Here is a 144,179-nt window from a genome sequence, read left to right as displayed (position 1 = left end):
GAACAAGACAAGAACAAGATAGACAAAATAAGTTGCAGCAGACACTACGAAACAAGGTAGAAGCAAACGAGAGTGGGATCACGTTTGGTCAACAACCTATCAATTTTCAAGTGGAGAGCAACAAGCCACATGGGCCACGTTTTCTCACTAGTTTTTGATGACCCCAATATATCTCAGTCACCCTGTGCACCAGCTGGACTTTAAAGAGTGGGGAAAAAAACACCAAGAAGGTGGGTGGAGAAGGTGTTATAACAATAGTCTGATTTTATACAGAGAGTGAAAATGGTGTAATGAACAAACCTCTGTCATTTAGATTAATTTGCCCTAATTATTCTCAAACATGAGAACCTTGAAGTGGAGGGATAATGGAGCTAAATAAATCCACACAGACATAACCGACAGTCAAAGTATGCTGTGACCTTTCCACCAAAATAAACAATGTAGGATCCAAAATCTTCTGAAATGCAAAGGCTGTTCAAGGGGCTTGTTCAGTTAAAATTGTATGTTAAATTGTATTTAAGTGTGTGTGTTTTCTCACAGATATTGTCATAGGTATGGTATGAAAATAGCACCTTTTTGAACTGACATTGCTACTCTCTGTTTTCATGTTTTCTGACTCATGCACAGGTAAATAGAAGCCTAATTGCAGGTCACCTTTTGCGTTCTGTGTGGGGAAACAGTAAAAACTGTGCTAGCGCAGCGGTAGTCATAATAATGTCATAGAGCATGAGCAAACATTTAGAAAAGGAATCTCTATTTTGCTGTAGGTACACAGCAGAGACTAATCAGAGAAGCACAGCAAGCATATAGCCACATTGGGGGTGCGAACAACAACATGTGAACAACTGGTCCTCAGGTAATAAGAAGCCCTTGGAGATGTCATGTTTGTGTCCATTGAATGATGGAGTCGAGGCACATGTGATCAATACCAAGACTTAAATGAAACAGGCACGAGAGCCAAACACACAACCAAGAAATATCGTACTCACAGACAGCCTTCTACAGAGAAGACAAGACCAGACAACCAGTGAAACAAAGGGAGCAGGTGTAATACACAAAGAACAGATGCAGAGAGCTCAGAGTGGAAGCAAAGACACAGATGAGTAGTCAGGGGACCAGGAAAGCTGGTAGGAAACCTAAGAACTGACAGGAGAAATAACAATGATCTGGCCACCTTATACTGTATGATCATCAATGATTGAAAGAAATCTGAGCATATCAACTATAATAAAAGTTGTTTACTGTACTCACATGCAATTTGAACATGTCTATTCCAACAATGCAAAGCAGGCAGTTTCTGCAGTGGATCATCCTCATTTAGCTCTGAGTTACCAAATCACATCAGGCTTGAAATTACCCAATGCATTATATATGATTTTCAGTTTTTGGCCCATCATTGAAGTTTTTAATCTTTAGTCATGTGATCCCAAAATGTCTCAGTATGGCCATTTTAGATAAATTAGAAATAAGTAGCAATTCCACAGGCCTGATACCATGTAATCCTCATCAAATTAGATTAGACATTTGTTTCTTGGTTATTACAGGACAATATGCTGTTTCTTATCACTCTATCCTACATTTACAACTATTAGTAATTTTTGGATGATTAGGAATTGATTTCCCTAACTTATACCATGAATATTATTGATCTGTAAATTCAAGTGCAACCCAAAAATGTTTTTGGATGGCACAAAAGCCCATCCAAAGGGGGATTTTTAGTAAAAACCGAACTGAATGGGTTTTACTACTGTACTTTAGAGTATAAAGAAATGTCTTTCCCATTATCATTTGATAGTGAGTTTTACCAGTAGGCAGACCATTTTGGGCCGGAAATTGTCCACCATAATGTGTGGGCGAACTTTGTGAGAGGTAAGGGTAAGCTTTCAGAAACTCCTTCTTGAGCTATTCTCCCACCCCACCCACCCACCATTCTCTCTCTCTTTCTCTCCATCTTCTGTCTGTCTGATTGCTGCAAATGTTTCACTTTAGAGCTGCACAAGGTAAATGGGACAGAGATGGAGGTCTGTGTGCAACACGGCCAACCAGCTGGGCATGAAACTCCTTTGTATCTATTTAGAAAAAACTGGTAACAGAGTGGACGGCATAATTCTGACAAAATTGTTATTGATAACACGTGGTTATGAAGGCAAAGTGATGTTATAAACGGCATGGTAAAAAGAGAAATAGAGAGGAGGTTTGAGAAACCTTGGTTTTTATAAGTTAGCATCCATCATTTTAATGCACCAAAATATGGTTGAAAGCACCAAATAATAGGCTGGAGGATTTACAGAGCCGTGTAAAAGGGCCCTTCTCCCCTTTAGAGATTGGGTGCACTTGAACATTGCTACAATCATAATGGCGAAGAAAGTTTCTGTTTTTTTGTATATGAATGATTTGTATGCATTTGTCCAGGCCCCATTTCAATAAATAATGTGCTTCCTCCTTTTTCCTTTCCACCTTTTTCAAACCATTATCTATGTTTACTTCAACCAGCCTGCATGCACTTAACCTTCTGTCGTGGTCCAGATGGTTGCTCAAGCTTGCAAATATCTGTGAGTCTGACCTCGCTGAAAGGCCACCTTACCCCCTCCCATCTGACGATACAGCAGCAAAAGCGTTTGTCTAGTGTGCACCATAATGTAAATACATTAATGTGAGGGGTTTGTTCACACTGTTTTATGTTTTATAGCTTTATAAATACACATAATAGTGTGTTTTATGAACACCAATTCATCTCCCTCTTCTTTTCGAATTTTTCCCGCTTTAAGTCGATTGGCTTTGAGAGATTGAGATGATAATGTGGTGCGATATAAATGGTTGCTGTGAAAAATCTCATTTTAAAAAGGCAAGGGTGGAAGCGTTGCCTTGTAAACAAAATTCTATTTCACATTGTTAAAAGGTAATTTGTCTCGATCGGGCCTGGCGGAGTCTCCATAAATAAAACAGTGAGCATTTCAGGTGAGCGCCTTGCATTCTCTCTGTCTCCTTAACTTTTGGTTTGTTTCTTCCTCTTCCTGCATGCAAATCAGGGGGGGGGGGGGGGGGGGAGGAAACGCAAGCCTGCTAAAGGGGATTACGCTCTGCCAGGACTGACTCACGCATAATTTATCACACAGAGGGAATAACAATAATATTATGATTCCACCTGCACGAAGACAAGAGAACTGGGCACTGTTCTATTTGCATTACCCAGACCTAAATATATCACGTTAAAATGTGAATACACCGGGATGATGGTGTGTTTACGTAGCATCTGGTCATATATTTCAACCATCAGTTTCTCATGTGTTATTCTTTGTAGTTAAGATGATTCTACTCAATACCATTTCCATTTTAAAGGGGGACCAGATTCAACAACCCCATATTATATGGAGTGAGTTTGTTTTCCCAGTCCTGGAAAACAGCAGCATCTGGAATACTGGCAAACTCTCAAACACTTTTCTTCACATTGGCACAGTGGAGAGAGATGGTGTATCACACCGAATGTGTCAAATCACCCAATTAACAATAAAGCTGACCTTGTGTATCTAAACACAGTCTACTTGATGATGCTTCACATCGATCACACATTTTATCTGAGCATAAAGCTTTCCTGACATTTAGCTGGGCAGGTGAGCAGTTTTGAAGACAATTTTGTCACAGCTAAGGGTGCTTAAGAGATGGAAGCAAACACCAAGACATTATTCATTAATGCTGAGTTACAATGACAGATCGCAAAAACCCGCCCATCGAACACAGATGAGCCAATGGCAGTCCAGTAGCTCCGCGCAGACAGGCATACTCCATCAACTTCACCTTACAGCTCCATAGAAATGTATTGGGAGCCTTGATTTTTGTCCGATTTTATGGGATTTTATAGTGATGTGAGTTGAAAAGGACGGCCAAACGACATATTTGTGATTAACGCAACATCGATACACAGAATAATGCCTTTCGATCTTGATTAAGTTTTCTGTATTTAGGTTAAATTACATTGAATTCTCTCCTCCCAGCTCTCCCCTATTTTAAGCAAAGTGTTAACTAAACCATAACGAAACAGTGCTCCACCACATCTGTGGATTAAGCCACACAGTAAGATAAACAAGGATGTTAATTGTTCTCAGCACTGCCAGCATTGTGTATAATATGATTGTCACTTGGAGGAGACTTGAAGATAACTAACGTTAGCATATGTGGCATGGAGGAGAAATAGCAATTGTTTATAACCGACAACGCCACCTGAGGACTTACACCACAGCAATATTCTACCAATTTTAGGTCTAGTAGTGAAGGAGTTTTAACTAGATGTACCGCAGAGCGGTACAAAATATGACCGCCGCCCAGTCCAGCACATTTTTTCCACAAAAATAAATCACGCTGAAACTGTCGCACTAAATTGCATTATCCACACTCAATTCTCACTGGTATCTTCTAGACAACAAGTATCAAAACATGATTAGTTCATAGATTTCACATGTAAAATTCATTTTATACAACCCCACCCCCATCTTGCCTGTTCATAATTCTGAGAAATTCTTGAATTGTGTGCATGTGTGCGTGTAGATGTTTATGTTTATGTGTGTGTGTGTGTGTGTGTGTGTGTGTGTGTGTGTGCCTGCGTACAGTATGTGCCTGTGTTTGTGCATATGCATGCATGCGTACATATGTCTATTGTGTGAGTATGTGTCATACGTATGATTACTGTGAATGTATGTGTGCGTGTCTATCTGTTTATGCACATGTGTGCATATGGAATGGGTTACATGACCCCTGAAGGCAAACATTCGGAAAAAATTGGTCATCCTAGGCCCTACAGTTCTCAAGATATTCACAGAAAACTGTGTCTGCCCTACCCTCCTTTCGGGGGGTCCAGTCCAGCGGGGGGGCTACAGATCAAAACGAAAAACGATGGTTTCATGCTATCCATGTGGGGTTACATGCCCACCAAGTTTCGTGTACCCCGGTCTTTCAGTGTCCCGGGAATCCTTGTTGGTGTAGGTCACTAAATGTACACATAAATTATTTTATTGTAAGGCCCCCCATGAATGAAAGTTCACAAAACTTGGCATGCATTCGGAGGCCCTACGGTTCTCGAGATATTCACAGAAAACTGTCTCCGGCCACCTACAGGCCAGTTGGTGTATAGTAACATAAATTAATTTATTGTGTGGCTCCCCATGAACGGAATTCCACGAAACTTGGCGTGCATTCAGAGGGTGTCATAATGATCCTACACTTCCAATTTCGTGCAGTTTTGACTATGTTAGGTCACAGATACCTGCGATGACAACACCTCATTTTTACTTTTTTGTGTTTAACTAGGTGGCGCTATACATGAAATGAGTGGTTATGGAATGGGTTGACATGGCCCCTTGAGATCAACATACAAAAAAAAAATGGTCCTCCTAAACCCTACGGTTCTCGAGATATTCACAGAAAACTTTGTCTGCCCTACCCTCCTTTCAGGGGGTCCAGTCCAGTGGGGGGGCTACAGATCAAAACGAAAAACAATGGTTCCATGCTATCCATATGCTATCCGGTCTTTCAGTGTCCCGGGAATCCTTAATGGAAATTTGGACATGCGAAAAAAAAAAAAAAAAAAGAAAACCTGACTAAACCTATATGACCGCCGCTTCGCTGCGCGGCGGTCATAATAACCACCTAAAGCTCTACCAGGCAACACAGGTTCGTGACCACGAAGCAAACCAGAGACGTGAGTCCAAAAATACCAACATTTATTACATACAAGAATTGATCCACAGCAAAATGTATGCACACAATCCCAAAACAAAGGGCAACCAAAAACCACTGCAAATCATAAACCATGCAGACATGAGCAAGCACACATAACAAAGACCATGTTCATTAGCCACACAGTGACCTTTGGGCTGCGCACCACGCCGTATGGCTCAAGTGGCCCACTAAACCAGATAAAGGTGCTAGGAGCAGGGCTGGAGCTTACCGGGGTGCGAGGGGCTATCAGAGGAGAGAAGGCCCTGAAAATACACACCACACGTGATTACTTCAATCCAAAAGACAAACACCCAGTGTACTACAGCAGGAAAAGTGAGGGGACTCCACCACCTTGGGACCACCACGCAACCACTTGGGCTCACAGCCCCTGTCCAGAGAGAGAGAGAGAGAGAGAGAGAGAGAGAGAGAGACAGGACAGGTACACTGTTTAGTGGTTTTGGTGTATCAGAACATGACTTAGCTTAAATAGGGTGGCCGACAATATCTCCCCGCTTCGCAGCGCGATATACAGGGCTAGGTGGACAACCCGGGTCACTGGGAAGAGAAGTACATTTGCATGCACGCACACACACACACACAATCACAGACAAGCACATTCACCACACACCAGTGTACATACAGGTAGGCTAACCCCACATACACCAGCATGCACCAGTACACACACACACATGCACAAACTCACACGCAGGCACACACACACACACACACCAACATAAACGCACACAGGACTCGCACTAACCAGGGCCCAGTTAACACTCCACATGCATACATGCATAGACATGCACAGATCATGCACCACGATAATCACAACGTTACAAACACAAGCCCGGTCATGCACTGCGAGGAGATACAGATGAAGAGGCGGCGAATGGTCGTCAGACTGACAGGCCTCCTCGGAAGTTAAATGAACATAAATTAAATGAACAAACAGTGGAGACAAAGCAGCAGACTCATCGGTTGCGGAAACAGGCCAAAGGCCAGCACGAACACCGCCGATGCTTCTGCCAATCTTTAGATGTAGTAAAAGCTACAGTTACAATATTGTTTGTTCTAAAAATAGACACAATACAAACTTTCCGTTTACATACCGATTGGCTGATGGTTCCGTCTCCCACTACCGGTGGCGAGCAGAGCCGGACAGTAACGGAATACATTTACTTGAGTAAAGTACTTGAGTACAATTTTGAGGGATCTGTACTTTACTCGAGTATCATTTTTGGGGAGTACTCATGACTTTACTCAAGTACATTTGAGAGGCAAATATTGTACTCTTTACTCCACTACATTTCTATCCATAACTGTGAGTACCCGTTACTTCTTCTAAAAAAAAAAAGGAAAAGAAAAATCTCGGAAACCCTCAATTTGTTGTTTACCTCTCAAATGTGATTGGATTGTGCAGACGCCACTGATTGGGACAGCCTATCAGCAATCCCCTTCAGCTTTCCGCCAAAGTCAACTCCATGGTCGGATTTAGATAAGACACGAAACCATGGACGAAACCATGGATGAAGACGCAGCAGGTCCATCCCGGGAATGTGCCAACCCATGGCCCCACCTTGCCAGACTATTTCAATTTTCTGAACAAGTTAATGATAGTGTTAGCTTCAAGTGTTTCAATTACAAAATAGTATTTTGTATTTGAAATATGTATTTTAAATACATGTATTAGAAATACTGCCCATCCCTGGCAACATGGTAAAAAGATGAAAATTACTTGATTTTACCTTCAATTCCTTTTGCATTCTCCAAGGTATTAACATTAACATTTTTCATAACTCCATGTAGGATGTTTCTGTACAGCACTGTGCCAGTAGTAATGCAATATTTAGAAAATGTACTCTTGTACTCAAATAATTTTAAAAACAAGTACTTCAGTATTTTTACTTAAGTAGACATCTGACTGTTGTACTTTTACTTGTACTTGAGTAAAATTTAGCAAAGGGTATCTGTACTTTTACTCAAGTAATGAAGCTGTGCCTTCTTGAATTTCCCCTGGGGATCAATAAAGTATCTATCTATCTATCTATCTATCTATCTATACACACAAACAAACAGTCACGGCTCAGTGTAGACAGGTATACCACGCGAGGGAACAACAATCGCTTACCTGCTGGCAGTAATGGTACACACATGCGACCCACGTCCAACAATACTGACCAGGAAGTCCCTCCTCCAGGGAAAGGTGGAAGACATACAATCAGGGGGGCTGACTTCCACTGGGCCTATAATTACCCACCTGTCCATCCAACGGATAATATTAGGAAAACACCACCAGAGGGGGGTGTATCCTGCTACACATAGTTAGCTAACCGCTGCGAACGTGCTAACATCGTCACGTCAGAAAAGCATGGGCCTGTGCACAGTAGGCCCTAGTGTAACATTTATTCACCATATATTAATAAAGTTGAAGTGGCTCTGCAATGTAGGCTATTTTTCCGTTTTTTGCAGTACCGTGTTCCTTACATGACATCGCTCAGTAGTGATGGCGAACTGAAGCTTTCTGAACCAGTGAAGCTTTCAATCCAATTGTATCGAAAAAAGGTTCAGTACTCGAAGCTTCAGAACTCTATGAGGACCTCTGCTGGTGAAAGTTAAGGATAGCATTGTGTCACGAAGTGTTTCAGACATTAGCCATAAATGTCTTTGAGTCGAAGATGAATAAATGTTGAGCATGAATTAATGGATAAATAAATAATGTCATAAATAGGCCTAACTAAGCCTATTTTGTACCCTGCATAAATACAAATGTAATTGCCTTCTCTACAAAAACAATCAGGTAGTATTTTGGCTGTGAACATTTATTGTATTCGTAAACAAATACATCAATTTAGAAGGGAGATGAATAAAGAATGGGCATGATAGATAGATAGATAGATACTTTATTGATCCCCAGGGGAAATTCAAGCATGCACATTGAACACACATTTCAGTGATTATATTGAGTACGTAGCCTAGACCAATTGTAATCTGGGTTGTGTTCTAACTGTGCGATTCAGTCCTGCACACGCCTGGACTCGAACCCGCAAAACAGACGCACCTTAGAACGGGAGTCGAGCGTGCTGATAATTGAGCTAAAAACCCGGGCTATAAGCTTTCGTGTCAGCAGCACTATTGAGTCTGTTGGCTCTCCTTCTTCAACAACCCACAACGGCGCCCTCCGTGTCGCGCAACTTTAATGCTTTGAATTAAATTTCGAAGCAGTCATGTGGGTGTGTGTGAAACGAAGCTATTCAGGTGCTTTTTTGGAAACCCCCGGCAAAAAATGGCTTCCATCTGTTCACTCTACCATAAAGGCCTGGGCCCAGTTTCCCGATAACGACGGAGACAAGCTCTCGTGGGTTTTCTACGAATCATCTTACGATCGTTCGTTTGGTTTTTCCGACTGTTTCCCGAACATGCTTGTAGCGTGAACGCGCGTGCACTGCTCTTAAGGGGAGCTGTTCACGTTAATAGTTCTGAAATATCCTAATTTTATGGTGATGTCAGGTGACTGCACATTACAGCTATTGGCCTACCGTTTAAACTTCGGATCTACACATTAATTCACATCAATACGAAAATAGAAACACTTTGACATCTGCATGTAGCCTAAGCATCCCAAGTAATATACCACACACAGACATAAATAATTGTAATTATTTAAGATTAGATTGTTGCACCATGCAATATTTTTTTCGCGGTGTCACTTAAGAACACGTTTGAAGATAAGAAAGAAGTCGAGTAAAAAAGTAAGGAAATGTGTAGGCTTAGATTTTGATGCAGTAGGCTACAGACTAAACCTTTCTCTGCTTTTACCTCATAGGCCTAATAAAATATAGCCTTCACTTAGCAAAGATAATGGCAAACTATTCTGGCAACGTCTCGTTTCATACCTTGATTGCATTTTTGTCCGCTTTTCATCACATTATGACCATTAAATGTAGGCTATGCTATTTTTGCACGCTAAAATCTGATTCATCACAGGTAAACACAATAAAGAATGGGAACGTAAATTGGATTATGTATTCTATGTAATTCCTCTGTATGTCCTGTTGGTGACCTCAGTGAGAAGTACTGTTAAGATGCAATCTCAAACGAACTCTGGATGTCATAGTGACCATTGGGTCCTTGGTTACCTGTCTGACCAAGGCCACCTGTCTCGGATTACTTAGTTTGGCTAAGCGGCCAGATCTAGGAAGACTGTTGGTTGTTCCAAACTTTTCCATTTGAGAATGATGGAGGTTACCGTGCTTTTGGGCACTTTTAATGCTGCAGAAATGTTCTTGTATCCTTCACCAGATCTGTGACTTCACACAACCCTGTCTCGCAGGTCTACGGACAATTCTCTCAACCCTTGTAGCTTGGTTTTAACTCTTACATACACCATCAACTATAAGACCATATATAAAGGGATGTGTGCCTCTCCTAATAAATTCCAGTGAATTAATTTAGCCACAGGTGGACTCCAATCAAGTTGTAGAAGCATCTCAAGGACCATTGATAGAAGTAGGAGGCACCAGAGCTCAATTGCAAGAGTGGAGTGCAAAGGGTCTGAATACTTATGTAAATGGAATGTTTCAGTCTTTTATTTTTTAAAAATTTATGAAACACTCCAAACACCTGCTTTTTGGTGGAGTGTTGGAGTATTTTATGTAGATTGATGAGAAAAAAATGAATGGAGTCCATTTTAAGATGAGTCTTAAACATAACAAAATGTAAAAAACTTGAAAGGGTCTGAAAACTTTCCGGTTGCACTGTATATGTAGAAATGTTTTTATGTTTTGCATTAGTTCTGGTATAGAGCAAGTTACACTGGAGAAATTATCGAGATATTCACAGAAAACTGTATCCGGCCTACCTCCTTTTGGGGGGCCCAGTACGGTGGGTGGGCAATGGATCAAAGTGTACCGGAAATCGCTGACAGAAATTCATTGAAGGAAAAAAAATGAATCCGAAAGAAAACAAAATCTGACTAAACCTATATGACCGCCAATTTGTTTGCGCAGCGGTCATAATAATACAAGTCAAAGACCACTGCAGCAACTTCTTTTCAACGCCTGCCATTCAAAGCCCTTTTGCTGACTCCCACATTCTCCAGCCATCTCACTAACAATCACAACGTAGCATTAGGGCAAAATTGGTTCTTTTTTATGTTCCTGTAACTTGGCAAGAAATCCGGAGGCTTTGGCCCCCACTAAAGGTGTTGAACTATATGTAAGGCAAAAACACAATGGATGACAAATCAACTTTGCATGAAGAGTCCCTATAAATATACTGCATATTAAAAATATTTACTATATGGTTCTAGGGCTGCCACAGACTGCAATTATGACATTTATTTAAGTGAAATAATAACAAAAGATCACAAGCGGTGTCCATGTAGCTTTGCTTGGCTCCTAGTAAAGGTGAAGTTGAGGTATATGTATAAGTATTCAGTAAGTTGAAGTATATGTATAAGTAAAGTAAACTATACCCTTACAACTGATAAAACAGATATAATTTCACTAAATCTGTGATTCATTGCATTGGTAGGAAGTAAATGTAATAATTGTTTAACCTTCCTACCAACGTAATAACTTCCTGTTGGTGGGAAATTGGGTTATTATGTTGGCAGTTGGCAACAGTTATTACGTTGCTGGGAAATTATTACGTTGGCAGGATTATTACGTTTAAAACGTGCTGATTTTGTGCCGACAAGACAAGCCTTTAGTGAACGTTTACGGCAAAGATTGTAGAGCGCTACTCTAAGATCTTTGGTTTACGCTTACTTGTGCCACAGTGGAATCATTACTCTGGGTGGAGAGGCCTATGTTGTGCTGAAGCTATTTTCCACCCCTTGTCAGAAGACAATCACGATCCGAGACGGTTCCCCATCCCATTCATGGCTAAATGTTTTCATCTGAAATATGATGCCTGCATCCACTGGATCATTCTCTGGGAATAAATGGCTCCATTTCTCCTGACAGTGATGAGTACTCTGCTCTACTGCATGCATAAATAAATAAGGGACAGACTGCCACCTGGCTCCTTATAGGCTCAAAGCAATAAGGACAATGGCATGGTGAACCATAGTGAACTCAAGATTAAAGTTGTGGAAGCCTTGACGTCCTATGAAATAGGACACTACTTGTAATGAATGCCTTCACTCGTGACATGAAAAGGTCAAGTGATTCCTTTATTTACTATAACTCATTGTAATCGACCATGTCATCAAAACCAAAATGGCATGGTGATGCACTCCAATGGCCTCTCCCTTGTAAAACCCACAGAAGTAAGATACAGGGAAGGAACTGACCTGTTAGCATCAATTATTAAGGCCATCACCACAGTAGATAAAGCTTGAGAACCTCCCTAAATCAATAAGGCAGCATTCATTTTTAGCATGCAGAATGGCAACAGATTATGTTAAGAGCTTTGTCTCATCAATAACAAAGTAGTTGGCAATGTAAACCTTGGACAATGTCAGTGAAGCGAGAGGTATTTTTCTACCATCCGTGCTGCGCTATGCTCATCTACGTCTGTGTCTTGGACAACTGCAGGCCGTGGAGCATCATCCTGGGATGGGGTGAACACATTATCAGCGCTTTATCGACTGCTGGGGAAAGCAACCTGCTTTCAGTCTGCCCATTTCCTTTTCTCCTTCACACATCAGCATGTGGATTTCGATGAGTTAGAAGAGGTGAAGAGGGAATGGGCTAAAATGAAGAGAAGGAAACAGATTTCAAAAAATGAAACTTCTTGAAGAAATAGGAAGAGAACTAAATGATTTGCAAACCGATTTCAAGAAACCGTGATAATGAGATCTATTCTCTAAACATTCTTGGCTGACAGCCTTCATAATCTCCTCATGTAACATCCCCAATGCTGAGTTGGCCTCATTAGCTGAAGAGCACAACTGAGAGGTGCCAATCACACTAACGTGGCACATTCATTTCCATCTCCCCTAGACGTCAATCAGCCACACAGATGAGAGGAACCATTCATATACCGGATTAAGACTCTCAAATGGGCTTCTCTGAGCAAAATAAGCTCTAAAGTGAGCAGAGAAACGTGAAGGAGGTGGTGAGAGACCTGCTGGCAATGTGGCAATTCTTTGCAGGTGAAAATTCCATGGAAACATATGGAGTTCAACTGGGGGGTGGTATTCATACATGTAGAAGTGCAATTAAATGTGCTGTGAAACTTTGAATCTGCTAAATTGGTTTTTATAATTATGTGGTCCTCCTGTGTGCGTGCCTGTCTTTCATTTGGGCCCCACAGGCTTTGAAGAGGCATCTCTGCAACTTAAGGGCAAATGATGAATCTGTGGAGAAACAGGTCCTTACTTCCAACAGGGAACATCATTTTGATCAAAGGTTGTGTAATGAATGGGGAATAAAAATTGTTTACACATACTTTTGTAAAGGTCACAGTCTACCTTCTTTTCAGGCAATAATGCTACTCCATCCATTGTAATGATAACTCTTCTAGGGAAAGGTTCCGGGGTAAAATGTTGTTTACATTGAAAACTAAACAGTAGACTTACAGTAAGTCATCTAACCTTTAACGAACCTAACCTGGTGTAGCCAGACTCAAATTATTATCAGAATGAGTCTGATAACACACCATCTGGATTTGATCATGGGTCGTGTTTCAACCAACTAGTTTACCAGCAGCATCCATGTGTTCATCATTGGTCAGTCATATTTACTATAGTGGGAGCTCTGCTCCTGTACCTCTGAGTTTGAACCTCTTGAGTTCCTCCACCTGTTGTTGAATGTTGTTGAGGTGTGTTGAATAATATTTAATATTCTCATAAGTTGGCAGCCCTGAGATTCGTACACATCTAAATCTACTGATGAGATCTACTGTGCACCAACCTGATCAAGTTGTATGCTTTGTATATGTGCAATGTCTGTTAGTCTGAAAGAGAAGGCCTGATGAAGGTATATGGAGCTTGAGTGTGCGGCATTTTCTTACCATTTGTGACCCTGCAAGGCGAAACCAGTCGCTTTGGTAAATTTTACAAAATTAAGTTATTGTGCTCACATGAACGGCCATAAACTAAGCTTCCCAACGATATGTATATCGAGGGTATTGCAAAAAGTATCGCTAAGATAACAGCATCCAAAGTTGGCATGGTTCTTCTGTCATGATACACCAGAAGAGGAGAAAATCACTTTTTTAAGTAAATTGTCACGTGCGATAGTGTGAGGGCACAGCTATTATTAGCCTTATGGTAGCGTGACTTTGAAGCAGATGACTCAGGGTCTCAGTGAGCAGGGAAGTCTCCCTTTTATGAATGAAGGCCAGGTTACTTTAAGTGCAATATAAATTATTAGTGACAGGGGAGTGCGGGTAACCTTTACTGAACACTGGAATTGTGTGCTGGTGATACCTGAATAGAGACGTTTTCCACTTTGTGGTGATTATGAATTGCTGTGTCTACCGAGTGGACTGCTGTTTTGCATGGATTGAGAATTGGGGATCCTAAACTCTGTCATTGGGGGCCAAGCAGCGAAGCTGCGAAGGCACCCATTGAGTTACTAGCTTTTCCTATTATTATTACACTTCCGCCATTGGAGTCTATGGCAGCCCATAGAACGCCTAGCTAAAAAGTGCAGATTTTTGGCAGGAAGTTTCGGGACACTCCACTGACCACTCACTCATTTACGGACCTCTAAACCCAGCCATCTAGCGCCACCAACTGGTCAAAATCTGGCCGAAAATTGAACCGCTGGGTCTAAAGTTATGAAATTTGGCACACTGATTCAGCACTGTCCCATGATCACTCTCACCAATTTCCAGAACTCTATGCCCAACACTCTAGCGCCACCAATGGGTCGAACCTGGATTGCATTCACGCATGTGACCATTGAACGGTGCGTCCGATTTTCACATATCAGGCACCGTTGGAATCCCTGGACCGACCTAAGTTCAATGACCCCTATTACGTCACTTTCCGCCATATTGGACCTCCGCCATATTGGATTTAGTCCAAACTCTACGAAAAGTTTCAGCGGTCAGAAATTTCATCCGATTTTCACGGAACTTGACGGAGATGATCTTCTGCCCGAGCCGCAAAAACGATACTTGCCAGATTTTTCAATTTCAAATTTGTTTGCCCGTGACAACCAATCAAATACGGCGACGAAGCCGCCAAACAGGAAGTGGACTAACATCTCCGTGACGCTTTGAGTTAACATAACAAAACTTGATACCATTAGTCAGGACAATGTCCCAATCACTCACAGCAATTTTTATGCATATACATTGAACGCTCTAGCGCCACCACCAGTTCAATGCTGGACATGCGTTCATGCGCGTGATCCTTGACTCTTTTGTCTGATTTTCACAATTGAGGTAGCGTCTGAATCCTTGGACCATCCCGAGTTCATCTACCCCTATCCCGTCACTTTCCGCCATATTGGACCTCCGCCATATTGAATTTAGTCCAAACTCTACGAAAAGTTTCAGCGGTTACAAATTTCATCCGATTTTCACAGAACTTGGCGGAGATGATCTTCAGACCGAGCCGCACAAACGATACTTGTCAGATTTTTTATTTTCAAGTTTGTTTGCCCGTGACAGCCAATCACACATGGCGACGATGCCGCCTAAAAGGAAGTGGGCTAACATCTCGGCTACGCTTTAATGTATGAAGTCCAAACTTGGTACAGGGACTTGGTATCTGATTGTGAGGACACACTAGGAAATTGGCATTATTTAGCCTCTATAGGGGGCGCTGCAATAAAGGAAGTGAGCTTGTATCTCAGCAACGCTTTGATGTATGAAGTCCAAACTTGGTATAGGGACTTGGTACCTGATTGTGGGGATGCACTAGGAAATTGGCATCATTTGGCCTCTACAGGGGGCGCTGCAATACAGGAAGTGAGCTTGTAGCTCAGCAACGCTTTGATGTATGAAGTTCAAACTTGGTACAGGGACTTGGTATCTGATTGTGAGGACACAGTAGGAAATTGGCATCATTTGGCCTATATAGGGGGCGCTGTAATACAGGAAGTGGGCTCATATCTCAGCAACGCTTCGTTGTATGAAGTCCAAACTTGATACATGGACATATTAGCTGATTTTGAGGACATGCAAGGAAAGTGGTCTCATTTGGCCTCTAGGGGCCAAATTGTTGCAATAAAGAAAGTGAGCTCACATCTCAGCAAAACTTTGGTGTATGAAATCCAAACTTGGTAGACGGACATGGGAGCTGATTGTAAGAACGCACAAGGACATTGGTGTAATTTGGCCTCTAGGGGCGCTGTAACAAAGTAAATGAGCTTATTTCTCAGCCGTTCTTTATCCAATTGCCATCAAACTTGCTCATGCCATGGCAACGCCATTCCTGCTATAGCGCACTGCTTGGCCCCCGCATTGCTGCTTGCAGCTATATTTTTATTGGTTATACTGTCCAGAGCCACCTGGCTATATTAAATAAAGCTACTATTTGAACCGTCTGCCGTTTCTCTGAGTTGTTTACCTGTGGGAAGGGACAAAGGGGGACCTTTTCCTACCCAGGAGGTTTGTTACAGTATTGTGAGAGGGTATCATGATAGATATGGAAGAATATTAGACTCGAAAGTTTTGTACGTGTGTATCACGTTTTGAAACTGTAGAAATTATTTGTAACTGTAAAAATGATCTGTACAAGTAATTGTCAAAATTACAAATATCAGGGTCCCCGCGGATCCTTAAAAAGTCTTAAAGTCTTAAATACAACTTTCGGTTTTTAAGGCCTATAAAGTCTTAAATTGTCTGGAATGTCTTGAATTTTCAAAAGGGAGGTATTAAATTTTCGTATGGGACCGCCGAGCGAGTGAAATGTCTCCATCTGGTTTCGTGTATACATTTTGGGGGAAGCATTTGTTCTGTGCGGGTGTCATCTGCATTCTGTAGATCAAGAAGAAGAAGTAGAAGCAGAGAGGGTTAAAGCGGAGCTAGTAATCAAGGATCTTTGGTAGAAGGCTACTGGAGGAAGTGTAGTGGTTGCAAAGTGAAGGTGTTTTTAACGTGTGTATCACTAAAGGTGTGAAAACGGCAAGAAAAAATATGCCTGTCTTTTATCCAAATTTCAGAGGTGGACAAACTGAGTTTATTTGCATTTAGCCTCCACTATATCCCTAAACCTAAGGGATTGACATTTTCATTAAAGCCGTTATTTTAGAGTGCATTACACCTGGTGAATATGGGAGGAGGACCTGTCTCTTAATTAATAGGGGATTTCACTTTTCCCATACATTTTTTCAAAAAATGTTTCAGTCAAGCTTTGGTTGGTTTAGATACAACAGAATGTATGCAAAATGTAAAGTAGCCTAATGGATTAACTTTGATCTGCTGTGCTGCATACGGCACAATAGATGCACATAGTAAAGTATATAAAATAGGCCTATTAAAATATTTACAGTAAATAGCTTTAGTCTACATTTGAAAAGAAATATTGAAGAGAATCCAGGCCAGTATACACATGTCTTTGGCAAGTAGCCTAGGCTACTACAGACACAGGTGAAGAACAGTCAGCCTCAGCCAGTAGCACAACCAGACATGTACAGTCAGCTTCAATAGCAACGAGTCCAGACCCTAAAATTGGCCATTTATAGCTGTGAAGGTGATTCACACACAATTCATTTTCTTTCCCCAAAAAACTATATTTGGTAACTTCTGTAGACATCCAAAATGGGATGGGTGTTAAAGTTAGTAAAAAAACATTGCATAAAACAGTGTTGTCATGTTTATGTTTTTTGGCGTGGTATAGTCCATTTAGATGTCTTGAAAAGGTCTTAAAAGTCTTTAAATTTGCACTTGAAAAATGTGCAGATAGTCTGAATATGCCCTATACTTACAAATCTATTCTACTGGTACGGATCAGTTTTACAGCTACAGATCATCCTACAGTTAAAAATATTTTTTCCATTACAAACAATATTTAAGTAGTGGGGTGTGCTACTTCCTGACTCTGTGATTGGTTAGTAAACTTAGATTCCTGATTGGCTAGCCAAACCTGAGCATCGCCATTGGCTATTTAACAGGAAGTGCCAGAACAGTCTCAAAAGTATTCGTATACTTGCAGAAAATACGGCATAGGAGTGGCAGAGATTTGTAATGGCAGAACAGTTTTGTAATTAAAAGACAACAACTGTGGAAGGTTTAGTACCTGTGGAATATATTTGTAAGTGAAGGACATATGAGTAATACTTAAAATGGTTTTTGTTATTTTTTGTTAAATCACAAATCATTTTTTTCAGTTACAAATCCTGATACACACACACACAATACATATGAGACGCTTCTTATCCCTAAGGTGGCTTATCCCTAAAGTCTGTGCACCTGCAGAAAATATTTGTAACTGTAGGACAACTTTTTGTACGTAGAATATTGATTGACTTATATATTTGTAATGGTAAAATATTTTTAACTGTAATATGATTTGTAGCTGTAAAACCGATCCGTACCCGTAGAATAGATTTGTCAGTGTAGGGCATATTTGTGATATTGACAATTACTCGTACAGATCATTTTTACCATTACAAATAATTTCCACAGTTTCAAAACGTGATACACACGTACAAAACTTTTGAGTCTAATATTCTTCCATAGATAGATAGCTAATGTGTGTGTGCACACGTAGTGTCTATATGTCATTTGTTTGTCCAAGTCTGTCCTTGCTAAACATATTTCCACTTCAGACAGAAGTCCTAAAATTGACTGGGTTAGATTCTGCATGATTTGTGATGGCAACAAATTCTAGTTTGCACTCTTGTTTTGACTTGCAAATGAACTGTGGAGAGGTCCTCCAAGAACAGAGTTCATAACCTCTGGCTTTTAGCAAATTATAAAGCCTGGAACTTTAAACCCATACATATAGGAATGAATGATGAATTAATTATAGAAGTCCAGCCCACTCCTGTAAACCAGGGGACATCCAAAAAGATAACTTCTGCATAATTGTAGTGTTCTTCAGCTTCAGGTCATTTGACCTCTGGACTGTAAAGCAGATACTAAATTAATTTCAGAACTGTTAAATATGGAATACATGCATATTTCCTTTACTAATGAAGAGGCTCTCTTGCTCAGCACTGTTAAAAAGTTTTAGGTCAGAGCTATGACCAGCATACTTCCACTGAGTCAACACCCAAGGTGGTGGATGATGATTCAATATGGGGCCTTCCAGGCAAAACAAATATACCAAAGCTCTCTGTGCATGTATTGTTGAAAATAGTTTGAGGCACATATCTGAAGAAAATTACGCACTGTATGTAAAAAAAGTGAACTAATTACAAAGGACAGCTTTTGCTTTGCTTTGCTTTAAATCCAATTATTAATGTGACAGAAGTGCACGTTCATTGTTCTCATTAAGTGGGTCAGGGCATGGGCGCCTGCAGGAATGAATGCTATGGTACGCACACCCACCTACAGAACACCCGTTGTTTAAAAAAACATGTTATATCCATGATGAGTCTTGAATAAGTGAATTAGCTTATAACATTGTGTGCTGATAATCTATAGATAGTAAAACTATAGACAGTAAAAGACAACAACAAGTAGCCTAGCCTACAACTTCTGATGCATGCGTTTGTTTTGTCTTTGACTGACACCACAGTGAAGTTAGTTTCACTTTGCCAATGAATTCAAACAGAGACTTTCTAATGAGGAGACACAGCACTCAAAAAATCCTCCATAGAAATGCATGGGCTTAGTTTGTAACGCCAATATGGCAGTTGTCTACGCATATCACACCCCTTCCGCGGCAAAACGTTGACATGTGAATACATTGAGCCAATCATGTACTATGTTGTGAATATATTGAGCCAATAATGTGGTGTGTTGTGAAGACATCGTGCCAATCATGTGTTGTGATCTCGCCAATGGAGCAAGATTGCAGTAGATTGGTGTCGTGAAGCCTTGCGCACGCGCATTTCTGCCGAGATGGATGCCCGATGAGTGCCCAAAAAGCGTTGCCATATGGCCGCCGAGTGGAGGGACTTGCCTAAAAGGACTTTGGTTCAAATAATAGACGAGTGCAAATGTGTGAAGGCTATACTATGCTAGGTATACTAAGGGCCCTATTATGACAGTCTAAAGTGCATGGTCACTAGTCAAAAGCTTATTCAAATTTAGTAGCATGTCCAGTGGGAGTGTTTTCGTTATCAAACGTCGGGCGGATGGTGCAACAAGGCGTTTCTTGGTTTCTTAATCAGTCATGGGTGTGTTTGGGGCGTAACATCATTTAAACCAATGAGAATGACATCTGTCATTCCCTTTAACAGTGCAAAGTGCGATGTCAGAGAATGCATTGGTATTTTGACAGTCAGCGGCGCATGAGTCTGCTTGCGAGACCGAACAGTCATTCCACTAAACCATGCTTTACTAAAACCTAGCTTAGTATAGCCTTCACGCATTTGCACTTGTCTATGGTCCATATGTGTCTCTCGCCTCTCCTCTAATCACTTTTAACTGTCATTACCAATTTGCAAATGATGGTGAATAACTACTCATCATGAGATGTTCAGTATTTTGTAATATCTTTATTCTAAATATGTTTCCCATTGTAATCGTGTAATTTGTAATATTTTGCATGGACGTGCACTGGTACGCGTTCATGGATGATAGAAGGATGGTACGTTGTGCACCCGCCAATATGACTGTTGACTCTTAAAATAACATATAAACAACTCGCCATAGACTTCTGACCAGGTTTCTCTTGGTCAATGGTGTAATGTGTTTTAGGTAGTGTACAATAGCGATTTTTAGACAATGCGCTAGGCCACTCCCTAGGTTGTTAATTGCCACACCACTGGGCGCATTGTTTAAAAAAAGACATGGCAAAATAGGGGACATAGGGCCCTATCATGACAGTCTAAAGCGCATCGTCACTCGTCAAAAGCTTATTCAAATTTAGTAGGATGTCCAGTCCACATTGGGAGTGTTTTCGTTACCAAACGTTGAGTGCATGACGCAACAAGGTGTTCCTAGGTAATCCTCTTAATCAGTCATGGGTGTGTTTGGGGAGTAATATCATTTAAACCATCATGACATCTGTCATTCCCTTTAAAGGACAAGTTTGGTATTTTACACTTAAAGCCCTGTTTTCAGATTTTTTCTGATGAAATAGAACGGTTAAGATTGAAGCGCCCCCCCCCCCCCCCCCCACCTCCACAATGACTGCATAGGTGCACTGGAACAATCCTTCCTAAAACGCATTAAACTTTCGTTTACAAAGACGTAAAACTCACCAAGTGGTCAGGGGTGTTCACTGATATGCTCACACAAAAATTGCTGCAAAAGATGCTTTCCAACAGGTGTTTTACCATTCGTTGTAAAACTGTGGAGCTATTTTTCCAAACGCCTCACACGTACATTCTTCCATTGAGAGCTTGAATAATAGACACTCCAGCCCAGTTAGTGGTGATAATGCACCTTTGCGTACACTTGCCAATTACAAGCAAACCACTGGCAGAAGATCGCTGCCTTAAAGGTGCGATTTGTAGGATTGTTACCGAACGTTCTGTAGGCCAAAATCAAAACACTGGTGAAGGTTCTCAAGACTACCAGACGCAAGCCTCTTCTGGGTTGCCAGATGTAATGAAGACTTAGCTAACGTTAGTTGACCTGCAGCTGCTTTAACATTTCTCCAACCATGACCCAGCTACACATTACGGAAACAGTGAAAACAAAAAATACCTCTCTAACCAACGTAACATATTTAGCTGAAGTTTTTTAGCCTAGGCTACCTGTTGTGGAGAAATATGGCCAGCTCTGCGTCAGACTTGATATCCTCCGATGTCCACTTAATTTGTTTCTTGTTTTAATTTTGGAGATTTGCCTGCCTCTTGTAGGCGTTCATGACTACAATTGACAGCAAGTTGACAGTTGGCCTTTGCTAATTTGGCAACACAAATAGGAGGACACGCCAGCCCATTATTAATACACTTTTCTAGAATTAATCGTTCAAAACATAAACGAAAATTCCAAGAGATTCCGCCCCGTAACTCATTTTTTTCATGGGTTTGTACGGGGTTTTACGGGTTAGAGTAATCTTGTCAAATAAGCCATTACTTCAATTTATCGTGTTTCCTTACTCTCTGACAACATATGGTGATCATTTTTGGAATGGTTACAGTTTATTTTCCATTATTTCCTACATACTGGTCCTTTAATTGAAAGCATTTGAAGTATTTTTCAACAGACAGCTAATAATGGCGTGATTTTGTGCAGTTCTGAATTGCGGGAAAATTTGTGGCAAAAAAAGTTGTCACAGACTTCCTTTCAAAAATCCAAAAAAGGCTAAAGTTGTGGCTGGAATTTCTGGGGTTGGATGTGAGCACATCTGTTGAGGATCTGCAGAAAGCTGATCACCGTTTCTGTGGTCTGCTTTTTACTAATGAGGACTTCGCTGGAGGTCGAAAGAAATCACCCAAAAAGCTCTTTCGCCTGAGAAATACAGCGGTTCCCACATTACGTCCTGGGACGACAGAGTTTGAAGAACTTGGAGTAAGCTTGACATTTTGTAACGCAACGTTTGTAACAAGCGGGCAATGAACTTATTTGTTATGTCCATAACGTGTCATGTTCATAACATCATAAGCCTAACACTAACCCTAGCCTATATGAATAATTTGGCTACATGATTTGCGTTTACTATTTTTTTGGCTGTGGAACTTTCATGATGAAAACGTAATGATTCACGTAGGCTATCATTCACATTGTGCAATTTCCAAGCATTTGTCATGGACGTGACTAAGGAATTGCCATACTCTATTATGTCATATGAAGTCAGATCCGATGTGTTGGCCCAGAATAGCATATACTTTGTACATAACTCATATACATTGTGGCCCTAACTTTGATCTTTTACACATGTTTGGATAGCGTAGCCTACGATACCGCGACTGCATAAGACTACAGAAAGAATACAAACAAGCCCATTTCCGTTTCCGCAGAGTAATACCGTACCTCACAGCACATCCAATACAAGTCAATGGAGTTGCACAAAAACTACGATAAAACCTGTTGGAAAGCATCTTTTGCAGCGATTATTCTGTGAGCATATCAGTGAACACCCCTGACCACTCGGTGAGTTTCACGTCTTTGTAAAACAAAAGCGCTACCACAAACCGAAAAACTCAGACCAGCAGCATATGTCCAAATTTCAATCGTAACCGTTCTATTTCATCAGAAAAAATCTGAAAACAGGGCTTTAAGTGTAAAATACCGAACTTGTCCTTTAACGGCGCAAAGCGCGATGTCAAAGAATGCATCAGTATTTTGACAGTCAACGGCGCATTTGAAGGAGGCTGCTTGAGAGACCATATGGAATAGTCATTCCACTAAAACATACTTTACTAAAACCTAGCATAGCCTTCACGCATTTGCACTCGTCTATTATTTGAACTCATTGGCAAAGTGAAACTAACTTCACCATGGTGTGTCGGTCAACGACAAGACAGTTATATGCAATAAGTTACTTTCACTATTGACTGACAATGGGTTACCATTGAAAACATAGGCTGGAAAAAGCAACACTAATATTGCTCAAATGCCTGAATAAAACAACATTTATCCTGCAGAGGAGTTATGAATGGAGAATTAAAGTGAGGCTGCAGCAGAAAATGCACTTCATGTCAACAAATCAAACACTGCATGTTTCAACAGTATATATTTGTCTATTTGGTCTTTGGTTCATATCTTGATCTTCATCATGAATTACTGAGAAACAAATACATTAATTGTCATGGAAGGATTATGAACTTTCGGGCCCCTGGGCCCAGATGTATTAAGGGCCCCCCACTAATTGTCACATATGTGGAAGGGGGGTTTGGGGGTCCTCCCTCAGAAATGTTTTCATTTGTTTGATGTGATTTCCTGTATTCTGGTGCATTTTGAGGATGGCCAATACTAAATTCAATCAGATTCATAGCCTACATCCTGATATGTTGATATTGAGGCAATGATTTCATGCAAAGGCTTGGGCTTAAGGGCCCCCTGACCCCTTGGGCCTAGGCCCGGTAGGCCCGTGCAGTAATCCATCCCTGGATCTGTGTTTTCCTGGATTTGCTCTGTGTGTGCACCCCCAGTTTCATTCCCCCCATTTCACAGCACCCAGTGATGGGTCTGAGCGAGTGTGCTCACTTGCATTGTCTTTGATATAACTTTGTTATTCCTCCCTTCCTCAGTTCATAATTATTTTAAAGGAATGTGCAGCATCAAAGGTCTTCACGTCGGAAGAAGTTGTCTCTTCAAAAGTGCCACGGCTCCAGTCCCTTGCTCCAGTGCTCACTCTAAACAAATACAATCAAATGAATAGCTACAGAGATGGGGCCATGCAGGAAATAGCTATCATTAATATTCATTTTTCTCTTTCTTTTATTCACAGTGGCAGGGTTTTCTAATAGACATAAATTTGTCAGGTTATTTAATGTAATTTGCCTTTGGAAATGTAATTTCCCTAGAGCGAAGGGCAGTAACTGACTTTTTTCATGGGTGAATACATGGAGGCGTATAACGCTGCCTCTGCACATGTTTGTATACAAGCTTGTGTTTGTGTGTGTGTGTGTGTGTGTGTGTGTGTGTCTGTTTGTTTGTTTGTTTCCATATAATGTGTGAACGGGTATACAATTATTTCTTTTTGTTTGATTCAGTAAAAGCTATATGTCAGTTTGAAGGTAAGCGTGAGAACAATAGCAAGTGTTCCATTAAAACTACTCAAGTATAGAATAGTGTACGACCTGTGAGTTCATCACACTGTGTGCAATGACCTATGCATTCTGCCATCTCTTGCTGCAAGGATATCAACATGCTCTCCTTGTACTTATGCATGATAGAGCAGGTGCATTCATGCACATCACATATAAAATAACAAGCAGAAGTGGAATATTGACAACAATGTATAACCATGGCCATTTTTGAACTTTATAATCAGCTGAGCTAAAGCACAATGACAAAACACACCCAATCGTCGGCATGGCACACCTAAAATATTTCGCACCTAATATACTTTCACGCTTACTTATCATTAAAACCTGCCAAACCAACCATAATAGCTTATCCTTGCAAGCTGTTATACAATTGTTTCCATTTCAATCCAAGCCCCTCCGTCTTGCAATGTGACTGTTTTCACAGCAAATTAAGAGGAGAGTAAGTGCTGCTAACTCCTGTTCCTCACTGATTGAGGTACTTGATATCTGTCCAAAGGATATTTTCCCAAGCATGAATAGCTTACTTTGGCCAATCAGTTACAGTCTTTGCTAATCAATAAACAAAGTTCACATGTTGATTTGTTGACCTAGCCTACAACAAAACACATCTCTAAACAGGCACTGCATTCGGGCCCCTGGGCCAAGATGCATTACGGGCCCCCCACTAATTGTCGCATATGTGTGTGTGTGTGTGGGGGGGGGTCCTCCCCCAGAATTTTTTTTATTTGTTTGATGTGATTTCCTGTATTCTGGTGCATTTTGGGGATGTCCAATACTTTAATTCAATCAGATTCATAGCCTACATCCTGATTTGTTGATATTGAGGCACTGATTCCATGCAAAGGCTTGGGCTTCAGGGCCCCCTGATCCCTTGGGCCCCTTGGCCCGGTAGGCCCGTGCAGTAATCCATCCCTGACTGCATTCTGAGTTTTTAATTCTGCCTTAAAATAGCTTATAGCTCATGTCTTCCTACTTAGATCTTCATTTAAGTTATTCATGGTGCAGCCTCTGAAAGTGAATTATTCTTGCGAGCATATTTTAAAGTGCGTTTTTTGATCGTCATTATGCGATCACGTTAATTTTTCGAGAGTACTAATAGGCTGTACAGTAGAGCATAAAAGGCTAGCCTTTTATCAATGGAATTATAAATGATTAATCATTAGTTTATATCTTATACACTGCCCATCATTTTAAAACCTTATGATTTATGTGTTGTTTTCCAACAGCTTTCAACAGCAACCAGCATGTTTTCCCACTACAGAAGCTGTAGGCCTACTGTATGTGGACCTACAGACCTATATGTTATGCTTTAAGTAACACAATGGACTCTAAGTTATCAACTTAGTTATCAAGTCTATCAACAAACAAAGTTCTCATGCATGAACTATAGCTATCGTGTGGCATGTGGGAAGACTGAACTGACTCATCAATGTTTGCAGTAAAGGTCTTGCCCATGGTGTTATATTAGCTAATTGATTTTGCTTATAGTTAATCAATTAGCTCTAGTTAGTCTTATGACTTTACATTTTGCCCATCATTAAAATTAGGGTCTCATGTAGGAATTCCCTCTTTTTTAGCAATTTTCAATGTAGGCTACTGGGTACCAATTTAGTAGGGGTTTCCCAATTATTTCTGAACTAAAATCAACAAAAACAATATTACGATATAATACTAGGCTACCAGGTACACATGGGCAATGTCAAAGACTCAATACTCAATATTGTAAGTCATCGTAGAATCAAAATGAATTTGTAGCTGTTATTTTAAGGAACAAGAACTACATAATTGTAATAAACATGTAATATGGCATGCATACAATGTGTTTTGAGTAACTTAAACTACTTGTAAGTATTTCATTAATGTTATCTAATGATAGTAAAGGCCTAACCATTTAGTAATATATTGTAAATGGTTAATTCAGCATTTACAACATGTTTGTAGTGACTTATAAACTACTTGTAAGTAATTTGTTAATGTTTTGCTAATGTTATTTAATAATAATAAGAGTTACTCATAGATTTGCATTCAGTGTTTCAGTCTAAGTATGCTTATTTACTTATTGTTTATGTGTTTTATCATACATTATAATTATATAATTATAATTATATGCTTCTCTACAAGAATAATAGCTCACATACACATATCCATTGAGTCATAAACATTGCTTATAAGCCACCTCAACAGCACAAGTTATTAGTAAACATGTATGTCTTGGTAGCCTGACGAGCCAGACCCACATTAAAATGTAGGGTCTGGGCACTCACCGTTCGCAGTGCTCAGTCCGAGGGGCGGGATAATCGGTTGTCTTTCAAATTCCCTCTGCACGCAATAGGACAGCGCAATGAGTCCCATGCATTTCCCACCAGCGGAGCTAGTTGGCTAGTTCAAACTTTTGCCAACTTAATAAAAGCTTAACTCGTGTCACACTGTTCGCCAACAGCAACATTATCTTATTTGTTTTCAAGTAGCAGGGAATGTAAGCCAAACTGTTGCAACTCTGCCATCAATCATTATGTTAAGCCTGCCTAACGACTCTATACACGATTTGATTAGCCTGATAGAAGTTTAATTTTTCGAGCTCACAAGCCAACGGAGAGTTGCTAGACTAGCCCTGGCATGTGTAATTTGCTGCCGCTAGGGTGCGTCAAGATTTCTAGGCTAATGTCTTGGTGCACAGATATGTCATGTCCAATCCCACAAGAATTATCTAAAGGATCTAACTGAAAGGCCTAAGTGAAGCAATTATCAGTGCATTTGTGCATGTCTCTACACATGCACGTGCAAGTCTTCTGTTCTCTCTCTCTCTCTCTGGGCCAGATGTACGTACATTTGCGAACGTAGCGTTATCAGTGTCATGGACTCACCGCAGATTGCGAACGCTGTCAGACCCAAGTTTCCGTCGTATTTATCAATCGTTCAATCCTTAGTGTAAACGGCGCCTTTCTCTGCCCTTCTCCGCCCATAAACGCAATTTACGAACGTCCACAACTGAATGGCAGCGCCTACATACAAGCGCAGTTGAATGAAGTTAACTGATGACAACATTAACAAGAATCAAACGTTTAGCGATCATGAAATAATACCATACATGATAAGATGTAAACAAGCAGGGAGATAATGAAGATCAGTAGTTCTACTCAAACTACTTGTGCACGTAGGCTATGGAAGATTGGTCAAATCTAGCAAGTAGGAAAGTTTAAGTGAATGACGTGAAAGTGAAAGTAAGACATTTGAAAGGCCAACGAAAGTTGAGGTTGCTTTTGGTAGTAGGCTACAAATACTTTCACCACAAAAACTGGTGCTCTAAATAGGGATTCTATTGTCTTTGAAAGGTTCTCTTAGTGACGCATTGAACTGCAATTTGGATTAACACCTGCTTTTACAAGGCGGACATATTTAGGCGCAGAATAGACGTGCGCTTTCAGGAGCAGTCTTTGTACATACCGCGGAATACATAATTAGGCGCTTTTTACTCTTCCCCTCCCATCTTTTTACGCTAAACTCCCACTTTCTCCTGGATCCTCCCATGAATGCATATGCATGACACGACAAACGCATTCTGCCACTTTCAGCTCCCGCGACGGGCAGTTTGCGCTTTTACATCATTGTGGCCTGTTTGTACATACCTCGCAATGATTTTACACGCACATTGCGAAACAAATACACCTGAAGTGGGCGCAAAAGCGTTAGTACATCTGACCCTCTGTGTGTGTGTGTGTGTGTGTGTGTGTTTGTGTGTGTTTGTGTGTGCATGTGGGTGATTAAGGAATGCTGCCTAACAGCGCTAAGTGTGGACTGCAGTTGTGTCATGGCCCACTGTACTTCCCCAGCATATTTCTGGGTAATTAACAGCATAAATTTTGTTTTAAATGAATGGCAAAGGCTTCTCCCTGAGAGGACACAGCAGCTCAGAAAGCAGACTTTAAATCTTTGTTCAGAATAAAAGAGCAAGAATAAATTGCAGGCAAGAGGGAATAATACAACACACTCCTATCAAGAGATACTTGTGCATCCAGCCATAGATCTTAATAGGATTTGGCTACAGATGAAAACATCACTGCATCAGAAGAATGGATGTAACATAATAGCACGCCAAATCACAAATAAACTGTGAATCTAAATATTGTAATTCATAATCTGATTTTAAGTCTTTTTTTCATTGACTTCGTTGACCATGTCAACCAATGTTGCAATGTTGATATTGTTCTCTGTTAACCATTTCTTGCCTTGTTTGGCTGTAGGATCATTGTGGTTTATTGGTCCAATGACGCCTATTGGGGCAGGTCTCTCGTCAGACTGCCTGATCTTTTCCTTCAGAAAAGAGCCCCTTGTTTTAGTGTTACCACTTACTTTGTCACCAGGTCCCACTGGTTGAAAAACATCCCAATAGAATAATTTTCTGACCCCCAACACTTGAAATGGACATGGCATCATTGGGATTTAATGCTTCTTTTTTATGCCAATCTCAGGCCATGTCCCAGGTGTGCCCTTATAAAGGTTAAGCTGAGTTGTGCATGTTTGGAGAAGAGTGATCCATGATCAGCATCCATGATGACCAAGTGGTCCATTTTGGGATGGGGTGAAAATGTCAGCCACCAAAACACCATACCCACAGTGGAGAATAGCTATAGAAATGTACTACTTTTGAGTGTTTTTCAGACAATGGGGCCTGGCAACACTAATTGGCATCATTAGAAAAAGGACTACTTTGTTATTCTGAAGGAAAAGCTCAGGCAGGCATAGGCAGCACCGGACCTTTAAGCAAGACAATGACCTGAAACATCCAGCCAAAGTGGGAAATAAATGGTGAACAAGAAACAATATCAACATTTTAGAGTGGCCCAGCCAGAGTCCAGACGTTAATCCAGTGGTCCCCAAACTACGGCCCGCCACCTCATTTTGGGTGGCCCCCCAAAACATGTCCGTGGTATAGCATCTGGCCCGCACGGGAGTAGGCTACGACATCGTCAAACTATAACCTCCGTAATTTCCCCCATTCATTCTCTATTCGCCTTATTCACCCGGCGGCCATTACGAGTCTGAGGGGTACACTTGCCATTACACCTAAGTCCAGCAGATGGTGGTGGTAATGCACTCCGTTTGCAAACTGCTACATGTAAAAAACAATTCACTGAAGAAGAACAGGCCAGTGAACCCTTCTTCTTTAATCAGTGAGCTTTTTTTGGCAGTTTGCAAATGGAGTGCATTACCACCACCATCTGCTGGACTGAGGTGTAATGATAAGTGTACCCCTCAGCCTCGTTATGGCAGCTGGGTGAATAAGGTGAATGGCGAGTTTGAAAAATAGCGATTTTGACACGACCATGTAGCCTACTAAACTAAAGTTTGACTCGGGTACGTATTTCAATTGACAAAATCTATGACTAAAGTTTAGTTGACGATATAACGTCCTACTCAACTGTGACTTCATTCGTGACACTCCTGTTAATAGGCTAAACTAGAAAGAGCTAAAATAACTCACACCAACCTTATTTGCGCCTTTTATTCACATTTGCTCAAAGATTTCATAAGTATAAGCCCTTTTCGCTCTCTACGTTTATGTATTCCAAGCGGCCTGCTTCGTGGGCGAGGACGTAGTAATTGAAACACCATGCATGTGTAACGTAATCGCTCTCAGGGACGCCCTCTGTTCGCTGGTTGGTTCGGCTGCCCAACTACCGAAGTAAACGAGGGCGAATCAACCTATTCCAGACGGGGTACTGTAGGGAAAAGAAATTGAGCGGAAGTACGTAGGCAGGCAGAGGCCAGGCTAAGGCTTGGTAGGTATAAGAACCATTTTGAGAGCTGTGATGGCCAGGGTAGGAATTTCACGGCGACCACGACGGCCATGGCCGCATTGGTGCCCCGTCTTTCAATATTCTGCTTTGCATCCTACTAATAGCGATTTTTATTTAGCCTGTGGCCTGCCAAAATAATCTTAGCATTCACAGCGCAAATTAATTTAGTCTTTTACGCAGTGGAGAAAGTGACAGCGCAAGAAAGAAAGTGCGTCCAAATTCACCCATTCATCTCAGTTGAACTACTCGCGAAGTAGCCTATTCATCACAAAGACATCACAAGTATCACATGAAAGAGCTTTTTCAATTTAATCATACATTCTACTGAAGGTTTTGCGTCCCATGATCTCCCAACTACGGAGCCCTAGAGGTGTCATCGCAAAATGTTTTGCATGTTGAGAGAACGTGCGCTCGTTTTACTACATTGTGCGCTCGTTTTACTACATTGTGCTCTCGTTTAACTCTATTGTGCACTCGTTTTACTAAATCGTACGCTCGTTTTACTAAATTGTGCGCTCGGTTTACTAAATCGTGTGCACAATTTACTATATTGTGCTCTCGTTTTACTATAGTGTGAGCTCATTTTACTAAATTGAGCTCTCATTTTAAGCATAGTAAAACGAGGGCACAATTTATTAAACGAGTGCACTATTTACTAAAACGAGCGCACGATTTACTAAAACGAGGGCACGATTTATTAAAACGAGGGCACGATTTATTAAAACGAGAGCACAATTTGTGAACATGGTTATAGAACATTGTGTGCACAATCTACTTAAACGTGGCCACAATTTGTAAAACGTGCACTCAATATTGTCTTGACACATGTAAACATGAGCACGTTATAGTATATTCGAGATCTCGATCTACTAAAACGCACCCACGAATAATTAAAATTAATTAATTAAAAATTAAAAAATTAAAAATTAAAATTAATTTTGTGTGCACAAAAACGTAGTGTGGTGTCAAGGGGTATCCCCGGGAATTACGTCGGGAGGTGTGTCGCTTGTAGTGACGTAGAGGGAATCTCATTGATTGCAGTGCACCTGGATATAGCCCCGTTAGGTAGGCTGTAGGTGGGAGAGCAGATGATTGTGTGTGTTTGCACAGGCCCCTTGCCATCATCGTCCAGCTGAATGTTTGCCGAAGTTTTGAGTGTTTGTTGAGGTCCAAGTGTATGCAGAGCTGTGGTGTTTATCGCGAATGGTGTGAGCTGGGCTACATGGCCTGAGAAGCTGAGCATCGTGAACGCCACTGTTTATGTCTCCCGTTTCATAGTCCGTATCAAAGCTTACCTCGTTGTGTGCATCATACTGGTGTGCGGGTGGGTTATATGGTGAGGCCCATCGGGCGCTAGAGGCCGGGAACCTTATTGTATTGGGTATTAGGCTACCACTAATACGCAGTAGCCTATTTGTACCAACAGTAGGTCTACGTGTTGTAATTGTTTGGGAGCTTGTCGCTGTGATGTGCTTCGATTGCCTTCTAGACCTCACAGTTAACGTAGGCTTTAGTCAACAATCCAAACAATGGCTGTTGCACAATGTTCTTGCTTTGACTGATATTTTAGACCTTTTATATCATTATTATTATTTATACATTCCCCTTCTTTTCTTTCTATTTATTATTATTATTTTTATTTGATTTTTGTTATTATTTCTATTATTATTATTATTATTTGCCTTTTGTATCTTTTATTGTTCTTGTTTTGTTGTTTTGATTATTGTTGTTGTTTTGTAACTCAGGGCATTGCTGTAAAAGAGCTTGATGCTCAGTCAATTTCTCCCTGAATAAAAAACGGTTGATGATGATGAAACCATCCTGACCACCTTTAAGGCTTTAATTAGCTGCCTACGGTTATCATCACATTACCAATATGAACTGTTGCAGACAGCTGTAGGCCTAGCAGCTAGTCCATGCCAAGGTAACACGAAGTTGCCACCACAGCACAGTGAGCGGTGAGAAAATGTCGGGTATTACTAAATGTGAGCACGAAATACATATTTCGAGAGCTCAATTTAGGCCTACAACGGGGTCACGTTGTATTAATTCGAGGGCTCAATTAAAGGAAAACGTACTCACAAATTATCACAACCAGAAAAAATATCACTTAAAGTGAGCTCTCCCGGGCTCCGTACCCAACCCATTCATCTCGGTGGAATACTTCACGAACCCTTCTTTTAACACGCGACAAACCATTTAACAGAATAAACAGCAGACCTTACTGAACACAAAGGTGTAAAGCAGTCCCCTGTACAGTTAGCCGTTCCAGAGTAATCCCGTTTTGAATTTGCAGGAAATTTCGACATGCATGGATGTCTCCAAATTTGGGCTTTAAGTTTTACAATGTGTTTAATTTGTTCCACATGATTTCATAACGGGCCAAATACAAAATAAATTTTCGCCTAAATATCGCCTAGATATTGGTAAATCAGAGGACAGCTGACTGAGTTTGTGAAAGTAGCCTTAGCCTAATGATCACAAAATGCTAGGCATGCATCTAGGCTATTTGAGTTTCTTAAAGCTGAGCTGTGGTTAAATTGTTCAATACATGATTTTATAACAGGCCAAATATAAAATAAATGTTATATATAGCCTAGATATCTGTAAATATTAGATGATCATATGATTTACAGTTCTATGTAATATGTCATGTTTCATGTTTTTGTAATGTTTCATACAGTGATGCAGGTCTACTGCAGTGAATAGGTTAAATAAAACTTTGATCATTTTTATAGCCTACTACTGTATAGTTAACTTTGGCCTTGGTGCCCTGACATGTGGCCTTTGTGCCCCCCACCAAATATGCCCAACTGAAGGCCAATTGCCTTGCCCCCAGAATGGTGAAATTCCAAGCCTGGTGATGGCAAATAAAGATGTTTCCAACTGATTACCGGTATTTAAAAAAGGGTATCAATAAGTTTGGACATGCCATGTTTCATAGCCTGGCCTTAATTGCCTTCCTACGTACTTCCGCTCGATTTTCATCTCCTGTTACGACTCCGTCTGGGATTCCGGCCATTGGCCTCGCTCGCAGTGGAGAATTCGACTCTGCGCCAATCAGCGAGCAGGAGAATGGAGTTATGAGAGACGAAGTCGAGATTCTGCGCTGTGTTTGAATTGTAGTCTTCGACAAGTTGGCAATGGCATAAGTTAATAAAGCAATTATTCAGTCCATGCTGGTTACGCTTCCAAATATTCAGGAATTGAACTCCGAACAAAAGGAGTGTTTAACACATTTTATTTCGGGCAAAGATGTCGTGGCCCTACTCCCTATGGGATTTGGGAAACGTTTGATTTGTATCGCACAGTAGCCTCGATGTTAAATTGGGTAAGGCTATTTGCACCTCTGGTACAATTAGCAGTGTATGCTATTCATACCCTGGTGCAATAAGAAGTGAATTTTATTTGTACCCCGGTGCACACAGCAATGAAGCTATAAGTACCCCATCTGGTACAAATATCAATGTATGCTATTCGTACCCCAGTGCACACAGCAATGTGTTCTATTAATGTATGCTATTTGCACCCCTGTGCATTTATTCTGGCATATTGATCACACAATGTAATAATATTTTTTTTCAGGGTGTGAATAGCTCAGCTGTGTAATAGACACTCTGAATAAGGTATGCTGTTTGCATCAATATATAGTTAGAAGTGGATGCTATTCGTACCCTGGTGTTTATAGTACTGTATGCTATTTACACCCTGAACCGATTTCTTGTTCAAATTGCGCGCCTTCTCTCCAGAGACGTTGGTACACATGCACACTCACTCTGCCAAAATGCATCACACGGGAATCAAACCTGGGTCTCCCACGTGCTAATAATCCTTGTCTGTGACCACTGCACTATCTTCTTCCACAAGCAAATGGTGTTTGCAGGTAAACTTATAGTTTATAGGCCTGAACGTTATATTCACGAAATTTCTGTTAACTAACAAACCGTGTGTTCACTGAACCAAGATTATGAAAATAAAACTTTTCAATCTAAAACTTAATCTGAACAGAAATTAGTGCCAAAACCTTTTAGAATTCTTCACTTTCTGCTGACGAAAAAACGAATGTCCGCCATGTTTTTTGTGCACGTGAGCAACGTCTTTTTGTTGTTATGTCACTGGTGTGAATAGCAAGGCTATTCGTACCAGGGGTGTAAATAGACACTCCGTATTAAATTACAGCATGTGCGGCAGACCCGGTATGAATGAAGCGGCGTGTTTTCAATGATCACATCTAGCTTTGACAATTTTGATGATATTGTATCGCTGAGGCTATTTGCCCCCGTGTTGGGCTTTCCCCTGTGTTCCCGTGTGTCTTTGGTGTTCCCGGCGTGTGTGTGTGTGCGAGTGTTTGTGTGTGTGTCTCCCTCTCCCTCCTGTGTCATAGAATGTGTCAATGAGTTCTGATGTGTTTTGATTGGGGGGAGGTGTCTGGGAGGGAATATTTAGGGGTTCAGATAGCGATTGCTAAGGGGAGGGAATAGAATAGGGGGTTCTAAGGGTGCATTCAGGGCACCTCGGAATGACAAGGACCGCCCCCATGGCTACTTTGTTTTTCCGACAGCAAGTGTTCATGTGCTTTGCCATCAGAATGTGTGACAAACACGGATGCCACAACAAAGGTTAAAACATACACTCACTAATCCTAAACAAACAACTGTATTTGCTTAAAATATAGTGTAAGATGCTCATGAAAGAATGATATGCAGCTTTCAAGTGACAAAAACGGCAAATTCCCAAGTTCACATTAAAACTGTTGGACATAACTGGGCAACTCTGTTAGCAAAATCTAGCCCCAGTTTCCGACCTCTGACTCACACATTAAGTGACGTGAATGATGCGGAATGATGATGTTTTCACTCGGAGAAAGGTTTTTCCGAAGCCCATGAACGCTAGGAAAGACGTCTAGTAAGTTTAGTCAGAGTAGAAGTGGATTACGTGCGTGAGTGTGAGTGAGTTGTGTTGAGAGTGAGTTGTGTTGCGTTGTGTTGTTGGCCGAGGAGTGTGAATGACGAGTGATTGAGATCGTGATTTATCAGCGATCAGTTTGTTGTTTTGTAGTGGACACCTCCTGTTTCCTGTGCACTAGCCTCTACATCTATAGGAAATAAACTACCGGAGTTTTGGAACGATATATCAGCCTCCCCGTCTCCTAACTTCTCATTGGCGTTACAATAAGTTATCTTCAACCTTACTGTTGAATAGTAATCTGCTATTTGCTATTCTTCCACTAACTCTTACATTTGTATCGCAAAGCTGGCATGGTCATTTACATCCATCTTGTTCGCTTTGGTGGGGAATGGTTGTTGTGGGCCATTTCTGAGAGTTGTAGTGTAGCTTACTTCACGATCGAGCTGGCGCATAACATACATGTACATGTACGTCACGGCCAAACGTTAGCGATTGGGTGAAATCAGATCCAATCGTTTCAAATTTCTACAGAGTCCACGTATCCAGCTTGCAAACGTTCGTCAATAGCCGAGATCCCAGACCCTTGTAGAAGTGAAGCGTACCAAGGGGATGGCAAATGGCCAGGCTACATGTTTCATAAAAATGGAAAAAAGATGAAAACGCTTCTTTTTTTGATTCCATGTTTCTACCGCATTGTCTTACAACCTTTTGGCATGTGGCAGTGTAATTTTAGTCAGAACAAACATATTGGTCATGAGTCAGGAAAATCAACATTAAATCAATATTTGCTAGGGGTATGAATAATTTTGTTCTTAACTGTATATTGAAATTAAGTCTGACATTTATTGTCAATGTGCTTTGTTTTACAGTAAGAGGATGTATTGAGCTGAACATCCTTCAGTAAGAATGCATTTTATTTATTATCTGCTGAAGCATAAAAAGCCTAACTTAAAGCAGAAGGAGCGAACTGCACATTTTAAGTACTACAGAACTCAACATGAAAACCAAAGTCCTTGGGGGGAAAAGGACCTGCAAACAAACATGAGTAATGAAAACAGCATCTGTGTCTGCACAAAAAAAGGATTTGATTCTGATTTGATCTGATCTGATTCTCAATTGAGATTGAGACCGGGTCTAGGGACATATGCAGTTGTTTACTCCAAATGCAGTTGTTTACTCCAGTGGTTTGCAACCAGTGTGCCGAGGCATAGTGAGGTGTGCCATGAAATTTTGAGGAACCTAATGCATTTTCATAGGATCATGAAAGGCTATAGGGCTATTTTTAAATGCAGAAATGGTACAGCTTCTTAATTATATGCCCTAGTCAACACCATGTGAGCATATGCCTATCACTGCGATCTCAGCTCATGCACACTAGACAAAATATGGGCATAAGAATGAACACCATAGTTATAGCCTATAATAAATCTGTGTGACATAACAGTACTTTATAAACAGTAAATATAGGTGTGCCTTGATCTTTGGTGTGCCTTAAAAAGGTTGAGAACTCAACTCAACTCTCATTTCTAAAGAAAATACACATCCGTGACATTTAAAGGCTAATTAATAATCCAGGTGTCACTCATGGTGCCAGGTGTCAAAAACAATTAGCTGCCGACAGATATTCCAGAGCACCAGCAACAAATTGTCAAATAGAACGTCAACTAGTTTCTATGTAAGGGATAATGTATAGAACGCCGGTCATTATTAGAAAAATAAGTCCCGATAGGGCGAACTGGACACTGACGCGCAGCGGATGGGTCTTGTTCGGCCCTGAAGGGACTTATTTTCCCAATAAAGACCAGCGTTCTATACATTATCCCGCTTATTACATGGCTACTTGCCAAAACGAAACAATAAACTCCCCACGGTATGACTATTTAGCCTAGCCTATAGCCTATTTGTTACCTTTCATCGTGGCATTTGCTGAGAAACAAATAGTTCGCAACAACACACGCTGAACTTGAATCAAACACTCTTTAGATCATAGCTGATCAACCGTCTGCTTTTCACTTTTGAATGAAGTTCCAGTAGTTGCGGAGTGATATGAAAGACCTGAATCAGAAGCACAAACTCTGTTGCCTTTGACAGCGGTCATTATTTTTCCTCTAGGTCCTCTAGTCGAAATAATGACCGCTAGATCGGGAAATCCCATTCATGTCAATGGAGCGTTCTATATGCATTGTAAAGAGCCGTGTAATAAAGTTTCTATAAATGTTGCATGTTCGCAAAACAAAAGTAAACTGAGACACACCGTGACAACAGCAACACACAAAAGAACTTCAAACTCTGAGTTGAGTTGATTTCCAAAAAGGGTACGCAACAATGTCTGCGCCATTTCAAATGTTTTGATGTATGACAGGCTCAGCGACACCCCAGTAGACAAAAATTGTCATATATCATATATCGTATTTTGTTGAGAGATACTTGATGCCTGGACTGCCTTTACGCTGACACCATCAGCTACTGGTAGCGCTCCACAGCACTGGTAATGTGCTCCTCTGTCTGTCATCATATAAAGCCCGCCTCATGCAGGAGATGTTGTGATTCGTTCCTGGGATTTTGGTGATTTGGAAATGGGCTTAAATTGGAGACACTCCAATTGCCAGACACTCACAGATCCATCTGGGTTTACCCAAGCTAGTCTGACACTAGTTTGGCAAATGGAACAAGAGTTGCTGGAGGCTAGAAAATATGATACATGTTGGGAGAGACGCAGGTCTAGGACAGTGAGACAAAGGGATGGGAAAAGAAAGAAAGAAAGAAAAGTGAGAGAAATAGAATGATACATGAAAAAAAAATAACTGTGGGGCTTTTGTCTAGTTAGAGGATACTGGGAAGGTGGGGTGAATGCTTTCAGCATTGCTGCAGGGCTGCCTCAGAGATGTAGCCAGAGAGAGTGGGAGAGAGAGATAGAGAGAGAGCCCCTAGCGCAGCAAGCCTCCTATGCAGGCCGTCCTAACGCAGTGGAGGAGGCCTCTATCGATTTCAGATAGGGCCTGAGATGGAGCGGGCCACCGAGAGGGAGTGCAGCCATCATTAATGTCAGCCAAAAGTTCACGTGGATCAATCTCGCCACTGAATAAAACTCACTGCAATCTTCTCCGGAGAGAGCTGCTATTTTCAATGTTCCCAGCAGACAAGGGCACCCTCAAGGTTGCATAGACACATAGGAAGAGATAGAGAGAGAAATGTTACAAAATAAAAGATGGTCCTCAAAAATGCATATATATCTCTCGAGCTGTTTGAAAAAAGAATTTTGGAAAGGTTTTCTTGCCTACATGTCACATTTGCACCTACATATGCTGGACATTTGGGGACCCTTATAAAAGTGAAGGCCTGATCAGCATATCTCCATATGTCTCAGGCACTATAAAGGAAACGGTATAGAGCATTGTCTTTTCAGTGTGGTTAGTCAGCTTCCCAGCCCACCCTGTGCCTATGGGCCACATTGTTGCGGCTTCACAAGCGTAAACGATGAACTCCCTAATTTGGCAGCCATTTACAGAAGGGGCTTGTGAGAGGGCCCAGTGCACTGGAGGAGCCCGAAGCGTGCATTTTATACACAAACATCTGCTTCAGTTTTAATACAAATGAGTCTGGGGCCGGCGTAATGCAGCGGCTGGCGCTCTCATTTAGGAGTCCAGGAGGGCTCTCATTAGTTTGCCGGAGATCAATACAGCGCATATACACTATGGAGTGGATCAGATTGGAGAGGGGTGGAGGAGGGATTGGTGGGAACACTGGATACCTAATGCATTGTAGAGCAGCATATGCAGAAAATGAAGGTTGGTTTTTGTACAGATACACGGCTGTCAGAATTTATATCACATCACAAAACATGTTCTGATGTCGAAACAGCGTTTGCAGCAATTAAAGATTTTCTTGTTTAAAAACTGTGACCTAGAAATATCAACAGAATGGGAAAGAGAAACATCATTTTGTTTTCAGTATATGACCATATATGCACCCCCCCCCCCCACACACACACACACACACACACATACATTCTACTGCTCTTCATTTTATTCTTACTGTTCTGTTTTTATTCTTGTTTATTTTTATTTTGTTTATTGTTATATGTTAAGTGAGTGTTTAACTTTGAGAGCAAAGATTAACCGGAGTCAAATTCCTTGTTTGTTTATGCAAACCTGGCCAATAAAGCTGATTCTGATGATTAAGGTAAAAGTTGTGTGTATTATGGTTGTTTTGTTGGAATTGAATGGCATTTCAAGAACACATACTACAGTCACATTGTAAATTATATCCCACCATAATACTGCTCAGAAGATTGATTCTTTGTAATCTGCACACAATTAAAATCATGTTGCTTAGACCTGGACCTTCAAATACGAAGAAAGCAAATGCTCTGACACCTGTCTGTTAGATTCATAGCCTGACTGATTTTAGTCTGGCCAGATCAGGGTGATGCGTCCTTGTCAGACAGAGTGTACAGACTAATGGATGACCATTAGTTTGACAGGGACAGAGCCAAGCCAAAAACATGCTACCTCCTAAGTGAGTTATAGCCCCCCACACACACATACACACACACACACACACACACACACACATACACACATACACACACACAAACACACACACATCACCAACCCCACACTTTTCCGTCCGATTGATTAAAAGACGCTTTTTAATATTCCTCTGAAAGCGTTGCCAGTGTCATTTAAGGCGGACTGTGTAACCTTTTTTGGCAGGCAGTGACCCAGACACAGCCAGGGGAGCCATAAAACAAGTGCGAATATGAACGTCTTATTGCTCATTTATCCATAAAGTCTGTTTATGTCTTCTCTGAGTCACGCTGATTAATTATCTTCCAAGTGACAACAAAGCACGGACAATCTGGATGCCAGAGAGAAGCGCCAGCCAAACCGACCGAGGACATGATGCCATCTGCCTTGAAAGAGCCCCAAAAATGCCCAATGCACTAGAATCATTATCCTCCCTCCCTCCCCCTCTCTCTCTCTCTCTCACACACACACTATTATTTCTCTCTTTCTCTCAAGCATGAACAGTCCGTGTTTACAAAACTAAGGGAGGGAGGAAAACAGACTGGAAAAGCAAGCCCATTAATCCCTCATTAATGCTGAACTTCCACCCCCTTTCCGATACGAGTAGCATGATTAAGGCATGCGTGCCTCTGTTTAGACATCTATGTACAAAATATATCCATACATCATGTCTGGATCACAAATCAGCCAGGGCAGCACTGTCACAGTGCCACGTTTAATAGGAGATCTATGTGCTTGTATGTACTAGGAGCCTCACCCAGGGAGCCATTTGTCTGAGAGGAAACATTCACAGGCCCCAAGTTATGAAGCATTGGTCTGCAAAACACAGTTTAATGATTTAAGTCTAGGCACTTCTCCAGCAACACTTAGCAAGTCCAGGGGCAGGGGCTTGTGGGAAGAGTACTTTTCTTTCTGAGACATCCAGTAACTCTGTGCTGTGCCTTGAACTGTGTTTGCCTCTCTGATTGCACAGGAGCAGGTACAAGAGCCATTATCTGATATTAATTCAGCATTCTCCGTTTAAAAGCTCAAAGTGTCACCAAAGCCATTTGTCACAATATTTATGCACCCACTCAAAGCCCAGCCTCCAACTGCAACTCAGTCTGTGGTCCAGGGTCCTGCTCCAAGTGTCCGCTATAATACACTCCATCTGCTCATTAGGCAAATCCAGATGACATACGTAGTGTGGGGAAAAACAGCCATGCACAGAATGAATGGAATTATGTTGCAGATATCACAGGAGTAGCCTACACACACCATGAGTGCATGGAGTGTATTATAGCGGACATATATGCACATGGCCAGTGTATTGTTGCAGATATCACAGGAGTAGCCTACACCCACCATGAGTGCATGGAGGACCAATAGCAACCTGTGACAATTCTATATGCTCCGTATATGTTCCTTCCTGTTTACGGATAAGCCAGTTGAAGCATTTCCTGTCATTATCTGTCAAGAATTGTCACAGGTTGCTGTTATGCGGGGACCACAGTGGAAATAAGGAAGAAGCAGCGGTAAAGCGTAGCTCAATGCTCAAACCATAATAATTCAAAAGAAGTTCTATATCATTCCGAGGTTACACAAACGGTCTACGCTGACGTTATGCTTTGAAAGTCCAGTGCTCAAACTGTTTGCCGCTAGCGTAATACTACTGCTCCAACTGTTCTGCCACACCATAGTGAACAATAGGAAATATACTGCTTGCCGCTGGTCTATGTGATCCCTTTATGGTCCTCCATGCGTTAATTTGGTTTGAATATTCCTCTGATATTTATACCAATACACTGGCCATCTACAGCCAGTAGAGTAGAGCGCAACATAATTCCATTAATACTGTAAATGGCTGTCATTATGGAGAGACCAGCCTGGCAAATGGAAACACATTTTTTGTCACAATTGTTTGACTGCACCAGGTCCTATACATATATAATGATTATTTAGGTCCTATACATATATAATTATTATGGGACCTGGTGCAGTCAAAACAGTTGGGATAATTAATTCAAGAAAGGTTGTTCTTTCCCCAGGTTAACAAATGAACGATCAGACTGATCAGCGATACACATTAAAGGGAAATTTGTTCAATGCCGAGATATGCAAAATGTCTTACTAATGACAATTATATATATATATATATATATATATATATATATATATATATATATATATGTAAGGGATAATGGACGACACTTAATTAGATTATCCGAAAATAAACCCACGTTCGAGGTTGTAATGCGGCCACGACGCGTAGCGGAATTTGGATAGTTAAAGCAAAGATCCTTGATTAAAGTATTTATTTCAAACTGTTACTATAGTCCCGCATGAATGGCTGCTACGCTGGAACACTAACCAGCGGGTCTACCACCTAGGCTACATATAGACTAAAACAGTCAAAACATTGATGGAATCAAAATAAGGCATTTTTATTTTTGTAAATTGAACTGCACGTTCCCATTGATGGTGAAGTTTAATCTGCCGGCTCTCCAGTCCAGCCTCGGACAGCAGCGTAGCGTGCAAAGAGTGGTTGGTGAAGCACATTCTCAAGTCCAACTGATGCGCAGCAGCAGGTGTTAATTGAAAGTAATTTCAGGTAGGCTGTAATCAGACATATTCAGCGCAGCGGTGATTCTTGACAAAGCGCTGTTTTTCCTTGATACAATGTTTCAAATTAACGGTATTTTTTACTGAACGTTCTAAAGAACGGTTCATAGCCGTGCAAATAACCGATTTTTAATTGCGCGTTCTAAAGAACCTTCACAATGGGAAACTGAATTAAGCAGTAGAATAAATAAACTAGATGTACCGCATAGCGGTACAAAATATGACCGCTGCTCAGTCCTGTACATCCGTTCCGCGAAAAAAAATCACACTTCAATTTGTCTCCATATTTTACTCCATCCCCCACTCTTGAAACTTTTGTGTCTGCTTGTTTGGCATGCCTGAGTGTGTGTGTGCGGCTGCACAGAAAGTAGCCTACTGGTGCTGAAAAGGTGAATAGATTGTAGAATAGCCAAAGAAGATGTAGCATTGTTATAAAACCTTTAACATCTCTAAACAATAGTAGGGCAGTTCATCACAGTTCATCCATTGCAACTGGATTGATGAAAGGTCACTTACACCTGTAGGCTACATTGTATTTGGGAAAAGCAAAAGGTATCAGCATAATGTTATTTATTTATAAACAAAAAACATCTCTGTCAGTTCCATGCCGTTTTCAACAGCTATCAAAAACAAAGGTCATTTTTGGATGGATGGATTTTTTGTAAATGTTTCTTCTTCTACATAAGATTTTAGTCATCTTTAGTTCATGTGATACTTTATTGTCAATGCACAAATTAAGTAACAGTAGTCTGAAACTTTATTGTTAATGCACAAATTAAGTAACAGTAGTCTGAAACGATCTATCCAGTGGTGCAAATAACTGACATGTCCAAATAGGCCTTGATGAAATGCGTCGCTAGACTGTTCATACACTAGCCTGGCGGGCCATCCTATATCACTGAAATGTATAGTCTGGAATCGAATCATTCACCTGCTTAATCCAAGGGGCGGGCAGAGAATTGTCTTTCAAACTGCCTAGGCATGCAATAGGCCAGCGCTACGACCATATCCGTATCCGGTCGGCAAAACGGCAAATACATCCTTCTTCGAAAGGAATGACTTAAGTGCATTGTGTTGCTCTACTTTCAAAGAAAAGCACAAGTCCAACTCCTCCAAAGTTGACGCCAACGCCGATTCAAACAACCACTCTTCGTTCGCCATAGCCACCTTCCTTATTGTTCACCGTCGCAGGATGTCGTTATCCTGTTAAGCCCGCCTCTAACGAAAAAGAGCGCTGTGATTGGAGAACATCCACGGTGTTAAGCCAATAGAAATTCCTATGGTTCGATACTAGACGTACAGGCTGAGCAAATTAATTTGCCGCCGCTAGGGTGCGTCTAGATTTCTAGCCTATTCATACACATTTTAACGGGCCAAAGTTGAAGAGCTGTTGTCCGTTATTGTTCGTGCAAATATAGGCTGATTCATGTTCCCTTGCATTGTGTAACTGAGGTCCATGGCTAGTCTGGCTTTCACCAGACCAAGCTCAATCTTTTAAGAAATCAAAAAATAAATAGCGGGCAGATCAGGCTGGGTTCACCCAGCCTAGTCCATAGGCACCCGATATTGTTTAATTTTCCGATTGAGATATCCACGCTCTGGCTATTCTAAATGCAAAAATGCATCAGGTTGTTATGACAAAACTGTAACTAACAAACTAGATCCTAATAGAAAGCTGTTAGCTTCCCTAAGCTACAGGTAGGCTTATAAGGCAGGCCTATTTACAACATAAATTGTCAATAGGCTATGCTGGCGACACAAATAAAATCTCCTTTGGAAACCAATGGCTCACGCCTTACAGTATCAAGCGGACTTAAACTGCCATATTGTGGCGAAAAGTTGTAATAAAATTCACGCAGCTCCATGAGTCAAGGAAAGCGCGAATGAAGTAGCCACTTCTAAATGGGACCCACTACACAGTAGCTTAGGTGTGTTGCTAAAGCAGCCATAATGAAATGAAGGTGTCATTGTTTGGATACTTCACACACACATGCTTTTTAATTTCACAGACTACAACTACCAAGCTGGAATCAAAGCACATCGATTCCCCTCTCACACCCTGCACGCACTTAAAACAAAATAAACAGGCGTCTCAGTCTCACGCATGTATAGGCAAAACTGTATCAGACTGGTGTAACGTTGGTAAATCTTCCATTGCACAGAATGATTTTTGTAGCACGTGCAATGACAGTCGAAAGATACAATTACAGTGCTGCTATCAATTTGCTTGGTATGACCGCATTTATAGTTTTCTACAAATGCAATCAATCAAATTGGCCTCCATCACTCAACCAACGCTGACGGTAACATTACCTAGGTCCTTATTGATATTATAAGATTAACGTACCTGGAGTAAAAACCATGTCCGATAAACATCCTCAGATTTATTTCGGCTTCAAGAAGAAGTGGGAATTACACATGTGAACATCGTCCTATCCTTATTAGAAGTTCTCTGCGGTAAACTACAGTCCTTGTAGGAAGCGTCCATTGTTTTTCCAACCTACTTTTAACTTCCAACAAAATTACGTCTCACTGCAATGATGCGCCATCTAGTGGACAAACGACTACTTATCGCCAATACTGGAAATGCAGCCATGATGATGATGATGAATATTTATTTTGGCTTTCTTTTAATCCTACTGAATTTGTAATTATGTATCGGCTGTTCTAATACCGATAGTATGTGGGTGCCTGTGTGTGTGTGCATGTGTATATGTGTGCACCGCCATCTACAGGCCAATGAGTGTACAGTCACTAAATGTACACATAACCTAATTTTTTTTAGAGCCCCCATGGATGAAATTCTACGAAACTTGGCATACCCCCAAAGAATGCCAGGTCAATCATACACATAAAATTTGATGCAGTTCTGAACATCTTAACTGAAGATAGGGGCGATTAAAGCAGAATAATATTGCATTTTCATTTTTTACCGGGGGGGTGCAAATCACAAATGAGTGATTATGGGCCAGGTTGATGTGGGCCCTTGAGACCAACATACCATAAAAGATTCTTCATCCTCAGTGCCACGGTTCAGGTAGTTATTTAGGAAAAACTGCTTTTTTTGCGGTTCGGGGGGCCCAGCACGGGGGGGTGGGAGTATATATATATATATATATATATATATATCATTATTGTGACTTCAGGAGCTTTTGTTACTGATGGGAAATCCCATGGCAGCTATACAGATGTAAACTATAACTGTCACTGTCTTCACCCCTTGCAGACTGCCAGCCTCCTTATTCCTTGGATTCCAACAACTGACCTGATACAGATCAGTTTTGAAACATAGACCAAGTGTTAAGCTCCCATAAAGGGAGTTCTGGCATTTTTCAACCTGAGCCTTATATTTTGTCTTTGGTTACTGTGATTTAGGGACACAAATAACGAAAATCCATTTAGTGTTGAGCAAGTTAAGCGAGGAGGAATATGGGCTCATAGTAGATAGTTTCTTTACCTGTACTTGGTTAAGTCAAGTCAAGTCAAGTCAAGTTTATTTATATAGCGCATTTCATACACAGAGGTCATTCAATGTGCTTTACATAAACAAAACCAAACAATAATAACAAATAAAAGCATAGAAGGGCAGTATAGTCAAAGAATAGTTAAAAGGTAAAGATCATAATAAAAAGAAAACATAAAACACAAGGTAAAATCATTTAAAAATAAAGAATAATTAGTAAGCAAAAACAAAGGCAAAAGTAGTAAAAAAAAGTGATAAAAGACAAGGTAGAATAATTATCAAGGCAGATTCAGAATTTGTAACTCGGCACAGTTAGCAGAAAGCATCTAAGAACAGTGTGGTCTTAAGTCTAGATTTAAAACTGGCTACAATTGGGGCCTTTTTGATGTCATCCGAAAGTTGGTTCCACAGCTGAGCCGCTTCACCATGTTTAGTTCTAACTGTAGGTTTTACTAGCAGGTTTTTCACCTGGGACCTGAGAGGACGAGAAGGTGTGTACTGCTGAAGCATGTCTGACAAGTATTTAGGTCCTGCTCCATTTACTGATTTATAAACAGCGTTGGGCAAGTTACTGAAAATTAGTAATTAGTAATTAGTTACAGTTACTAGTTACTTCTTTCAAAAGTACCTTACCAATTACTGTATATCAAAAGTAATTAGTTACTAGAGAAAGTAACTTTTGAGTTACTTTTAAGTCTGCTTTTAAAATGTCAATATGAATAGTACTGAGTAAACCTAATTTTTAGACCTATTTATTGTAGTTTCAACGGGCCTTCAAATCAATAGCGTTGTGCATGAGTTCTCAAACTTTTTCCGACCACAAAACATTCTACAATGCATGAAGGCCTCCCTGACCTTGTTTTGCGCCACCCTCACCATCTAGGTGGTTTGATAGATATGTACAGTACACTGCCTACTGCTTGCCTTCTACTACTACTAGTAGCAGTAGTAGTATGCATGGTGGTGCACTGACACTGAATTTTGCAATATAGTAAGAAGTTATTATTATTGCAGTCCTTCTGTAGGCCACATGGAATGAGTTCAATGGGATGTAATGTGAAACAATGTTAAATGGCCTATTTTCAAAGCCGTTATTGTCTGCTCACACACACATACAACCTTAGGTTATCCTCATCCTGCTTTGGACACAGTTGTATTATATAGCATTTTAAGCACCACCAGTTTGGGAAAAGCCTGCTGCTGCACAAGTGCTACCAAAATATGTTCAAATGCGCATCCGAGGGTTTGGGTTGTCGCGCACTATGCAGAAGGTTACTCTTCAGCTGATAAGGTGTTCCAGAGAGAAGTTGCATGTTCCGTCGCAGACAAATTAATCCATAACACCATGGACGTCAATTCCGATGTAAACATACTGTGCAAATAACTCAAGTCGCTGTAGTACGTACGGTAGGCTATTTGGAGGTTTCTTTATCTGGTAAGTGAAATCCGCATTTTCCTCTCGAGTTAAACGTGTGCTTGCTTGTGCCAAGGCTATATATAGGCTACTGTATGTAGGCCTATTGGTGTTGTGGCGTGGCTATGTTGTAAGAATGAGAAATTGATATAACGAGGCTTTTGCGCAATAGGCGAAAAAGAGCAGAGATAAAATAAACAACAATGCGCTTTTACTGTAGTGGAGCTTACGAGATGGAAACGAAAGGGAAAAGGCTTTTAAGATGCCCATTTAAATTGTAGCCTAATGCACTCTTGTGTGTTTTATCATATATACGAAATAAGGAGGAATGTGAGTAGGTGCCTATTAACTGTAAAGAATGCATCTGCAATCTAAACATGAAACACAATCGCTGGAAACACAGCTAAGGTCGGGAGACGTTAAATTAGAAGCAGCAAATGTGCATCTGTCATCTTGTCTGCAGTCGTTCATTCAAGATCAACAGAGTAACGCAAGTAACGAACCCTTTGAAATTTCAGTAATTGTAATTGCGTTACTTGATTTACAAAAATACTTCGTTACATGCTCGTTACCACTAAAAGTAGTGGAATTACAGTAACGCGTTACTTTGTAACGCATTACTCCCAACACTGTTTATAAACAAGCAATAGTGCTTTAAAGTCAATTCTGTGACTTACTGGAAGCCAGTGCAAGGACTTAAGAATTGGAGTAATGTGGTCAGTTCTTTTAGTTTTTGTTAGAATCCTAGCTGCTGCATTTTGTATCACCTGTAGCTGTTTAATAGTCTTTTTAGGAAGGCCTGTGAACAGTCCATTGCAGTAATCAACCCTGCTGGAGATAAATGCATGAATGAGTTTTTCTAAGTCATGCTTTGATATCACGCTTTTAGATTTTACCAAGAGGTTAAAACCAGCCTCTTAAAACAGGTCAGCAGAAAAGGTTGTGCTGTATTTTAAAAACCTGCAGGTTGAAAACTGCACGTCTTAAGAGTTTGCTGTAATTAGAGGAAAGTCTTTCCAGTTCATATGCATGTGGAAAGTACACAGAGAGGGGAAAATGAGGAAATTAATTTGAAACCCAAAAGATGGGGATTAATGCAGCTTCAAAAGTTAATTAATTACTCAACAAATAAACCAATGAGAGGGGTATTTCTTCATGCATCATAATACATTGTGGAGATAATATGCACAAAGCAACTGAAGCAGAAAACAAGTTCTTCGGGGGAAGAAAGGCAGATGGATTGAAATTCAAAACAAGTCTTGTTACAATGAATGTGCCAGCTCCACGAAGCAGAGGGTCAACTCCACCATCCTCCTCTGACCCCTGGCCTCCCCGTCTGCATGAGTCAGTCCACACCGCGGTGCTTTCCCTATATAGCAGCTGCCACTTTTCCCTTCATTTATATGAGGACCATCACGTCAACTCAAAACCTCACTGGTGAAAAGAGTCTTAATACTATAGCTTCCCCTCTCTCTCTCTCTCTTGGCCCTGGTAGAAAGAGTTCAACACAGATCTCTGGCAGTTGCTATATAGAACAGCCAGAGAAAAAAAGGTCAAGAGTAAGCATCCACCATTTCACAGTAAACATGAAAAATCCAAGATATAGATCACAAATAAAATAAAATACACCGACAAAAAAAACCTTTCTCTTTGTCAGGCTGTGAACAAAATGTTACCTGAGAGGCATCCCATCCCTGTGAGTAGCTGTAGAGGTTACTCCGCCCGTGTCTCATTCATTTGAAAATTCTTTGGCTGCAGAGCATTTAAACTACATATGCCTCATTCTTTAAAACCTGTTCTCTAAAAAGCCAGTACAAACAAATCCCAGAAGGACACAAATAAGGAAAATACATTTTAATCAGTCCACTGCATGAGCACAAGATTCAGGTTCACAAAAAAAGTTTTTTTGAAGACAGACACATCTTATGAAAGAAGAGACGTGTAAGTAAGCAGTTAACTATATTACTAAGGGGTCCATCATTATTTTAACCGCTTTTAAATTTACATCAGAAACGATATAGCAGCCGCTGATACCCAGAGAAGTAAAAGCTTTAGGGTGAGTAAAAGGGCACCACTGAAACATCTGTCGGATTTGAAAGTATGAAAAGACTTTAATCTCTGAAGAAATGTAAGTAAAATAGTCAAACTTAAAAAACAAAGACTATAAAATTCTTGTCTTTTGCAATAGAGAACCCATATTGACATAGGCTATTCAACATCTTTATAGTGCAGTCCTCAAAAGGAGGATGGACTTACTGTGGAAAGGAATATGTCCTTTGACAGCAACACTTGATTGTTTCCCCCCATCTCTTTCAAAGAGTTTTTTTTTCTTAGGGGGGGGGGGGGGGGCAATCAGGATTCCTCTCAAATTCATGCCTGCCACGATGTGGAGATTCCTGAGCCGAGTGTGACTGATGGCCTCGTAATGTGGATGGATTACTGATGATGAGTAAACATTTTATAATGAAAAAGTGGGGAGGTGGCGAGACGGTCCTCTCCCATCCCCTCCCCTCCACACGGAGAAAGCACTCACGAGCCGTCACTGTGGCGATGATGAATGGAGTTGCCTTAATCAACAACTGTGCTCCAAACTCTGGATTATATTAGCGCATCAGACAAGGGGGTGGGAGCGTGGAACCGTGGAATAAAGATGAATAGTATCCTTGAGGCGAGTTGAGGGTTGCTGCTGTTCTCTCCTGAGCGGTAACGCTTATGAAATATCTGCATGATTTCCCTGTACGCCGTATTAAGTTGCTACCCGGGCAGTTTGCTGTTGGATGAAATCAAGCGAATCTGCAGTGGGGGTGAATTGCATTCGGATGTAATTGTATGGGACAGAGTGGCTTTTTAAAAAGTCCATACACAAACCCTATAAGCACTCTGGAGATTTTGGTGGGAAACCACAATTCCTCACCACTACATCCTTTGCCATCAAATCACAGGGTTGAAACACCCACAGAGGAAAGAGAAAATGTCTTTACCTCACTATTCATTGAAACCTATTGTGGTGATATAGCACTGGTGGGGAGCAAGCTAGTAGGTTTAGAAACACTAGGCTACTCTAGCTGCCCTTGTCTGGAGTGGCAGCCGACTTTGAATGAGCGGTCACAATACTGGTTGGCCAGAGGGAGCAAAACCATATGTCTTCTGTTCTCTCTCCCTCTCTCTCTCTCTCTCTCTTTCTTTCTTCTCACTCTCTCTCTTTTACTCCCTCTCTCCAGCTGAGTAAAGTTGAACACTGCTCAGAGAGAGGCACAGCGTGAGCCGGCTGGATCAATCTGGGGCAGAAGGGCTCGGGGGCCTTTATCGGCTTGCGTGGCTTTGGCCTCTCTTTGCTGAAGTAGCGATCTGAAAGCTCCCCACAGCCAGGTCAGTTGGGAGGAACAGGGGTCTGCAACTGTGGGAGTAATTGCAAGGTATCAAGTGAGGCAAAAACAGTGTGGTTCTCCTTCCATTGAAATGCCTGACAGCTCCTGACAACCCACGAAAAAACAGGAGCATACAAGAGAAAAACTCGATGTTTAACGGCTCAGGAGGTTAGAGGCTAGAGACAGTATATGCCATCACAGCCAACACTCCAATCAAGGGATAGACAGTTCACTCAGGGTCTTGATACATAGCTGGTACACAGAACAGTGCATGTATTATGCTAATTTGACAGATGCTAATTAAAACATTTTAGCATAGCCTACCATGTTATTATTTTCGCACATAGACATTTGATATAGGGAATGCTTTATGTGCATTCCACATACACATCATTCAAACAACACATACCGGTAGTCCTTAAAATCAGCATGCGGACACAAAGGAAGTTCTGCTGTGATTGCATGTTTAGCACATGCACCCTGGGAAAGGGTCCTCAACGACCTTAGCATTAGGTGGTAAAACGGATCTGTCACAACAACTGTGTCGTTCTATAATCTTTACACAAACAAGCAGTGAATCATTGCCTCCACACTGTGCTTAGGAGGACCAGACGCTGTGAATGCTGACTTCCTTCAGTACACAGGGACAAGAAAGCCATTGTTCTTTCCTGTCTGTCTGTAAACAAATACATATGTTTTAAATAGCTTTGGGGACAATGGTGTGATAAAATGGTTCTCTATAGATAAAAGTGATACGGTGATGACAAGTTCACTACAGTTCAGGTAATAAATTATGTGTTTAGGCTGACCTCCATGTGCTGTCAGTGATTGTGTTTACATGAACACCAGGGGCCTCTACTATGAAGCGGGGTTACTGGCTTATCTGGGTAACTTCGAGAGTAACTTGATCACGTGTGGCGTAAATTCCCGATTAACCCGTACTACGAAAGGTGGATAGGTTTTAACCGAGGTATGCTGCCATGGCAATTTACGCTGCATCTCAAACCTGCTCCGAGCAGGTTATGTTCTTGGTTAACCCGAGGTTTCCGTTAACCACACCCTTAAGTAGGCTACCACCCCTCCACTAACAATTCGAGACTATGTCGGCGTACCTGGATGATCCATACGACATCGGAGCGCAAATCGTGAGGTGCTCTCTTCGAGGGGTTTTAGAGACCGCCATATATATATATATTCTCTATGAAGATATAGATTGTCAGTCAGTCGAGGGAATTTGTTATCTTTGTCAGATGATCTAGGCAGAAGTCTCTAATGCCACCCGTCATAGCAATGCCCTTACGTGGACATTCATGTTTTCCATCTAATCGGTGATGCTGAACATCTGAGCAAGAATACTGTATGTCCGAAAATAAATCGGACATAGGTCTAGCCTAGCCTACAGTATGCTGAACATCTGAGCAAGAATAGCCTAAAATAAATCGGACATAGCCTAGGCCTAATAAATTAAAATCACCATTTTAACAAACTTCTTGAATTGAATGTCATATTACTGTAGCCTACCCTGCACATAAAGGCTACACATTTCCACAGCACCAGAATCCGACCGAATGCCTACCTCAACCCCTTCCACAATCGGCCTTCCACTATTATTTGCGATGGCCAACTCCTCTGCTACTGTAAAACACTCAGTAGTGTTCAAAGACACCTTTTTCTTGTTAGCTGTAAAACAGAGGCCAAGTGAAGGCTATAAGCATACTAGGCCTACATGTTTTCATAATTAAGAAATATTAATGCAGGCTATAACTATATAAACCTACTATTCTGAATAATGTGTTTGTGTTTCATTTTCACTTGCTGCCATGTGCGTTTGGCAATGGTGTTTGCATCTGAAATGTTCACAGGATTAGGCATACACTAAATCAGTCAATGGGGGCTACTTAAACATTCAATTATCCTATTACTGTAATCTATATGCCCACTTCTAAATTGTGTTGCATCTGTAGGCATTTCTATGAACTCAAAATAGGCAATTTAATTATTTCAACTCATTTCAGACATTCCGCAAGCTATTAATCCTACGTAACACATATTTGAAGAACATGTGGAAATAAAACTTTACTTTTAGGCATTTAGGCTATCCGATCTGCAATACGTTGCCAACAGCCTTGCCTTGCTTTGTTCACTGCCGACGTATTTGATTTTTGTCGTAGAGTGGGTTTTAATTCCTCATAACTTGGCATAATAATTGTGCATTCCTCATCCGTAAAATAAGGTGATCGCGTCATCATTGAAAGTGGTGACTTGCGCTGCAACCCGCTTCATAATCAGCGTCGTAGTACCGATTAACACCACTTAAGATAACCAGGTTTTGTCAACCCCGGTTTAACAAAGTAACCCTGGGTTACATCTGGGTAGGTTAAGCTCCCTTCGTAGTACAGGCCCCAGTACTTAGATGTATCATGGTTTTGATTGTATGGTGTTTACATGAAGACAGAAACGGATAATTATCCCTTGTGTCTCTTTATGACGATATGCCAGTTGTTCGTATGGGTTTTCCCAATGTTCTACCGGTCAAATGTATTCATGTAATTACCGCTAAAAACATATAATGACCACTGTCAATGGCAACAGGTTTTGTGCTTCTGATTCACGCCTGTCATATCACTCTGTAAGTAGTCCAGTCACTTCTTGCAATGGAACTAGAGTGGCCAGACGTCCTGCTTTAGGAAGGACAGTCCTGATTTTCAATGCCCTGTCCTGCGTCCTGCTCAACATCAAGCAGGACGCGTATTTGTCCTGCTTTTTGAGACAGGCTTGAAGAGCGGAGTTCTAGAGTCTTTGCTGGGACGCAGCACAACGTCCAATGCAGTAACATATCTAGTCTAACAAATGATTGACTAAGAGCGGTGTCAGATAAATATCTGAGCAGATATCATTGGTTAAAAACGTAAACAAGGCTCTATGTGCTGCTACGTCATATGTATTCCGGCTCGGCTTCATTGACAGAAAGTTAGCCTACTGGTTATAGAGCTTCGGACTTGTAACCGGAGAGTTGTCGGTTTGAACCCCGACCAGTAGGAATGGTTGAAGTGCCCTTGAGCAAGGCACCTAACCCCTCACTGCTCCCCGAGCGCCGCTGTAGCAGGCAGTTCACTGTGTCGGGATTAGTGTGTGCTTCACCTCTCTGTGTGTTCACTGTGTGCTGAGTGTGTTTCACTAATTCACGGATTGGGATAAATGCAGAGACAGAATTTGCCTCATGGGATCAAAAGAGTATATATACTTTATACTTTATACACACACACACACACACACACCACAAGGTATTGAATAAATACAAATACTGTGAACAAACACTTTTTGACTTTTCATATTTTTTCCTATTCAGCTACACAAACATCATCTTTAAACTTTAACGGACACCCCCCCCATCCCCACCTCCCCCCAACATTCAAAATCAATGAACCATATTGCTGTAGCATAGTAATATTATACACCATGTGAAAGCTTGGACTCTTGGAAATCCAAAAATGACATTTTTTTATGTACAGCCTGTATAGTACTTTACATTGTCAGATTGATCATAATATGTCTTAATTAAATTTAATCCCTGCTGCCCTCCTCCGCTTGTGGTGCTACCCTGACCTCTGGCTGCAGCACAATAAGTAGATGCAACATATTGGGTACTGAAATATTCACAAGAATCCATAGAAATTGAATCTTCATGTTGTTTTATCCAATATTAGTTGTGCAGATGTATAGTTTATCTTATACACAACCATTTCATGTAGTCATACTATATCAGAACACCTGGCATACAATCCAAATAGTCTACAATAAACCTCAGAGTGTTACCTTTTATTTGAGACCAGTTCCTATAGGGCATTTTACAAAACGCATGAGCATACCTTGGTAAATAATGGTCTAAAGTACTCATTTTTCATTCTATATTGATCTACTTTTGCACAAAGCTTCACAAGACCTGGTGCTAGGGCTCAGTTGTGTTTCTAAGTCCATTCAAGGGACCTAGAGGGCTGAATTGTGGTCAGTTCAGAGATGCTTGCAATCCGGCAGAAAGAAAAAACTATATTCTAGCCTCTGTAGCTCAGTTATTCACAGTTGTAACACAGTTATTCTCTACTGTCTCTACTGAAACTACTGTGTCTCAGCTTTCCAAAGAGGTCAAGCATTTGATGGTGGGCCAAACTGGGTGAGAACAGTGGCTTCTAGAGTGAACAGTGCGATTTCGGGGTAAAAGCCTAGAGATGGCCCGTCCGTAATAGTTAAACCACACAAAATTGTATTGTAAATGAGAGTATAGAGTCCTATGTACACCATAGTAATTAATTGATATGCCACATAATGTCCTGCTTTTTGGTGTTATGGAAATTGTCACCCTAAATGGAACTTCATTCAAAAGTGAAAGCAGACAGTTAATCAGCTGTGTTCTAAAGAATTCATTGATTCAAGTTCAGCGTGTGTTGCGAACTATTTGTTTCTCAGCAAAAGCTTACCGATAATGACCAGCCTTCTATACATTATCCCTTATTGTAGTGCTCCAGGGTTGTGAAATTGGGATATAATGTTTACATGTACTAACAAAAAGAATATTCTTAAACCTTCCTTCCTTCCATCATAACCGGGGTACTCAAGTCCATTTAAGAACATAGATTGAATTTATGAACATTTCAAATCTACTCAAGTACTTTCAAAGAACTACAACACATTCAAAACTGCTTGAGTTGAATTGCAACACTTTACAGTCAGAACACTGCTGAAGACACTGTCAGAATTTTGCCTGCTTGAGGGATTTTAGGTTCAACTAAATACTCTGCCACGTTTCTTTCAAAGTGCACCCAGCAGATACTGAGGGCCATAATGATGGGCTGTGGGTGAGCTGTCATCACACAGCTGCACATGAGTGTATTCATAATGCTGGCCTGGCCCCGACCAGAGTTGTAGAATGTATCCGAAACCCACACTTGAGTAGACATACAGATATTTGATCAGAAAGTGACTTAAGTAAAAGTAAAAGTAATCTATATCGCTTAACTAAAGGTCATACAGTATCTATTGTTTACAGTACTTAAGTATGACAAGTAGCCCATTAAAAAAAACATACAAGTACTGAAAGTAGAAGTAAAAAGTACTAGTAAGCTTTCGAGGCCAGGTGGGGTGACAACCCCTTCCCATCATTATGCTTTTAATGAAAACGAAAGCAGTCAGCAATGTGGATAGGCTATGATCATGCAGCACCTTAAAACTTGGTGCTTCATACACATTAGAAGCCTGAACAAAGGTGTGGCTGCCATTAATTTTTCACTTCTGCTTACTTTTGCATAGGCCTATAATGACGTTTATCCAACATGTTTAGAGAGGCAGCTACATCACACTCCATACACACTTTGAAAGCCTAAACAAAAGGGCTATTCATGAAAAGCATAATTTACTTCAGCTCATTACAACAGCCTGTGTAGGTCTTTGTGTGCTATGTCTTACTGTAGCTATATTATTTGCTAGGCCTTAACTCTGTCACTATGTCTTTATTCATTGCTGTGTCCTGTGGTGACATCAGGTCAGAATATGAAATCTTGGGGTTGCAAATATCTAACATGCTGAATGGAAACTGTGGGGCAGATGTACTATCGCTTTTGCGCCCAATTGAGGCGTATTTTCTTCACAACGTGCACATAAAAACATGGTGTGGTATGTAGCCTACTAACAGGCCGCACATGGGTAAAACCGCAGACTGCCTGGCGCAGGAGCTGAGAAAGCCAATTTGCGCTTTTCCGTTTCATGCATGAATTCATAGGAGGGTCAGGGGAAAGTGGGAGTTTCATGTTAAAGCAACACCAAAGAGTTTTTTGTACCTTAAAATAATGTTTCCAAAATGGTTTCAGTGGTTCATCAACTCGTAACAGGGTGAACGGCAATTCTGCATTCGCTTCGCGGCCCTCTATCGGCTATAACCGCACTATGTAAGTTAGCCAGATCGGGTAGCGGATATGTAGTTCGATGAAATGAGACATAAGAAACTACAAATTTGACTTGCATCTGATGTCGCAATACATCGTAGTCATGTAAAATATTCTACCTTGTCTGTGGACATTGTTATTTGCAAAGCCGGAGCTGGATAAACAAATAGCGTGCGTGCGACAGAGGGAAAGTTCTTTGGTGTTGCTTTAAAAGATGAGAGGACAACCGTAAAATGTGCCTAATTAGGTATTCCCGTGTATGTACGAAAACTGCCCATGAAAGTGCACATCAATTTTGCGGTGAAATATTTCTGCCTTTGTCACATGCACGCCAGGCCTTGTACAGGGCAGGAATGAATCAACTTTATTTCCGGTTCAACACTATAGGTCAAGTATGCATGGCCACGGTATACTTTAGATCAACACGTGACATCTCCCTTTTTAAAAGACATGCCCACAAATTATAAAGTTTTCAACATATTTAACAACAAGTATTATTTGTCATCATTACTAAGTTGCATATACTTAGTCGCAGTTACACTCTCACTGTACTTAGTAACTTATAGTGCATACTATTTATCAAACCCATTCAATAAACATAATGAACCAAAATATGTCTTGGCAAATTCCTAACCTCAGAACTTGCGTGAAATCATAACATCTTTTAAGTCAACAGTTAAGTTTGTAGATTAACTGGTCTAAAATCACTGACTTGAATATTAATCACAGTGCTAAGACTTGAACATACATCTACTAACACATGTACAATATTTCAGCTTCACTTGTGCATAACATAGTCATCAAATCTCTTTGGTAAACATCTTGTCCTGGCTGGGCGCTCACAGACTGACACTGGCAGCTGTGATGATGCCCTGGTGGTCTCAGTATTTGTAGGGGGCACTGGTGTCTCCATCTGCTCTGTAGGTGTGCAGTCTGGGTCACCAATGTCCGGTGTCACTTGAAGTGCTGATTTGTCAGGATCAACAGACAGGTGAATTCTGTTGCGTCAGTAGGTGGTTCCATTTTCTGTCATGACTGTGTATGGTCGAGGGGTGGTATGAGGTTGTACCACAATTGCTCGGTTCCACACACGGCCTTGTCTGATACCGCAGCTTTCACCAGGTTGCAGGGAAGGCAGTTCTCTCTTTCCCCGGTTGTAGTAGTGTGCCATCTGTTGTTGTCGAGCCACCAACTCATCTCTACCTTGGACTGTGGCTTGAGGCATCAGCTTACGTGAGGTTACAGGCAAGATAGTCTTGAGACGGCGTCCCATAAGCAATTGTGCTGGAGTGACTTGGAGTCCGCTAATAGGACTGTCTCGGAGATCAAGCAGGCACTTGTAGAAGTCCTTGCCATCCTCTGCTGGTTCTGCCTTGGTTCTCAGACTCACCACTTCGGGGTACTTAGAGAAGTAATCAACGACGAGTAGGTGATCTGTTCCATTAAAGGTGAATATATCAGCTTAGCCCATGGACGGTCTGGTACTTCATGTGGCAACATTGGCTCCTGGGTGTTGCTTCTGTGAAATTTTGCACACACATTGCAACGAGCAATTGCATCTTGAATGTCTCTAGACATCCCAGGCCAATACATAATAGCTCTGGCTCTGGTTTTGCACTTCTCAATGCCTATATGAGTGTCATGTAGGGCGGAAATAATTTCCTGTCGCAGAGACTCTGGGATTACTACTCTGTCTCCTACAAACACAAGTCCATGTTCAATGTAAACTTCGTCTCTCACCTGCCAAAACTGTTGCGCTAGGGGAGGTACACTTGCCTTGTGAGTCGGTCATCCTCTCTGACTTACTGCTCTTACCGCCTGGAGAGTCAGGTCACTGGCCGATGCTTGCTGGATCTTTTCAATTCTTTGGCTACTCATAGGTAGTACTTCAGTAACGCTGTGTACCCGTAGCTGTTGTGTATCCTCTGTGTTGGATGATGTAGCATCACTGGTCAGATACGCTCGGCTTAAGGTATCCGCAATGTACATATGTTTTCCAGGATGGTACTTCACATCGATGTTGTATTTTAGCAGGCGTAACAACATTTGCTGGAGCCTTGGCGAAGCCTTGTGCAGTGGCTTTCTGGTGATCATCTCGAGCGGGCGGTGGTCTGACTGTACTGTCACTGATCTGCCATACACATACTGGTTGAACTTTTCAGTTGAGAAAGAGATTGCCAGCAGCTCCTTTTCAATTTGTCATTTTGTTCCGATGTGGTCAATGAACGAGATGCATATGCAATGGGATGACCATCCTGCAACAGGCTCCTAGACCGGTTGATGACGCGTCACACTGTATCACAGTGTCTTTGGTTATGTCAAAGAACTTGAGCACTGGCTTGCTGCTGATAAGTGTCTTCATCTTGAGAGCTGCTGCATGCTGCGGTTCCCATGTCCATGCTGTATCTTTCTTGAGTAGACTACGCAGTGGCGTTGTAATTGTTGACAGATTAGGAATGAACTGTGACAAGTAATTGATCATGCCCATGATCCTTAGAAGATCCTCTTTTGAAGTTGGGTCAGGCATGTCAATTATGGCTGTCACTTTTGACTCGTCAGGCTTCAGACCTTCCTTGCTGATCACATGGCCCATGTACACGAGTTCAGACCTCTTGAATTTGATCTTTTCTTTGTTGAACTTGCAGCCCATGGATTTAGCTCGCTGCATCACATCATATAATGTCTTGTCATGTTGTTTCTCATCTAGTGAGGCGACAATCAAAACATCTGCTATAATGTGCACATCTGGAATGTCCCCAAAAACCATCTGGTTTCTTCGTTGTAGGACTTCACTGGCACTTGATATTCCGAATGGCATTCGCTGGAAGGAATATCGTCCAAAGGGAGTGTTGAATGTGCACAGGTCTGCGCTGGCTTCAGTAAGTGGAACTTGCCAGTATGAGCTTGTCTGATCAAGCACAGTGAACATTATTTTCCCTGACATCTGGCTGATCACATCAGAGCTGGTTGGGATCATGAAATGTTCCCTTCTAATGGCGCGATTCAGGTCTTTAGGGTCAAGGCATAGACAAAGTGAGCCATCTTTCTTTTCTACTACCACAAGACTGTTGACCCAGTCTGTGGGTTTTGATGTTTTACGGATGACGCCGGTTGCTTCCATATCATCAAGCTTGTCTTTGAGACGCTTACAGTATGAAGACTCCGAGGCACTCTGCGCGGTGGGTGAATTACAGGTGACGCATTGGGCTTCAACTTAATGTCATATGGTTCTGTGAATTTTTCAAGACCACTAAACACATCAGGGTACTGTGCAATCAGATCTTCTTGAGTTAGTGATTTTTCAATGTTGTCCACTCTTTGAATGAGTTGAAGACCAGAGCATGCTTGACATTTTCAGTAGTGAGGAAAAAGTCATAGCTTGCTTGAGCACCCTTGCGTGTTGTGCATTTCAGATGAACTTTTCCTATGTGCTCTATGCTGTGCTTTCCATATCCTGACAGTCTAGCTGTAGACTTGTAAACAGGGATGCTGGTGTATCCTGTTAGCTGTTTGAACTGTGGGAGTGGCATACAGTTTGTATCTGCTCCTGTATCTAGCTTAATTTTAATCTTGTCCTCATTAACAATTACCTCTTTATAATAGCACGGGTCACTGTGATCATGTGTCATTGAATCAATGAAGAAATGTTCGAAATCAGTCTCCACTGTGTGTACAGTTGATGCTCCCCCACACAGCAGAGGAGTCTGTGGCGGACCCGCCCTCAAGCCGCCAGATCCGCCGGACAGTCAACCTCCGATTTGGCTATGGGCACAGAACACAATCCGACTCCACCAGCGCGCCCTCAAACCGCGGGTCCGCGGCGGACCCCGTGCGAATGCGCATATCGAACGCGCCCTCTCAAGTCTGCTAACGGCTCTTTCCTCAGTTTTCTGGCTGATGGAGTGGAAGATGGCGGTGTCTAAAGGCTCACTGTAAGTATGCTCCTATATGTTTTATTTTTGAAGTTACCTAGTCTATCCAGTGAAAATGTACTTCCATAACACAAGTTACTTACTTATCTAACTTTGCTTGCTGATATAATCCGATTAGAAATTTGTTATAACGTAACGTTAATTGGCCAGCTTGATGGCTGTAGCTTCTAGTGCTAGCTCATATTAGCTGCCAAGTTACACACGAGCTAGTTTCTAGGTTGCGCACGCTAATTTAGCTCACATTTCACAGGGCTAAATCCTGTCTAACTTGAGCTTTGTTAACGTTTCATAACTTACCTCAAAATTGCATTTAAAATGAGCTAAGCTAACTTCATGTGTTTGCCTGCGAACAACAAAAGTTGGCTTGTGTGAGCTAGCGTTAGCTTGTTGGCTAACGATAATGTTAGCAGCTAACAGGAAAACCCGTTTTTTTCTTATTTATCATGGACTCGGGCGCTGTCTTAAAACCTAGGCTACTTTGGATGTGTTTAAACATCATTTCGTTCTGGTAGGGGGCTGATTTCACATTGATTAACGTTACCTGTCTTGGATAACTTGAACGTTAGCAGCTGATAAGCTAATTAACGTTATAATGATATTCCCTGTCATAGCCCGATGTGAGTCGTGCATGCTCAGATGTGTTTGTTGGTTCCAAAAATGGACTTTTTTTAACTTTGATGACAATATTTATACTTAAAACAAACTGCTTCGGGATTAGTGCCCTTATATTTTGTAAAAGTTAGCGAGAAGTCGGCTAACTGGCCTACTATGGGCTCTGCTATGTGGCTGCACAAAATAAGCAGGGTAGGATTTTCGATCAGCCGATATAAAAAGTCAGTTTTTGCAGACGTGTTTCCTGGTTCCAAAACCGGGCTTTTGCTAACTTTTATCTAATATAAGGCCACAAATCCCGAAGCTATTTGTTTTATGTAGACATACCGCTGTCAACGAGTTCATTGAATGATAATGAATGTTTCTTGGAGTAAGATTTAATGAGAAGGGGCAGTATTTGACTTGATGTAAATGCACACTCCTTAATGTGTTTTTGCCTCTTATAACTACTTTTTCACATCTTTACATGGTTCATTGTGGAGTGGAGGCCTTTCTACCGGTCAAGTATCATTGTCTTGTCACAGACCAGATGATTTATAACGGAACTATGAGCTAAAATGATCAGCATCACACTCTCTGGATCCCGATATAAAGCTAATTTTTTAATGTAGTGTAAGATTGGTAATGTTAAATATTTGGCAGTTTCTTTCTGATGATAAAAGTAATGTATATTTATGTTCTACATCTGTGTTACAGGTCATTCACCAGTGGCTCCAGTCTGGTTTGGGGGTCTACCCTTTCTCATCCTGGCCTGCCAGCCAAGTAAAGTAAGCTATACAGTTTTACATTTGATTTATTTGACTTTTGGTCCACACTTAAAAAAAAAAAAAAAAAATAATAATAATAATAATAAAATAACCACATGCTTTTGTAACTGCCTTTATCAGTTCAGGATGAATTGAATGTAAATCTCAACATACAAAAATATGCTTGTCTTCTGTAATAAAATCCACCTACTTCAAAAGCTCTTTAATGAAATGCACATATTTTTATTTTAGAAGAGAAATAACTACAGACCTCTGCAACTGCTGATACCGGGTTCAGGATGAATTGCAGGTAAATCTCAACATATAAAATGCTTTTGTCAGCTTTAATAAATACCTCATTTCTAATACCCCCAAATGCTGGACTGTGTAACTAACAAGTACTGTAGTTGTGTCTGTGAACTGTTTTTCTGATGCCTTTTTTGTATTTTAAGGGAACAGGTCTTTGCCAAAATGTGGTCAATTCCATAACTCATCACACTTACAGGAAGGCTACACTGCACACGTAACTGAAGCATTCAGTTTGCAGAGCATCTGTTGCAACAATTGGCTTCCACTGTAGTCAATGGAACTGGTTACACCAGACGTGATGGCGTACAGTATGTTTAAAAACATTGGATTAGTCTTCTAAAATTATTTTTACGCTCTGCGAACCGAGTGCTTCACTTGCGGACTCATTGTAGCCCAGGCCTTACAGGTGGTAGATTTTGTCACAGTTAGACAGAGCCGATAGCAGCCTGCTGGCGGCGGTAGCTTTATATTCATGTAGCAGACATTCCGTTTAAAAGTAGGTAGTTATGTATAACAACTCATTTTGTTATGCTTCTATGATTACAGATGCTGTGAGAGTCAGTGGTTCAACCAGCCAACAAACATGAAAAGGCGGAGTCTTAACTGTCAGCAACTCTACCCAAAAAAATCAGGCTACTGTTATTTCCTAAACAGTGGTCTGGTATGAAGGTTATCTGTGTTTTGGAACATGTTCTTAATATTCATTAAATAATAAAAAAAAAGTTTGACACTTTATGGTTGCATTTCATTTTACCTCTAATAACTGTTCAATGTATTTAGTGTCTACGATGACCTCTTTCATTGAGCATTGAGGTGCGGTGAGGAGCATTGAGACAAGTTTCCACAATTGGACAGTTAGCAATTGCATAAAGGATTTACAGTTTGTAACTGATGGATAACTTGTAGGCTATTGTAGTGTAGCAGAGCTGAATTGATGTAGCCTACTGCTAGTAAAACCCCTATTTTCATACTTGCTGTTTCCAAAACGGACCCGGAGCGGATCTGTGGCTCATTCGCGGATCCAAAGCGAAACCAGATCGGATGTATCCATTTATGTACGGATACGTAAAGGGACCGCCGCGGTGTCTGATCGGATCTGCGAGCCGGCATCGCAGCGGATAGGCCGCGGTGTGCAAATGGACACAGTTTCGCCCATGATCCACTAGCACGCGATGCGAATTCCCCAAATCGCGATGCTACCCTCCATGAAGACGCTTTGATGGGCGTTCCCTTTTGTAGATGTGTGGAAACGGCAGGGCAAGAGCAGGTAGCCTAGTAAACAACCAAACAAAATGTTTCCCTCCACTATTTTGAAATTACCAAGGGAAAGTCACATCTATAAATTAGTTTGCAAGTTGGACGGTCATTTCAATCATGAAGTTGTCTCTGTAGGATTCTAGCCAAACATCATAGGCTACAAACACGGAAATGTAGACACTGCTATGATTATTTTTTCTCATCTGACATGTTTCTGTACGTTGGCGGTAACCACACTACTGGAAAATTAGGTTTTGTTTAGGCTACGTGATGATGGACCTCCCCTGCGTTTTGCTCTACTATTGGATACTCGCCTCGCTATGGACGGATTCATTTGCATAAAGTTGGGGATTGCTGAACTTTGTGACGCGCCGCAGCCACAGCACTCGTCGCACCGCATACCCAGAATCCTATGCGGGTGCGGAATTCGCTTCTCATAGAAATGAATAGGGATACTGCGTCGCGGTGTTCGCATCGCGTGCTAGTGGACAAGTGCTGCGTTGCTTGTGCGGTAGCTCCACTCTGCAGGTGGTTACTGGCTTGCGCTGGCTGCATGCGCTGTTTTCCTCGTCCTCGATAACGTCCACGTCCTCTGCCTCGCGTGTAGGTGCTTAAAGTGTGAACTGACTTGTCAGGGGGTTGCGACGACTTGCCTTGTATCATATTAAGTTCTCGCTTAGCACTCTCAAACGTGCGCATTCGCTGTGTCACTACTTCAAGAGATGCATTGCCGTCATCACCCATTACTTTCATTTTCATTGCCGGATCTTTTATGGAAAAGAATAATTTGTCTCTTAGTGTGGTTTCTAAATCAGTAAACTGACAGTTACTTGCCATCGTCCTGAGATCATTCACGAATGCTTCCAAACCCTGGCCTTCGGGTCTCTGGTATGCCCAAAACTGTGCACGCAGAGCCATTGCTGGATTCCTTGTGTTGGAAAACTGCTCGAATTTTCTGAGCACAATGTCAAAGTCATTACGATTTTCTGCGTCTCTATCGCCTTCAGCCGGTGCCCACCTAAAGTTACTGTATATATCATATCCTCTCTCTCCCAATATCGTGAGCAAAATGACCTTTTTCGCTGAAGATGCGTCACTGTTCCCCGATGCTGTGAGGAACAGGGCGAAGCGTTGCTGCCACTTCTTCCATGCGGCACTCACATTAGGACAGTCGAAGTCAAACGGCTCAGGTGGCTTATAGTGTAGAACATCCATAGCAAAATCTTCGGCCGCTGTTCAATGTTCTAACACTTGTGAATTCAATTAACAATACTAGTTTTACTTCTGTTCTGACACCATGTCACATGCACGCCAGGCCTTGTACAGGGCAGGAATCAACTTTATTTCCGGTTCAACACTATAGGTCAAGTATGCATGGCAACGGTATACTTTAGATCAACACGTGACAGCCTTGTAAAAGGAGATGTTAATTCAAATTGCGGTTAAATGCTACCATGGAGAGCACAATGAAATTGTCTCTGCGAGACACTTTAGCAATGAGCAATGATGCACGTTACCCCTTGCATCCCAGGGAACCAGCTAAACTGATGAAAACAGCGCTGCAACTTTGGAGGACAGTACACATTGGTGTAGTGTTATCTGCTTGAGTCGAACTCCGAAATCATTCAGAGTAAACATGGTCTAGTGTTATCCAATTGCGCGCAGTGAGATTTTTAAATGCATGCTTGTTGCCGCCCCTAGAGTTGGGCCATTAGCCTACATTGTTCGTGGCCAGACCCTTAATCTTTCTAGATTACCAGGGTCTGGATTTTCCAGGCTAGTTAAATGCGTCAATAAGAGGATCTTTCAACAGAAGACAACAGAATCGCTATATAGAGCACCAGTTTTGCATCTTTGTAGGCCTACTATATTAAAAGCAACCTTAACTTTCGCTGGCCTTTCGAATGTCTTAAACTTTCCTACTTGCTACATTGGACCAATCTTCTATAGCCTACAGTACGTGCACAAGTAGTTTGAGTAGAACTACTGCTCTTCATTATCTCCCTGCTTGATGACATCTTGTCATGTATTGTATTATTTCATGATGGCTAAACGTTTTATTCCTTTTAATGTTGTCATCAGTTAACTTCATTCAACTGCGCTTGTGATTGAAGTATGCGTTCAATTGCAAATTGTGGTAGGGAGTGGAGAAAGGCCCTGATTGCCCAATGAATGGCAGGTTTGATAAATACTACGCAAACTGAAGAAGCGCAGCGTGCACTTTCTGTGTGTTGCCCATGGCGCTGATAACGCAAATCTACGCACATGGCCCTGCGGCTTTTGTTTTCATTTGCACATTAGTTTAGCCTACTTTCTACTTAATGCTGCTAATGAAAATGTAGTGGAGTGAAATAACATTTCATTTTTTTAAAGGAGAATTCCGGTGTGATATTGACCTAAAGTGTATTGAAACATGATACCGAGTGTGAACGTATGTCTCATAGCCCATCTCGACTTGTCCCCTGCACTCCAAAAATAATTCAGTGGAAATGCATGGATTCCAGTTTCTTCCAGTAGCAGCAACTGGAATCCATGCATTTCCACTGAATTATTTTTGGAATCTGATCCCTTATCATAGCTGTTCATTCTTACTCGTTGCTCGACTTATCGTGACTAAATTCAAGATGGCTGCAAACGCTAAACTTCGTGAAGATACTGTCTGTATAAATCGTCTTGTAAGTAAACTACCAGTGCTTTTTCAAAGTTCTCAATGTCTCGTTTTAAATGTCAGGGCCCTCGGAAGTCTACCAATGAAGTGTGGAGATACATTGAGCCTCGTAAATGGTGTAAAACAGTGATTTATTTGCATGGCTAGCCCGATGCCGAAGCACCACTATTGAAAAAGATGTTGGTAGCATCGGCTAACTAGCGCCAGATTTTGGAGTGCAGGGGACAAGCCGAGATGGGCTATGAGACATACGTTCACACTCGGTATCATGTTTCAATACACTTTAGGTCAATATCACACCGGAATTCTCCTTTAAATGTAGTGAAGTAAAAGCAAAAGTAGGAAGAAAAATAAAAACTCAAGTAAAGTACAGACACTCCCCATTCATACTTAGGCCTATAGTCTACTTATTTCTACTTAGTTATTTTACATCTCTGGCCCGACAGATTGATGAGGCTTATTTACTGGCAAGGATTCAAACCCTTGTTGCCAAGGAGATACAGTCACTTGCACCTTTACCTGAAAGGAGCACATGAATATGCCAAACAGCATGAACATAGCTCGCTACAGTTTTTTTTCTGTTTTTTGAAGAAGAAGAATAACCTATTCACCTATGTGAGGATAGTGTGTAGGATCCACAACTAGTGGTTTGATGTCCCCCTTTTCATTTGTTTTGTTTATTTTGTGAAATGTCATAGGTGTTCTAGCTGTAATTACCATTACCTGTTGCTTTGAAATATAATATTGTTCTGCCTCTGCATGAGCATGGTTTGTTAAAGAGAATCATACCAGACTGATTGACAATATGGCACATGAGAGAGGGCACACTGTTTATAAAAGCATTATGCAAGTTTTTACCATTAATTGGGACCAGCCAGTGAAGCTGCATAGAGACCCGTTGTGTTTCTTACTTTTCTTCTTCTTCTATTGCCAGGGGAATTTATGACAGCCCCTTTGTACTATACAGTGAAACGTTTTGAAATTTGGAAAAACTCACTGGAGACTGTCCTACTTTTCATCAAATTGTATGTCTGTACATCTAGCACCACAGGTTCAAATGTGGAGGTGCATTTATGTATAGCCTTCAAAGTCCATATACTTGATCTTCAGATATAAGGTTTGATTCTTTGGATAAAGACTAATATAACAAATCCAAATGATGTCAGTTTCCGCCATAGGCTATTGGATTTTTTGCCATGATGGATTTTACACCGATTTTACAATATTTTCACAGATTACCATTTTTTGTGGTTGTTTTTTGCTACAAATGATCATTAAATAAAGTCTCACAAAAGTTATAGGGATTTTTGATTTCTGAAAATGTTAGTAATAAATAACTCGTCATATATCAGCAAGTTTTTAATGTATCAAACCGAACTTGGCAGATTCAGGACCTCATTTAAAAAGTCATGGCAATGAGCCCAAAAAAATCTGTTGATGTGTTTCCCTTGACAATATAATTATGTCTTGTCATACTGGTTCCAAGATTGACAAATGGCAGCATGTTGTGTATCAACCTATTTGATACGGTCATCATATTGGATGACAGTCTTTATTCATTACATTTCATCCTGGCTTGGTGAGCATTTACAAGCTATTCTTTTAAGTCAGTGACATCAAGTTTCTTTTAAGCCCTTCTGGGCGAGTTGACCCCATCATTGCTGTTATAGTCTAACTAACGCATGTTTTATTTGGTTATTTCTATCGTCAAACACTTTCAAACTAATTATGATATTACAGTACATGGTCTTATGAAGAGGACATTGACACAGACATTCCCACTGTCCACCCAGGCTATTCGGTAGCTATTCTGTTCTGTGGGTAAACTCAGTGAAAATGATCTGCCTTTAAAGCACAACATAGCACAGTATGCCACCATAGACTGTATATATAGAACATATACAGTCTATGTATGCCACCAAAATTCATCCATAAGCAAGCTAGCTTTTATAAGTTTTAACTGCTGTGTTTGTGTTGGGGTCTCCTCCGACAGGGGGGGCTATGGACCTGTGCCAAGCAGTGCCATATTGCCCCTGCCTTGACTTAGCGACACAGCGGACACACTATTATTCACAACAGTTTTGGAGGTAACTGCTCTTTTACACTAAGTTCCCTCAACGGATGTTGGGAATAAACGGAATGGGAATAAACCATACAATAAGATGAAAACATTGTTTGTGGAACATCTAATTATGTAGCAATAATGCATCCATTATTATTGTTCCATAATCAGTGATATATTTCTCAGTTCCATTATGCAATGTGTTTTTGTATTAATCTGGGTATTCTGATTGAAAATGTAAACATTATTTCAAAATAAATTGGTATCATTCTAGGTTAAATTCTTTAGCTGCATAGCCCAAAGGCACAGGGTTAACAACATATATCTTACTGAGTCTGTCCCTGGTAATTTCTGAATGGTTTCTTTCTGTTAAGGAAGCAAATGAAAGTTCTTCATTTAGCATAGGCCTACTGCAAACATCTGGACATTTGCTGTCAAACACACAGACAAAATAGAATGATATACTAGCAAGACTATTCAATTAAATAGTTTACATCCTGTGGTTGTTCACAATTTCAAACTGAAATGAGACTAAGAAGTTGAATATTAAATCACAAGACTAGGAGAATTCATTAAAAGGAAAAATAAAATAATAGGGAAATTAACTCATGATATAATTTTGGCTGTAACTTAAATGGTGTAAGGAAATGTTGCATGTGCATCATTTAGGCCTACATCTAGGACTCATCATAACTACCTTATTTTGACAGCCACTGTGTAAGCTAGGCCTACTTCAAGCCTGGCTAAGACCAGGTTTGACTGACTTTGACTTGATTATTATGCAGTCAGTGAACTAGGATACTAGGCTAATAATATGGGGGGGGGGTATTCTTGCGGAAGTGTGTTTAGGCTATCTGTAGTTACTCGAGCAGCAAAATTCTCTCACCTTCTAACTGCTGGATCGAAACTGTCAGTTGCAGATGAACGAGCAGCCAGCACGCGCCACAACAGCATCCCATTAGCCAGAGTACAGAGATAAGAGGAGGCTCTCTCGCCTGGGCCTGCCTGGCCACTGTAACGTGACGTGAGCGCAGGGACCCAGAACCCCCAAACAAATAAAGCCTCAAATTCCACTGGCAATCTTTATTATGGTAATGCCCTAATGCAGATTAGAAAGTAATTGCTCACAGTGTACACAGAACAATCTGTCTTGGCCGACTGCCGTTAAGTGATAAGGGTACAGAGATGTCCAGCGGAGGAGAGCATTTTTAAGCTTCATTACCCATTTTAATCCTTAGGTTTATAACATGGGCCTATAGCATATGTTCAAAGACTGTATCCATAGGCCTATGGAAAAGCAAGTTTTCATGAAATAATAATAAATTGAATAAATCTTCCATTCATACTATCCACTATCAATTATTTTTCACAGAAGTTGTCTAAAATCCTTATGATTGCTGAGTGGTTGAGCCACATAGACTAAGAGAGGTCATTTATTGTGGGCATTCATAACTGTGTTGTCGGAAAGATGGATTTTGTGCAACTCTATGCCTGTACCTTTAACAAGCCAACTCAAAAGCATAGACACAATACCTATTTAAACTTTGCAGGGCATTCAATAGGAAAGCGTATCATATCATTAGAACATGGAATCAGGGAGTGCACATTAGCTCTATATAAAGACATATTAGCATTTATATTCATTGTTGGAACACTACAGGAGGGATGGCCGAGGGGTTGGTACTCCGCAATTACACTGGGAAGGAAAAAAAATTCTCACATCTCATTTCTAAATAAGTGCAGTTATTAATAAAACCTGTACAGCTGAATATGCAAATCACTCTAAAAGCCCACAGTGGGTGATATGCAAACTCCGCACAATATGACAGATACAGTAAATCACCTTTGACCAGAAGACACCATTAGCTTCAATCACAGCTTCTTTTCTGCACCTGAGTTTACGTTTGTTAGGAGTGCTGCCTTTTTCAGGGACCTTGCCTTTTTTATGCTTCTCACTCCTCTAGGGTTTCATTTTCCCTTCACAACTCCAGCATTTAAGATTTTCCCTCCCATTTTGCTGCAGTTTATTTGCATCAACTGTTTCACTTGATTCCCCGTAGTGGTAAATTCTCTCATAGTTTGATTTCTCACAGAGCTGAGGTGCATATCCTTAAGGCTTTTTGCCCCATAATTTACAGCACTAACAATTAACTGAATCCTGCACCTTCAGACAACAGCTGCAGAGAGAGAGAGCCCTGGCTCACTCTACCAGCTTCAACTGCAGTCACGTGAAGCAACAGTAGCTGACATTCTACTGTTGCTGAGGAACGGAGCTGGTACCACACTAACACACCCCTGGGGAGGAATGCAACGAGGATGTATTCTTTGCAATGACTCCTACGTAACGGTTTCAAACACACTTTTCGCATATCCCCACATCCTGGATCATAAAGGTCATCTTGAGATCTCAAAAAAAAGGAAAAAAGGCAGCCTCCCAGGAACATTAATATATAGCTAGAGCAAGATATACTTCAGACCTACAAAAAGACTACTGGTAATACAGCCACCTTAACACTGCCAGAATGTTAAATGTAGCCACTACATGTAAAGGACAGATCCAATCTAATCATTCCTACTAGCCATCCAGGACAGGGTCCCTAGTTCTGTGTTCTGGGATGGAACACTGCAGTCTGTAAGACATCCTTCATTGCTCAATGTGAAATCGTCATCTTAAAATAGCTTGGCGGGTTTTAAACCCCCAGCCCCTTTATGCAGCTTTAAAGTACTTCCACTAGCGATCTTGACCATTTTGATGGTGGGGAAATCATAGCAATCTTAGTCTTCTATGTCGTTTGATCAATTTCTCTGGACTCTAACCGAGTGAGCGCTGGCTCGTTTCAGACGGAGCTGGAGTGTGTGGGCTGCCTCAGGGCTGTTCGTGAGCAGATCTATGCCAAGGTGGATAGGGTGAGTGTGTGTACAAGATGAAAAATGCTACAACAAGCGCTTGGAACAAAAGAATCTGTATTTCAGGACAATTGCAGTTCATAATGGAGGACCTGTGACACTGGATGGAAACAATGCAATGCAGTGCAGCTGGTCAGCAGTGTGACTCTACATTTTATAAAGCACTGTATAGTTCACATTAATGTTGTGGATAAAAATGCTCTACATATATTTACTGTTTACTATATAGGTGCTGGTCATAGTTTAATGAACACAATCAACGTATTTTGACTTTATATTTATTTCCTCTGAGGTTAGATACAAGACTGAAAAATGATCTCAGAAACATATTTGAGACACTGTGAAATGTGGATTGTATTGGAGGCTGGGAATATTACATATTTCGTAAGCGCACATCTCTGGGATGACAGATGGCAGTTAATGTCGTTATCTTCAGAGGGTCTCTTTCTCAGACGTCACTGGACTTCTTAAAGCATCTTTCTCTTCTCAAACTCCTGTACAAAGATGGTGCAGAGAAAGTAATCAGGAACATTCAGAGGTAGAACAGCTAGGTAAGACAGGTAACAAAAAAAATGACCATGTGAACATGCTACTGATGCATTTAGGTTCTGTATTTAGAGCGCCAACATCAACTATCTTTCCCCTGTCATTCAAATGATCTAACCATTAATTAAACTAAAATCGTTCGGAGCTGTTTGGACAACTGAACGCCATCAGACAACATAATGTGAGCTAATTTACAAGCCCCATCATATAACATTTGGTCAAAAAGTGAAAATGTTACTCAAGTACCATCTCATTACAGTAGCAACGGCCACAGCTATTCACAGGGTGAGTGATTAATGGGCTTTCCACTGCAGTATAAGTTTATGTGATTATTTATCTACGTCAACCATTCAAATAGCTCTGGTCAAACAAAATCTCTCCCTCTCGACCTGCACTACCACAAATAAAACTAAAAAAAAAACTAAAAAAAAAAGAAATGTTGATTTCATAACATCTCTGCAGGTCCACATCAAATTGCTTGGTACCGACATGACATTTAAAAATCTAGCCAACAGTTCATCAGAATAGCATCAGAACAAAAGGGAACAGAAACGGCAGCCAGTCATTTGCACAATTAATTTACGCAAGAGCCGCAATCAGATGTATTGTTGAGAAGAAAATGAAATAAATCTGAATAGAGCGTAATTGTGTATTTTCAGGGAAAGAATTAATCACGGCTAATGCTATGCATTAAGGTCTAGGGAACGGGCGCAAGCTCAAGAGCAGCCGGTTCTGCAGCTCTATTGCTAATTCTGGGGTGCCATCTAGTGGGCATGACAAGAACTACTACCCTCTGATGCAGGTAGGACTCAACTGCAATTCCTCAGATGTCTGATGTCTGGATCAATGTTCCAAAGTGCTTGAGATGCCCTTCAGTTCCACACATTGACGTCACACTGCTCAAGCTCACACTGTGTCCACTTTTTGTTCAGATTCCCTCTGTGTCTACTCTTTGTTTAAGCATTAGGGTGAGGCATTGAGATGTACGCCTGCATTTATCTGAAGCTCTAGATTCTCAAACCTCAGGATCAGTGGAGGGCGGTATGCAGCATTCCCACTGTAAGTCAAATATCTAATTCCCTTACTTTCCCCTGCCTTTCACTAACTGAGAACCTATTTTCCATGACCTACAAAAAAAAAAACAGGCTGCCATCTTCTGTTCAGAGCAGACAAAAAAACAGCCACAGTATCATGAAACCATCCATTTGTGAGCTTTAGACACTATTTTACAGTCACATTTACAGTCCTTAACTTACACAACACACACTATATATATATATATATATATATATATATATATATATATATATATATGCGCAAGAGGATGATATATGGGTGCTAATAAAAGTCAGGTATGATGATGAAATGCATGAAATAATGCAATACTAAAAAAATCCACATGGGAAATATTGCTTTTCACAAATACCTTGATAAATTTAAAGACACTATGCATCACATTTCATGACCAACAAATTATACAAAATCCTCTGACTTTCCATGTGTTTGAAATGACCTTTGGGAACCCTGACACATGGGCATCTGTGTCAGAAACACTTTTGGTCACCACTGGTGACCCAAATGTGGGAATAAAATGCCAGTGAGAAATGGCAGAAGTTACTTAGACCTGATCCACACAGACTGGCCTCCCATTGCCCTTTCTAGACAGCTGTACTCTTCAATGCTTTTTTACACACACACACACACACACACACACACACACACACACACACACACACACACACACACACAGACTAGTGATGGGCAAATGTAGCTTTGGTGAACCACAGCAGTGTGAACCTAGCGACACTAGCTGAAAAGCAAAAAGATGGCCGCCACACATACATTTTTCAACATAAAAGTCCTTAGCAACCCAATATTTTTGGTTACATATACTGGTTTGGGTAAGGGCTTTTATGTTGAAAAATCTACATGTGGCAGCCATATTGGATTTTTTCATTAGTGTTGCTAGCTTCACACTGCTGTGGTTCAGTGGTTCACCAAAGCGTCATTTGCCCATCACTAACACACACACACACAGGCTGATTAAATCAGCCACTGAGATTAACAGAGATATATGAACACAATGGGCTGCAAAATTAACCAGCAGGAAGAGCGTTTTTCATCATTACTGGCAATGATTGCGGGGAGGAGGAAAAAGCTGTGTGGATGGGAAGGGAAGAGGAGCGCTCGCTCTCCTGTCTATAATGAATGCACTGATGAATGGGCCTAATGCGCTTCCACTTTTTATACATCTTGTTAAAAAACCCTCGGGCCATGACAACGCGTAATAGAACACCGCTACAAGGCACCTTTGTCTAGGTGCCGTCTTCATTCATACCTGCTGCCATTACCACTGTGGCAGTGGCAGCGTGGCAGTACCTTAAGGCAATACTACCATGACCAGTGCTTTCTCCCTCACAGGTAAAGGGCTACAGTTGTGTGCTGTTGTTGAAGCGTAATTTCCCAACTATTAGCCACGGTTCATACATTGATTTGCAAATTTCTTAGGTTAATACACAGTTAATATGGCATTAATGGTTTTGTTTCTTTTAACTTGCATAAAACACTGTCCTGCAGCTTATACACAATGTGGCTAATACACAGAAAATTACTGTAAGAAGCCTAATCATTGTCATTTCATATGCACATGTCTCATTTTATGTTATACATGGATTCCAGTTTCTTTCGGTAGCAGCAACTGGAATCCATGCATTTCCACAGAATTATTTTTGGAATCTGATCCCTTATCATAGCTGTTCATTCATACTCGTCACTCGACTTCAATCTTGCTTCTCGAATTCAAGATGGCTGCAAACGCTAAACTCTGTGAAGATACTGTCTGTATAAATCGTCTTGTAAGTAAACTACCAGTGCTTTTTCTAAGTTCTCAATGTCTCGTTTTAAATGTCAATGCCCTCGGAAGTCTACCAATGAAGTATGGAGCTACTTTGAGCCTCGTAAATGGTGTAAAACAGTGATTTATTTGCATGGCTAGGCCGATGCCCGAGGCATCCCCATCGAAAAACTGTTTGTAGCATCGGCTAACTAGCTCCAGATTTCTGAGTGCAGGGGACAAGCCAAGATGAGCTATGAGACATACGTTCACACTCGGTAACATGTTTCAACACACTTTAGGTTAATATCACACCGGAATTCTCCTTTAAAGAAGCGTTCATAAGAAAGGACTGAGGATTCTGGGATGGCTCCTGAGGCAAGAGCCAGATAGCTATGATAGCCAGTTTAACGGAGATGAGACATGTTTTACATGTCTCGCGGCGGTTTGGTCCCTTTGGTAATCCGCACCTGTGACTTAACCATGGTGGAAGAGTAAGTGGGAATGAAAAGTTGTTATCCGTGCCATGTTTTGTTTTTCTTCTTTTATCTGAGACATTATCAAGTTTCTTATTCAAAAGGAGCGAGCGAGCGAGCGAGAGAGAGAAACGAAATGACTACAACTCCAAGATGATGCAGTAGTCATACCTTGAACATAGTGCTTCCCAGCTGAGCAGGTGACATGCTGACAACCACTCCAGCGGACTGCAGCGCTGAGATCTTCTCTTTGGCCCCACCCTTGCCCCCAGCAATAATGGCTCCGGCGTGACCCATTCTCCTGCCTGGCGGTGCAGTAAGCCCAGCAATGAAGGACACCACGGGCTTGGCCTTAGCACCCTGTTGAAAGAGACGTGCAAGAATGAGAGAGGAGTAGTAACAGACACAAAAAAGCTGAGCCAAAGGAGTTCATCCAAGGCCAGCCTTAATTGTACAGTGCACAGCACAACACACACAATGCAGCTCTTAACATCTCCATGGAAAAAGGCAGGAAGTGAACTTAGAAGAGAATATATATATATGTATATTATACATACAACCACATACACTAATGTGAATGGGAAAGCCACGGCAGGAGGGTTTAATAGAGTATGTGGGTGGGAGCTGATAACAGCCCAGGATAGTGTTTTAATACAATCTCACTGGAGTGGAGGTAATTAGTCATGTCTAGGGTGATTAGCTGCCTGGCCGTTTCTGCCGCACATTGATGGATGGAAGTGCTATGGCGTGCGGATCCGGTTTCGTGTGAAAGCTAATACTTCATCTCTAGGAAGATCATCATCATCAGCATGAGACACAGGGATGACGTGCAGTTTGGCCCAGGCTTTTAGACAAGAGCCAGAGATGGGAGGGACCCGCAGGACTTAATTTCAGTCCGTTAAAACCACTCAATCAACCATCTCAAAAGAGCAAATATTATTGGTTCTTGAAGACAGGAGAGAGAAAGAGTGAGCGATGATAACAAAACTTTCTGTGTATTCCTCTTTTCAGGCAACAATAAACAAAACTTAAAAAAAAAAAAAAACTAAACATGCATAAAAGAATCTGTAACTTCAGACACAGCTGTTTTCCATCATCTCCAAGCTAAAGCCAAGCCAAAACACAGCAACTACTCAATAGGAACAGAAGAAAAACGGCGTGCTTGGAAGAGGAGACCCCTGCACCTGGATCATTCTTCCACTTAAAGCCTTTTCTCTGAGGGGAGACAACGCCGTGGTAACCAGCACAGCTTCTGTGCCGGATTCCAGCACACTTGCACTTTGATAAATGAACCGCCCCACTGCGAAGCCAATGCTTAAAGCTACCTAAACAGGTCGGAGCGTAATTAGGCAATTAATTTTCATTCCCCACTGAGGCTTACCCCCCCTACATAAAAGGAGTTAAATTAGCTTTATAATTCCTTTCTTTGTTCTTATTGTCAGTGGCGGGGCTGTGTGACTTTAATTACCAACGCGAGGCAGGCGGCTGTGCCCACACCTTTACCCAGCGGAGTACAGGACCAGAGGGGGGTGGGTGGAAGAGTGGGGAGACGGCTGCAGGCGGAGTGTTAATCTTGTACGATTAAGAGACCAACCAGTGAGACAATTACAGGCCCCTGGCTGCAGACCTGTGTAACACCACAGCTTCACTGCTTTTCTTCTAAGTTTGTTCAGACTCGTCATTTTTTTTATTATTTTTTTTTTGCTGCCACCTCTGCCTGAATTACACAGCCTCCTCCTCATGAAAAAGAAAAGAAAATCACTGCGCTTGACAGCACAGCACTGGATTTAAGCTAAATGAATTAAAAGGGTTTAATGCAACGACCCAGGAGCACCTGAAAGGGAGTGAAGAAAGGAGAAGAGAGGAGAGGAGCAGAGGGGGGGGGGGGGGCAGGCACTTTAAACCCAGAGGATTAAACGGGGACCCAGAGCGTTTTCATGCTGGTTTAGGCCTCAAGCCCTTCACCTTGCTAATTAGTCTGCCAACAAGCAGTGAAGGCTCTTAGGTCTGAGTGCGCATCAAAACGTTAAGTGTGGAGTGCGATGAACTGGGTCTGAGGGAGGGAGAGAGAGAACAGGTGAACCTGTGCACGCTGAGATCTGAGGGGATTAGAGTAGGGTGGTAAGCAGGTCACAGCAAATGGTTCACATGGTGGCTTGACTAGCTCACACAGAGAGAGAGGTGAGGTGGTGGGGTGGGAAGGCCAGGGAAGAAAGCGGACTGCTGTGAAACATCCCAGATTCTCTGAACTTGCTGAACATCGCCTGAGATATTCGCAAGAGGCCCTTGACAACCTGGGTGTTTGTTGACCTTGTCAGCAATTAGGAAGTTTACATTGCTTATTAACATGGTTAGCTCTGAAGTGCCTGATGCCCTGCCCCTAGCAAACAGCATTTAACCCTGCCGTCACTAGAGATTCCCACAGACCGACCCCCTATGCCTCTGTACATCAATACTGTTGTGAACACGAGCTGGCAAGAGATAAATCTTTCTAAGCAAAATTCAATACATGTAAAATGTAGCATGACCATTCATTGATCCAGTAGTGCCTCATATTGCTAAGAGAAAACGGTCTAAAAATCCTCCTTGGGGAACAGTTCCATTATCTTCCATTAGCAATTGGAATAACACGCCAGGATTTAAAAATGTCACTAGTCGGACCCCAAGAAGTCAATCTCATCTAGCCAGACTGTGGCTAATGGTGCACCCTCAAACAGGTTCTCTGATGACTTTCGCATATCGCGCCGAAAAGTCAGACATCGTTATCAGTTTCTCCTCACCACATCTTTGTTAATGAGTGTGTGCGTGTGTGTGTGAAATCAGCCGCATCCTTGTTAATGAGTGACTGAGTGTGTGTGGGTGTGTGTGTGTATCTAACGGCAAGAGGTGAAATCAACCATTCAGCAAATGGCCTAGAGATTAGACATTCTCAGCACCCATGAGCCCAACCCTCCAAAAAATGAGGGGAATGGCGACAGAGCTCTGTAAATCTGCTCACCGCTGCTCAAATTGGCCTGAAAAATCAATGGCAAAGAAAAAAAAAAAACAGTGGTATATGCACAGCTGGAAATTCAAAGTAGTAACATACTGAAAAAGGTTGCCGATACTTTGGTACTCTCCCTGAGGAGACCAGGCATTAAAGGAGAATTCTGGTGATTTTTCACATAGATCTCCATTACTTGAGATCACCGAGTACTGACAAAAAAAAAAAAAAAAAAACGAAAACAATCAGTTTTACTTAGCTCAAGCTGCTACAGCACTACACTCTGGGGGCATGATCATAGGGGTTCATGAACCTGACCCCAGAGTGTAGCTCTGTACTGTAGCTGCCTGGAAGCTCTAACCGTTGGCTACAGCAACTTGAGCTAGGTAAAACAGATTGTTTTCGGGTTGTTTTGTATCGACAGTACTCCGTGACCTCGAGAAACAGAGACCTATGTTTAAAAAAGAAAAACGTGGAAACACAGAAAAAGCAGGTCTGCTCTCTACTGTCTAAATATTTCAATAATTCCTGTGGTTCCCATTGGCTCCGCTCATCTGGATTTCTGGAGCAGTCTGTAACCCAAAGGCACAGGAGGAGTCTGCACTTTGAACCCTGCAGCAGTCCAGAACTCCCTCCAGTCAAATATGGCTCTCCCTCCGTGCAGACTGCTAACCCCGTGAAGCGAAACTTGACCTCACTGCTCCCGAGGCCCACCTGGCCCTGTGCTAGTCAGCGCCGATGAGCTGTGACTGTCCGCCTGCCTCTGTTGAGAGGTCAGGGAAAGAGGGAGAGCTCAGGGAATCGTACTGAGTAGGGAGAACTAAAATAAAGAGCAGCCAGCCTGAAGTCCAATCTCCATATTAGTTTTGATTATGGATGAGGCAGGGGCAGCCTAAAGAGATGGAATAGGTTGAGATTGTAAATCATGGAGGTCATCACAGAGCTGGAGTGGAGTAAATGAGCACTCAGCATTCTGCTCAACTGAAGCAGTTCACATAGGTGATTTGCAATTTTGCATTTCAGCCATGCTAGATTGTTCCTACTAGTAAGGGTTATTCATATGAAGTGAGCATGCATGCATGCATGCATGCATAAATAAATAAATAAAAAAATAAATAAATAAAAGAACAATAATAATAAAAATAAATACATACAAATATATACCACAAGAATATTGCATAAATATGCTATAAGACTAGGCTGGGTGTGACCCTTACAGAGTTATGTTGTTTCAGGTACTCAGCAGCATTCTCCTCTGCATTCCCTCCGATCTCTCCAATCAAGATGATCCCTTCTGTCTTTGGGTCGCTCAGGAACACCTCCAAGCAGTCAATGAAGTTAGTGCCATTGAAAGGGTCACCTCCGATACCTGACACCAGAGACAGAGACAGAGAGAGAGAAGAGAGAGAGTTAGTCTTTGTTGACTGTTATTCCCATTCCTTGTGTAAGGCATAAACAAATGAAGCTACACCAGAACGACTTAAAAAGCATGCTCCCATACCAATACAGAGCGACTGTCCCAGGCCGACCTGCGTGGTCTGATGCACTGCTTCATATGTGAGGGTGCCAGACCTGGAGACGATACCTGCAGAAGACAGACAAAAAAATTAACACATTAACTCACTGACAAATATCACTCAATGGTGAATAAATTAGACATTAATATATTTCCCTGATACAAAAATCTTATGAGTACATTTCTGTAATGTACCTGCTGTTCTTCCATCAGCTGTTTTTGCTTATCACAAATAAATGCAGTGCTGCTATAAACGCACGCTTACGTAAACGTTGTCTTGCTCCTCAAAGACATCAAAGCATTTTTATTTTTTGTACATGGTTCTCTCCTCCCCATGGGGATATCTTATCAAATAGCAGCCAGACTACTCAAGTAGACATAATAAAAACAAAAATCCTGAAATCTGATGCCTATCCAGACACAGGCCTACATTAATTATAGGGCTGTCAAAATAACTGATTAATTAATTTGAGAAAAAATAACTGATTAAAAAAAAAAATAGTGCAGATTAATCGATTCCGTATGACCTTTGACCCCGAGCCATTCTAGTCAGTAACCATTAGACTGTAAAATGAAGGAGAGAAGAAAATGTGCTGTCTATATCATTGATTGGAACATTTACTTTTAAAAAAAAATGGCCTGATGGTGTTAAAAATATAAAGTGTTGATTAAAATAAAGTCCTCTGCAATGTCTGCAGCAAGGAATTTGCATATCACTGGAGTTCAATGCAAAGAAATAGTGTTGACATTGAGGGGAGTGTTAATTTATTTTTGTTGTGTCCCCTAGGTTATATCTGTGGCCTGAAATGCCTTGTAGTGAAAAAAAAAACTTCTTCCCGAAGCACTTTTGAATTTATTTTCTCAGCATATTAGGTCATATCACAGATTAATATGGCCATTATTTGAACAGTGAAAATAATAATAAAAGAGTTTTTGAACTTTAATAGCACTAATGCTGATTATTCAATGATTCGATTTGAATTTAAATATTTCAAATACGGTCACAGGAAAAATTATATATGCGATTAATGTAGATTAATTTGTAATTAACAAATGTAATTAATTTGATTAAAAATTTTAATCGATTGACAGCCCTAATTAATTAATATTCAGGACTATCGTGGTCATTCTGACTAGTGTAATTTGTTGCAAACTGGGTTGCAAATTTGTTGCAAACTGGGAAACAAGGTTTCTTAGGCAGGATTGAATGGATAAAGCCACAGGAACCACATGCCATCTCAACCCTATTATCTACATTCATCTCCAGAGGTCACTGTTACGGTTTTAAGTGCACCCCTACTGGAGTTAAATGAGCCAAACTCTCCTCTCTCTCAAAGAAGAAGACTGGTGCATGATGGAACCCTGAACCTTAAAAACAAAACAAAAAAGCGAAACACATCATCAACAACGCTTACCAATCCTCCCTTTCTTGTGAATGTGGCCTGGCATGATTCCAATCTTGCATTCTCCAGGCTGTCAAGGTAAATTGACAAACAGAAAGGACTTGTGAAGGTCTGGACATGGGAATTACTTAAGAAACCAGAGTATTTCATTCAAATGTTTTATTAGCACTAGTACGTCACCTTCACTGTACACTTGGATGTCTGTCTATGCAGCCGCATACCAATGACTCGACACCCAACAAGTTACGGAGTTAGAATTTCATTCTAACTGAAAACCGCCATCTTTCCCATCACAAAAACATGGCCTTTTTTTACCTCAGTAACCAGATTAGAACTCTTGTGAGCCTGACCTGTTCACAACTGCTTGAAACAAACACCTGACTTTAAGGCCCTAGAGTAAATCAACTGACCAAGTGGAAGTGCTGAGGTCACCGCTGTGAGTGAAGACATTTGGGATGTGGGGGTCTTACGTTGATGACCCCTGGGCAGTTGGGGCCGATGAGTCGGGTGATGCCCTGGCGGAGCAGCTTGTGCTTCACCTTCACCATGTCCTGCTGGGGGATCCCCTCTGTGATGCATACCACCAGAGGCACCTCGGCGTCAATAGCCTCCATGATGGCGGCCGCCGCAAAGGGCGGAGGGACGTAGATCACTGATGCATGGGCTCCAGTGGCAGCTTTTGCCTGACAGACGAGAGAGACAAGGCAAGGGCATCAAGCAGCTTGTATATGAGCAAACACTCCATTTATCATACCTAAAATAATGTATTTGGTGAAATATAAGGTATCCACTTCCAAACTGTATATGAACACTTCATGTAATGACATTGCAAATTTCCATTGTCATTTAAAATAAATTTCCATGAAAAGGACCTGCATGCTTTTTGTTTCTTTGCATTAATGATTTGGTTAGAAATCAATAAGTTGAATGAGGCCCATGGGTGCAAATTCCAAACCCTTGAGCTTATTCATAACCAAATAACAAACCAGAGGTTTTGTGACCACACTAGCTCAGGCAAATTATAGGCCAATGCTAATGTAAACTGTTGTAAGGACTGGGCCTCAGCTGTTCAGCAAACCACTTGCCCGGAATAGCTGTCTTTGAGAGACTTTTCTTATGTGACCTTTACGGTGAGACAGACAGGACAGCTGCCACATAACGCACTCTCAAAAGTAGCCGACACGAAGGGAGAGAAGCAAGATGGCAGATCAAGCCCTTACCTCCTTCACAGAGTTAAAGACAGGCACGCCAAGGTGGGTCTTGCCCCCTTTGCCTGGAGATACACCTCCCACTAACTGTGAGCCATAGTCCAGGGATTGTTGGCTGTGGAAGGTCCCCTAGAAAAACAGAGGCAAGCATAAGACAGTGAGAAACAGAAGGGAAAGAACAGAGCACATGGCATTTGTGTGACAACAACAGAAGAAGGGTGAAAGAGTGATTATGAAGGGAACAAAATGAGCATGCAGCCGCTAAAGAAAAAAAGGGTGTCATTTGACAACAAAAATGGTGTCATTTGACAACAAAAATGACAATTGTCATTTGATATGACACACAAATTTACTTAGCTCTATCACCAAACGACTATGGTCCTCTTGAATCTATGTGTCAGTGTATAGAACAAATCAACACCTGGATGTCTCAAAATTTTCTTCAGCTGAACAAAGAAAAAACTGAAGTAATTATATTTGGTAAAAAGGAGGAAAGACTTAGGGTTGCCACTCTCCTTGACACAAAAGGGTTGAAGGCAAAGGATACTGTTAAAAATCTTGTGTATTAATTGACAGTGATCTAAATTTCAACAGCCACATGAAAGCGATAACTAAATCAGCTTTTTACCACCTCAAAAATATTGCCAAACTCAGAGGGCTGATGTCAAAACATGACTTAGAAAAACTCGTTCATGCATTTATCTCCAGCAGCAATTAATTTCCTCATTTTCCCCTCTCTGTGTACTTTCCACATGCATATGAACTGGAAAGACTTTCCTCTAATTACAGCAAACTCTTAAGACATGCAGTTTTCAACCTGCAGGTTTTTAAAATACAGCACAACCTTTTCTGCTGACCTGTTTTAAGAGGCTGGTTTTAACCTCTTGGTAAAATCTAAAAGCGTGATATCAAAGCATGACTTAGAAAAACTCATTCATGCATTTATCTCCAGCAGGGTTGATTACTGCAATGGACTGTTCACAGGCCTTCCTAAAAAGACTATTAAACAGCTTCAGGTGATACAAAATGCAGCAGCTAGGATTCTAACAAAAACTAAAAGAACTGACCACATTACTCCAATTCTTAAGTCCTTGCACTGGCTTCCAGTAAGTCACAGAATTGACTTTAAAGCACTATTGCTTGTTTATAAATGAGTAAATGGAGCAGGACCTAAATACTTGTCAGACATGCTTCAGCAGTACACACCTTCTCGTCCTCTCAGGTCCCAGGTGAAAAACCTGCTAGTAAAACCTACAGTTAGAACTAAACATGGTGAAGCAGCTTTTAGCTGCTATGCGGCTCAGCTGTGGAACCAACTTTAGGATGACATCAAAAAGGCCCCAACTGTAGCCAGTTTAAAATCTAGACTTAAGACCAAACTGTTCTCAGATGCTTTCTGCTAACTGTGCCGAGTTACAAATTCTGAATCTGCCTTGATAATTATTCTACCTTGTCGTTTATTACTTTTTTTTACTACTTTTGCCTTTGTTTTTGCTTACTAATTATTCTTTATTTTTAAATGATTTTACCTTGTGTTTTATGTTTTCTTTTTATTATGATCTTTACCTTTTCTTTGACTATATTGCCCTTCTATGCTTTTATTTGTTATTATTGTTTGGTTCTGTTTATGTAAAGCACATTGAATGACCTCTGTATGAAATGCGCTATATAAATAAGCTTGACTTGACTTGATATACAAGATGCTCATATAAACACACAAACACCCCCTTATTTTGCCTCTGGAAAACACATAGAGAAGGTGTACAAAGTACAATAAACTGGTGGTCGAGACATTATTTTCCCTGTATAATTTTATCAATCGCCTAGATTACTAAAATCTATAGTGTGAATCTCTACAGTGAGTGTTATTACATAACCAGCTACCATCATCAACTACATGAAAATGAAAAGCACAAGAGCAGTGGCAGTAGGCGTAACTGTTGCCTATGACAACACAGCTGTAGTCTAAACAAGCAATGTTGAAAGCCTGATATGAATGAGTAAGTACAGGTATGTGAAGAATAGATAATCTTCAAATCATTGTGGGATAAGCCTTCTCTTCAGTCTAACACAATACTGCTATGCATGTGTAACATTGGCACGAGGACAGTTTACTAACTAGGACTTCAACACTACATGCAGGGTTATGAATTCACAAAATATCACAATTGCACATGGTGATCTCTGCATCCACGCAAAGGGCAGATATGTTCTTACAAGCCTGATAAAGCCTAGAAGTTAACGTTTAACCTCACGGTTTGGTTACTAAAGCTAAATTACTAAAGCTTGGTTCTGAAACACCGCTGATAACCAGATGGGGTCAACAGTTAAGTGCCTTGATCAATGAACACCATGTTACAACAACAACCTGCAGGCAGGAGAGGAAAGGACATCATGCTCCAGTACTTTTTTTATTACATCTCCTCTGCCCAACTACCCAAATGCTCTCCACACAATAGATTTACAAAGTAGTACTCTGCTAACATAGCATGTTCTCCTTGCACTACATGGCTTATAAGACAGTGAAGATTAAGGATGATTTGATTCACAAACCAGTGCTGAAAATCGATTAGTGCAAGAGACACTTGCATTGTTTCTCAGCTCTATACAATCATTGTAACAGTTTATTAAAAATTATTTTAGAGAAGTCAGAGAGCCAAGCTTGTTGATTCTTCCCCATGGATAAGGACAAATAATTGGCATCTTCATCCATGTTTCTGCAATAGATTTACACAACAAAAAAGCTGCCAATTTATGTCTTCTTTCCACGCTCAACTGCAAAACTATTCCGTGGTGGGATGGCAATGGTATACATCTTAGTTGCACTGTGCCCTCCACCAACCCGCAAATCAAATGGTCAAAACGTGCATTGTGAATGAATGGAAACACAGAAAAAAGCTACCATATGCTACAAGTGAAGCAAGACGCAAATTATGCATTAGCCAATGATGAACATGCACTGAAGCATTAACACAGTGCAGTTAGCAACAGTCAGGACTTGCTTAAAAATTGCATGAATGGACAGTGATTAGTGAACGACACGGGAAAAACAAAATACCTACCTGCTTCCCAGTGAAGCCTTGGCAAATGACCTTGGTGTTTTTGTCAATGTAAAGATGCTTCCTGGAAGCAGTATAACAGTGTCTGACTCCTGCCTGCTGCACTGAGAACAGAGGCAGAATTAAGTTAGACCTTGTGGGACTGCTCTATGCATGAAGAGTGCAAACATAAACTTCAGAGATGACTCTGGTCATAATCAACTGTGTATCAACAAGGGTTCAATATAGTGTGCCTATGTTAAGCCCTAGGGATGAACCTCCCACTGAGCAGGTGGACTCTGACCACCAAAGACAGTTCTCTCACTACTGAATACTAGTTTACTCTTACTCACTACTTATGAGACAACCTTAGATAATGTCAGCTACTTGTGAGTTGATACTCTACAATGGAGTGCGCAGAAGTCTGAGATCCTTTTAAGAGTTTTTTTTTTAATACACTGCTTGATAAAACTGCTATGCAACATACCTGTACATTTTGCAATCATAAAACAAACGTCTGGCGTAATGTTATTCGTTATTCATTAGGGAAGAAACGGGAAAATGACAGTTTGCAATAAAGCAGAACTATCTAGCATATGAGTCTCGTGGCTAAGGGTTTCCTCATCGGGGAAATAAAATGCATTGTCACATTGTAACGTTGACAGTAACTTTAATGTTATGTTAAGTTGTACGTTCACTTAATTATTGGAAGATATGTGCATTAACTTGACGTTAACGCTACCTATAACACAAGCTACATAGCTAGCCATCACGTCAACCATTTTACCAAAGGATTCTGATATCAAGATAGAAGAAAATGTCACTGCAATGACAAACGCAATGTTCGATGCGTTTACAATGATAAATTGGCTGACCCAGCTATCTATCATTGAGTATCAGATATCATAACGTTAGTGTTTCTGCAGCTAGCTGCTACTAAGTTAACGTTAGCTTGCCATATGTAGCTACCGCCCCCCAAATGCGGTCAAACACCATTAAAACCCCAGTTAGCTACTTAACTTACTACTTCAAACACACGCCATATGAGAGCAAATTGAAGAGAATATATCAAAGTTAAATTATTTTCTGTAGCATCGAAACAGATAGGAAAGCTCGAGGTAGCTTGCTAACTAGCTCGCAGGCTAAAAGCAATGGAGCTTGCTTGCTGTCAAGTTAGCTAGCTAGCTAAAGCTGCTGCAACCAATGTATTTTAGTGAAGCAAAGCTATAAAAAAACGTACAAACTGTTATCAACATCAAATAACTGGTCAAAGCTGTATAACTCAAATGAACTGTTAAACAAACTTTATCAACTTACAGAGCAACCGGGCAAACAACCTGCAGTGAGACATCTTCGGTCATTCACCAATGACACAGGACAGAGATGGACCTTAACGTCAAACGAAATAGCTGACTGTACACATGCCTGTTTTATATTTATATATATGTTTGTCTAATACAAATATGTTACATAAAATATTTGTAATACAAATAGTATTGATTTTGCAATGATTATGTTCAGTCACTGATACTATGAAATATTAAAACTTGACACATTACTGGCCACATCAAGGAATGCTGGTACATGTAGTCTTAGGCCCTAATCATTTTAGGGTTGATGCTATGGTGGTCAGTTCCACACTCTATATGGGAAGGTCTGGATTATGATATATTATCAGAGAATGTCTTGGGCTCTGATATTATGAACCTGGTGGTAAACCGGTAAATGACTATACACTATGTCACCATAATAAAAGTAACCTGTAGTCCATGACTCCTCAGCAGAATCAATTTAAAAGCTGCATTCTCATAGCTCCACTTTGAGGCACGCAATGTGCCAAATTCTTGAGAATTAAAGACACACCCAAGCTCCTTCACAGCTCAAGTGTTTGAGTTGGGTGCTATTCCCACTTTTGTGGGAAGCCAAGGTGGTCGGTACACCACCACTGAGTCAGCCGAGCACTGTCAGCAGGGACATCATCATGAACACATCTTCAAACGACTGTTGAGGATTTGTTTGATGGTTATTAGCCTTGATTTGTTCTTTCTTCCCAGCACCGCAGAATGAAGTTCATAAGTAGGGAATTAATTGCGGTCCCCTGAGATAGGCCCACGACTGAGAGTGTCCTAGAGACCCAAATCTGAAATAGCCCCCCACAGCTCATTCAACCTCCAGCCAAAATTATGGAAATCCCTGTGCTTGAGTCTCTTGGTGAGGGTGAACTTTTGAGACACAGTGGTGTTCTGTCTTGTTTGGGTCTAGTTATTTTCACTCGATGGATCTTAAATGGATCAAGATTCTGAGAATCTCAGAATCTGTCAGGGGGTTACTCTTGTATAATTTTCTCATTTAACCAAATGTTTTTTTCATTAATAATGACTTTTTAACCCTCCTGTTGTGTTCATTTTATGTTTAGTTGTGTGTTCCCGGTCAAAAATGACCGCTGCATTATGACTTGTTATAAATCCATAGTAGCACACATATTATCATCTAATGTTGTGATAGATTTTTGCATCAACTTGTGTTCTATTGGATATAACCAACTTTGTACTTCCATTTGCTATGGCCTGCAAGCCTCACTGACTTGAGCTCTGCCAGTCAGAAAAGGGAAGATTCTATTGGGGAAAAGCAAAGAGGGGGAGAGCGAAGGTATGTGTTTGTGTGTGTGTTTTAATGGTAGGCTACAGAAGCACTAGCCTGGCGGGCCATCCTATATCATTGAAATGTAGTCTGGAATCGAGCCATTCACCTCACTTAATCCAAGGGGCGGGCAGAGAATTGTCTTTCAAACTGCCTAGGCATGCAATAGGCCAGCGCTACGACCATATCCGTATCCGGTCGACAAAACGGCAAATACATCCTTCTTTGAAAGGTATGACTTAAGTGCATTGTGTTGCTCAATTTTCAAAGAAAAGCACCAACTCCTCCAAAGTTGACGCCAACGCCGATTCAAACAACCGCTCTTTGTTCGCCATAGCCACCTTCCTTGTTGTTCACCGTCGCAGGACTGTCGTCATCCTGTTAAGCCCGCCTTAAGACTCTCTAACAAAATAGAGCGCTGTAATTGGATGACGTCCACGGCGTCAGCCAATAGAAATCCCTATGGTTTGATACTAGACGTACAGGCTGAGCAAATTAATTTGCCGCCGCTAGGGTGCGTCTAGATTTCTAGGCTACAGAAGCACATATACAGTCCATCAATACGTTTGTGCCTGGACCAGTTTGTGCCAATTTTATACACTGACCATTTTCTCACCCATACATTTCTAATGGCCGGTCACATGGGTGTTCTAAAGTTAAACAAAACACTCAAATTGTTATACAAATAAAATTTGTTTTGTGTGTTCAGATGCCCTGTGTTAACAAAGTCAAATCCTCATGGTAGTCAGAATAAGTTAACAATATTTTTGAGAGAAAATAATTTTCAATCGGTCACATTACACAATGGAACACAACAGGAGGGTTAAATTAGTAAACATTTTATAATTCTGTCTGTATTACAATGCTTTGCCCACCTATCTGTTTGGTCAGTTTTTTTCCACCAGAAGATGGCGTGATATTCATATCCTACAGAAAATATAGGCTATCTGTACTAGATTTCCACAATGTTCGTTCATGCTGCTGCCATTGGGTTGTGTATTACACAACAAATAAACAGAATATGAGCTACTTTAAAGTGTTTTGTTCTTGCAATGGGCGCAGCCTGCTCAGAAAACAGTCGTGGAAAATGTACGCAAATTAGTTAACAAAAGCGCACCAGCCTGCTGTTGGGATTTCTTTGTGTTAGTTTACAACTGCCTGCTGTTAAGGTTTATTTTTGTAAAACGCACTGCTAAATGTATAACTTTTCGTAACATGTGCCTTCACCCCTATGCTTCACCCCAACTCGTTTTCAACTTCTCATTACAATAGCCAATCATATTCCCCCAGCTCTGTGCTCTTTCATTGGTCCAATTTTCCTGCGTACCGGTACGTAAACCGTTTCATATTCACTGTAACAAGTACGTCGGTCTACACTTTCACTTATGGGATATGGCTCAAAGGCTAGTGTTCGTTGTCAGAAGAAAACGTAATGACGTAGTACCTCAGGAAATAGCCAACTTCGTGTTACTTCAATCTCTTCATTCAAGATGGTGATAGAAACTATTTCTAGGATCATCAAAATCCAACTTCCACTCTACCTCAAAAAATTGCCGCTACCAGACACAATAGGGGATTTTGCTAGATTAACAGGTAAGCAAATACTTTGCTATGTTCAACATGCCATTGGGGACAATATCCTAGATAGCCTTGTCTGCCTGCTTGCTCTGATACTTAACAGCTAGCCTACGTTTTGGTATTGTAATGTGGCTTATTCATACATTCTTTTCTTTGTGCACTCATCTTGCACACAGGTCCCCTCCCCATGAGTAAATCGTTCGAAATCAATACGTTTAAAATTAAGGGGAGTGAAAAAAAAAGTTGACCAAACTTTCAAAATCTTCCCAGATAAGGCAGAAAGCTACCCAGGTCGGATGCAGGCTGCAGCTGTCTCGAGGACAAGGACAGTTCTGTGACTTTTTGCAAGGTTACAGTTTCGCGCGTCAGACGGCATCACTGTTGCTGTCCACTTCCATTGGGCTAGTAGCCAGTGTGTGGAAGCGAAATATATATATATATATATATGTGTTGTTAGGTCTATTAGTGTAATAATTTAGCTGGTTGTGGTTGCCTGTGGTTGCCTGTCCTAGGCCAACTAAACTTAGATACAGGCAAGAACCTAGTTAATGTTATTCCACTTAAATTGTGAGAATGGCCCCATATGTCATATCACAGGTTGGAGCAGGGATTACATTACAAACATACCTTTGTGGATAATGTACCAAATTGTGGTTTAAAAATCCTTACACCCCTCCCTGAGGTGGTGTATAACACAGACTAGGCTATACCATAGCGTGCCTCTGTACTAATTAGTGCAGTGCCTGTAAGAGCTGTGGGAGTGTTTTGCATGGGTAAGATTCAAAGTGTTGCCTGAGGAGAAGACTAGCCAGGTTAAAGATTCTGTGCTTTTCAGTGCTTTTAGTGTCTAGGCATTTGCATTTTGAGCTGTTGTCTATTTATTGTATGTTTGAGTTAGATCTGCCCTGTCAATAATTACCCAGAGGAACATTTATTGTCTTGAAAATGTATTTTATCTCATAAGAAATAAATAGCACTTACTGAGATATATAACTATTTTCTCCTAAACCAACTTAGGAGAAAATGTAGGCTATAAGAATAGACCTAGATTGATCGCTTAAAGCGATGGCAATTTCACCCTAGGGTCCTTTGCACCATGACCCCGAGCCAAACACCCTCCCAGAACCTGTTTTCCCTTGGTCGATCCCTGGTCGAGTAGCGCTGTCAGAAACTAATGAGTTTCTGCCGTCGTAATGGTACCAACTTTTATCTCGTAAATTACCCCACTAATAATGCCCTGAATGGTACGAAACGTCTACAGTAGCACAACTATGTACTTTACTCATAAAACGATGATCATTGAAAAGTTTGTAAATACACCAGGAGTTTATTTAAAGGAGAATTCCGGTGTGATATTGACCTAAAGTGTGTTGAAACATGATACCGAGTGTGAACGTATGTCTCATAGCCCATCTTGGCTTGTCCCCTGCACTCCAAAATCTGGCGCTAGTTAGCCGATGCTACCAACAGCTTTTTCAATGGTGGTGCTTCGGCATCGGGCTTCGGCATCGGGCTAGCATGGATTCCAGTTTCTTCCATTTCCACAGAATTATTTTTGGAATCTGATCCCTTATCATACCTGTTCATTCTTACTCGTCGCTCGACTTATCGTGACTAAATTCAAGATGGCTGCAAACGCTAAACTTCGTGAAGATACTGTCTGTATAAATCGTCTTGTAAGTAAACTACCAGTGCTTTTTCAAAGTTCTCAATGTCTCGTTTTACATGTCAGGGCCCTCGGAAGTCTACCAATGAAGTGTGGAGATACATTGAGCCTCGTAAATGGTGTAAAACAGTGATTTATTTTCATGGCTAGCCCGATGCCGAAGCACCACCATTGAAAAAGCTGTTGGTAGCATCTGCTAACTAGCGCCAGATTTTGGAGTGCAGGGGACAAGCCAAGATGGGCTATGACAGTGTTTCTCAAAGTGTGGTCCGGGGACCACTGGTGGTCCGCAAGCTATCCCAAGTGGTCCGTGGGCAGACGTGGTAAAATATAATATAGATGAGTTGTTTGCAATATTGAACCAACTTGTATGTAAATCCAAACAGTTCTGCAACACTGTGTAAGCTACGCCAGTTTAAATCATATTCCTCTGACTGAGTGAGTATGTCTATTGTGTAATATACTGTTGAAGTAGGTCTACTGTTTTTTATTTTTTAGCTAGGTGGTCCGTGAGGTTTCTATTTATTGGTTAAGTGGTCCTTGGTCTGAAAAAGTTTGAGAAACACTGGGCTATGAGACATACGTTCACACTCGGTGTCATGTTTCAACACACTAGGTCAATATCACACCGGAATTATCCTTTAAATAACACTTGCCTGATGGATGCTACTATCTACCGCTGCGTCGACGTTACTTCTGTGATTTGGGAAAAGCCCGTAAAAGTTTCGTATTAATTTACGAGATAAAAGTTGGTACCATTACGACTGCAGAAACTCATTAGTTTCTGACAGCGCTACTCGACCAGGGTTCGACCAAGGCTCGGGGTCATGGTGCAAAGGACCCTAGGGTGAAATTACTCCGAACCATCGCTTTAAGAGTGAGAGATCTCATTATTTTTCCCTTTGTTAGGAGTAAAATTTCCACATCTTTAAATGACATTTTAGACCACCACATAATTTTGAAATGTAGGGTAGGCCTACATTTATACTGATTCAGAGACGAGTGAAATAGCTTTCAAGCCAGCCAAACATTCTAATCAGCTATCCATCTTGGGTGCATGCTGTAAGAAAAAAAACGGACTCTCAGTCTGACACTGCAAATGCACTTTTCACTCCAGGTCTCCCCTCTCGGGGTAGCATTATGTTGGCCTGAATCTACACACTCTACAAACTGTGTTGCCCCTATCTGGACATAAAGATGTGTTAAAAACAATGGAAGTTGTGTGTGTGTGTGTGTGTGTGTGTGTGTTTTAACACATACGGTGTACACTCTTGAAACAAATAACAAAAGCAATGTGTTGAAAACAACAAAATTTGTGTTGTCCCTATCTGGATATAGAGATGTGTTTAAAAACAACATAACTTGTGTTGTTTACAACACATTCGTTTTAAGAGTGCATCAAAGCATAAGTTTCAGGATTTCATCTGTACCCTTTACACAAGACTGACTCCTGCCTCTCCCTCCCTCTAGTCTCTGAGTGGTTGCGACTGCTGCCACTCCTGGGCATTTTGGCCCTTTTGGGCTACCTGACCATCCGCCCCTTCCTTCCCAAGAAGAAGAAGCAGAAAGACAGCATCATCAACCTAAAAATCCAAAAGGAGAACCCACGAGTGGTCAATGAGATTGATATTGAGGACTTGAAGAGTACAAATGTTTGTTACTGCAGGTGTTGGCGGTCCAAAACAGTGAGTGAGATAGTATATAGAGATGCATTATTTGTTAGGAATGAAAATAGACTGACTTAAGTCAAAAGTCAAGTTCCCTGGTAATTAGGGAACAAAGACAACTGTAAGGCATGGCCTCGAGGGTGCATGGTAATGCTGCATGTGTTGTGTATGAAAGTCTTATCAGCATTTAATAGCCTGGTCTTGTTGTTCCTGTTTCAGTTTCCTGTTTGCGACAGATCACACATAAAGCACAATGAGCTGACGGGTGACAACGTGGGACCACTGGTACTGAAGAAAAAGATTCTATAATCCCTGGCTTTTGCTGCGTGGGAGAAAAGGCTCATCTCTCTCATGCAGACTCTAGATTTTTTTTCAAAGGTTTATAGTTATTTAGTGAAATATATTGTCCTTTTTAATGGGCTCTGTGCACTAGCTTATTTGAAGTCGGCAAACCAGTTTCCTGTTCTTTGACGTTGCTGTCAGCAAGCACCTGAAAACGTGTGCTCGCTGAAAATCCTTCCCCCCTTATTTTGTGCAGGCACTGAACGTAGGCTGGCATTTTTAGGAAAAAGGTGGAAGCAAAAATTGTATAATCTATATCGACTTGAAGCCAGGCAGAACGGCACACAGCAGTGCTCCTTAGAGCCGCCCATAGACATTTGACTCGCGTACATTGCATATGTGTATATGCATATTGCATATTACGTTTTGGTACAACTAAAGCACTCATCTTCAGGTGCTTGTTGACAGCCAAGTCAACAAACAGGAAGCTGGTTTGCCGACTTCAAGTGAGTCAGTGCAGAGAGCCCATACAGTGCCAATTGTGTTTGGGTTTAAATGTTAAGGGACACTTTCTTATTCTAAACAGTTTAAGAATAGATATGTGGGCCAAATAGATCTGTCCTCTTGATGTGTGATTTCCATGTGCCTTTTAACTTTTTACACATTTCTGTGAAAGTATGTCATTCTGTTATGCCTTAGTTACAATGTGCAATATTACTTCATGGGAAAAGAAAACAATAATTGAAAATCATAAATGTATAGTCAATGAATTAATTCAGTGATGCAATCAAGATATTCAGTCCTACTTGAAAGTCTAAATGACTGATCACTTCAGTTCCTGGGTCCTAAGCGCCACCATGATCGCACCCATCAGTAGTTCTTTTTTCCCTTCATTTTTCTCGCTTTTTTTTTTTTTAATTAACAGAGGTCTCCAAGATTATGTAGGCCATAGATATTACACCTGTTTCTCTATTGGCCTCTAGTGATGGTTGACCCCACCATGATGGCTGAGCTACTTACGTACGTTCTGGAGCCTAATGCGGTATCTAGCTTTCTCATATCTGATCTAGGCTACTGACAAACCCAGTTACTTCCAGCATGTTAGGGACCATTCTCACAAATGTGGCCTCTGCAATTTACATAGTGTGTCTTCTTTCAATCCACATCGTGTTAAGTCATTGTGAACTGTGTATGGTTTTCTCAGAATGTTCTCATAAGAAATCAAGTAATCTTACATCTAAAGCCTTAATGTGATTATTTTTTTTAAATGATCAGTCATTTACCAATTTTGCGCATTCCATGTAGTTTAACTACAACCAAGGAAAGTACCACAGACAACTTCAAATCCCATTATACAGTTTGTTCCCCATTTTCTTCTATTGCTGTTTTTGTGTTAGGAGTGAGGATTCAACTCATATTGCAAGCACCCATCTCTTCAGTAATAGCTGTAAGTTTCTAGAATGCCTTAAATAACTTAAATATTTTGTCACTCTCTAGCTAGGTGAATGCATTTCCTATGGTTATGATACTATGTAGATCAGATGTGCTCAATACTTTTGTAAAAATCAAAGATTGTATAAATATTTGCTTTTTTAATTAAGGTTTCAGACAATGCTCATTTCTGGAACATGGACAGAAACAAACGCCATTCACAAATATCCTATGTAATTTCCTATTCTTTCTGGCATACAGGCAAATATTTTCTCTGCATCTTAAATAATAACCAAGCCACCTACAATGTAACCTTCTAAGCAAGGTTATCTTTACATATCATTTGCATTTTCAGAATATTTGACATTGCAAATGTGCTTTCAAATGAGGAAGACAGGAGGGGGATTACCTTTGTAACCTGTGGATATGGAGTTCTTCCTTGTGTGCATGCAAATTCATATTTTTGGCAACCTACTAAATACAATGTCCATTACTTGCCAGTGTCCAAACACAGTTACTCATGAAATGGAGTTAGATAACAGGGTAGAGGCAATTTTTCTGTTTTAGGCTGCAGGCTCTATATCGATTCCATTTTATATTGCAATAATAACCGGCACGATAGTATCCAACCTGAAAAAAAAACATTTCTCTCACTACCTTCCTCGCCATTCCCCTGCAACTTAAAAAACAATATATACAAAATAGAATTCTCTCAAATGTAACTTTATTTTGTACTATAAATTTACAATCTTTAACACTTCTGTAGAATAGTGTTTTTGTAAACACTGAAAGCTCTATGACAGACAAGCCTCACGGTACAAAATAAATTAAAATCTATCACCACCACAGGAGTAAAATAAAACCATGAACATTCAATGCCAAGACAATAAAAGAGCAAATATATATATAGATATATATATATATATATATAAAAACATCTCAATTGACATATGAAACATGCATATTAAAATGCATGATAGAACGATTACCTGAACAACAATGCATAAAGGCCGCAATTAAACTCTGTCATGACCAAGATTCTGCTTTCCATTCAACATAAAATGTTGCAAACAAAGCATAATTGGACAAAATGGCTATTTTCCCTATTTTTTTTTATATTTATAAATACTGGCTTCTAAAATGTAATGTGTCCACTGTTCACTTCACCAATCGCTTCAGCTATTTTCATATAATCTTAATTGCATTAGAAGTCACTTTAACTCGACACTACAACCTAATCTTTAAACAAAATAATAAAACACATTTTTGGTATTAAGTACCATGCTCATATACCATGCCACTCTGTTAGTGTTGATATTGCACTCTCTGTGTATCTCGAAAGTTTTACATTTGATTTTCAAAAGTCAGACATATGTTGACAGAATATTGATTTGGTCTTGTGTGTGTTAGTAGACAGGTGCAGAGATGAGTATACAGTGGATTCATGGGATGAAGGACAGTGCCTAAGCCCTTTATGAAAAGTGTAAGCAGTAATTAACAGAGCTATAAATACACACATGATTCACCCGCTCCAGCAGCAGGTCAGCAAAAGCCCCATTCAAAGCAGGCGGGTAACCCCTGAAGAGGACTTGCTTTCCAAGATGTGCACTTGCTTCTTCCTCTGGTGTTATAGGTCACTTCTTCAATTACCAAACACCTCCCCCTTCCCTGGTTGTCCAGTGCAGTGGCAGTGATACGCACATCAGATGGCACTCTCATAGGTGACTGGGGTGTCTGTTGATTGTCTACCCCCCAGACCTGAAGCACAAAACAGACCAGACAAAAGACCAAGACTGCAAAATATGTATGTGATTGCGTGCCTCAACATGTCGGCACAATACATTTTGTGATGTTTGCTCTGCATGGGTGCCATTTAAGAGGTGGTAAATGTAATATGGTATATGCGGTCATTTTCATGTCATTAAGCAGGTTAAAGAGTGTTAAGCTATAGGTTATATTTTATGGACTATTCTTCTGCAAACCATGCAAACCATATGCCCTAGTTACTGTACATAGATACACACCACACACTCTGTGTAGTGTTGCATAGTGGACAGTGGGCAAAAGCCACAAGAGTATGATGTAGTTTAGTCTGACGTAATATTATGTTCAGATGTTAGGTGGGACAAAAGAAAAAAAGAAATAAAGGAACAGAAGAATGTGTAAAATACAAAAGACTTGTGTAAAACCCTATGTAAGCTCCACACATAAAGAAGCTCGGGAATAGGAGAGTTTACCCCAAGCTGAGGGGTTCTTGGGCTTCTGGAGGAGGTATGGTCCCATGAGGCCGATCAGGATGGCTCCGATGGGCGCCGTGATGAGGATGGAGAGTACTGCCACAGTTAGCACGTCCATGCCGTACTTCTCCAGTTCTGCATCCTGCTTTTTGCGAGCCATGTCCAGTGCCGTGGACCCAATAGCTGCCTGCATGCACAGCAATAGATCTGCCTTTACCTTACATGGTCATTGTCTGACTGATTATTTTCATCTTCACATCATATTTAAACAAACACACATATAGTACATAATATACACATACATTACAAACACACATATAGTACATAATATACACATACATTACATGTGTAATACTGTCTTACAGGACAACTTAGAAATCGTCCTGGTATGTCATGATGACCGTGTCATCACACCCATGAAGAGCATGATCTTGCTGTTTGGTGTGAGTGTGACAGCATATTTTGCCAGTACATGCGCACTGTGGCCAGAGCGAAGTCAGACGCACAAAGTGGGCAGAGTCGGGCCGAAGTTAAAGGACAATTCTGGCGCAAAATGAACCTAGGGGTTAATAACATGTGTACCGAGTTCGACCGTTCTCTGGGATTTGTTTTCATGCTAGTCGAATGACCAGTTTTATTGCAAACTGCTTATTAGCGTTTAACACTAGCCTTTGGGGCACACGTACAGTAAAAAGTAATCTCTATTTCTATACCACTAACAAGGCTCAAAATAGCACCAAACTTACACGGTAGCATAATGAGGGTCTCTACATGTAAACCGAAGCATTGAGAACTTTGTAAGTGTACAGACAGTTTATTAAAAAGAAACAAATTACTGTTCACATACAGGCAGGCGCTGGGACGTGAAGTGAATCTCGCGTGAAACGTTGTTGCCGAAAAAAAGCACTGACCGCAACAGGAGACAAGACATCGAGGATGAACCCTTTCGGGTTTGATGGACGTCCTTATCTTTTCAAGCCGGAATATACCGACGAAGAGCTGCGGGAGCTCTGTGAAAGGCCTACCAGAGAGAGAGCTTGTAGCCAATGCCGCAACACAGCCTCGCACTTCTGGAAACTGGTGGTGTACCTGCGGACATTGTGAAGCTAGACCACCGAAGAGGAGTGCCTTTGTTGCATGGAGTGGGAACTGTTGCGTCGTGACACCCAAGAGACACAGTGTTGAGTCTGAAGATTTCCCCTCATTGATAAACAGGGCTGTAGTTGAAACTTTTTTCCATGTCCCGAAAAGAAATTGGAGGCGCGATCCATACCAGAGGGACCAGATGGACAGTTATCCACTAAGTAAGTACATTAGACAAGTTATGTTACATCGGAGCTATTACTTCTGATAGGCTTATATTGAGCAACTTACATTTGATTTTAGTTCACATCGCCTGCCTGTATATGTGAACCAGACGTGAACGGTAATGTGTTTCTTTTTAATAAACTGCCTGTACACTTACAAAGTTCTCAAAGCTTCGGTTTACATGTAGAGACCCTCATTATGCTACCATGTAAGTGTGGTGCTATTTTAAAGTGTTAGTGGTATAGAAATAGCGATTTCTTTTTACTGTACCTGTGCCCCGAAGGCTAGCGTTAAACGCTAATAAGCGGTTTGCAATAAAACTGGTCACATTCGACTAGCATGAAAACAAATCCCAGCGAACGGTCGAACTCGGTACACATGTGTTATTAACCCCTAGGTTCATTTTGTGCCGGAATTGTCCTTTAATTAATAAAAGATAGATAGATCAGAATATAACACTAGTTGTATATGATTGGTTAATTTCACTTCACCGGAGAGGTCTCGCCCATTTCAGTGTCCCCACCTTCCCGTAGCTTCCCGCTACCTATATCGCCGGCGAACTCGGGCCCTTTAACTTAAATGTAAACCAGGGTTACTTAGTCTAATGTATAACATCCCATAATTACCTGCACTGTAGCTTTGGGCATCCAAGCTATTGCAATGAATATTTTCTCTTTGAAATTGAAGCCGGCACACATCACCATGACAAATGTGAAGAGAAGACGAATAGCCAGTGCAATAATAAGAGCAGCAATACCTAAACCTGTGGGTGGCAGACAGAGAGGGAGAGACATTGAGGACCATGAGTACTGTGTGAGGAGAAGGAAGACTTCTGTCTCAGTTCATCGATCAGTTAGACTGTAACTTTTGGAGCTTTAAGTACCCCCTGAGGCCACACAGAGGCACAGATGCTTACCCACAGTGTGGCCATCTAGTTCCGAGAAGGTCATCTCAGCTCCTATGAGACCAAAGAGCAGGGGCTGGAAGATGTCCCAAGCCCTTCCCACTATCTCCTCAACAGGAACCTAGAAAGAGAGACAGTGCAGTGTGAATCAGCAGGGGGGTTATGGGACTTCCTGTGCCCCTCACTCACCAACACTTTATTTTTTAGAGCAGTCCACTCAGTCACAGCAGTAGGCTGACAGGATTTCATCTGAACACTCCAAACTGTTGAACCCTGAATGTATGAGCTTATAAAATATAAACATTAATTTGTCCCTTTGTCTGTAAAGATGATCAATGGGCAACTCCTGCAGAATGGTCCAGAGGTCCTAAGATAACTGCAGGTGTTTGAGTGTGTAGAATCAAGCATGAGGGAGGTGTGGCTATGCAAGAGTGGATGTACTGCTATACTGTACTGAGTATAGCTGCGTTGAGTTTGTGGAACTATGTAAGAGAGCGACATGTGAATGTAATTCATGCTACCTCTTTAGTTGTGTTGTATTTAAGGTGTTTTCATTGTAGTGTTACTGTGATCTTATGTCAGAGGGTTGGTTGCAAATGTGTGTCTAATTATGATCTATTTATTGTGCTCTGTCATTATTATGTCTTGTCTGTAATATCTGTTTAATACAACCAATCCCTTTATCTATCAAAATCCATTTTTTCCTAAATAAAGTAACATTGACCTTGACTTTGAATTACATAGACCACATAAACCCAAACAGCAACTTAATTGACACAATAGACACTATCAATATCACCACCAATATCAGGGCAACTGATTTGATCTGCATTGGTAACAGATTGGTATTGTGTTCTTAATCAATTACAAAACAAAAGGGGTCAGTTGGGTTATACAACAAAAAAGTCTTGGCATTGAGAGCCATAGTATCTGTTACACTAAGTGACTCACTACACAGCAAATACATACAAGTCATCCAGGTAAGTTTCATTTAAGCATAGTGGAGAATATTACTTGAGCTTAAAACACCTCCTAATAACGGAACATATCTAACAGCAGCAGACAAGCAGATGGGTGCTAACTTTTAACAGATGTGACAACAGTGACCCTTGCTGGCAGATTACACTAAAAAGGCCGATGGGTTGTGGTGAAGTTGTTGAGAGAGAGAGAGAGAGAGAGAGAGAGAGAGAGAGAGAGAGAGAGAGAGAGAGAGAGACAGGAAGCCTCAACGTGGTTTGCATCTAGCTGTCTATTTTTATTTTTCACCGCTGGGTTCCATCAGTGAGGTTCATAAACACAAACACACATACACAGTGGGGGAAAGCTGACCTTTGACTCCTTCCAGCCCACTCCTGCCACGAAGGCCAGCACTAGTGTACACAGGCCCCCCGAGCCAGGGAAGTTGGCCACGTTACTGCCAAACACACCAAACACAGACAGGCCCAGCACCAAGAAGGAGCGCTTCATCACCACTTGTTTCTAGATCAGAGTAAAGAGGGTCAGACACAACACATAGTTATACCTATGCCTGCATATTCATAAGTTTGTTATACATTTGGCACTACACCAAAGCAATGACAAACAGCAAGGAGGCATACATAAAATCAGATGTTTTTTTTTCACCCATGTCCAGATCCTGGTATCTGTGCTAGGCCTCTTTTACACCTTGACAATCAAGACATCCCAACACTATACTGCATGCATTAAACACATTTGGTTCCAAACTGTATTTAGAAGTGATCAGAAAAAGATGAACAAATGCAAACTGGCATACAGTAATAGCAAATATTGTTATGGACATAGCCATACATGTTTTGGAGAGCTAGGTGCATTTCATCATGGATATCATGAAATATTTGCCAATGAATTTGTGAAGACAAGACATTCCTTGGATGTCCAATGTGCTTGGAAAACAACCTTCACCTGCACTACAATTAGAGTAGCTTTTCCTAAGCTTTTCCTATATGTGTTATAGATGAGCTCTAATGATGCAGCTGTGAGACAGGAAATGATCATGACATACACATGCCAATTTAATGTTTTTCATGGAGGAGTTACTGCAAATGGATCTTCATCAGGGCACACAATACACCCAAATCTGAGACACAACAGGAATGGCAGCCAGTTAAATCCACACACGTCATGCATCTTAATGGGAACCATTAAAAGGCTCTAGGTTATCATCGGCTCCACTAACTTCCTCACCTGGTCTTTGCTGGGAAAGTACTGCAGGAAGAAGCCCAGGAGAATTCCCACCACCATACCACCCAACACCTCTAATACGCCCCGCACCAGGTTAAACCAGGCGGCCCCTTCAGCAAAACAAACATCACAATTACTATAATGACAAATACCTTCTTAAATCCTACCTAGAACAAAATGTGCACAAAATATGATCTATAGTTTAAAACATTAAAGCGTAACTCTCACCAAAATGCAACCTAGGCATTTTTAAGATTGACCATATTGCCATTTTCGGGTCAAATGCGATCAACTTTGGCAGTGTTTTTTTCCGCTCACCGTCACCTTGCCAAAACCTTTTGTTTTAGTAAACTCAATGTTCTCAACAATGTTCTCAATGCTCGAGATCATGTGTAGAGACCCTGGTGACACTTTGAGCAAAGTTTCATGTTATGTCAAGCCTTCATAGTGTTTTAAAAATAGCGATCAATCAGTACGGATCAGATGCAATCAGTATGATCGCATCAAAATAGTAGTGCCCGTAGCACTCCCATTCAAAAGGCCATTTGACCCGAAAATGATAAGATCAATCTTAAAAGTGGCACATCCGTCTTTTTAAACAAAAGTTTGACTTGAGTACATTCACAAAAATACCCTAGGTTGCACTTTGGCGAGAGTTACGCTATAAGGAGCTATGATCAGACTACGCTGACTCTCCTTTTGATCTGATAGTGCTCATTCACCCGTAGCAACATTGCAAAAACACACATTGCTGACCTAAGCTGACCAAGCCTGGCAATGAACATTTACTGACATATGTGCTGACATATTAAAGACTGATAGCTAATACAAGATCTGTTTTCTGGTTTGCCCCAGTGGTGGTGGTTGTGGTTTATTATTGTACCTGTAGCTGACACCATGCCCAGGCAAGTGGTGAAGCCGGTGATGGCCAGGATGTCATCGAAGCTGCCCGCAGCCATGAGGAGGGTGGGTATGCCCTGCTCCACGCCGTAGCCGTCCTTCTGCAGCAACAGCATGGAGGGCACTACCACCGCGGGGGAAACCGCGGCCAACACAAACCTGCCACACAACAACACACCATCGCTGGGTCAGCAGCAGTAGCGTTCACATAAAACAAACCTGAAGTAAGAATGTAATAAAAGCATACAGTGAAACATCAGTTTATGCATTGTTTTTGCACATTTTAATATAGAATTCAACAGCATTCTTTTAGACCAGTGGTCCCCAAACTTTTTCTTCCGAGGGCCAGCTCAAAATGCCTGGCTCTAAGAGAGGGCCAGAGACTCGGAGTATATCAGTAACCATAAATAGCTTAGTGCTGTGAAGTTGAATATTCCATTACATTTAATCATAGGCTACTGTAATACCCTTGCTAGCTGTGTTTATATTGCCATCATGCCATATCAGTGTAAAATGTAGCTCAAATGAAATATTCAAAATGTGTGAACTCTGAACTCTTTGCATACACAGCTCAAATTGTGAACAAGCAATATCCTACAAATAATTTAAAGTTCTCAAACTATGGGAGTTTTATGAAGTGCTGGCAAAAACATCTGAAATGACCACTTTCACTCACCTGATGAGAACTTTGTGAATTGTGAATTTGTATGAACATTTGAACGAGTGGATACAAAATAGAAATAATTATCCCAGAAAGTCCCAGAAATATCACTTGAATAGAAGTTAGTTAGTTATTAGCAATTCATTGATAAACGTTTAGAATACTTTGAGCACTGATACAGTCAGCATAGGCCTCTTACATTGTTTGCAAGTAGGCCTACATTTCATTCCGTTTTCGATGGCAAACGCGAAACAGCGCCAAAACAACCACCAGTTGCTATAGAGAATGAATGGGGGAATTACGGAGGTTATAGTTTGACGATGTCATACTCCCATGCGGGGCAGATGCTATATACCACGGACATGTTTTGGGAGGCCATCCAAAATGAGGTGGCGGGCCCTAGTTTGGGGACCACTGTTTTAGACTAACAATAATTATTTAAATGTAATTTTCAGTACCCCAGTATGAAGCCCCAGACCCAGGGCAGACCCATGATGAAGTGTGAGGCCACAGCTATAGTAGCGGCCTCGATCAGACAGGGCCCGATGCCCACCCGCATACACACTCCCTTCAGCTTTTTCAGAGCCTGAGGACAGAACAGAGCAAGCTGACTATTAGACCGTTCAGCAGCACAGAAGTTTGAATCGCACGGGATCATAAACACAAGGCTGCGTCAGGAAACTACAAATCAAATTGTATGGAAAGAGAAACCAAATAAGATTCTAGCCTCCGGTAGTTATGTGCAGTCCTGAAATAAAGACTACATGCATGAGGAACACACAAGTGATTTATAAAATAAATCTGTCAAGAAACCCTACAGGTCAAATTGTATGAATGGAGCAACAACAACAAAAGATTCCAGTCTCATGTAGTTGTGCAGTCCTGAAATAAAGATAACATACAGGAGGAATGAAAAAGTATTTTATAAAAGAAAAGAGTGAATGAAAATGGACATACTGATCCATCTAGGCCTAGCCCAGCTCTGGCCAGAATGACCGCGAGGGCGATTGTCCTTAGTGCAGCCGACCAGTCTTTGTCGATTTTGACGGCGTCAGTGACCACAGGGATGTTCCTGAGGAGGATACCTGCTAGCAGCATGCCTGGAGAGCAAGAAGAGAGTGGCCGGCCGGTGAGAAAACAGTCATGTGGAGTGTTTAGTGTTTCAGAACATTCCCATGACACTGGGAAGTCCTGCTCGGATATCTCCCCCCACAGCCACAGGCTGCCAAAGAAAGCACACTGACTCTAAGAGAGGTGTTTGTAGTGAAAGCACAATTCTACTGTATGATTGAGAACTTTTTTTAAGGACATCATATAATAATACTGTACTATCCACAGAAATATCAGATTGACTGGAGGACAACTACAGTACAAAGAGAGGACAATCATTGGTTAACCATGGAGATTGTGTGTGGGAACAACTGTGAACTTTTACAAAAGTAATAGCTCTTAGTCAAGAACCAAAATCCAATGAAAGATTCTTGCCAGCTTCGCCTTTCTTTACTACTGTAACCCTGGGTTACAGCCCAACAAAGCCCCAAAGCTGGTCAAATCAGGGGCGGCCCATGGAATGTTAAATGAGAACACTTTTTTTTCAATGTCAGGTAAGAACACATCAGACAGAATTACAAGAGCTCAAGGAGCCTCACTATCTTGTATCACTGAAGTGAAGTATTTCCTGAACATCACAGAATATCATAACTGATTAACTCTTATTTTACACAATACCGTTGAGCCCTAGGGGCACATAGTACCGCCTGTTTGCCAAGCAATAAAGGCATGACTTAGCAAAATAGTCTGATTAAGTCTGAAAAGTCTGATAATGCCTCTGTACCAAGGACATTTAGTGTGGCTAAGGCAAAACGTCCAATCAGGTCAAGTAAAACAGAGTAGCCATTTGGATTAAAACAGGTATGTCAAGTGAAAGTGAATATTAATGATATTGTTTAAAAAAGTAAAGACTGAAAAGATCAATCACACCCTTTAAACACACACACACACACACACACTTGTCTGTACATGCTGGTACAAACAGATACAGTGGGGTGTACAGTAAACAAAGACATCAGTGGCGCGGGCACACACACACACGCACACACTGGGAAATGACTTGACAAATCTGACAATTATTCCTCTGATAAGAATCATTGTAATCTTTGATTTCTGAATTAAGTGCGGCTGGTAGAAAGGAAATATTCCGGAAGTGATAAGGAACCTACCCAGCAAAGGAGGGAAGGGAGGTAGTTTAGGGAGGCGGATGAGTCCCGTCAGTCTGCCAGCAATGACCGCACAAATGAAGAGCACCACGATGCCAAACAGGTTGCCCCCAGGTTCGCACTCCTTCACCGTGATGGACCATACCACCCCAAAAAGAACGCCCGCCATGGTCACTGTGGGCAACGGAAAATATACTATAAGTATAGCTTAAAGCATTTGAAGTCTGTTAACTACGCAATGAAAGCGCTAGAGGCTTCAGTTTAGTGGCAGATTCAATTCCATGTCAACAATAGACAATATGACCTAAATGAGGTCCTTCAGAATTTTTCATTAACTCCAGAATACAGAGCACTGAAATGGCTACAACAAATCTGAAGGCTGCATCGATCACCACCACAGCCTCCCAACTGACCTTTGGTTATGAGGGCAGCGATGATGCCCCTGGGGGGCCATAGCATCTGCAGCCTTTCGCAGCATTTGTCTGGTGGGTCGGTGTTGGTGCCTGCGTCTACCGAAGACACAGGCGGCGGGATGAAGACGGTCTCCTCGGTTACGCTGGGGCTCTCTGAGCGCTTTGGTACCACCTGGAGCATTTGATCAACGTTGAGGTGTGACTGGCGAAGGAACACAAGAGCACAACAGGGAGTTTAAACAATAACTCAGACAGGTGGCACCAGTAAGCAGCATTCAAGAGAGTGGGTACTCTGGTACGGAAACAGTGCTCCTAGAAAATGTAAATGTAGTCTATTCTTATCAGAACATTAGTCAATGAAATGGGCTGTCTGGCTTCAAGCCCCCACATTCGCAATGTTGACTCTGGGATTAGTCATACTACAGCTTCCGACATGGCAATAACCACGTGGCGAACATAGATTGTGCAAATGAACCCTGGGCATTTTAGTGAGAGAAAGAAAAAATGCACGTGTTGCTAAACATCAATGAAGACACTGCTTTCAAAACATACAATGATACAAACATGTTCACACATTAATTTGTTGTAACATTCACTTTGCATCAAATACAAGTATTTTTACAGACTGTCAACGCACCTTTAAACACAATTTCGTACCTCGGCATGATTGCATGTGGGGCTAGCTCCTTCTTCGGTCGCCTGGGATATTGCTGAGTGTGGTCTTGAATAGGTACCTTCCATGGCATAGCAGATTTAACTGTAACTTACTCTCAGTGTGACTGACCATCGGTGCGCTCCACTCGAGATATCTGGACCTGGCTTACTTCCAAAGGCGTCACCTGACTAGGAAAGTTTGTGAATTTAGACATGACGATGAAAACCTGCAGCTTCATCAGGTTGTAAAGTTCCGTTTGAGCCTATTCACTTAGAACTACCGCTTTGCTTTAAACTCTAACGATGGGCTATGCTAAATTGTTTATGAAATGTGTGCCCAAAACATCTACCCTGGAAATCCAGAGTTCCGAGAGCACTGGATTTCCAGGCTACAAAACGTCCACAATGATGACAGCTATATAATCAGCAGATTTGACAGATTTAAAAATATGAGAAACAGCATTTGCAAATCAAGAATCGTCATAGTCACAGATAAGATAACGTTAGTCATAGCACAGAATAGGTCAGGTTGAACAACCTGTCTGAAGGTGAATTGTAGGATATCGCGATTGGTTCACGTGAGCTAACAGCATTACCATTTGTTGTACAATAAAAACACTAACGTTAACGTTTGGTTACAAACCTACCAAGAGATTACTTGAGTCGTTTCGAGGTTTAATCCAAGTCAAGTGACATTCCAAAAGTGGCCATCTCTTATGAATAGGCGGGCATATTAACAAAGAAACAGCTAATTGAGACAGTTAAGCAGGCAACCACTAGTTAATCCCATTTTGACGAGACCACACACTAATCAACACTCGTCTTGATTCAACATATGGCACATTAGCACAGAGTGCCATATGGTCTTACTAAGACTCTCAGTGTACACAGCTTACATCTAGCTATCATGTAACTTCAATGTTACTACAACTTGCCATAGCTAACCATTATCTGTGGCGTGTGGTTCAACGTCACGAGACAAAAATAGGATATACATTCACACTTGAAGTAATAACCAAGAATGAGTTTCCAAATCCCTAACGTTACAGTGAGAATGACAACAACTAACGTTTAGCTGCTAACTTAATTTGCTCATCCTTTCCAAATCCCCGCCGTGCGTCTAGTTAGGGACTGCCTCACGTGGTTAGAACGTCTGATTGCCTAAGATAAATGCAGTCAAGCTATTGTCTTACAAGACCGTAATTTTATTAATTTACTCACCTCGCGACACAATAGCGAAACCTGGTCCGTGTGCGGGTGGCAGATCCGCACAGCGATTGTTCAAAACGACAACCAAATGACTGGAGATCCCACTCAAAGAGAGGATTAACGATGCCCGACTAAATATTAACACGGAGTTTGAAAGCATCTTTTTGGGAGGTAGCCTTATACTGCTATATGCGGAATAATACAAAGTAATACATCCATTCAGTTTCAATCAACGTTATTTTATTTTTACATAAGGCCACACAATTTCTCTGAGAAATAACAGTGATGACAGCTATGAGGGAGTGATGACGTGTAGGCGTAGGCTGACCTGGAGTGAACTTTGTTGTATTTTATAATGAATGGTATTAGGCCTATTTATTGATCAGCATGCATTTTATGACTGGAAAAAGCACTAGTCTCTTTGGATTGTCATAGATAACAAAATGCGTGCCTGGTTCATCAATTCCAATCCTCTGCCAAAATCCATGTTCACCAATAAAGTAGACCTAATTATAATTCCTCAAAAAATAAAAGTGTAATAATGCCAGCAGTCTTCAAAGTCTCCACCCGCCATCAATGATCTGTTCAGTTCCAGTCACATAGGCTGACTGTGAAATGAGATATGTATATTTTTAATCATGTTGTATTGATTCCATGTGGGCTATTAACAAACTCAATGTTTGAAACTGGGGTGTATTCCAAGTAGGAGGTTAAGTGACAGATTTGGGTATGTTGGTGGTAAACCTTCTAATAGAAGAGCCCTTTGTTTAGTTTGGAGACTGAAGCCCCTGGGCTGTTCTTTTATCAGATTTACAACTTACTCTGGGTTATCTTACTTAGGTTTGCCACTAAACTACCTACTTGGAATCATGGCCAGTTGTATTCTTTCACACAAGCTTACGTCACAGACTACTTGGAGGTGCAAACAATATCGGAGTTTTGGTTAATCTTAGTTAACTTCTAAACAAGCACCATATTTTGGAATCCAACGCAAAGTTTGGATAGACAATATAAATGTATCATAGGAGTGATTCATAAAATGTAGACTGGAGTAACTAAACATTTGGCACCTTCAATATGTTTAGTGTTCTAAAGATGTCAAATAGCTAGTTAATAGCCAAGGAGCCTGAAGTGAACACATGGATGGCTATAACAATGGATGGTGTTTTTATTATACAAATTAACATGATAAAGTACTTTTATAATCCTTGAGCCAGCTCCTTTCTATTATCTCAATGGCGATGCAGCATTTGTTTTCACCTCCAACAGCATGGCCTGGTTACCGCCCACAAATGCCCACAAATGCCTGCATGTTTGTGTGACAGAAAAGAGGTAAACATACCTCATCAGAAGCCAAGTATACACAGAGGTGGGCTACTTCCTCTGCGGTGCACATTCTACCCGTCTTTTGTCTGGCAAGGAAGTCCTTTAGGGCCTGTAGGACAATCACTCATTTGAAATATATACACAAAGTGACCTTTCAAGGTGACCAAAGGGTCAAACATTGAGAAACTTAACATATCTGCTAGGGGTTTACGCTCATCATTTAACTGCAGCAAGAACAAAACAACATTCATCTGTACTATCTGCAGAGGAACCCTACGTATACTAAGGTTCCCATGGTAGAACAATCTGATTATTTGGCTATAAAGTTGTGAGCTGTGTACAGTTCTGAAAGAATATATTAATGACACTGAATATAGACATAAACAAATACCTGCTCAGGATTGGGTCTCGCTTGGATTCGGTCCCTCAGGGATGGTGTGTCCACAGTTCCTATGGCCACAAAAGACACAAAATTGCTGAGGTCTAACTTCTATCAACTGTATTAAAAACTGAGGTCAAACTTCTATCAACTGTATTTTTTAAATAGTCATACTGTATATGTCACTAGTTTGTTTTCATCCCACTTAGGTACATTGAATATTGGCAAGGTTTACAAAAACAGAAAATTCAACTATGGGCAATAAAAACGTTGTCTACAGGACTACCATTGGTAATGGTAACAATAATTATAATAATAACAATAATGTAAAGGAATTAAAAGAGAATTCTGGTGTGATTTTGACCTAAAGTGTGTTGAAACATGATACCGAGTGTGAACGTATGTCTCATAGCTCATCTCGGCTTGTCCCCTGCACTCAGAAATCTGGCGCTAGTTAGCCAATGCTACCAACAGTTTTTCGTTGGGGGTGCCCTGGGCATCGGCCTAGCCATGCAAATAAATCACTGTTTTACACCATTTACAAGGCTCAAAGTAGTTCACACTCGGTATCATGTTTCAACACACTTTAGGTCAATATCACACCGGAATTCTCCTTTAAATTAAGTCAATAAGGCACCTACCAGGGCAAACACAGTTACAGCGGATGCCTTTGTCAATAAAGTCTGCAGCCACAGATTTGGTAAGTCCAATGACTGCCGCTTTAGAGGTGCTGTAGACACATCTATCCACCACACCTGAATTTTGGACATTTGTAGTAATATGTTAAGGATATGTGTGACCAAAGGAAGGAATACGTTGTGTATCAAAGTTTATATCTGCACAAAAGTATAAAACATTGTTTGACAAATATACATCATATGTCAGAGAAAAAATACCTTTGATACTGGAGGCTACTGATGCCATGTTAATAATATTTCCCGATTTCTGTGCAAGCATCTGAATTCAAGTAGAAAACAATAACAATCAGGGACACTAATATACAATAAAAATATTGGACCATACATCTCTGAATTAAATTCTAAAATCCCCATCAGCGAGCAACGTGTTAATTTACCAGTGCTATAACCGCTATTACCGCTACTATAATATTTACAAACTCTTACAGAAGACATTTTCACCTGTTCAAAGGCTTTCTAGGGTGATTAAAACAATAACAGTCTTGAGGCAATTTGGTCAGTGTTTAGGTCTAAGGAGGGATTAGGTTTTAACCCCTATATGTCAAGGCTCATCGCAGTATTTAATCCACGAATCCGGATAGGGGCATGTCTGTTAATCACTAGGCCAATGCTGCTCTTATTTATAAAACCCTTGAACATAACAGTGCAGAGAAATAGGGCAGCATGTGTTCTCTGATAATCCTCTGAAGGAGGGATACTCGCAGGTCAAGGTCACCTTGGGCAAGAAGGCCTTAATCATCAGAAACATGCTGCGGACGTTCACATTCATTGTAAAATCCCAGTCTTTCTCCTCAGTGTCCAGAATGGAGCCATGATGGACATAGCTAAAATGAGAGATGGGCAAGTGATTAGTTTGAAACACTGTAAAAGTGGCTGTGGAAATGACACACTTTATCTAAAAAAAAAAAACAATGTGGGCACACAGAGAACCATTCAACAGAGGATAAAGATTAGACTTGGACATACACATAAAGTGGTATAGTTTTAAATTCTGATTCCAAATAAAGTTTACTACTGTAAACAAATTCATGATTGTATCAGTGTGCAATGTTTACTTTGGCAGCCTAATATTTTTCCTCCTTGGTTGGTAATTTGTCTGAACAACAATGTTCCCTTGGGAGGGAACATGGAATTGTATGTGACTCATGGTAGCCAAGGCACAGTTACCCAGCAACATTAAACAGCACATCCACGCGATCTAGCTCCTTAGCAAGAGCCTCAACTTGGTCCCTCTTTGTTACATCAACAACCTTGGTCTTGATTCCTTAAAAACATAAACATAAAGCATGATGAAAAAAGCAGTAATTGAATTACCAATTTTTGATTGGCAGAAAGGTGATTAGTTGTGTGTACATTGTGGGTTATACAAAGACTTGTGTCTTGATTAGTGAGCTTAGCACTAAAACGTGTGTGTGTGTGTGTGTGTGTGTGTGTGTGTGTGTGTCTGTGCATACATTCACACATGCACACACACATATGCACCTTCATCTGTAACTATGTAGTCTTCAAACAAAAGTAGAACTCCTGACCAGGACAAGCATACAAGACCTTCTTAGTACATCAATTACAAAATACATTTTGTGTGAATCACTGTAATTTACCTAAATACCTACCTAATAGTTCCATTACAGTTCCTTGACATTAAGAGCAACAAGGCTTGCAGAGTAAGCCACTTCCTAGGCTACTTTTTTAATAAAAAGTATGGCACTCGACTCATAAACCGACCATAAAGAAATTGATATTTAAACTTGATAGAAATATATAGAGAAAACTATACTATTACTGTTCTGCTATTTTTCAAATCCTGTACATATACCATGAAAGTCCTACCAGAACAACTTCAACAAGATTTGTATTTCCTAAAGAAAATAAAAAGATTAATCCATTAAGTGTAATTCAGACTGAAGAGTTGATAAAAGACTAATAATTTGGGGCCTTATATAAATGTAGGACCTTATAGAAAATCAATGAGCATGAGGCATGAATTGTGTACAGAGGTGGAAAGTAATGAAATACATTTACTCACGTTACTGTATTGAGTAGTTTTTTTGTGTATTTTGTATTTTTTAAGTAGTTTAAATTTTACTTGATTACATACTTTAGAGTGCTCTCCTGGTCGAAGTGCATCCACACATTGTTCATCTTTCTGGTGCTCATGTTCAGAAACTTCTTGAAATTAACTTCAAAATTGTCTTGACACCACTATCACTTTTCTTGTCACTTCTCTTTGAGGTGTTTTTGGACTTGGGGGTTGGGGACAATAGGTGGGGGATAGAGACTACCCCCTTACCTCCCAATTAGATAAGCCTGTTACTGGGGTAAGGGGTCAAGGGGGCCGGTCAAGTACATTACCGCGGCAACTTCACTCATGTAGCTTCCCATGCAGCCACAGGGCAGAGGGTCAAACAGCCAGATATTAGGGGTTTGCACGGACGTCACGTTCTGGCCGGTAACCATGGCAACCCAGCACGCGCGACCATATTGGCGATACTCAGTGAATGAAGTACAATGGAGTATTATGCACTTTGGATATCTTACGTGATTGTAGCCGTGTCTAAACAACAGAAAAGCTCATCAAAATGCGTGTAAGATGCAAAGGCATATAGGGCAGGACTTGGACCACAAGAAAAGGCGCGATATTTCGAGAAATTACGGTTTATTGGCAGCGCAGATCCATATGAGTTGGGTGAGGGAGACGAAGTACCAAGTTCAACCACAAGCGCCCCCCTTCCTCTGATAACTTCTGTCATTATTCTCCTTTCTCCCTGGTTTTTTAACAACTTTTGGAAGTCGATACCTACTAGTGTTGTCACGATACCAAAATTATGATTTCGATACGATACCTGCCATAAATATCACGATGCTCGATACTGAAACGATACTACGGCGAAATCCTAAGATATCTGGAAAAGAAAGGACTCATACCTCCTCCAAGTGTATTGAGTCATTTGTGTTGAATTCGGCGCACTTTTGTAGTGTGCAGGTCAATTCTGGGTTCTAAACTTCTAAAATTCCTACATAATTATTATTTTTTATAGTCAGTAAAATAGTAGGCCTACTTTGTGTGATTAAGTCCTTTATTGTTTGTTATAGTTCATTTACATTGTGTTGTGTTTTAGCAATAAAGTAGCTTTAAATAGCCAAACTAGGCTAGATGAAGGTCAGTGTTGAAATTACTGCATGCAAATCACTAAATGCTATGCAGAGGGGCCTAAGGCGTTCTACATACTTGACGCACCCGACCGGTAGCGCGACACCGTGACGTCAAAATGACGTAGATCTTCCTGGCACGCCAGGATTTTAGCCAGGTAGCGCAAGGTAGCGCACCACTCATTTTTTTTCAGAGGAGCGCGACAAAGCGGAAACAGGAAGATGGACTAGTTCGAGGGCAAGCGAGACTTGCAGTGTTTTGTTACAGTCGTGAATGTGTAATAGTTTGCTGGATAAGTTAATAAAGTTACCAGCGAGAGTTGCAACACATGGAATTAAGAGGAATGAATAGAAACGATTTATTTTCAAACAAAGGATATCTATTAAGGCCTGAACAAAATCTCTTTCCACTTCAGGAAATTACACAAACTCAGCCAGCTGCTAGCTAGCTAGCCAGCTAACTAAACTGTTTAAATTATTAAAATTTCCCTCGGGATGACTAAAGTATCTATCTATCTATCTATCTATCTATCTATCCACCTGTGCGCACACCTTGGAAACTAGATGATAATGATGGTGGTAGTTGTGAATAGTAGCAACCAAAGTCTGAAGTACCATCACAGAGGCTAGCTAATAGCAGAGCCTGTTTACATTCTCTGCTACTAGTGTTTCTTAATGCAGCTTCTTCTGCTGTCTAACGTAGTTAGCGTTAATCTTTTCACAACAGCGACACCTCTGTTCAGGAGAATATTGCAACTAGTGTCGTGACCACGACGCGCGAGTATAAATGGTTACGGCGCTTCTGTGACGTCACATTGTCACGCTACAGGTCGGGTGCGTCGAGTATGTGGCGCACTTAATCTTTAGGCCATCTGATGTACAGTATTGATGGGTTTCATCAGGTCCCTTTCCACAGGTGTATTAATCAAGCACCATGCAGTCTGCATTGATAATCAAGGTGCTTGATTTTATACACCTGTGGAAAGGGACCTGATGAAACTCATGAATAGGCTACCCTAGGCCTTCCCGTGTTCATGGGATTTCTTTGACTATCCTCACATTTATTTGAAATGTGAGGATAGTCTTCTTTGCGCCCAGTGTACAAGTACGACGTTCCAACCACTCAGGTCTTCGTCAGATAGGCCTACACCATTACCTGTTGCAATATATCTGTGTGCATTCCTACATTACGTCTATTTCTTTGATAACATGATTTGCTACCACGTAACAAAGCCGCTATTATTATTAGGACTCAACACGCGGTGGTAATATGCTGTGGGCTTTAATTAGCGCATTTCGGGTAGCCTATCCTACATCTGGGCAATAATTATTTAACAAATTGTAGTTTACATGCCATGCCAAATATTACCAGTAGTACTGACCGAACATGAAATAGATTGTTTGGTAGTGTTGGTAATGTTATTCTGGCGTGAACATTGCGCTTTCATCACGTTAGCACCCTATGATTACAGCTCGTTATGTCTCGTCAAAATTCATTGATGAAGGAAGGTTCGCTTTATCCCAGAGAACCATACTCGTTTCACTTAGGCTAGACTAAAACAGAATAGAAGAGAAGAACTTGGCACTAACCATGTAGTTGTGTTTTCTATAGCATATTTAACCTGTCGTTCTTTGAACTCTTTAAAAATGTTGGGATAATGTATGTCTGCAAGGTGTTTAGCCAAGTTCCATGCATAGCCTACTGCTTTTAAATGACTTTGAAACATATTTTACAAACGGGCCTCTGTGTACCTGATGGCTTGCCTTCACTATTCGCGATGTATCCAAAATAGTTCCAGATTTCACATCACCTTTTGTTTTATCCACCAGGCCGAGGACTGTCGGCAAAGAACTACGTCTACGTTGCTGCGCGCGCACTCACTCAGAGCTGCCTGCTTGACACGCCCACTTGCCTAGATGTGTGCAAGGAGCAGCGCAGCAGTTCACACAGACACAGAACGTTATTATTTTAATAAAGTATCGATTCTAAAAACGTCGGAAATCGTATCGTTGTTTGCGTGAAGGCATCGTGATACCTTTTTAGTATCGATACACCGTGCAACACTAATACCTACACCAGATGTTTTTCTCAGTCTGACCTATTGGTACAACCTAAAACACAGCAATAATTAACCATTTTCCTTGACGATCTTAAGGATTTACTTCAGTGCCTAATGCTTTCTAATGAGGCGAGTATCTCCAATATGGCGACGTCCAGATCTGATGAAACGCCGTGCAAACCCCTAATATTACGAAAGAGAAGGGGGGAAGGGCTTATGACACTACCTGAAAACATGTTGTCAAGTAAGTCTAAAGAAACCTATTTGAATTAATTGATCTTATTGACAGAGAGGGTAGCCTATATTATAATAATAAATTATTTGTTGTTGTTTTGTTAACAATAGAAAAGTTTGCCTAGGTCTAATGCTACTCTGCTATATTGTTTATTACCACTATTATATTAATAGTAGGCTACTAGGAATCTATTCTAATAACGTATTAATAGGCTGCTAATACTAGGCAACTAATATTATTATTAATAATAGCTATACTGTTAGGTAGCCTAATATAATAACATATAATATACTATAAAATAGCCTAATATAATAGCATCAAAACCTCCACCCACTCACGGGAAAGAAAGCAGTTTGAGCCAGGCTGTTTATTTATTGTCTTAACCTAGTGTAGCCTAAGCAATTGACTTTCAATTTAGACATAGAAACAGGAACGTAGAAATGCCCTGCAGTGAATAAATTATTATTATTATTATTATTACTACTAGGCTACTACTACTACTATTCTCATTAGGCCTATTATTATTAGCACCTTGACACTAGTAGAAACTAGGCTACTCGCTCGTCTACAGATCCACTCATGACAACGTAGCCGGCTGATTCGGCTGACTCGCACTCATAACAACATAACGTAACCGGCCCGCCCGGCTGATCCGACTGACCCAGGTAGGCTAGCCTACTCAAGCAACTCCATACTGAGCTTGCAATGTTTCGGACTGTCTTCGCGACCTAATTGCATTTTAAAGTAGGCTATGCGTGCAGAACATATGTTATTTCAGAAGTGAAAGCATAGCTTTTGTTGTGGATTTTCTTTTAACCTTGACGAGGAGTTACTCGCTCCTCTAAAGATCCACTGACAACGTAGCCGGCTGATTCGGCTGACTCGCACTCGTAACCGGCCCGCCCGGCTGTATCCGACTGACCCAGGTAGGCTAGCCTACTCAAGCAGCCATACTTGCAATGTTTCGAATTCGGACTGTCTTCGTGACCTAATTGCATTTTAAAGTAGGCTATGCGTGCAGAACATATGTTATTTCAGAAGTGAAAGCATGGCTTTTGTGGATATGCTTTTCACCTTGACGAGGAGTTACTCGCTCCTCTAAAGATCCACTCATGACAACGTAGCCGGCTGATTCGGCTGACTCGCACTCATAACAACATAATGTAACCGGCCCGCCCGCCTGATCCGGGTAGATACTCAAGCAGCTCCATGAGCGTGCAGTTTGGACTGTCTGCACGACCTAATTGCATTCTAATATGCTACATCTATACATCAAATCTAATTATGTCTAGGCTACATGCAGAACATTGAATGTTATTTTAGAAGTGAAAGAATGGCTTTTGTTGTGGAATTGCTTTTCACCTCGAGGAGCTACTCGCTCGTCTACAGATCCACTCATGACAACGTAGCCGGCTGATTCGACTGACTCGTACTCAACGTAGCCTAACCGGCCGGCTGATCCGACTAACCCGGATTGCTACTCAGCAGCTCCAATCCGAGTCCCACGGTCTGTGAGTCTGCAATGTTTCCGGCTCTGCGGGAAGTTAACCACTTATCTCGGACTGCCTGCTCACTCAGTCGCTTGAGTTGATTTGTGGAGTTGTGGTTGCCTACGAAATTGTTACATTTTTGGCAGCTACGATGGCTAGGACTAGTAGGCTAGCTAATGTTGCAAGAGGTTTGTGTGTGGCGCTGTTTATCGTTTAAGATTGAATAGGACACAACTGATCCGAGTTAATGATACTAGACTCATGGGTTAATTTAAAGACACGGGTGAAAGATCCGAGTGAGTCACGACTCAAACACCTTTAGCTGGATCACGAGATGCATCATTCAGATTACCCTACATGTGTAGCCTAACTTATGAATGTATTTTCCGCTATTTCAATGGGTTGTCTCAGTTCGTTTTAGCACTAATGATTGCTGAGATATTCAAACACCATGGGATTTCATGTTTTGACGTTTGTGCTCACCTTTCTTTGGAAAGAAGTTTATTAGCAGTTGTTTCCCCTCATTTTGATATCTCTTTTTCCTGTGTTGGCCTTTGTTTTTGGTTGGCTTTCTTGTAGAAAGACATTGCGCAGCAGCACAACAATTAGCGGTCCACTACTAGCGATGCTCAACTAAATAAACAAAAGATAGGCCTACCTTATGAATCGTGCAGGCGGACTAAACCATTTAGCTCTTTAGCAAGGGAGGGTGAGAGTGACCTTAGATAGATAGATAGATACTTTATTGATCCCCAGGGGAAATTCAAGGAAATAGACTGTTTCACTATGTTTTGTATACAAAATCCAGTCAGTCAAACTTTACATTTCGTCTGACATTCATTTTGACATTTAATTTGGAAGTTAAAATATTCAGGTAAAATAAATATATGGTGGAAATAAGTATTGAACACTTTTTTTTTCCTTTTCAGTAATTAGCCTAAACTTCCAGTGATCGAGTCTATTCGAAATGTTTACCACACATTATATTAACACACATATAAAAAAAATCCAAACATAAGAGTTATGTGCAATAAAGTGAAATGACACAGGAAAAAAGTATTGAACGTGCCTACTGAAATTTCTTCAATACTTTGTGGAAAAGCCTTTGTTTGTAATGACAGCTTCAAGACATTTCCTGAATGACAAAATGTATTAGTCACAGTATCAGGTGTGATTTTGGCCCATTGTTCTAAACAGATTCCAGGGGTCCCTCTTGTGAATCCTGATCTTTAGTTACTTCCAGAACTGTTTAATTGAATTTAATTGAATTGGCTGCCTTTCTTTCTGCAAGTCTTTCTGGAGCTTTCTCCGAGTGGTCCTTGGCTCTTGGAATTGACTATCCTTCTGACTACCTGGTCAGAAATATTGCGAGGAGATCCTGTGCATGGCCAGTTGATGATGCAGTGATGTTCCTGCACTTGCAGATAATGGCTCCCATGCTGCTTACTGGAAGATTCTGAAGTTTTGAAATGCATCTGTAAACAGTTTCACTGATATGTTTTGCAACAATAAGGTTGCAAAGGTCTTGGGAGAGCTTTTTGCTTTTATCCATCATGAAATGTTTCTTGTGTGACACCTTGGTAATGAAAAACCTTTTTATAGCCCATCAATATGTAGGCTACTAACCAAGCTTGCACAGATAGAAAGGATAACTACTCTCTTACTACTCGTAACGTGTGGATTACCTGAGTGGAGGTAATGTGTGGATTACCTGAGTTATTACTAATGCCTGGTGAAAATGTTGTGCCCCCCGTATTCCACTTTTCAAGGGCCCTCTCCTCCATTGGGGCCCTATACTTCCCACTTTCCCCCCCAGTCCGACGCCTTTTAATCTGCTGAACCTTCTGCTCGTTTCCAAATATAAAAAAAAAAACTCTCTGCAACTCAACATTGGCCTGCCTGTCTCAGCTGCCTGTGAGGGGCTTTTCAGTTATGCTGGATTACTGTTCACTGCAAAGCGACCAAGGATGAGTGCAACTAACTTTGAAAATCAACTACTGCTCAAACTTAAAGGAGAACTCCAGTGATTTTTCACATAGATCTCCATTTCTCAACATCACTGAGTACTGTCGGTATGAACAAAACTGAAACAATCGGTTTTACCTGGCTCGAGTTGCTGCAGCTAAAGCGCTACACCCTGGGAGCATGAACATGGCTGCCTTAGCTGCTGGCTGCAGCAACTCGAGCTAGGACCTAGGACCTTTTAGGCAAGTACCTCCACTCGGTGGCCATATTGCAACGCTTTTCGGGCACTTATCGGGCATCTATTACGGCAGAAATGTGTGTGCGTAAGGCTTCACGACACCAATCTTGCTCGAGCGGTGAGATCACAACAGATGATTGGCATGATGTCTTCACAGCACACCACATGATTGGCTCAATGTATTCACAACACACCACATGATTGGCTCAATGTATTCACATGTCGACGTTTTGCCGCGGAAGGCAGTAGGGGTTAAGTCATTGAGAGACCTCAGACCCATTAGACCAGCCTCAGACGAGTCCAGGAAGTGACGTCAATTCCGAAAATAAGTACATAATTTACTTTACTCTTTATGGAGAATACAGCTGGAAAAAACGTGTTTTCTTTTACAGTTCATGGAAAAAATAGTCACATTAGGTAGAAGCTTTTTATTATTAATCGTAATTCACATTTATTTATTAAATAATCGATCGCGACTGACTGTCCACGAGATCTGCCAGAGTCAGCTGGAAGGAGCTTGTGACTCACGCATAGGGAATCACGGCAGATATTGTGTGAAATTTTGGGTTATGGCTATCGTTTAGGTGTCCTTCCTATTCATTAGCATGAACATGATGACTGACTAAATAAATGACTATGATGTTTAATAAACCATTGTAGGCATACAAGTTATCATTATATCACATCACATCAATTAAGTGTTTTCTGTAGGCTAGGCTACTCTGTGACATGCTTTACACTAGGCTACAGCATATAAATCAACAATAGGCTATCAACACGTTTGCAGTATCACTGTTGCAGAAATCACATACAAGAAGGCATCCTCTTGATTGTTTGTACATTTTTGCACATTCCAACATAAGGAAGCAGCATGAGGAAACTTGTCATTTTTCTGCCTTATTTTCTAACTACTTTTACGAGTCTGCAGTATCACAGCTGTTACAAGAGGGTCTGGCGTCCCTTTGTAGTAGTAGGCTATAGGCAGTAGGCTACGGCTGCCCCATACTGTATATGTGTAGACAACTGCCATATTGGCGTTACAAACTAACCCCATGCATTACTATGAAGGATTTTTTGAGCTCCTCATTAGAAAGTCTCTGGTAAAACTGGTTGTTTTGGTACCCCCCCCCCCCCCCCCCACCACCACCACCAAAAGAGTAACTAAGTAACTGTTACTTAAAGTACATTTTAAATGAACTACTTTTTACTTTTACTTGAGTATATTTTCAGATTGGTATTTTAACTTGTACTTGAGTCATATTTCATCAAAGTATTGGTACTTTTACTTGAGTACAATATTTTCATACTTGAAGGGTTCAGATGCAAAAGCCTCTAAATGTCACCTATGTCAAAAATGAGATAAAGATGATGAGGGGATGCTCTCCACACATAGTATACATTAATCAAATTAGTTAACTTCTAAACCCACTAAATACCACTCTCTTCCTGGTCTGAAATATCGATTTATGGGCAAAAACCTATAGGAGCCTGAATTTAAATGCTCATTTAAAAGAAAAGTGGTCAGACGGATTTAGAGGGTTTTGCATCTGAACTCTTCACTTTTTCCACCTCTGATTGTGTAGGCAATGAGGCATACACAATTCCTTGTGGTAATGAGAACATGTTTATCTTCCATCCTACAAAGTTTGGGCTGGCTATAAATACTTTTCAAAATATGAATGCCCGAATGCTGCTTCCCAGATAATGTGTTTTTTTTCAGGCTGTAAAACTAAATAAATGTTAAGGGAAGAAAAAAACAAAATTTGAGACAGTGCAGCAACAACCTTATCATATTTTTGACGTGGAATGACCAAATAATAAATTATACAAATAGTAAGGGATAATACAAATATAGAAAAGCTTAAAAGAACAGCTGAAATGTATGGCTTTATATATTGGAGAGATTGAGAAGAAGGTGAAAGATAATACTGCAAACTGAAGAGAGAGAAAAGTCAGAAAAAGACAGAAAGTTTACCTTATATCTAATTGATTAATTCATACAGAGTTGATTTATATATGTTTGTGGTTGTTGTCATTATTTTGTTAATATTTATCTTAATTAATGTATTTATTAGTCACTTATTAGTCATTTGTCTATTACTAATGTCTATATATTTTCTTATTATGACTTTAGCAGCGTTCTAAATTAACACCCGCCAAATGTGGGTGTTAATAAAAACGTATAGCCAGTTTGGCCAGTGATGCATGAGTCATTACAGTGCATGCATGATACATAAGGCTCTGTTCTCGGTCATTTATCCCCCAGGCAGTACTTCTTCCCATGAACACTGTGCCGTAATGCTACGTGATGACTTTTTATACGCCCATTGGCTGCGCGCAGTTTGCAGAAACACAAGGAAGAAGAAGAACAAACAGAGCCAAAGCAGGGAGCATAGACTGAAAGAGGAGGGAGATAGCTGATAAAGATAGATAGATAGATAGATAGATAGATAGGTAGATGGATAGATAGATAGATAGATAGATACAAACTTTTCTCACTCATTTATTCTCACCGGAAAAAAAATGGCTAGTGAAAATTCTGATTGGCTAGTAACTTTAGAAAGTTACAGCCACATTGGCTGGTGATCAAAAAAGTTAATTTAGAACCCTGGACTTTACTCTAAACTGTTAATTTCAATGTAAATGTTATGTTCATTGAGATCATTGTATGTCGTTTTACACGAAAGTGTTCACTAAGAACATAGCTCCAGTGTCTTCTTCTAGACTTGGGGCAGCCGTGGCCTACTGGTTAGGGCTTCGGGCTTGTAACTGAAGGGTTGTTGGTTCGATCCCCGACCATGGGGAAAGTGGTTGAGCACTGCTCTGCTAGGCCCATATCCACGGCTGAAGTGCTCTTGAGCAAGGCACCTAACCCCCTCACTGCTCCCCGAGCGCCACTGTAACAGGCAGCTCACTACTCCGGGTTAGTGTGTGCTTCACCTCACTGTGTGTTTCACTAATTCACGGATTGGGATAAATGCAGAGACCAAATTTCCCTCACGGGATCAAAAGAGTATATATACTTATGCTTATAATTAGACCTGTGTGACACAAGTTTAAGAAAGTTTCTGTCAATCATTTCATTATCCAATTAACGGAGAAGAAGAAGAAGAAGAAGAAGAAGAAGAAGAAGAAGAAGAAGAAAAAGAAGAAGAAAAAGAAGGCTACAGTGCATTGCTTTGTATTTGCATTGCCTTGCGTGCACTGTGACTACAAATTAGACAGCATGTCCATAAAGATTACTGTCCATTAGATGGCAGCAACAAACCACACAGAAAGGGACCATACCTGAAACACCATCAAGTTCTTTAAGTTTTTCTCCATTGATGTCAGTAGCCACTACTTGTGCCCCCTCCTTAGCAAAGGCCTGTAATGACATTTCCATTTTGATTACAAATTAATTTCCCCAATGCAGACCACTTTAATTATTAGCTATTATATTATGTTGATGAAGTTGTTTCGTCATTTTGGAAAGCATGCTCACAGTTGTTGTGTTTTAGTCATTTATTATATGTTTTTAACATTATCTTTGGGTCACTTTTGCACCCTGACCTTACCATTGTAGGTCTTCATAATGGTCTTAAATATGCCTAAATTATGTTAAAACTGAGATGTGTAAGAACATGACAGTAGGCTACACTAGGTTGCCTACACTTTGTGCAAAAAATACGTTTACACCAAGATAACAGGTGAGGGTCCAGTCAGCATAACTGACCTTTGCTTCGGGAAATGACCGGTCTTAAATCTGCAGTTTAGCATAAAATGAATACGCTTACTATGGCTGAGGCCCTGCCAATCCCCTGCGCGGCAGCAGACAGCACGATCACTTTCCCATCCAGGCGTCCCATCCTTTCCCCCCCTTCATTTTAACGATTTTAAAAGAAGGGGAGAAGAAAATGTTTATTCCAGTTTCATTACCTGTGCTGTGACCAGATTTAGGTCTATTGGTAAAGAAATGCAACATATTTTGTACAATGTTCAGATTTAACACACACATGATCAAGTGAACAAGTCACATGATCAGAATTTACGCCAAAATAGACTTTTTATAGATAGTAGATAGTATTTTAGACTTTTTATAGATAGTAGATAGTATTTTATAGATAATAGAAGAAATCTGAAACGTGCACAAAGTGAAATAATCGCTGCGACAATGCAACTAGGCTAAATCAGAGACATAGTAACCTGTGATCTACACAGCTAGTTTGCACACCACATTTCCCAATTTCCCAGGCTATCTTCAAACTAGGAAAACCACAAGCTATCAAACATATGACACAAAAGATCCCAAACATTATAACTTATTAAAACATGTACTATCAACTCACTTGATCCACTTTATCTCAACGAATCACTTTCTAAAGGAGACAGTCATCGGGGGAGGGACGTGAAGTTGTACATTTCTCGCGATTGTATTGGATAGCAAGGGAAATAGGCTCATTCGACTTCATGCAGAGGTGCGCAGATCTGGCTGAGCGTGATGCATGGTGGCAAGTCATGGTGGACTTTAGCACAATGCAAAATATGGATTGAGGCAGAGAATGTCTAATAAGGAGAGAACTGCCACTCTCGGAAAACTTCCGGTTTCTGAACTGGTTGCAGTTCCTCCTGTGATTCCACATGAGGGCGCTCGTCCACGAGTGCAGAATGCATGGAGGTCTATGGCAGTGTTTCTCAAACTTTTTCAGACAAAGGACCACTTAACCAATAAAAACAACCTCACGGACCACCTAGCTAAAAAAACAGTAGTCCTACTTTAACAGTATATTACACAGTAGGTCTACTCACTGAACCACCTTGCTTATTGTATTTGCACCTGGCTTATATTGTGTGAGAAAATTAATTTAAACTGGCGTAGCTTACAAGCATTGTTACAGAACTGTCTGTATTTACATACAATTTGGTTCAATATTGCAAACAACTCATCTATATTATATTTTACCACGTCTGCTCGCGGACCACTTGGGTTAGCTTGCGGACCACCAGTGGTCCCCGGACCACACTTTGAGAAACACTGGTCTATGGAGCTGTACCCCTCAAAATCCACTTTTCTCGGGAAGAAAATACACTTTGTTGAGTATAATATTTTTTAAAGTCACTTAATTGAACTGGGGGAGCCACTGAAGCACATCTTCAATTTGAGCCTACGCCTTGGACAAGTTCCAACACTGTGGAAGACATCATGTCCCTAAGAAGCCACACCCTAGTGAGCTTAATGACTACAGACCTGTCGCTCTTACATCACATGTGATGAAGACAATGGAGCGATTGGTCTTAGGCATGCGGATGTTTTTAGAATTTCCGGATGTTTTTATAATTGATTTAGATTAAGTGTTAGTATAATTTGTATTTTTGTAATTTGTATTTTAGTATATTTTTATATATTGTATTAAGTGTTAGTATAATTTGTATTTTAGTATATTTAGCATATTCTTTATCTTCTACTGTCCTTACTGCTTAGTTGTGTTTTTATATTATATACTTTAATTACTCTTTCTGCTGTTAAAGAATGTGTTTGTGTTGTATGTATGCTGCTGCTGAGACCTTGAATTTCCCCTGGGGATCAATAAAGTATCTATCTATCTAATTGTTCTAAAAAGCCTTTCAAACGTGTCAATGACGTCATTCATTAGCACAATGCTAGCGTGTTATGGGCAACAACGACACAACCTGTAAGAAATCAAAAGGACATAGGTACTCGTTCATTCAACTTTTGACCTAAAACCCATGTTGAAGTTATACAAACTACAATCAAATCTGAGATTTGTCAACGACAATCAGGTGAAAGAGACAAATTTAGCCGTCTAGCTCCATTGACTCCCATTCATTCTGCACTCATGGCGAACGCCCCCAGTGGAACTCTGGTGGAACTGCAACCAAAATTCGGTACAATGGGACTTAATACGGAGTGGCCAGGCTCTCCGTAGACGGGCTCTGATTGAGGTAAGGCCATCATGCATCACGTTCAACCAGATCTGCGCAGCGCTGCAAATGTCGAATGTGCCTTACTATAAGCGGAAGTTACATCTCGAAGATCAGGGGAAACATAAAAAACACACGGAAGTGAATCGGATGTTTGTAGTTTTTATTATGCCTACACTGTGAATGTGCCCATCATGTAGTAGGCCAGTAACTGGTCTAGTTTTGGGACCCACAATTTCCCATAATGACCCATATATTTTTTAGCGTTCAAGCCAACGGATACGATTATCTAAATTCATGTAGGCCTGCCCTAGGCTAGCCTACTTGTTTGGAACGTGGTGATGTTTGGCATTATGAAGTCTTCAACTCCACCTTTCAAACCACTCGGCATGTTTGGTTTTGACAAGAGTTTCTATGTGTCATTCTAATTTTGATGGTTTCATGCTCTCATGTGCCAGCAATTCACTGCACGCCACACACTGGGGTTTCTGTCCCATGTTGTCAAATCTGAAAGGTCTGTTATTAGATCTGATAAGGTAGCCTAGCATTTTAAATATGTGTGTTTTTTTTTTTTAAACCACAAGCTCCACGACCCACCCAGAACGGTTCTGCGGCCCACTATTGGTCCCGACCCACCAGTTAAGAAACACTGGTGTAGGCTAGGTGTGGTTAGGCATGGCTAGTGTCTATTGCCCTCCTGTTGTGTAATGCAAATGTTTTTAAGTCATAACATGACTTATATTATTCTGTGCGCTCTATATCAAAATTATATTGTCTATGTGTGCAAGGGTGTAGTGGTAGGCCTAATATAAGAGGTGGGTAAACTATGAATTCTGTGATGGACTGCACCATGCGGTGTTGGATTTTTTAAAAAGCCATTCAGAACATGTTTGATGATGGTGGAGGATAGGCCTAGCCTATTGTCCAATGTTTATAACAATACCAATGGTATTGAATGGTTCCTCCTAGAGTGTTGATGAGTGTATATGGGATCCCTATACTGAACTATGTGCATGTTGAACCACTTGCAGCACTGACCATCGTCTCCAGGTTGGTCTCTGTGCCCTTACATTCCTTACTTAAGCATGGTCATTTAACCAGAAATATTTTGTCATCCCGATAAGAGTCAAAATCAGGGTGATAATTCCTAATTCACTGTTTACTAGGCTACCCCATACCCTATGGACTAAATCATGGAATAATCCTCAAATTACTGATTTTATTTTTCCCCATTTTTTGCCAGGCCTGGATTTCACATAACCGCCGCACTACAATCCTCTTCATTAAAGAAGAGGAAATCAAAGAGGAACATTTCCTGCCCTTTTGTATTAAGCAGACTGGCACAGAAATAAATACTGGAATGGAAAAGGGGGAGAGGCAGACAACACAGGTCAGAACAGTGTATGTGTTAAAATATGTCCTTTACATCCAAATCTGTGTTTTTCAGCAGTATAGGCTGTGCAAGACCGCTGGGAAGTGTAGGAGTAGATGCGGAACATACCATTACATCATGCCATGTTTCATGCTGATATTTCATTACAAAGACATGATTAAAGGGAGTTAGTACAGGTCACTGCAGACCAGACAAAGAGCTCAGAGAATGGGCATGTTCAATCAGAGCCGTGTGAAGGATGGGGCCACAGCACTCAATTAGCACTCTCCCATTTCATTATCCGTCAGGGTAATGGACATTTCATCCACTTTCACATTACAGGGAAATCAATGGCATTACCACAGGAGTGGGCTATGCATGCACAGATTTATTGCAAATCAATTGATGTGATATCCACATGCAAACAACGGCTATTTAAAAAACAAGACTGCATCTCTTGGTCATGACGTTAATAACTCATGTTAGAAAAGGACCTGGCACACACTGTATTTTGTAAATTATGCCCATTCAGATTAGATTTGATTAAACGTTATTGTCATTATGCAGAGTACAAGTACAAAGACAACAAAATGCAGTTTGCGTCTAACCAGAAGTGCAAAAAAGCGGAATGTGATAGAAAGTATAGACAGGTGGTGCATAGACAGGACAAGACATAGTAGTAAGAATAAGTGTATATGCAGGATGAATAGTATGAAGAGCAGTAGAATATGGCTATGTATAAGTGTAATATCAGTATGTACAGTACAGTATGTAAGTCTGTTGAAGGGCAAAAATGTCAAAATGTTTGTTCCTGTCAAGGTTGTCATGGTCATGGACACCTTAAACGATAATTCCGGTATTTAACACCTTAAGTCCCTTTTCTGGTTTGTTTTGGATGAACTAGAGCAGGGGTTCTCAAAGTTTTGATTGGTGAGGGCCAATTCAGGAACCCAACATTAACTGAGGGCCGCCAAAGGGGCGGGGGGAGAAAAAAAAACTGGAAAAAATCCCATTTTTAATCATTTTAATGACCAGGTTGCATCTCTACAGTTTATATTTATTGCATTAAACACATTTTAATTCATAACTGAGGCTAAACCTCAAGAGGCAAAACTTGTGAAAATCTTAAGAAAAATTGCAATGCACACACAATCCCTGGGGTTCTCTACCCTCTATTTCTTTGAGATATAACTGTTCTGGTTGCAGTCCATTTCAAGTACAAACTTATTTAGAACAGTCTCACTGTGCCTTGCTTCTTATCAGCATAGGCCTTATTCAGGGCCAATTCCAGCTACCAAAGCACCACAGGAAAACCTGACGGCCACTATAAACACCACTAAACGGAGATTCGTACTTTTCAAAGCACACAGTACAGTTGTACAGTTTTACAGATGTTATCGCGGGCCGCCAAAAATGTTTCCGCGGGCCGCCATTGGCCCCCGGGCCACACTTTGAGAACCTATGAACTAGAGCATCCAAAACAAACCAGAAAAGGGACTCAAAGTGCTAAATACCAGAATTATCCTTTAAAGTGCCCATATTATGACTATTTTTCAACAAGTTAAAATAGGTCTATGAGTTCCAGAAAACATGTTTCTGAAGTTGCTGCTGGAAATAGCTTGTAGGAAAAGATTCTTACCTACCTCTATTACACTCTTTTTCAGTCCCTTTCAAAGTGTGCTGTTTCTGCTGCTCATTACATATTAATGAGCTGCTGCTCACTTACCCACGCCCGACTCCATTAACTGTTACCAGGGTCATTCGTGCCAAATCAACAAATGCCTCCAGCCTCGCCTGACCATCTTGGCTTTGCTTCATACTTTATGTCAATAATGCTAAATATTACCCAACAACTACTGTGCAAAGGTTTAAGCTTGTATCTACATTATTTTCTGAGATATGGAGGCTTAAAAAACAGTTGAACTCATAGGCTTGGTGCGGAGAGGTGGGGTGTTGATTATGCAACGTCTGAAACACGCCAATTCAAAATCCCCTAACATCTATTACACCTTTGTTTTACATAGTATAGTTAGTCTACAGAACTGCATCTTCTCAGATGAAGCACTGTGATATTATCTTGGTCAATATTTGCCAATTAGATTATTTCGCGTCCATGTAAACAAGTCAGTTGAAATCTTTAATCAGATTCATTTCAATCGGATTTAAATAAAAATGTCCATGCAAAAATGTCCATGCTATTGATTCCAATGGGAAAGACAGCTAGATGCTAGTCACACATTACATATTGATTCACAGGACATTCAATCCTTTTACTAACAATGGTTATGAAGAAATGTGTATATGTAACTGACTCATGCCGAAACTATGTACACTACCAACCTAATTCGTTTCCAATACCCCAGTGTTGAGAGGACGGATTTAGCCCCTAGCTAACACTTACCATAATCTCTATGTATAACGGTTAGCTTGCTAGCTAGCTATCTAGTGGAACTTCAGTAGCCTACAACATAAACTTAGCTATCTCACCTAGTTGTAGGAAATATGTAAGTGATGGAATTAGAATGAATCCCATGAACAAACAGATAACTCTTACACCAACCATATGTTGTGCATTTTATTCACGTTTGTTCAGCGATTTAGCTTTTCCCTGCCCACTTCGATGCAGCTCTATAGGTTTCCATTATATCCACGTAACGTAATTGCCCTAAAAGGAGGTGGTGGGTGGGAATATTGAAATGTTTCGGCTTGTGACGTCAAAAGCCTTGCCGATTTTGACCAGCTCACCCTGGAGGCTGAAGGCAGGATACATCCAGAAACCCTTATCTCACTCAAAACAGCATGGATATTTTTTTCCAAGTTTGTATGCGTGTGGAAGCACCAGAGACACACAATAACACATCAAATCCCAGAAAAAGTGATTTTTTTCATAATATGGGCACTTTAACAGCGGGGGAGAGGGGGCTGTTGATGGGCAAAAGTCTGCACAATGTCTGCCTCCTTATTGTCCCTATCAAGGTTGCCATGGCAAGGAGGCATTGGGTGGGGGCGGGGCGGGGGGAGGGGGATTAGTTGGTTTGTTGTCACTGGCATGGGGATGCAGCTTCCTCTGAACCTGCTGGTTCAGGTGCGGAAAGACCTGTAACGCCTCCCGGAGGGGAGTGGGGTGGACAGTCTGTGGTTGGGATGAGAACAGTCTTTGAGTATGCTGTGCGCCTAACGCAAGCAATGCTTGCTCTGGATGGCCTTGATGGAGGGGAGTGAGGAACCGGTGATGCGTTGGGCAGTTTTCACCACCCTCTGCAGTGCTTTCCGGTTGCCGAGTAGTTGCCATACCAGACTGTGACACAGTTGGTGAGGATGCTCTCGATGGGGCAGCAGTAGAAGTTCACCAGGATCTGAGGAGACAGGTGGACCTTCTTTAGTCTCCTCAGGAAGAAGAGACGCTGGTGAGCTTTCTTGATCAGGGTAGAGGTGTTGAGGTTCCAAGGGAGGTCCTCAGAGATGTGGACACCCAGAAACTTGAAGCTGGTGACATGCTCCACCTCAGTCCCTGATGAGAATGGGGTTGGGTCAGATTACTTTGAATTGTAATCCATTACTGACTACAGATTACATGGAAATTGTTGTAATCAGTAACGTAAATAGTATTACCCAAAACATTTAACATAATCTGATTACTTTAGGATTACTTTTTACACAACTTGCACACGACATACACATTCTTATTTTCCACGGTCTTTAATTCAGATGCGTTCAGTACTTGGCAATATTGTGAAGTACTGAACACATTTTTCCACTTTTTGGATTTTTCCTGACTGGAACAGGTCTATCGGACAACGTTGACGTCTCCTCCATCTTGGGTTTGGATTTTAACCTTTTTCTTCTCAAGAAACTACACAGGCAATTGGATGATCATTAGTTATGTCATAAAAAAGTTGCAGGATAAAATGTAATCAAGTAATCCCACTATGATTACACATTTTTTTTTATTGTAATCTGGGCTGATTATAGTTACTTGATCCTTGTAATCTGATTACGTAATCCAGATTATATGTAATCCATTACTACCCAACCCTGTGCCCATTGCAGGTGGTCAGATTGTTTTTTTAAATTAAAATCCTCACCCGTATGTTGGTGTGGTTATAGGTATTAATGTTCTGGCATCCATTTTTGCTGCCAAGCCTGTTCCACAGACAAGACACGACAGGTGATGAGGGTAAAACAATAATAAATATAGCTGCAAGCAGCAATGAGGGGGCCAAGCAGTTGAGCAGGAGTTGTCAAGGCAACACAATGTTGCTACATTATACACACACCTAATTAACCTCCAATCCGACCCACCACACATATATACACAGATAAACTTCCTTGTATATACATGCGCATACCTCAAACATCACCAAATTTATTGTGTGTCCTCAGGTTGTAGTCATGAGACCACATACCAAGTTTGGGGTCAATACGAGAAAGTGTTGATAATTATAGCGCCCCTAGTGTTCAAAGGTCACTAAATATATTGAGCAATTTCAGGATGTGGTCCCGAGTCCATGTACCAAATTTGGTGTCGATACGAGAAAGTTTTGCAAAATATAGCACCGCTAGTGGTGAAAGGTTGCTAACATTATTGTGTGTCCTCAGGATGTGGTCTTGAGTCCATGAACCAAGTTTGGTTTTGATACGTGAAAGCATTGCTGAGATATGACCTAAACTTCTGTTACTCTAGCGCCGCCCTAGTGGTTGAAAGTCACCAAATTTATTTTGTGTCCTCAGGATAAGGTCCCAAGTCCATATACTATGTTTGGTTTCGATACGTGAAAGCATTGCTCAAATATGAGCCCACTTCCTGTGATTATAGCGCCCCCCTAGTGGTCAAAGGTCATTCAATTTATTGAGCCTCCTCCTTATTGGGTCCTGACCCCATGTACTGACTTTGTTTTTTTTATGTCAAAGCGTTGCTGAAATATGACTATACTTCCTGTGATTATAGCACCACACAGTGGTCAAAATGTACCAAATTTCTTGGGCGTCCTCCTAATTGGCTCGTGAGTCCATATACCAAGTTTGGTTTTGATACGTGAAAGCCTTGCTGAGATATCACTTCACTTCCTGACTTGATTGGTCGTCACAGGAAACGGGTTTTGAATATAGGTCCAAAAAGCAATACGTTTGTGAATCATGGTATGACGATCATCTGCGTCAAGTTTCGTGAAAATCGGATACACTTTGTGACCTGTGAAAACTTTTAAGGGTTTTTGATGAAATCCAATATGGCGGAAGGTCCAACATGGCGGATATTGACTGTGAAAAGCGAAGGTCTCGCTTTCACGGGTCTCACCGTTAGTGAGCCTTAATTCCCTACACGCAGCTCCCACATAGCATATACACTGATAAACGCATACAGTTCCCGACGTGCATCACATACACCGACCCGCGGCGTTTCAAAGCCTACCGTGCTAGCGACCGCTACAAACATTACATTTAAAACAACCACAATGCATGTCAGTTCAGTCTACTACATTTATTTATCAACATACATAGCGAACAGTGAGGTACCCACTGATTCAGCTCCATTGTTCATTCCGTAGTAGCAATAAACTCACTTTTGAAACATACACAACACTCACGCATCTTGTTTGCCAACGTTCTGCTGGGTACGTCCGAATACTGGTCCCCTGGGGAAACACGAACCGCATTGGAGCCAGTTCCTTATTCACTGTCCCGGGACAGTGGAAAGTGGGTTGTTTGGCGCGGGGGTGGTGAGTTGGCGTGTGTTTAATTAGTTTATTATTTGTTCTGATTGTTGCATGTAAAGTCCCTGTCTGTATGTAAAGTATGTGGCCACTTATGTACTTTGTATGGTAAAATTATGTGTTGTGTCATATGTTATGTATGTGTATGGAAAAGGTCCATAGTTATTCCTCATCTATTACACCCGGTTGGATAGTGAGCTCTACCAATTCACTTTTGATTGGTAGGCCTATTTAAGGGAGAAAGAGAGAGTGGAAGGGGAGGTAGTTTGGAATGGCAGAGTACTGCGTCAGCTTGCTGCGAGGCTGAATGTGTGAGTTTGTAATGCCTATGATGGCCAGTTTTCTTTTCTTTTCCAAAGTATTTTTGTTTGTTTGTTATTTCATATATTGCACCTGCGCACTGTAAATAAACCTGCACCTTTATCACTTAAAACTCGAGAGCTATTTGTTGTCTGCCAACCCTTCAACCACTGGAGTTTTCTGGACACGCCCATCCCTTAAATGTGAGTTGGGGGTTGCAAAGCCTCTCTCTCACAATTGGTGGCAGCGGTGGGATAGTGGCGCCCTCCGGGAAGCTGAAGAAGAAGGGAGTCCAGAGACGATACCTGACGAGGCAGGCAATGTCGTTCAGACGGCTGGCCCAGGAGGGCCTGCAAGAGAAGCCATCCGGTGATGATGGTGAGGACGGAACCGAAGGAGGAGAGCCAGGAGCTGGGAAGGGAGCAGAAGGAGGACCAGAGGCGTTTGACCTAGGTTCTTTGTATAAGCTCATCACAAAGTCCCTACAGACCCAGGAGCGCGAGGCCTTCAAGCAGGAGCAGAGGTGGCGGAGTGTCCAAGTCCAGCTGAACAGCTTTAGAGACGAGCTGGAGGCTGAACGGAGGGGCGACGATGATGGACATAGGCAGCCGGTGCCAGACAATGCTTGGTTCCCACCAGCAGATCCACAGATTCCAGTGGCACCTCCAGCAGCCCCACAGTATCCAGCACCCGACCCAGCCGCACCGACTCCAGCAGCTTGGACCAGGGCAGCAGTGCCTAGGCTAGAGGAAGGAGATGACATTGAACAATATCTCACCACCTTTGAGAGACTGGCCATGGCCTATAGGTGGCCGAGAGCCGACTGGGCCGTGTACCTGGTGCCTTATCTCACAGGGCGGGCTCGGGCTGCTTATGTGGCTATGGACATGGTAGAGGCCATGGACTATGGTAATGTTAAGGAGGCCATACTAGCAAAGTATGAGATCAACGAGGAGATCTACAGGCAACGGTTCCGAGATCCCGAAGTCCGACCAGGGGAGACCCCTAGGGAGTTATACAATCGCCTGAAGGACCTCTATCGAAAGTGGATTAAACCAGCAGGGAAGACTGTGGAGGAGATAGGAGAAATCTTCATCCTGGAGCAGTACCTGCGTTCCCTGGTTCCGGAGGTGCGTGTTTGGGTGAAGGAGCACAACCCGACTACAGGCCAGAAAGCTGCAGAGCTCGTGGAGGCATTCCAGGGTGCTCGTCGAGGACCAAAGACCTTCTGGTTCCAGAGCTTTAGCCGGCCTGCAGCCGGAGGTAAGTCTGGGGGATACAGTGGTGGAGTTGGTCCTAAGGGTTTTGGGCAGGGTAGGACACCTGACACACAGACCTACATTTCCCCCTCTACCACACATCCTAGGCAAACCTACCCCGCTCCCTCCACTTCACAGCCTAGACAGGCCCCAGCACATACAACCCCCCTGAATAGAGCCAGTGTCATATGTCACTTTTGTAATCAGGCAGGGCACATGATTAGGGACTGCCCCGTCCGAAAAGCCAAGGGAGCAAGCATGTGCAGTGTACCTAGACCTGGTAAGGAAGCTGGACAGTATGTTGGAAGAGTCCAAACTACCCCCGTTAGGGTGAATGGCCGAGCTACAGTGGCACTCCTAGACACAGGCAGCACACAGACCTTAGTTCAGCCTCATCTGATAGAGAGGTCAGATGAGCTGGGGAATGGGCAACTAAGGGTTTGCTGTGTCAATGGAGACGAGCATGTTTATCCTGTGGCAGAGATTTATCTTGAAGTCAGAGGACAGGCCTATTGTCTAACGGCTGGTGTGGTGAAGGGGTTAAGCCATCCTGTAGTGTTGGGGCAGGATGTGCTGATACTACCGGAGCTGGTGCATTCCTCCAAGCCAGTTAGCATGGTGGTAACACGGTCCCAAGCACAGGCTGAGGCAGAGAAGACTCCTGATATGACAACACTACTAGACATGCCATATAGCCATGCTGACATTAGCCCCCCTGAGTGTGTCAAGGTGCATAAGAGTCGCAGACAGAGGCGACAAGAAAAACTGCAGGGAACAGTGCAGAAGATGGGAGAGCAGGGACCAGTTCCAGAGGTTACAGGAAAAGACTGGTCAGAGCTTCCCAGTAACTTTGGTGATCTGCAGAAAGACGATGAGTCTTTAACTGAGCCTTTCAGTAAAGTGACAGAGGTAGAGGGCAAGAAGACAGGTCTAGCCACAGCTTTATCTGGGGAACACTATTTTATCCGGGCGGGCCTATTGTACCACCAACCTGAAGGGGGCGGTGTTGAGCAGCTGGTAGTCCCAAAAGGTCTCAGAGACAAGGTGCTGGCCTTAGGCCATGATATCCCATGGGCAGGACACCTGGGTAATGTTAAAACCCTGGAGAGAATAGCTGGGCGGTTCTATTGGCCAGGGCTATACAGTGAGGTACAAAAGTACTGTAAATCTTGTCCCACCTGTCAGCTAACCAGCAGCCATAAGGTTAAGCCTTCCCCTCTGCAATCACTTCCCATTATTGGAATTCCATTCAGCCGAATAGCGATGGACATAGTAGGGCCCTTGGAGAGAACGCAGTCAGGTCACAGATTCATCCTGGTTGTGTGTGATTATGCTACCCGATACCCCGAAGCTTTCCCCTTGCGCAAGATCACAGATGGGGCGATTGCCCGTGTCTTGCTTCAGTTGATCTCTAGGGTAGGCATTCCAGAGGAGATCATCACAGACCAGGGCACGGCATTCCTATCCAAAACACTCAGACAAGTGTACAGTTTACTGGGGATAAGGGGAATACGGACCACTCCCTACCACCCTCAGACTGATGGGCTGGTGGAGAGGTATAACCGGACGTTGAAGAGTATGCTGAGGAAATTTGTTGCAGCCAACGGCAAAGACTGGGACCAATGGCTTCCATACCTCCTCTTCGCCTACAGGGAGGTGCCCCAAGCCTCTACTGGGTTCTCGCCCTTTGAACTCTTGTACGGGCGCCAGGTGAGGGGCCCTCTGGATTTACTGCGGGAGGCCTGGGTGAGGCCAAGGCCTGCCGAGACCCACAGCTTGCTCACCTATGTCCTCAGAATGCGGGACAAAATGGAGGAGATGGCAAGTCTTGTGGAGGAGAACATGCAGCAGGCCCAGCAGACCCAAGCTCACTGGTACGACAAGTCAGCAAGGCAGAGGACCTTCAAGACAGGACAGCAGGTTCTTTTGCTTTTGCCAACATCGGAGAACAAGCTTCTGGCCCGATGGCAGGGGCCCTATCGGATTACACGTCAGCTGGGGCCGGTGACCTATGAGTTGGAGATGCCAGAGAGGCGGAAGACAAAGCAAGTCTTCCACGTCAATCTCCTCAAGGAGTGGCATGAACGGGAGTTGCCGCTCAGCCACCAGCTGATGGTGCAAGCAGTGGTGGAGGAGGAGCAAACTCCGGAGCAGTTTTTCCCTTCGGGTGTCGCCGCCACTGAGTTGGACCTCTCACACCTGACTGCTGAGCAGGTGTTGGAATTGCAGGCCATCATGCCTGAGGGCCTGTTTTCAGAGCATCCGGGGTGTACCTCGGTGGTGGAGCATGACATCCTCTTGAAAGACTCCCGGCCGGTGAGACAGAGGATGTACAGAATCCCTGAGCGCTTGTTGCCTGCACTCCAGGAGGAGTTGGAGGTGATGAAGCAGCTTGGGGTCATTGAGTGCTCCTACAGTGGGTGGAGCAGCCCAGTAGTCCTAGTGCCAAAGAAAGATGGGAGCATTCGGTTTTGCATTGACTTCAGGCAGGTCAATGCTCAGTCAAATTTTGATGCGTACCCAAAGCCGAGGCTTGAGGACCTCATAGAGCGCCTTGGAAGGGCTCACTTCATCTCTACCTTGGACCTTTGTAAGGGTTATTGGCAGGTCCCGTTGGCTGAGGGAGCTAAGCCATACACTGCCTTCCGTACCCCACAAGGCCTGTACCAGTTTAAGGTTATGCCTTTTGGCCTGCAGGGGGCGCCAGCCACCTTCCAAAGACTAATGGACCAGGTCTTGGAGGGCACTGGTACCTTTGCAGCGGCATATCTGGACCATAGACAGTAAAAGAAATGGACGAACAGACTCCGTCGTTTTCAATGGGAGAGCACTGAGTCAAATAGAACGATTTTTCAGTTGGTCCCCCCAGTACTGTGCAGACTCACACTTAACTTCGTGACGTTAGCCATCGAACTGAATCTTGTAACTCATATGATAGATACACAGAAATTCTTCTCACACTTCCTTCGCCTTCAAAGTCATCAAAGTTAAACATTTATTTATGTATTATTATTAATATCATCCTCACCAAGTCGTGTTAATGTTGAAGCTACCATACATGATCATCTTCAAAAACAGTCAACAAAACAAAAAAGTTATCATATAGCCTTGAAGCTAATCTTCTTTCCACTTTTCCGACCTACGGTCAATCCATCGAAAACCTCTGTAATGATTAGTGCCGTTTTAAAAAAAATAGGTTTACTTTTTTATTATTATTAGGTTGCCTCTGTGTAATGCCTTACCTTAACATACGGTCGTGTATGCTAGGTTTTGCTTATGAGTTACCGTCATAGACAGTAAGGTGGACTGAGCTTCTTATCCAAACAATACGGTTATCTCCCTACGGCGCGAAAGAGAGATTACGTCAAAGCTAGCTTCCCTCCAACCGAACAAGCTAACCATTCTTCTTACGGGTAACCAACGTTACGGACGAGGTAGTGGAGTCTGTTTTGCCTTTGTAGTGTTTATGTGGATTACACAGAAGCTTCAATATCGGCACAGGATATATGTTATATGAAGTTATGGTATTTCAAAAAAATCCTAGAATGAATGGACTTCTATGGGAGTTAGCAGAGAGGTGGTCCCTCCAGCCTACGTCGATTCTTCTACTTCCGGGAATTCGCCTGCCCCCTTGATCTGGACGACATAGTTGTGTATAGCGCCACCTGGCAGGAGCACCTGGAACATTTGGCAGAGGTGCTGCGGCGCATTCACAATGCAGGGCTGACAATCCAGCCAAAAAAATGTGCCCTGGCTCAACAGGAGGTCAGGTATCTTGGACACATTCTTGGAGGTGGGGTGATAAGGCCTCAAAAGGATAAGGTCGAAGCTGTCCGGGACTGTCCGCGACCCCAGACCAAAAAGGACATAAGGTCGTTCTTGGGGCTTGCCGGGTGGTACAGGAGGTTCATCCCGAACTTTGCTACCCGAGCAGCACCTCTCACCGATCTGACCCGGAAGGCGGGTGCTGTACAGGTCCGTTGGGAGGAGGTGCATGAACGGGCTTTCCAGGACTTAAAAAGGACATTGCTCAGTGAGCCCGTGCTGCAGAGTCCGGACTTTGAGAGACAGTTTACTGTGCAGACGGATGCCTCTGGAGTCGGACTGGGGGCGGTTCTTCTACAGGGGGAGGCGGAGCAGCAAAAGCCTGTGGCTTACATAAGCCGTAAGCTCTTTCCCCGTGAGACCAGGTACTCTGTGGTGGAGCTGGAGTGCCTGGCAGTGAAATGGGCCTTGGACACTTTTAAGTATTACCTGTTGGGTAGAGACTTTATACTTGAAACTGACCATAGGGCATTGCAGTGGTTGGGAAAAATGAAAGACTCAAATGCACGCATAACCCGATGGTTTTTGTCCATGCAGCCATTCAGATTTCAGGTTCAGTACAGGGCAGGGAAACAGAACCCTGTTGCAGACTTCCTGTCTCGTCACCCTAGTGACGAGCCTTCCGAGGGGGGAGGAAATGTGAAAAGCGAAGGTCTCGCTTTCACGGGTCTCACCGTTAGTGAGCCTTAATTCCCTACACGCAGCTCCCACATAGCATATACACTGATAAACGCATACAGTTCCCGACGTGCATCACATACACCGACCCGCGGCGTTTCAAAGCCTACCGTGCTAGCGACCGCTACAAACATTACATTTAAAACAACCACAATGCATGTCAGTTCAGTCTACTACATTTATTTATCAACATACATAGCGAACAGTGAGGTACCCACTGATTCAGCTCCATTGTTCATTCCGTAGTAGCAATAAACTCACTTTTGAAACATACACAACACTCACGCATCTTGTTTGCCAACGTTCTGCTGGGTACGTCCGAATACTGGTCCCCTGGGGAAACACGAACCGCATTGGAGCCAGTTCCTTATTCACTGTCCCGGGACAGTGGAAAGTGGGTTGTTTGGCGCGGGGGTGGTGAGTTGGCGTGTGTTTAATTAGTTTATTATTTGTTCTGATTGTTGCATGTAAAGTCCCTGTCTGTATGTAAAGTATATGTGTGGCCATTTATGTACTTTGTATGGTAAAATTATGTGTTGTGTCATATGTTATGTATGTGTATGGAAAAGGTCCATAGTTATTCCTCATCTATTACACCCGGTTGGATAGTGAGCTCTACCAATTCACTTTTGATTGGTAGGCCTATTTAAGGGAGAAAGAGAGAGTGGAAGGGGAGGTAGTTTGGAATGGCAGAGTACTGCGTCAGCTTGCTGCGAGGCTGAATGTGTGAGTTTGTAATGCCTATGATGGCCAGTTTTCTTTTCTTTTCCAAAGTATTTTTGTTTGTTTGTTATTTCATATATTGCACCTGCGCACTGTAAATAAACCTGCACCTTTATCACTTAAAACTCGAGAGCTATTTGTTGTCTGCCAACCCTTCAACCACTGGAGTTTTCTGGACACGCCCATCCCTTAAATGGGAGTTGGGGGTTGCAAAGCCTCTCTCTCACATTGACGTCATGGGGTGCGTTGAGTTCGGCCTCATCCAAGGATTCCAAATATACCTCAATGTGTACGGTTGAAACGTTAATCGCATAGATGTAATGCAAAATTTGACACATTGGTGGCGCTAGAGCACTTGACATGAAACTTAGTGAAATTAATCATATTACTGTACTGAATCAATGTGCCAAATTTCCCAACTTTTTACTGTATGGTTCAATGGCAAATGAGCGTTTCGTTATAATAATAAGAAAACATAGAATCACTATGGGTTGCCTCGCAGCTTCGCTGCTTGGCCCCCAAAAATAGCTGCAAGCAGCAATGAGGGTTGCTACATGTAGGTTCCGGGGATGCTGGCAAGACTGACGCCGTTCCTTCTGGCTTGTTTTTGTTTGAGTTTTTCAAGTTTTCGTAATTTAATTGTATTTATTTGTTCTGACAAAGTTTGTTGCACGTCTAAACTATGTTTCGGCTATCTATTGCTATAATTTTCTTGCACTTTACCCCATCGTGGGTTTTATTTTTGGAGGACTAACATCTGGCTTGGACTGAGTTGAAGGCTTCTCACTGCTGCGAGTTACGCTCATGGACGGATTATGAACTTTCGGCCCCTGGGCCCAGATGTATTAAGGGCCCCCCACTAATTGTCGCATATGGGAGGGGGGGTTTGGGGGTCCTCCCCCAGAACATTTTTAATTTGTTTGATGTGATTTCCTGTATTCTGGTGCATTTTGGGGATGGCCAATACTAAATTCAATCAGATTCATAGCCTACATCATGATTTGTTGATATTGAGGCAATGATGACCCTGACCTCTTGGGCCCCTGGGCCTGGGCCCGGTAGGCCCGTGCAGTAATCCATCCCTGGTTGCGCTGTGCTCCACTGTCTGCTGCTGAGCTTGTGGCTGTTTTTTTACTTTTGGCTGCACAGTGTCTCTCTCCCTCTCCATCCTGTCGGCGGATTTGACGCCGAGTTTGCTGACCAGCTGCTAGGTTAGTCAGTTGACTAGCCTATTAAGGGAGATTGAGGCTTTGTGCTGTGTTTGCCTGCGCTGCTGTGCCTCCATACTCCACACCTGCAGTGTAAAGTCTGTGTCTTGTACACTGGTTCATGGGCGGATTTCTGTACACCGCCGAGCAACACCTCATCACCATACGGACTATGCCTGTTGCCGCTTCTGCTACTGCTGCTGGTTCCCCCGTCACCGTTGCCACTGACTCCATTTGTGTGGACTTAGAGAGTAATTTTCTTTTTTTATTAGTATTTCTTCTCTTTTATTTCATTTTTTACTTTTTATTATTTGTTAATTTGTTTGTTGCTTGTCTTGTATGTCTTGGTGTCATGGGTACGCTGGTGATTATGCCACTCCGTCCGGCATCTTTTGTCTTGTGTGTCATTTGTTATTTTGTAAATTTGTTTGTTATGTCTTGGTGTCACATGTGCGCTGGCAAGCACACAGCTCCATCCAGCATCAGCGTCTTGTATATCAGTCTTGTATGTGGAGCGCATTGGTTTGCACTCCAATTATTGTGCATACAATAATATGGTATATAAATAAAAGTGACTTGACTTGACTTGAGGGGGCCAAGCAGACAAGCTGGAGTTGCCATGGCAACTCAATGCTGTTACATCAGACATAGTGTAAGCAACTATGTCTAGCAACGAAAGATTGGCTGAGATATAAGATCACTTCCTGTTTGGAGGATTTGCCACCAATTTCGATTGGCTGTGATGTGCAAACTATTTTTTCAATGTCTTTCCAGAAAGTAATGCTCTGATAGGGCATTGTCTGAAGATGATCTGTGCCAATTTTGGGAAAGATCAGATACAGTTTGTGATCTGTGAAAATGTTTTCGTGTTTCTGGCAAAACCCAAGATGTCGGCTAGATTGATTGCGGTTACGTGAAGTTAGATTTTGTTGGCTTTAGGACCTCCAACATTATTAAAAGACAGTACTAGTAAGTTTTAATTCCAAACACGTCAACAATCACAAGCCAAAAAGCATTATTGCTAATTGCAGCGACCCCTAGAGGCCAAAGGTCACCAAATTTCTTCAGTTTCCTCCTAATGGGGCCATGAGTTCATGTTTCAAGTTTGATTATGATACAGTACATGAAAGGGTTGCTGAGATATGAGATCACTTCCTGTTTGGCGGCTTAGCTGCCAATTTCGATTGGCTGTTATGGGCGAACAGTTGGCTACAAAAAGCACCACTTTTGTGAGGCTTGGTCAGATGATCATCTGTGCCGAGATTCGTGTAGATCGGGCAACATGTGTGACCTGTGACATTTTTTTAGTATTTTTGATGAAATCCAATATGGCGGCCAGATCGATTACGCTGATGTCACAAGTTGGCATGTTTCCGACTTAAAATTAACAGACTAAGTTTTAGTTCCAAGTTCCCTAAGTTTTAATCCCAAACACATCAACAGTTACAACCCAAAATGCATTTTTGCTAATTGCAGCGCTGCCTAGAGGTCAAAAGTCACCGAAATTTTTGAGCATCCTACCAATGGGGTCTGAAGTCCATGTTTGGTTTTGATACATGAAAGGGTTGCTGAGAATGAGAACACTTCCTGTTTGGCGGCTTCACCGTCAATTTCGATTGGCTGTGACGGGCAAATGCTTGATCAAAAATGAATACACAATGGGATAACTTTTGTGAAGATCTGAAGATCATGTGTGTCAAATTTGGTGTCGATCAGAGTGTCGATCAGTGTGTTGAACTTGGATTGGCCCAAGGATTCCAATGATACCTAATTTTTGAAAATTGGGCACACGGGTCAAAACTTACATGTGTAAACGCACGTCCAACTTTGGCTTTGCTGGCTTCGCTGTCCAACTTTGGCTTCACTGCTTGGCCCCCAAAAAGATGAATAAAACAAATAGGTGTATCATAGAACTACTGAAGCTAAAGAGACATCTCCTGTGGTAAATTGTATTTGCACATAGCTCAATGAAGAGACATTTTGGGGAGAGACTAGCAGGTACCGTAATTGTTTCCTTTTGGCGTCGGTTCCTACTCCCTTTGACTCAATTCTCAGATAACGGCAATGTGGCACAAAATAACATCAACAATCAGCTTTCTCTGTAAGTGGAAATCACCAGTTGCAGTCTACCAGGTATCAATATTGCATTATGAATACAATATTCTTTTTTAACAGACGCAGCGAAGTGCTGTGCCTTCAATGTCTTGAGATACATTTGTTGACAAGTTTTGGGGAATGATCTCTGTTTTTCTAGCCATGTAAATAACTTGGCTGTCAGTAAAAGGGGAGGCAATGGACTTTTATGATGAATGAATAGCAGTCTAAGTGGTAGACTGGATCTTGTAATGTGAATTTGAATAATCTATAACATGATCTTTAACAATCATGACATATTTTTTTATATCATTGATCTATAATAAGCAGTGATTTGTGACATTTGTGTAGAACAATTTAATTATAGCACTCTAAAATCGTTATTCACTTATGGCAGTTGTGTAGCAGTTAATATATAATAAGTACAGCGAGGTTCATATCATTGGGGACAGATGGAAAATGGTTAATTGATCTGAGGCAGTCAAGCTATAATTAGATCAAGTAGAACCACAGAGAGAAAGGTAAGAAATAAGAAATACTGGCAGTAGCCAAAAGCCATTCTGGCACCAGCAAGATGAACAATATCTTATTCACCTATGCACATAATATATGCAGAGGAAAATGTTCATGTCTGAGCTAATCTAACACTGTCATTGGCGTAAAGTCTACCTCCATGGTTCACCATGCATATGATCTGTTTTTACACTTGCATTCTTAGTATTTTCGAACACATCCCTGCCGTTCAAATTTAACTCATCAACCACTCCATTCCCATTCAAAAAGTCGTCTGTGCAACAGTTCTCTTAGCCAGTGCCTCAAGTCAAGCTCCTTTGCAGTTTGGCTTTTGGAACTGCTTATCTACAGATAAGAGAGCTACCATTATAGTCCAGAGTGCGCCATCCAATCATCTTCCATGACACCTGCACTAGCTGAGAATCGGGTCACTTTAGAGAACACAACCACGTTGGGCTTTCACACAATTTCGATTTCAATTTTTCTTAGGAGGGAGGCAGAGCAGGTTTTCCACATAATGGGAATCCACTCCTTACATCTTTCTAGGATACCCTGTAATCATGGTTATCATCCTGGTCTCATTTTTAGAACATGTGTCATTTGTGTCTGTGATTGCAGGTTTGAGTCCAGTTCAACTTGTGTGAGCCTAGCACCTCAGTCTTTCTGAGAGATTTTTACTCTTTTAACCTTTCACCAGTTCTGCACTGTACCAGTTTACATAATTAACAACCTGTTGGACCTCATGCACAAATGTCTTCAATGTCGATGTGGCGTGTGCATTTCGTCTGCACTGAATAAAATAAATCGCTGTTTTGCTTGATTTTATCAAAGATCCTTGATTACTAGCTCCGCTTTAACCCTCTCTGATTTTATTATGTACATCGGTTGCACATGAATGAAATATTTTATTTATTTAACCTTTATTTTGCCAGGATTGTCTCATTGAGACCCAAGATGGCAAGCAATGATTTAAATGAAATGAGCCCACAATGCTTTTGCCTACTGCATGCCAGCCCAGCTCCGTAGCCAATTCGCTACCACCACCCAGGCCCATGGTGATGTACTGAAGTTTACACTTCCTCCTCCTCTTCAGCCATCCTTCCAAGGACCCTCTTCAACTCTGCAGCCCTAATATTCCACAATCCTCTCCCACACATTCACATCTGCTATTAAAAAAAGCTTCTCTTCAAACTTATAACTGAAATCTTCAGTGTATCACGCACATCTGTTTCTGCACGACCTCCCAAGTGACAGTTGCATGATTATAAAGAGGTCTGTTTTCCACAGTAAACTAAATCTGCTGACCTATCCACCTAGACTCTTGTCTAGGAGATGGGGCCACTGAGTTCAGAGCATTAGCTCTGATTTGTTTCGATATTTCAACCCAACCGCGATGACTGCCAGGACTGCTCTCCTTATTTGCTAAAGAGATGTCTACTGAGAGAGCTGTCACGAGAAGCAGATTTTTGTACCATTATCACAACTCAAGAGGGAAAAGGGCAGCATTTGAGACTGAGACCCCGGGAATTAAAATCAACCAAGGATGCCCCCTGCCTACTCTACAGCTAGATGATCTTATCATGGCCGGGGCCATTACATCTGCTTGAAGAAACAAAGTGAAAGTGATTGGAGTATTTTGACAAGCATTCTAATCTCAAGCATTTAGGATTGATTAGATAAGATCTGTTTGAAATGATGGATTTTTATAAACACCGGTCTCATTTACATGATGAAAATAGTATTTTATTATTTTTCAAGTACAGTGCTCTGACATCAAAGTTCAACATCTTTTCTGAGCTAATTTACAATTTTGACCATAAACCATGCATGAAACACTGAATAGATTGCATAACCCTATAATCACCCTGATTTTAGCTTTAACCAATCCAGATTGGCTGTGAATGTAGGCCTAAATATTAATTTATATTTATAAAATATTAGTAGCGAACAACATGTTTCGCTGTTGGCTCACATTTGGATGACACACATCTCAATCAAGTTTGTTTTTCCTGTACTAGATCCGAAAACGGCCAGTGCACAGGGATTTGTATCTTTTTACAATGTAAGTATATTAGATGTGCAGTTGTATATTTTCTGATCTTGCCTGGATTGATTTCAGCATCACTATATACCACATAAATACTGTTGATGGCTGTG

General features: G+C 41.4%; 4 protein-coding genes across 7 annotated transcripts; 1 reads left to right on the top strand and 3 right to left on the bottom strand.

The window, feature by feature from the left end:
• Positions 1 to 70,945: 70,945 nt before the first annotated feature.
• On the bottom strand, positions 70,946 to 86,313 carry suclg1 (succinate-CoA ligase GDP/ADP-forming subunit alph). Its single transcript, XM_042088489.1, has 9 exons — positions 86,226 to 86,313; positions 84,933 to 85,033; positions 81,883 to 81,999; positions 81,133 to 81,345; positions 80,675 to 80,732; positions 79,245 to 79,328; positions 78,961 to 79,112; positions 74,932 to 75,120; positions 70,946 to 71,399 (listed from the first exon to the last, which is right to left on the bottom strand). Exons 1-9 carry the CDS (start codon positions 86,257 to 86,259, stop codon positions 71,373 to 71,375), a joined length of 975 nt encoding a protein of 324 aa, XP_041944423.1. The 5' UTR covers positions 86,260 to 86,313; the 3' UTR covers positions 70,946 to 71,372.
• Positions 86,314 to 88,958: 2,645 nt separating this feature from the next.
• On the top strand, positions 88,959 to 94,337 carry cisd2 (CDGSH iron sulfur domain 2). The gene is made up of 3 exons (XM_042088611.1): positions 88,959 to 89,141; positions 92,263 to 92,477; positions 92,679 to 94,337. Exons 1-3 carry the CDS (start codon positions 89,039 to 89,041, stop codon positions 92,766 to 92,768), a joined length of 408 nt encoding a protein of 135 aa, XP_041944545.1. The 5' UTR covers positions 88,959 to 89,038; the 3' UTR covers positions 92,769 to 94,337.
• Positions 94,338 to 94,879: 542 nt separating this feature from the next.
• On the bottom strand, positions 94,880 to 107,010 carry si:dkey-162b23.4 (sodium/hydrogen exchanger 9B2). 3 transcript variants are annotated; one of them, XM_042088285.1, is made up of 13 exons: positions 106,889 to 107,010; positions 105,671 to 105,856; positions 105,014 to 105,215; positions 104,604 to 104,774; positions 103,342 to 103,484; positions 102,843 to 102,970; positions 101,707 to 101,882; positions 100,827 to 100,933; positions 99,951 to 100,100; positions 98,634 to 98,742; positions 98,344 to 98,480; positions 96,410 to 96,596; positions 94,880 to 95,930 (listed from the first exon to the last, which is right to left on the bottom strand). In XM_042088285.1, exons 2-13 carry the CDS (start codon positions 105,752 to 105,754, stop codon positions 95,875 to 95,877), a joined length of 1,650 nt encoding a protein of 549 aa, XP_041944219.1. In that variant the 5' UTR covers positions 105,755 to 105,856; positions 106,889 to 107,010; the 3' UTR covers positions 94,880 to 95,874. The 3 variants fall into 3 exon arrangements, with proteins under 3 accessions (XP_041944219.1, XP_041944236.1, XP_041944227.1); XM_042088302.1 differs by lacking the exon at positions 106,889 to 107,010 and adding an exon at positions 106,315 to 106,863 and having other exon boundaries at positions 105,651 to 105,856; XM_042088293.1 differs by lacking the exon at positions 106,889 to 107,010 and adding an exon at positions 106,315 to 106,862.
• An 84-nt stretch (positions 107,011 to 107,094) lies between these two features.
• Positions 107,095 to 122,881, bottom strand: bdh2 (3-hydroxybutyrate dehydrogenase, type 2). 2 transcript variants are annotated; one of them, XM_042088519.1, is made up of 10 exons: positions 122,746 to 122,881; positions 122,194 to 122,276; positions 121,706 to 121,784; positions 110,447 to 110,543; positions 109,995 to 110,103; positions 109,478 to 109,538; positions 109,223 to 109,336; positions 108,594 to 108,652; positions 108,219 to 108,311; positions 107,095 to 107,484 (listed from the first exon to the last, which is right to left on the bottom strand). In XM_042088519.1, exons 2-10 carry the CDS (start codon positions 122,263 to 122,265, stop codon positions 107,431 to 107,433), a joined length of 738 nt encoding a protein of 245 aa, XP_041944453.1. In that variant the 5' UTR covers positions 122,266 to 122,276; positions 122,746 to 122,881; the 3' UTR covers positions 107,095 to 107,430. The 2 variants fall into 2 exon arrangements, with proteins under 2 accessions (XP_041944453.1, XP_041944461.1); XM_042088527.1 differs by lacking the exon at positions 122,746 to 122,881 and adding an exon at positions 122,603 to 122,674.
• Between the last annotated feature and the right edge of the window lie 21,298 nt (positions 122,882 to 144,179).

The sequence above is a fragment of the Alosa sapidissima genome, chromosome 1 (assembly GCF_018492685.1).
Source record: "Alosa sapidissima isolate fAloSap1 chromosome 1, fAloSap1.pri, whole genome shotgun sequence".
NCBI lineage: Eukaryota > Metazoa > Chordata > Actinopteri > Clupeiformes > Clupeidae > Alosa > Alosa sapidissima.
Note: the sequence above shows the minus strand (reverse complement) of the source record. Positions and strands in the feature narration are given on the sequence as shown.

What these genes read in the sequence shown, in the direction of transcription:
- bdh2 (XM_042088519.1), bottom strand. Translation starts at nt 122,265, where the DNA reads ATGGGACGCCTGGATGGGAAAGTGATCGTGCTGTCTGCTGCCGCGCAG. An exon ending in AGAACTTGATGGTGTTTCAG is followed by an intron (nt 110,544 to 121,705) that starts GTATGGTCCCTT and finishes TATGTTTTTAAG; the next exon opens with GAATCAAGACCAAGGTTGTT. An exon ending in GTGCTGTTTAATGTTGCTGG is followed by an intron (nt 110,104 to 110,446) that starts GTAACTGTGCCT and finishes CTCTCATTTTAG; the next exon opens with CTATGTCCATCATGGCTCCA.
- suclg1 (XM_042088489.1), bottom strand. Translation starts at nt 86,259, where the DNA reads ATGTCTCACTGCAGGTTGTTTGCCCGGTTGCTCT. An exon ending in GGGACAGTCGCTCTGTATTG is followed by an intron (nt 79,113 to 79,244) that starts GTATGGGAGCAT and finishes CTCTGGTGTCAG; the next exon opens with GTATCGGAGGTGACCCTTTC. An exon ending in TGGGAAGCACTATGTTCAAG is followed by an intron (nt 71,400 to 74,931) that starts GTATGACTACTG and finishes ATCTTTGTACAG; the next exon opens with GAGTTTGAGAAGAGAAAGAT.
- cisd2 (XM_042088611.1), top strand. Translation starts at nt 89,039, where the DNA reads ATGGTGATAGAAACTATTTCTAGGATCATCAAAATCCAACTTCCACTC. An exon ending in GGATTTTGCTAGATTAACAG is followed by an intron (nt 89,142 to 92,262) that starts GTAAGCAAATAC and finishes CCCTCCCTCTAG; the next exon opens with TCTCTGAGTGGTTGCGACTG. An exon ending in GGTGTTGGCGGTCCAAAACA is followed by an intron (nt 92,478 to 92,678) that starts GTGAGTGAGATA and finishes TTCCTGTTTCAG; the next exon opens with TTTCCTGTTTGCGACAGATC.
- si:dkey-162b23.4 (XM_042088285.1), bottom strand. Translation starts at nt 105,754, where the DNA reads ATGGAAGGTACCTATTCAAGACCACACTCAGCAATATCCCAGGCGACC. An exon ending in GGCTAGGCCTAGATGGATCA is followed by an intron (nt 102,971 to 103,341) that starts GTATGTCCATTT and finishes TTCTGTCCTCAG; the next exon opens with GCTCTGAAAAAGCTGAAGGG. An exon ending in GTCTGGGGCTTCATACTGGG is followed by an intron (nt 101,883 to 102,842) that starts GTACTGAAAATT and finishes GTTGTGTGGCAG; the next exon opens with GTTTGTGTTGGCCGCGGTTT.